The sequence below is a fragment of the Abramis brama genome (genome assembly GCF_963993115.1).
Source record: "Abramis brama genome assembly, chromosome: 18".
NCBI lineage: Eukaryota > Metazoa > Chordata > Actinopteri > Cypriniformes > Leuciscidae > Abramis > Abramis brama.
Genome location: NC_139980.1, coordinates 26,315,522 through 26,424,926, shown reverse-complemented (window position 1 = coordinate 26,424,926; position 109,405 = coordinate 26,315,522). Strand labels below are relative to the sequence as shown.

Below are 109,405 nucleotides of genomic sequence, written 5' to 3'. Positions count from 1 at the left end.
ACCTGCATAAAATACACAATTTTAGTCATCACTTTTCAAATAGCGTTATGAAACTGGACAATTTCATGTGTGGACTTACTGTCACTCACACGCCATATTATCTCAGCCAAATCCACTTATTACCAGCATGTTATTGCTTTTTTTATATATATATTTTAAGCACACCAGGTCACTGAAGATGATGTGTGTACAATCCAATTTTTTTCCTCTGAAATATTCAAAACCTCATATTTATGTAACTCGACCTAAGCCCCATGAGCAAAATGAAAAAAATGCAACGAAAATATAAGGCATGCTGACTGCTGTGCAGGCTCTTCACCTACTATGGGGTTTGATGGGGTCTGCCAGAGTGCAGGAGAGCTCCGCAGTTTGTGGTTAGCTGTGGGAGCATGCAAGAGTTTCCAGAGCTGAGGAAGCTTGTTCACAGTAAGTGCACTTGAGTGAGATGTGTGTGGTTCTAGATGAGTGCTCCCACCAGCAACCCAAAACTTCATCTCATTCCGCTGGCCCCAAGCTCTCTGACATAGGAAGCTCAGATTTCATGTCCAAAATATGTGAAAGAGTATCTCATTGAAATGTGTTTATTAGCATGCCAAAAGTCTTGAAAACACTGATTAGGTGGCCCATCTCACACTTGAAAAACATGCTTGCTAAGTTAGTCAGCCCAGCCAATCATTTTATTTTGGTTTTGGTTTTCTTGGCGTTTATTTTGCGATAATGACTGATTATTGTACATTATACGCCTTCTCCTCAAATAAATAAATACAATACACAAACATCAAATATAGATTTGAGTTGAAATTATATATTTTTACCTGTATATTATCTTGAGACTTCCACTAAGAAAAAACTCAGCCTACCAACAAGACAAACAGTATTACTGTAATTATCTACTGAAGCCTTCTTAAGTGTTATTAATGTACAATCTATTTTTCAAAACAATCGGTGTACGTAAGATAGCACAATTTGCGCTTGGATTAAACATAGAGCGTGCCTGCGGTGTGATACAAGAGATATGAAAGTAGCACCAGTTCAGTTATCATAAGAGCTGTCTGAAAAAGCAAACAGAAGTCATTAGGCCATACATACACAAGTACGCGAGTGGTCCTAGTGGACCCGCTCCGAGCGGGATTCGAACTGTGGTCTCTGGTGTCCTAACAAGGATACTAAAGGCCACAGCAACTAGCGCATCTTTTGAAGCCAGGGGAGTGAGGTTAACACACACAGCTCTCGCTAGTCTACGTCCGTTACACTCACCCCTCTAAACCTCACTCCCATCCGGGTCACGGCACCAAATCGACCCAACAAGGATGCTAAAGACCGTAGCCACTAACATCAGTCACTAGCGTGCCTCTTGAGGCCAGGGGAGTGAGGTTTACACCACAGCTCTTACTGGCCTACATCCGTTACACTGGCATGCAGTTCGTAACCAAAAGCGAGTACAGTATGTGCTGGCTAAACGCTTGCGGCTTTAACTATGCGGCCTTGTGTAATACCGACACACGGTTTCCCCATTCTAATTCTAAAATGCTATTTCTGACAACACGGCAAAAGGATGAGGACAGAATTATCATGACTGAGGTGATCTTTTTGGAATATTCTCTAGATCACTGAATGCCACGATTGACCAATCATGTGTGCCGAGAGCTGCGTAAAACTTAGTATTTTTCAAACAAATGCAACACCAAACATCTGTATAATGAATTAATGAAGAAATACTGCCTTTTTTGAATGCAATAGAAAAAAACAAACAGTGACTGTGCTGTGGAGAGGCCTTCTGAGGTGATGGAGTTGTGGCTTGTAAGGCTGGCCTACTCTGGTTTCTATGTCTCTTTAGATTTTCTACTAACTTAAGAAAGTTCATAGCCTATAGCCAATAAATGTGCAATGGCAACCATCATTCAACCACATTTGAAAAGAGAGTTTAAGGCACTGAACCACAAGTTTTAATGCAGTTCACAGGCGGCGCGTAGAGCAATATATCTGTCTTTTGGATACACTATCATCATGGTTGGAGTTGTGTGGGGAAAGTCATGTTAATCTCTTTCCCCCTTATCAATCTCTGGGCCTGCAACAAGATCCCATGTAATTAGGGTGAGTTGCCCTTACGTACGTATACCAGCATGACATTGTAGCAAAGTGCACTGTATCAGACTATATCAGTGTCTCATTAAAAAGTTGTTTTGTTTACAACAACATAATGCTATGGACTAAATACTGGAGTGGGTACTGATGTTCGGACTTGTTTGCAGACATCAAAGTCTGCTCAATCAATCTAATGAAGAGAGCAAACGCACACATCTGCTCGCTCACCCGCCTCCTGCTTACCTTTGTCCGGGTTCTGCCAATTAGATGTCCCTTCTCAGAAACCTCCCACTCTAATCCCACAGATAATGAGGAAATATTATTCATTCATTACAACTGCCTCTAGATTCAAATTTGGTTTCATAACTGTCCTGGTTAATCAGAAAACTTTTTAGAACAAGATTATGAGCTTTTTGGATGGAGGATGGCAGCTTAGGCATCACATTGCGCACATTGAGGGCTTAGGTGCTTTTTTAAATTCCAGTTCAATTCTTGAATTTGAATTGAGGTAGCAAAGAGAATTTGAATTTGAATATAAATAAGTATTAAAATGGATTGAAATTCGATTTAGCAACACTGTTTTCAACACTGATAATAAAAAGAACCAAAAACAGATGATTAAAATATGTTAAAATTAAATAGTTATTTTAAATTGTAATAACATTTCATAATATTACTGTTTTTACTTTATTTTTGCCACTCTTTTTGAGTACAAGAAACGTCTTTCAAAAACATTAAAAACTGACCCCAAACTTTTAGGGCAACAGTGTAGAACGTTAGATATGTTTGAAATGCCACCTATAGAAATTTGTATGGACGTCATCATAAAAAAAAAAATGTGGACCAAGTTTGAAGAGCACTTTATTTCCCAGAATGCATCAGCTGTGTTGAATTTCTTAGAACTACAATTTAGAAAATTCCTTTTCCTGTTATTCCAATGCATTTCAACTTCCTGTGATATATGTTGCTAATTCAAATTCCAATTTATGATTTTGAAAAGGTGCCAGTTCTTCAATTCGGAATTTTTCACAACCCTGCAGGTCTGCATCCTGTATCTTCCCTCTTTCTCATGGCCCATTTGCTTGAGAATGAATGCATGTGGTGTGGTTTATGATGGTCCCTGTGGACTTCGAGATTTGAGTGTTGTTTACTGTGCCGGTAGCTTTCATCATCATCTTAACATGCAATAAATGATACAGTGTGTATATAAAACGGTCACCAAAAGCAATGGGGTTTCCATAGTCCATTACTGTTTATGGTCTATGGTCACAGTCTGTCCAAATATACAGATCACACATACACACCTGCTGAGATATTTAAAGCACAAGGTGTGAATCTAATGGAGAGGTGTGAAAAGACAGATGGTCGATGAGAGGTGTGCAAACATTGTACTTTCGATGGTTTGGTGATGAAAGTGAGTAAAAAAGACAAACATCCAAAATGGCAGCCTAAGAGCTGGGCAAACAGAATTATGAGCAATAATAACATGCAGGTGCTCTTGGATGTGACTTGACGAAGAATAACTCAACTAACTCACCAAGTATTTCCATTACCTGTTCTCAACAGGTCGCCAGTTTAGAATGTTTTTATTGGTTTTATTGGCTTTTATTTTAGGCCCCGGAAATCATTCAGGCTGTTAGACTGTTAACTGAAAGTGTGAATAAATCATTCAACTATTAAATAAAATGGGGCCCTCGTCTTCGACTGCCGCCCAATCCACTATGCACCGGCCCCTTATGGTCCCTCCTGCAGGTGGTGAGCTCACGGGAGGGTGGCTCCACATCACTCCTTCGGGCTGAGCCCGGCCGGGCCCCATGGGGGGAGGCCTGGCCACCAGGCACTCGCATGTGAGCCCCAACCCCGGGCCTGGCTCCAGGGTGGGGCCCCGTCTGCGCCATGCCGGGTGACGTCTCGGTCCTTGATTTATTGTGACGCATAATGGGCTTCTGAACCGCTCTTAGTCTGACCCGTCACCTAGGACCTGTTTGCCTTGGGAGACCCTATACCAGGGGCATATAGTCCCGGACAACATAGCTCCTAGGATCATTCGGGTACTCAAACCGCTCCACCACAATACGGTAGCAGTTTAAGAAGGAGGGGGGGAGGATCACACAGGGGGATCACACTTCTCAGCCTCCCCTGGAAAGTGTATTCCAGGGTACTGGAGAGGAGAATTCGGCCTATAGTCAGTAGAACAGTGTGGTTTTCGTCCTGGTCGTGGAACACTGGACCAACTCTATACCCTCTCCAGGGTGCTGGAGGGTTCATGGGAGTTAGCCCAACCAATCCACATGTGCTTTGTGGATTTGGAGAAGGCATTCGACTGTGTCCCTCGCGGCATCCTGTGGAGGGTGCTCTGGGAGTATGGGTTCCGGGCCCCTCTGTTAAGGGCTGTCCAGTCCCTGTACGACCGGAGCAGGAGCTTGGTTCGCATTGCCGGCAGTAAGTCAGACTTGTTCCCAGTGCATGTTGGACTCCAGCAGGGCTGCCCTTTGTCACCGGTTCTGTTCATCATTTTTATGGACAGAATTTCTAGGCGCAGCCAGGGGCCAGAGGGTGTCCGGTTTGGGGACCACACGATTTCGTCTCTGCTTTTTGCGGATGATGTTGTCGTGTTGGCATCATAAGACCAGGACCTTCAGCATGCACTGGGACGGTTTGCAACCGAGTGTGAAGTGGCTGGGATGAGAATCAGTACCTCCAAGTCCGAGGCCATGGTTCTCAGTCGGAAAAAGGTGGCTTGCCACTAGCTCACATTGAAAATGAATGACTTCCAGCCACTTTGACACTCTCACCGGCCGCGGTGTTTTAGGCTGAATTTAAGGTAGTTTTAGGCAGCCTTAAAGGCTGAATTATACTTCTGCGTCGGACATACGTCGGAGCCTCTACACTGTAGGCTATGCATTGGTTTTCATTTATACTTCTGCGTCGTTGTCTGCATTGACACGCAATTACACATGCAGAGGAAGGGGGAAGAGGGAGGGGTTCTAGCAGACCAATCACAGCGCTTACGTCCGTGTAGAACTGACGTGTTGTTACATTTTTGGAGAGGTGCATGTCAGGGTACACCAGAAGATGATGATGATGATGGGTTGTCTGTGGAGAGAGATATTTATGATCTTATGAACGCCTGTGTGGTTATATTATTGTCTTTTTTTATATCAGATGCATGCACACTATTTTCATTTAATTAATTTGGTGTTCAGCCAAGAGTGTTATTTTTGTTCATCGTGTAGACCTTTTGAATAATATCAGCAGTCACACTTCACTATGACTGTTGTCTTTCATTAAAAGACTTTATTAAGATAACATTCCTTTTCATTGACTATATTCAATGAATCTCACTGGATTTGGCAGACAACTAAAAGTCAAAAATGAGGCAATGGCTGTCCTTCCTGATCTGTGGGAAAACATGAGGACAGGATCCATGTGTGCCAAGTCCACCGTGGAAAACATTTGCACTGCCAGGCATCAATGTATTACCGCTTTCTGTCAGTTGTCAACATCAAACGCAAAGCTTCGGTCTCACGGGAGAGAGGAGTCTGCAATCACTGTGCTTTTATCTCATGGAAACATGTTAACCGCCTTTTTGCAGGGGCCCCTGTGTGGTTTCCAGGGTCCTGGAAAATGAGATTCTGGGATGAGGTAGCACACACTGAAAGTTAGGCTAGAATTAATAGACACCAATCTACAGCTACACAATTAGGGGTCAAACAGAATGCTAAGGCATGTGGCATAATATCACGAGGTGACACACATTATATTATATTATATTATATTATATTATATTATATTATATTATATTATATTATATTATATTATATTATATTATATTATAGGAAATTAGCAAAATTTTATTCTATTATTATTATTATTTTTTGAAACATTTTTTAACTCTCAACAAGGTTGCAATTATTTGATTAAAAAAGTAACATGGTGAAATATTATAATTTAAAATAACTTTTAGCTGTTTTAATATATTTTAAATATAATTTATTACTGTGATGGCAAAGCTGAATTTTCAGCAGCCTCTATTTCAGTCTTTAGTGTCATGTGATCCTTCAGAAATCATTTTAATATGCTGATTTGGTGCACAAAGAAACATTTCTTATTATTATCAATGTTGAATGATGTGCTGCTTAAATGTATTTGTCGAAACCTGCTTTTGTTTGATCGTTTGATCAATACAAAGTTCAAAAGCATTTATTTATTTGAAATAGATATCTTTTGTAACCTTATAAATGTCTTTATTGTTATGTTTAATAAATTTAATGCATCCTTGCTGATTAAAATTTAATTCTTTCAAATAAACAAAAAAATCTTACTGACCCCAAGTTTTGAACTGTAGTGCTTTATGTGACAGCCATGACTTTATGTTATTATTTAGTTATTAATAATATAGTAAAATATAAACATTATAATGAAATAAAATGTAATTAAGGTAATCAGCCCAAATTTGATCAGATGATAATGCAATATCATTCTCAACCACCTGAGGTCTTGAGGCAGTTCCTCAAACTGAGGAAACTAGTCATTGAAAATGACCTTGAAAACTTATTTCCAAACTACTATTTTTCAAAATTTCAAACAGATAAAATCTTAGTATCTGTAAACAATTTTTTAAAGATTAATTGAATGGTCCCAATGGTGTTATTTCAACAGATATTAATTTAAGAAGTATGTGATTCATTATAAATCCAGGTGACCTCTTCAATTGAACAAACGACGGCATTCTCTTTTATAGTCAGCAGACCCAAGGAGTATTTGAAATGGAATGGACTTTTGAGACTTTAGGTGTGTCTGCTCGCCAGGCCTTTGTCAAATTTATATGGTGGTTTTACTGCTTTGGTGCAAGAGATGAAAGAAGTTCTTTGGCAAGGATTCACACATTAGTGCCCTGCCTTATCACAGAGACAACCTGACCTTTGTCAAGTGTAACATATTCTTATGTAATTTCCTCACAGTGCTCTGGGATTCCTGAGAATGACGTGTTACTGAGTACGTGGTTCATCACAGGGATGTGAAAGCCGCACAATAGTTGCAGATTACCGGGGGTAAAACTAGGAGTGGAAAATGGAGAGGCAGATCTCTGTGTGTAAGCTCTGCTGTCGAAGCAATATTACACAATTTATACTAGAGAAACAGATACAGCCTTGGGCTATGTTCCTCTGTGTCATATATAGGTGAGAATGTGTACGTGACATCTCTCAGATTATTGAAGTGGGACTGTGTCTTTAAGAAAGCATGAGGAAGTTCACCTCTGGTTGAAATCTTGATTACAAAGAATGTGGCTTTAGATTAACTATTTTTATGCTAAATATTTCAGATCTGCTTTATTTCAGAAAGGAATAGTTCTATAAGACAAAACACAGACAAATGTTTTTGAAAGAAGTCTCTTATGCTCACCAAAGCTGCATTTATTTGATCAAAAATACATTATATTAAATGTTATTACAATTTAATATTTTAAAGTGTAATTTAATCCTCTCATAGCAAAGATGAATTTACAGCAGCCATTTCTCCAGTCTTCAGTATCACATGATCCTTTATTTTAACATGCTGATTTGGCGCTTAAATAGCTTTTCTTATTATTATCATCAGTGTTGAAACCAGTTGCTTTAAGGGGACCTATTATGCTTCTTCTTTTTTTTGCGACCCCAGAATGTGTCTGTAAAGTTTCCACTCAAAATACCCCACAGATAATGTATACCCCATTTATGTTGTAAATGGCCATTAAGTTGAAGAAAAAACATGCTGTATTCGTGCATGTATCTTTAAATGCAAATGAGCAACCCTGCTTTCCAGAAGAGCGCGGAGCCTTCACAGCGGATACTCTTTCAAAAACTAACAACACATCTGTTTGGTTTTTTTAATTATCATATTGCAGTTACGATCACGTGACATTGCAGTTCTTGTCATAATGAAAGTTATTATTTGCATGTGTTTTAAAGCCATATCAGTTTAAACTTCTGATATATGGTTTTCTGAGCGAACACAACCGAAGCACGCGCACAGAAAGCTGGCTGTCAGACGGCAGCAGGCTGTTTTCAAGTGAATGGCGTGTATATTTTTGGTGTGTATGTTACCAATAAGTGCATTACCGACATAAGCATTTACACTGGGAGCAGGAGCAACTCTGGAGCATCAAGCATTACATCGGGTGAGTAGCAGTGAAGCGAGGTTTCCTGCAGAGTCTATTTTTGATGCGCTGCTCACACTCGATTAAAGTGAAAGCACACTTTTGATGGACAAACTAAACATGATTTCACACAAAAAGTGCTCAAAATGCACAGAATAAGCATAGTGTGTTTTAACAAGAACTGTAGTACGTCAGAAAAGAAAATGAAGAATCAAAAATACTTACAGAAGATTTACCCATTTAAACTTGTTTTTAATTATTCAGTTTGGGTGAAATATGGCGTATTATAAAAAAACTAAAGTAAACCAGAAAATATGATATATAAACCTTCTTTTAGTTAATACACAGACAGATATATAGGCACTACCCAAATCAGACACGATTTTTTTCATGTCTTGTAAACGTGTATGCAGCAGTGTTGTTGTTTACCATTTACATGCCAGTGTTGTACACCTGTACAGTTTATAAATTACAAACTTCTTAAAACAAATTTATATAAAAAAGCTCAATTACTGTATATGTTGCATTAGAGTTGCTGCTGTGACGCTGAACAAATGCTACCAGTGGGAATAATCTAGCGAGTATGCAGCTGCAGTGATAATATGATTATTCATAAGCACAAGCTTGCGTGTGAAACGGACGTTAAACGAAGTTCTCTTTCATGTTTTATTGCGCTTAAACTGTCAAATACACACGGTTATTTCAAAAACACTCGAAGTTCACATCAACACAGTCAGTTATGTCTGTGAACGTAAACAGCAGGGAAAGAAAGTGCATGTGTATATTAGATCTGTGTATTAAAGTGAAAGCATAATATGCTGATAATATGAGTTAAACAACTTGACTTGACTCTTGACTGAATAACTAGAATAACAAGAATACATTTCTTACTTGAACGTTGCTGTTATATGCTCTAGCAAGGAGATAAACATGCACTGTAAAAAGGAATATGCTATATCTAATCAATAAAATTGTGGCAACAGATTACAAGCAATATTATTAATTAAATTGAACAAATTAGAATTGAGTAATAATTAATCAAATTAATTCCTTAAAAGTTAACCATTAACCAACATGAGTAAAATTTACAAAAACATTTTTTTTAAAAAATTTTTTATTGCCAACATTGAAGACACCTGATGTTAACAAGCAGAATCACTGAAGGAGAAAACCGTAATTTTAAGTCACCATTATTGTGATCAGTGTTTGTTTTAGTTGGGCTCTTGACCTTAATTCATTGACTTTAGATTTTGTTTGGCTGCTGTACCTAAGTTATAACAGCCAGATGAACAACGAGAAAAGGTGATCTGATGGTGTTGGTTATGTTTTAACATAATCATTATTTCACAATCATTTGACCTGAATCTCTGAACTCATATAGATCCCAATTTACTTGGGAACCTAATTTACCAATTTAGGTTTACTTGTGTACAACCAAGGGACTTTGGTACAGCTCACTCATTTTGCATAATAGGTCCCTTTTAATGTTGTTGTGGAAACCATAATACATTTTCATATGAATTGAAAGTTAAAAAGAACAGCATTTATTTGAAATAGAAATCTTTTGTAAGATAAAAAATGCTTTTACTGTCACTTTTGATCAATTTAATGGACCCTTGCAGAATATAATATACTGACCCCAACATGTACCTATGTACAGTGAGGAAAATAAGTATTTGAACACCCTGCTATTTTGCAAGTTCTCCCACTTAGAAATCATGGAGGGGTCTGAAATTGTCATCGTAGGTGCATGTCCACTGTGAGAGACATAATCTAAAAAAATAAATCCAGAAATCACAATGTATGATTTTTTAACTATTTATTTGTATGATACAGCTGCAAATAAGTATTTAAACACCTGTCTATCAGCTAGAATTCTGACCCTCAAAGACCTGTTAGTCTGCCTTTAAAATGTCCACCTCCACTCCATTTATTATCCTAAATTAGATGCACCTGTTTGAGGTCGTTAGCTGCATAAAGACACCTGTCCACCCCATACAATCAGTAAGAATCCAACTACTAACATGGCCAAGACCAAAGAGCTGTCCAAAGACACTAGAGACAAAATTGTACACCTCCACAAGGCTGGAAAGGGCTACGGGGAAATTGCCAAGCTGCTTGGTGAAAAAAGGTCCACTGTTGGAGCAATCAGTAGAAAATGGAAGAAGCTAAACATGACTGTCAATCTCCCTCGGACTGGGGCTCCATGCAAGATCTCACCTCGTGGGGTCTCAATGATCCTAAGAAAGGTGAGAAATCAGCCCAGAACTACACGGGAGGAGCTGGTCAATGACCTGAAAAGAGCTGGGACCACCGTTTCCAAGGTTACTGTTGGTAATACACTAAGACTTCATAATTTGAAATCATGCATGGCACGGAAGGTTCCCCTGCTTAAACCAGCACATGTCAAGGCCCGTCTTAAGTTTGCCAATGACCATTTGGATGATCCAGAGGAGTCATGGGAGAAAGTCATGTGGTCAGATGAGACCAAAATAGAACTTTTTGGTCATAATTCCACTAAACGTGTTTGGAGGAAGAAGAATGATGAGTACCATCCCAAGAACACCATCCCTACTATGAAGCATGGGGGTGGTAGCATCATGCTTTGGGGGTGTTTTTCTGCACATGGGACAGGGCGACTGCACTGTATTAAACCCTTTATCGGGCGAAGAACTATATTTGGTAACTTAATCGACCGTTCATAATGGCGTTTGCATGTCTCTCCGTGAGCTTGTAAAAGCACATGGATTTCTCCCAGCCAATCAACGGATGTCAGTCTACGTCACTGATAGTAACACCATGGCATCTGACCAATCAGGAGTCGCCCGCGCCATTACAGACTTCAGTGTCATCTGGATTTTCTGAAAGACGGATCTACGCTCCAATCTACTCAGACACAAAAATTAATACCAGCAAAACGAACAATGGTAAGTTAATGAAACTCACACATTATGTGGTTGAATAGTTGTGTTAAATGCTGAGATCGATGTTGTTTGTGTAGGATGTCTAGAAATTAGTGAACGTTGGACATGAAAAATGGTGTGATCATATTTGATCATACGCCCCGTTCAGGTAAAACTAGCGCAAGCTACAGTGTGTCCATAAATAGACATACGCCCGATGCGTCTAGCAAACCACACTTGTGGTATTTTTTTTTAAATAATGCATTATAACGTAGTACAATACTATTTAACAGTGCACTGAATGTTGCCACAGGTTTGTATAACACTATGCAGTGATCCAATGCGAAACTTAAACCATTTATTGAAATGATCAAGCCATAAATAGGGAAATATGTGTAATTTTGTTCAGTTTTATGACCTTATAACAGTTTTTATTATACTTAAATGGCATATATTGGTGTTTATTTTTACTGTGAGCCTCATTACTGCTAAAATAAGTGGTACCACCAGTACTTATAGTGCTATTTTTCACTTAAATGCATTATAATGTAGAGCAATACTACTCATGAGTGTATTGCCCTACACTTATACAAACCTGTGGATGTTGCCACAGGTTTGTATAACATTATGCAGTGATACAATGCAAAACATAAACCATTTATTGAAATGATCAAGCCATAAATAGGGAATTATGTGTAATTTTGTTCAGTTTATGGCCTTATAACAGTTTTTATTATACTTAAATGGCATATATTGGTGTTTATTTTTACTGTGAGCCTTATTACTGCTCACAAAAATAAGTGGTACCACCAGTACTTAGTGCTATTTTTCATTTCTTATTATATATTTACAATTTACATGTCAATATTCTTTGTTTTCAGTAGATTTGCACTTCACTGTTACAGTTTTCCTTCACAAATAACTCAAAGTGGGCTTGATATTGACTCAAAAACGTACTTTTCTTTTGCAGCTGTCTACTCGGCTCTTTTATGGAAAGAGGGTGACTGCTGTTGTGCCAGCTGACCCCGCCATCAGTGATGATGAGGGCTCTGATGAGGAAGATGATGACGTGGCAGACCCCGACTTCATCCCACTTACCTACGAGTGCCGGAGTGACATGGGCCCCTCTGCCAAGAGGAAGTGTGTGCAGACTGCAGTGGAGGAGCTTGAGGACGAAGATGACGACAGTGACGAGGAGGAGGATGAAGACCAGCCAGCACCACAAGCCAAGGGCCCCACAAAGAAGGGGAAGCCAGCATCCAGGCTAACCACCTGGAAGAAGGTTGACCTGGATAACCAAGCCCTGCCTGAGTACCAGCACGTTCCCCCTGACTTCATTGAGACTCCGTATACTTACTTCAGTAAGTACTTCAGCCCCCATGTCATCAAGCATATCGTATACCAAACCAACTTGTATGCAACTCAGAAGGATGTTAACACCACCTTCACCACCACTGAAGATGAGGTGAGGAGCTTTGTGGCCATCTTGCTCTACATGGGGATTTCTGAGCTGCCCTCCATTGATGACTACTGGGCAATGGAGACCAGGGTCCCTCAAGTTGCAAACCTCATGTCATCTAAGAGGTTCAGGCTGATGAGAAGGCTTGTCCACTTTAATGACAACACCCAGATCCCTGGCACCATCGACAGATTCTTCAAAGTCCGGCCACTGTTCAACCTCCTGGTTACTGTCTTCAGGAGTGAGCCACAGACCCCCAAGCAGTCTGTGGATGAAGTTATGGTTGCCTACAAAGGCAAGACAGCTGGTAACCTGAGGCAATACATCAAGAGCAAGCCGGACAAATGGGGATTTAAGTTGTTTGCCAGGGCTTCTGAGGATGGCTTCATTCATGACCTGGTGTTATACCAGGGCAAAACTACTGGTCCACGGTGTCCCCATGATGTCTGAACAACAAGCCATGGGTGTCACCAGCCAGATAGTCTCCGTCCTGGCCAGCACCATGTCCTCTTCCACCACCACAGCCATCTTTGCGGACAACTTCTTCACCAGCCTGGAGATAGTGCGGTACCTCAAAGACAAGAACTGCAGGTACACTGGGACAGCCAGGGACACCAGAATAGGCAAGCCTCCATTGAAGTCCATCAAAGACATGGAGAAAAAGGCTGTCCCTCGTGGTGTGCATGACTACGTCACCAGTGATGATGGGATCCTAGCCCTTAGGTGGAAGGACAACAGGGTCGTCACTCTGCTGTCAACAGACATGGGGGTGGAGCCCATGTCCTCAGTCTACCGGTACTGCAGTGACACCAAGAAGAAGGAACCGGTAAGCTGCCCTGTTGTCATCAAGAGCTACAATGCCAACATGGGGGGCATTGACAAGAGTGACATGCTGGTCCACCTCTACCGCACCCCCATGAAATCCAAGAGGTGGTACATGCAGATGTTTGCGTATGCAATAGATGTCAGCCTCACGAATGCCTGGATCGTGTACAGGCGGGACATCAAGGCTCTTGCTGTGGATGGCCTGTCGTTGAAGAACATCCGGATCCAGGTGTTTAGGAGTTGCAGCAGCCAGAGGCCAGTTATGTCTCGCCTCCGAAGGAGCTCATCATTTCCATGTGCACCCAGCACCTCTGTTGATGTCCCCATGCCTATCCGGGGACACCGCAGCCACACCCCAGATGCTTCTTTGCGGTTTGACATGTCCCTGTTCCATGCCCCTGTCTACACCAACCGCCAGACCTGCAAGTACTGTAGCAGGAAGGGGAACATTTTGAGGTCAAATGTGGTCTGCAGGGTCTGTAAGGTCCACCTGTGCCTCAATGCTGAATGCAACTGCTTCATCAAGTACCATGAAGCCGTTGCCTAAGTAAATGGACACGTTATGACACATGAAAAAAAAAGTTCCTAAATAAAAGAAAAAAATGTTCCTAAATAAAAATTCCATGAAATTTATATAGGTTTCATGTATTTATTTATATTTTATATATGTTTCTGATATTTTAAATGTATATGCTTTTTGGGAAAAAAATGACCATAGACTGGCGAGGAACCATATATGGTAACTTCATTGACCTTGATTTTCAACATAAAAATGATTTTTCTTTTTTAAAGTCACAAAAGTTTAAAAGTCGTTTAATAACCTCCAATAACACTCCAGGGTTGAAATTTTGAATTTCCAAGTATTTCAATGAGTGCCCTATAAAGGGTTAAGGAGAGGATGACCGGGGCCATGTATTGCGAGATTTTGGGGAACAACCTCCTTCCCTCAGTTAGAGCATTGAAGATGGGTCGAGGCTGGGTCTTCCAACATGACAATGACCCGAAGCACACAGCCAGGATAACCAAGGAGTGGCTCTGTAAGAAGCATATCAAGGTTCTGGCGTGGCCTAGCCAGTCTCCAGACCTAAACCCAATAGAGAATCTTTGGAGGGAGCTCAAACTCCGTGTTTCTCAGCGACAGCCCAGAAACCTGACTGATCTAGAGAAGATCTGTGTGGAGGAGTGGGCCAAAATCCCTCCTGCAGTGTGTGCAAACCTGGTGAAAAACTACAGGAAACGTTTGACCTCTGTAATTGCAAACAAAGGCTACTGTACCAAATATTAACATTGATATTCTCAGGTGTTCAAATACTTATTTGCAGCTGTATCATACAAATAAATAGTTAAAAAATCATACATTGTGATTTCTGGAATTTTTTTTTTAGATTATGTCTCTCACAGTGGACATGCACCTACGATGACAATTTCAGACCCCTCCATGATTTCTAAGTGGGAGAACTTGCAAAATAGCAGGGTGTTCAAATACTTATTTTCCTCACTGTATATAGTCTTTTTGACTATTTTTATTTTTTATTGCCCAACTGTTAACATTGATCTTCATGAATGTAAAACAACTTTCTGAAGTCTTAAACCTTGAAACCCGCTCTTCATGCAAATCTATAAAATGAAAGAGTCAAAATAATATATTTCAGAATGACTCAGTCATGCTCATGCTTACACCAGCATTTATTTCTGATTAAATACAAACACACACACACACACACACACACACACACACACACACACACACACACACACACACACACACACACACACACACACACACACACACACACAGTATGTACATGCACACATTCACAAACAAAGATCTGTGGCACAACAGCACGTACGGATATACGTACAATGCCCTCCCTTCATTCCCTTGCTTGTAAACAAAAGCTACGACTTCTGTATTTGAGGATGCAGAGAAGGATAAATATATTCAGTCATAGGATATATGTTTTGCTTCTAGGAGTGGTGATCACTTCTGGGAAACAAGAGTGCATTGTGATTCACGACATTCATACGCTTATAATAGCACGGAGCCGTGTTTTTATCCGGTCCACCGATAATTAACTGAGAACAGCTCTGTGCTGCTGGGAACACCCTTGGTGTCCTTGAGCAAATGACTCTGCACACTGAATACATGCAGACACCTGCACAGGCGCTCACGAGAAGCAAACGCCAACCGGTGCAACAAGATGACTTGATAAATGTTGATGAAACATGCCCTTTGTGTCAAGCGCAGACATTTCCATTTACACTTTATTTCCTGTGGGAATGCGCCATTGGCTGTGATGTCTAAGCTTGTCCGGCAACTCTGATTTCTGTCTGTGCGCTGTCAATTATGCTTGAGTGACTCAGATGCCAGTGCTTCTTTGGGGATGCCCTTGCTGAGGATTACAGAGGAGATCCCTTTTGCCAATGTGATGGGAACTCCAGGTCACAGCTGATGTGATCACAAGCCTCTTAAAGGAAACATAAGCCAAGCCACTCTAACCTAGCCAGTAATCAATTTAACAATATACAGAACAGATGCACTGCTCCTGACAAGACAATACATGTTTAATGTCACAAACAGGAGTTTCCCTTTATTTCTAGTGACTTTATAAGGAGCTAATGATATTTTCTATACCCTACCCCTAAACTCAAGCCTCAAACAAGCATTTTGGCTTCCCACAATGTAGATGACTTCAGATTTTTATGGTCCTTATGGTGACATTTGGTCCCCACAATATAGGGAAAAGCTGATTTCACACACGAATTGAACAGCCACCGTATGAATAACTAAAAAATCATCCCAGTTTACTTTAATAATCCCTGTTTATTTAGGGCCAAACAAGACCTACATACACGTGAACAATGACCATGTTTATGTGTATATAATTTTCCAATTCTGGTTAAGACTTTACTCAGAAAAAGACTGTAAGTTGTGCTGCATTCAAGTAATATAGGACAGCAATTAATGTATTAATTCTCAATTGTGTCTTTAACAGTAACACTGAAATTTGTGATGGCCATGACGTTTCTTTTAATGTTTACAAAATGTTGAAGCACCGCCTTTCTCTAAAATGTCTCTTACTACCTAGAATTACCGTTGTTTGAACATTAATACATACAGGTTTGGAACGACTTGAGGGTGAGTAAAGTCCCTTTAAGGTGTTTCCATGACCCAAAATTAATAATTAATAAAGGGATATGCCAGCTACTCAGATTTCGAGAAAGTGAAATTTTGACCTCTAAATTATGGCAATCAGGTTAATGCATTTACATAACACTTATATAATCAAAACATGAACACATTCTCATTAATACCTATAGAATATTCTGTATTTTTTTTCTTCATTTTAACATTTTAACACAGAAATGTGTGATGGCCATGATGTTTCTTTTAATGTTTCTCAAATGTCTTTCTACCACTTTGTTTGGACATTAAGGTGTTTTCATGATCTAAAATGAACAATTAATACAAGGATATATAGGCCCTAATCAGATTTCGATATTGATTTAAAGTATGGCAATCAGATGACACATAGGCTACTTGACACTTACAGTAGGCTATAAAATCAAAATATGACCCAATTCTCATTATTATCAGAATATTCTGTATGTAAACAGTCAATGATGCAGAGCTCATCATTTACTGTTTACAGTTTTTTCCCTTAAACGTGTCATGCATGGAGGCAGGTAAAAACAGGTCACTGAAAAATTTGATGTTGAAATAAGGCACGTCTTGTGCAATAGTTCATGGATGATATGTCTTGGTAGATAAATAAATCTAAATCTGTTATTTAATAGCTACTCCTCTAACATTATGAAAGGGCATTTCAAAATGAAATCTTGCGCAATTCAAGTAGACCTAATGTCACTGCGCGTTCTCGCCGTGCCCTGATGCATCAAACTGCAGGAACACAAGACATCTGTCGTGTCGCGGTTTGGAGTCAGAGGAGCTCGTTCTGGAGAAATTTCACCAAGGGAGTTCCCCTCTCCAATCAAGACAAGGAAGAGGCCGGGCGGGTAGTCTCGGTCAACCCCACTCCCCCCTCCCTCCCCCCTGCAGCTCCACGGGGACGCGCGCTGGGGGGATCCGATGACGTCACAATCACACTGACACACGCGCGCGCAGATTCTCTCTCTAATTCTCCCTCTCTCCCGTTTCTATTCTGGGAAGCGACGCTAGGAATAACCCCGTCCCCCCCGAGCCGGTCGCCGAAGCGGACTAACTCACTTTCATCTCTTCCTGAAGCAAAGACGCACCACACTGAACTCCAACACCTGGCGTCTACAGCATTGTAGTTGTGTCACAATTTTGTGTCAGCCTGGAAGCGACAGCGGCGTTTGCATGAACCGTTTGACACTCTTCTGGAATGTTGTGGGCGGATTTGAAAACGTTTTACCGGTAAGTGCTAGTACACCTTGTTCTTAGTACACCCTATGTCAGGGAGTGACAAATCTTTTGAAAGCGTGATTAAGCCAAATGCCTTGCGGATGGGTCTCCTCCAGTTAATGGGACGTGTGGGGAATACCAAGTTTGCTTGGTTTGCAGTCAGATATATCTGTATAGGGAATATTGCGTAATATTCTAAGGAATTTGCTCGGCTGATGCGAAAAGCGAAATAAATCTCTATCCTTAGAGCAACTGTCATTAATGTTGAAGGGTCAGACTGTGCTGTTTGTGTTGTAGAGCGTTGTTTTTTTCAGCATGGGTAATGTTGTGATCTGTATTTTCATGTACACACCGCCAGTGCGCGTGTATGTGTATGAGCAGAAGAGAAGGTGGGTGGGACTTTGGCTCGTTCCGGGAATGTTCCATGACGCGCTCGCAGTCAGTGAAGGGCCCCTTTAGGGAGGCTCTCGATGTGCGATTGTTGCTGAAGTCAGGTTGCACCTGCTATAAAGGACCATGTTGTGATATGATAGAACAATTAGCCTATTATTATTATTGTTGTTTAATGTGGCAATTCAAACATACATTACATACAATGTCTTTAATTTACATGTAATTAGAGAAGTGAAATAATTAAAGTGATGCTAAAGTACACAACATATAGTAAGTACACAAACATACATATAGTAAGTACACAATATATATATATATATATATATATATATATATATATATATTATACACTCATACATACATACATACACACGTATGTACATATACACACACATATATGTATATATGTCCCTACTCATTTATGCGTGCTGGGCAATGAATGATTAATCGCGATTAATCGCATCCAAAATAAAAGTTTGTGTTTACATAACATATGTGTGTGTAGCTACTGTGTATAATTATTTTGTAGATATAAATACACACATGCATGTATATATTTAAGAAAAATGTGTTATTTATATTTAAAATATTTATATATAATATAATTTATATATATAAATATATATACAGTATTAACATGCAAATATTTCTTAAATATATACATGCATGTGTGTGTATTTAAATCTACAAAATAATTATACACAGTAGCCACACACACATATGTTATGTAAACACAAACTTTTATTTTGGATACGATTAATTGTTGCCATTATATATATATAATATATAATGCATACTTTTATGCATACTCCACACGCACACATGCACGCTCACAGGCATGCACGCACGCATACACGCACGCACGCACACACACAGCCTATAATTCTAGGCACGTGATCCATGTACATCTCATCAATCACTTCAGTCTGTTTGTCAAAAATACATTTTTTGCATTTTATTTCATTGTTAGGCTGAATTTGTTTTTTCTTTTGTAATTAATCTAAGACATTATATGTTGTATATCCAGTAGGCATAGGCAGTAAGGTTATGTAACAGCGAGACAGCATCATAGTAAGCGCAGAAGTAGAACAGGGTCAAGGGTGTAGCTAAGTATTTACAGCCCATCAGGCAAATTAGTTTATTTGACTATGCCAAACAGATGAGCCAGTGCCCTTTGCTATGGCTTGATATATATGTCCAGGCTAAATGCATAAACACACCAATAGTATCTCTTCCTGACACTGACATATGATACATAAACATCATTTTGTTTTCCATCACCTGGGTTCTATCCATCAAGAAGCAACAGACAGAGTTGGAGGTTTGACAAATGTCCTTACACATTTTTTCCACAACAGAATCAATCACATTGATTCCATGTTGAGCTTTGACACATCTAGGCTTTCTGGCAATTTGTTTGTAATTGTTTCTGTTGGAAAATCACTTTTTAAAGGTAAACTGACCCACCTTTATGTTCTCACTTTAAACAAACACACACACACACACACACACACACACACACACACATTTATGATTCATCTCTAGAAATTGTTTTCATTCTGTAATCCCAACATAAACAAATGGGTTCCTGGAAGCAGAGAAGCATATTCATAGGCTTCAAATTCATAAGTGCCAAATTTTAATAAACGCTCTTTGTGACAGCCTGTTCCTCTGTGCCATTAAATGCATTAAATGCAGAGAACCCTCAGAACAATTTTACACTGACTCAAACCACAGCGGTGTCATTTGTTTCAGAGGGCACTGGTTTCATGTCTTGTAGAGCTCATGCCATTTTGAAGGAACAAACTGCACACAACCCTAACCCTTGGGGAAGAAGGAAAAAGACCAAACCTATTTAAGTATATTCCTGATAAAATACCAAATTTAGAATTTTAACCACCAGTACTTTTTGTTAACTGTTATCATATTTCTTAGAAGTGATAATTTTAAAAATATATATATACAATTTAAACTCTATTTTGGCTTTGTTTGAGATCAGTATCATGTATCGAACCAAATCGTGACATGAATGTATTGTTACACCCCTAATTTAAGGTAGGCCTATACATTTAATCGCTTGAAGTGAACCCATGACCTTGGGATGGTTTGAGCTGCAAGAAAACTGGCATGCACCAGTTGTGGTTAAATGCTGAATTGTGCAGTGAGCCACTGTTGTTTTCTGTTTGCATGATGAGGGGAAGGATTTGTTCTCATGGTGCTGGTATGGAAAGGAAACAGTTGAGGCGTATCACCGCTTACACAGTGTGACAGAATGGATGCCTGCATCTGGGCTGTGCTTTTCCACCTGTTGCCTTAGGTTACATAATTGCATTTCTTGTTGAAAATACAAGGTTAAGAATTAAGATAGCGATCTGGGGTGGCCACGTACTTGGGGCCGATTCCTTATCGAGGGCAATCAGAGATGAGTGATGTGTGGATGCGCTTCTTTTAATGTGGTTTTAATCTTCTAATAACATTTTGTACAGCATATACAGCCAATACTCACTATTTCATGGCAGTATTAAAACACTAGATCTAGCCCTCTAACTCACATTGCAGTGTTAAATTGAATCTGGTAAGGATGCTGGGAAGAATCTGCATATGTGTGTTGTAATCCCGAGGTCGTCTTGAGAGTGTCAAGATGAGCCGGCGTCTGTGTTGACACCCCGCCAGAGTGAGAATGCTTCACGTGACGACCTCGCTCGCTTCAGCTGCACAACAGGAAATACTCACGGCCTCCCCTCCTTCCTGCTTTGAAAAAGAGGTAGTCTCTTGCTCGCGCTCTCTCTCCTGCCCTTCTTTTCTTTCGTTTTCTGCAGCACCAGGGCAAGGCGAGACCTATTTTAATGCCTGCAGCCATTGCCCGTGTGCCTTCGTCGTGGTTGACGCCTCCTCCGGACCATCCGGCCAATCAGAGTGTAGCTGCTTACACCGGAGAAACAGGATCGTTTTTTTCACTCTTTTGCTCCTTTCTCTGAGCAAGTGAAGGTAGCAAGAGTGGGAGCAACCAAAGAGTGTGCGAAAGAGGAGGAGGGAGAGAGAGGGAGAGTGAGAGAGAGAGAGAGAGAGAGAGGGAGAGCGAGAAGGCTGCAGACAGCGGCAGGGAAATAGCTTCTCGCGCAGAACGTGAGCGAATGGTGATTGTACGGGCTTGCACGATTGCCACAGCAGAGAGGAAGGAGGTTTGGAGCCCCTGAGGATCTGAAGGATGCCATGTCAGGTGAGCAACTGACCTGGGCAGGGGGAGATAATAGATGGGTAGATAGGAGCGGTGGAAAAAAATGAGAATAAAAGTAAAGAAAAGCTGGTTGTATTGTGGATGGTGGTTTTGTGCTGCTTTGCTGCTTGTTTTTAACTCCTATATGGAGTCTGGCTGAAGTGACAGCTGGCTAGCGGGCACTGGCAGGGGATCTGACCCATGCTGGACACATTCGCACAAGTTTAGTGGCTTACGGGAACAAGTTTTTAACCCACTGTCATACCTTTGCTTATAATGTGTAGTGTTAAAATACAAAATATCTTCCCTAATTATAGATAACTTATGCACTAGATGACATGGCATAATGAATATTGCTGCACATATTTTTTGTCGGTATGTGTGTGTACTTTAATAAAAAACAGTGTTGCATGCACTAATGACATTATCTTTTTCTGAACAGGGTGTGTGAGGAGGGTGTGTACCTGGATTAGATTCCCAGGACCGTCAGGAGAAGAAAACCAAACACTGGGTACAGTATGTTTGAGATATGTATGTTTAAGATACACTGTGCCAACAAACATGTCGATTTGCATAAATTAGCACAGGTGTTTATGCTTATAGCTCTATCAATCAGAAGTTCATAAAGTGGTGACGTCATCGGTTTCTGTGTATTTTGGTAAAGCATCCCCTGAAATGCTTGTGTAAGGGTGTATTACTTGAAACCTACCACACTTTTTTTTAAACTGCAGTTTCCGAGCTTTGTTAATAGGATTGCATAATTAATGTGCAGGTAATTGAGTTGGGCTAATTATTCATTATAAGAATGATGAATATCATCGCAACAGACTGATTTAGGAAGTATTTCTCGGCTCTCATTATTTTCAGTCACTTTTGATGAACTTGTATTCAACTTTGTTCAGGGATGAGTTTAAGATAACAGAGAATGAATTAGTGGGACTAGAATCTGAAAGAGGAACTGAAAATAGTAAAAGTAGAATGCACTTTCTAATCTATTCTAGAATTTAGTCATCTTCAGTGCATGCATTGTTTTAGCGGAGGTTTTTGAGGTAGGCCTTATAGACTGTATTTGTCCTGTTGTGTACCACTCTTTGTGTAGACCAGACCTCTTCTGTTTTTCTTTCTTTCAGTCTCCCTCGACCATATGCTCAGTATACAAAGAGCTGTTTGTGACTGTACATAGATTGCACCATAAAAATAGATGTATAATATGTTGATAACCATCAGGCAACACACAAGCCTGCCAGTGGATCAACAAAATTGAGGCACCAGCTACACTGAGCAAATTGTACAATTGTACAGTGTGTATAAAGGTAAATGGAGCACGTGTTGGTTGATTCAGGGTGTGGTGAAGTAATTTCTGTTATAGTGTGCGTTTGTCGATGTGAAGCTCGGTGGTTAGCTCTGGGACAGGTAGTGTGAACTGTTGTGTCTGTCTGAACCGGAGTATTGTGGGTGGTGAATGTTGATCCATGCCTGAAGCAATCCAGTGATGTAACCACAGTTTGCTCGAGGCGGTGAAAAAGGCAAGCCGTTGGACTTTTCTGTTTGTGTTTAGTCTGTAAAGTTCAGGTTATGTTGAGCAACAATTTTAAATAGTTTGATCGATAGACTGAGATGTTTTGTCATGCTGATGTGTATCACTGTGGGTTAAATGCCATTTGATTGTTCTTGACTCCAACTCGCTAGAAGTGTTGTGATGCTTTTTGCTGATTTGAGTTGACGGCAAAAGGCCCTCTGGTTATCATTCGCTGTGCTAATTGGAAAAACATGCGGCCCCTGGAAGAAAGACAGCTGTACGACAGTAAGGCTCTTCTGAGTGGCAAATGCTCTTACCCTTGTTTACCTCAGGGAGCGTGAGCGTGGTGGGCATTAAGAGGTCAAAAGGTCATTCTGCCAATCCTCTTTGAGTGTAGGGTCGGGTTATATTTGGGTCAAAATGATAAAGGTGATGAGTGGAACTTTGGTATAGGTGCTTTTGAGTATGGAAAATACTTTTTATGCTCTATAATGTAACCTGTTGAAGTGAATCATCATGCCAGATAAAATGTTAACTTGAACATTGGTATGCTGAGTATGACTAGATATTGATACAGATCTCCTGAACTCTTTTATTCTAGTTCTGTCATGACAACTCTCGGAGTGATTGGCATGGTGATGGGTATGACAATGCTGTATGTTTGGTCTTGGCGCAATAGATCTGCTGTGCTGCTGCTGCTGCTTTTATTGCTACTGTAGGTTATTGCTGCTGCTGCTGCGGCAGAGCAAGTACAGGACTTGCTACTGCCAATACATACACGACACGCTGCTGTGAGCAAGTAAGACATGCTGCTGCTGTACAATATAGCGTACATGAATTACCCATAGCAGATCTATACAGGTGGAGCTGGGGAAGGCGGAGGGTTTCTGAAAGCGCACTGCACTGCTAAGGTAAATGCTACCCAAGTATTTGAAGGTTGAGCATGCAGCTCATTGGCTAATGATATGGCAGGAACCAATCAGCTGCGCCCTATAGATAACAATGTGATTATGAACAGGTGAGTAAAAGGACCTATTAGCCTGCACCATGAGAGTTTCATGCCAGAACTTTGTATTTGATTCAGATTTTTTATTTTTCATTCAGATTCTAATTTTATTTGTGTATATTTCAGTGATAAAGTTAATTTTGCTCACAAATGAAAGAAACTTTGCTAATGCTGTAAATTATATGGGGTGTTTCAGAAGATAATAACAAGTCAGTGAAATTTTTACTCATTATTCAGCCCATTATTGTCATCAGCATGTTGTCTTTGGCATTTTTAGTGAGTGTTACTAAAAGGATTTTTGGTGTAGTAAATAATGCATTTTGAAAATGCCTACATTTTTTTATATCACATTTTTGTGACATTACTGCCACCCATGAACCATGAATACCAGTTGGACTTTTGACCAGCACGAGCATGATGTCATTCACTAAGCTCAGCAACAGTCCAGTTATAACAGCAATAAGTCAGCACTGACTGAGTAATGCTTCTCACCTGCTCACCTTTTCAGCTCAATGTGGCGATGGAGGATTTTTGTTATGGATTATCGTTCATAAAATGGTCATGGTCAGGGCATTTCCTGACCTGTGTGTGTATAAGTAGATGTTTGTCCCTATAGTGCATGACACTTTTCACCCTATTAAGGGGCTGTCAGGTCAGGCATCTTACAGGCAAAAAGGTCAAAGCTGCCAATGCAGTGACTACAGTCCTCTGGAGAGAGACAGGCTTCCTGTCTTACAGCTCTTCAATGTTAAGCCTCTGATTGCTGCCAACTCAGAGCGCAAGCTGTTTAAAATCTCTCTGAATGGTCATCAGGTGTACATTATGTCCCAAATAGGGAGAAAGCAATAAACAACTGAATGAAATTGTGCATGGAGAGTGACTCCGAGAGTGACTCTGATTTCAAATCGGTGCAAAAACATTCGCAAGCCCCTCTTCCAAGTTTCTTGACATCCGATTTTTCTATATTTTAAGGAATATTCCCTGTTTACTAACCATGTTGGGCTGCACAATTTGGGGTGCATACATTTTAGGGCTGCACGAAACTGGAAAAAACTGACATTGCGATATTTAGATGTTCTGTGAAGTACGTAAATTTAGATATGAGAACAGATGACTTGAATAGCTCTATTAGGAAAGAATTAATAATTATAGAATGACTGAGGTGATTTTGTAGGGGAGTGAATCTGAAAATAAACAAATTACAAGCATTAGATAAATACAATAGAACAAAAATACAGTGCATTATGTTTTTCAAGTCAAGTCTAACAGTATCCAGTTACAGAATTTGAATAATCAAATGCAAATAACACTGCAGTCTGCACTGTATGAATAAAATATAATTAATCTTTGTTAAAGCTACAAAAATGACACAGTCAGCAGCGGGTATATTAGGCTGCGGTCACTTTTAAAGCTAATGCACAAATCCAATACAATGATACGTATACATTTTCTTTTTCAATTGTTTATGTTCACGTAAGCCACAGTCGTGTTTCCTAGTATGCTTGCCGAGGCTGGTATTTTAACATTATTGTGCTTGTATGTGTCTGTTCTAGCTCAAACAGAGGTGGGTGAGAACAGAATTCTGTGTTCACGTGCTATCTGTGGGGCTAAGTGTGTGTGCACAGAAAATGGCGTGCAAGCTCGATATGAGTTCTCTTTCGTGCCTTCTTGCGCTTGAATGGCTTAAAATCGCTTGAATGTTTGAACTGACAGAACCTAAAACATGTGCAAATGATAAACTTTCACTGTATGATGGTTAAACATTGCAATTAATCCGAGAATCACGGATTTAAACCGCGGTGCCTAGTCCGTACGGATCATAGATCAACTACGATTCACTTGACATCACACATCCTGCGATGCGACAATCGCGGATGCGCACATCGCAGTATCGATGCTAAAATGATTTATTGTGCAGTCCTAAACAATTTATTTCATTCAATTGCAGATTATTGCAATTTTATTTTGGTTAAGCCTTACTTATGCCTCACAAGAACTCATATTCTTGCTTTTTTAAGATAATACATTTTATCATGGACATACATTTTTGTGGTACACAAAACATGATGGCACAAATGCTGTCGATTTGAGCCCAGGTAGTATTAAACCTTGAATTTTCTGAATTTTCACTATGAAATAAACTCCATCAATCAGACGTAGTTTGTTGGTAGTGCAGCATAATTTACCCAGATGCACTGCCTGTTTACAGTTCCTTTATGCTATCTGATATTACTTAAATCCTTGCTTGATACATTTAGTCGTCCATTAGCCCTTAAGTGGAGGAGGTGGTCTATGAGCGATTGACTTAGTAAAACACACAGCACGGCAAAAACACTAAGCATGATGATTATACGAATATTTCCCTGTCAGCAGTTGCATGTAATATGCTAATGGAGGATCTTGCTCTTCAGAAGAACACAAACCTCCTTGATACACAACACTGAGATGACTGTTTATGATATGAACAACAGCAGGGGTTTCAGGTCACGCCGACGGCTCGAGGTTGAGGAAAACGAGAGCTATTGGTCAGCCCGCCGCTTTTGTGTAAACCCCGATGAAGACAATGCACAAAAGCCCCCTAAAGCAGCAACACATACTTTGTTACTATGGGAACCTACCAGAACTGTGCTTTGTCCTTGATGGAATCAGATGGATAGAGAAGCTGTATTAGTGGAGCTTAGAAGAGAGAGGAACAGACAGAGAAAGAAGAATAAAAAGCAGGAAGCAGCGTGTGTGAGGATGAATGGAGATACAGTACATCTTCCTTCGAGTGAATTTCAGCATGGTGGGGAGACTCTTGACCCTCAACCCTTGCTCTGATTGATCTGTCTGTATTGATTCAGTACATTAAGAATTTATTATGCTGCTAGACGTGTCACTAGATTACATGAGCTCTTTGCTGACTAATTAGGTAACAGTAAAAAAAGACAACAGTGTATCGGGGAAAGGTTCCACGCACACATACACATGTAAAGAATGAAGCACATGCCGCACAGGGACCAAAACCAGTCTCATCTTTCCCAAGCAGAACAATAGTATGTGCAGGTGTTTCATCTGATCAGAAATAGAGCACCCACCCACCCACACACACATACAGTTATTCAAAGACACACGGAAACTTGTACGTAGGCATCAACGAGCACACACATACAGTCTCATTCACCTAAACCGTTTACGAGTAACCACGCATGGAGCACACCTTTCTCTAACAGACAATGTTACATTAGATACAGTGTCTGTGGGTTGGAAAATAGGTTAACGGAGTTGTTACCCAAAAATTCTGTCATCATTTATTCACCCCCATGTCGTTCCAAACCTCTATGGCTATCTGTCTTCCATGGAATGTGAAAGGAGATTTTGTTGACTAATGTCTTGGTCACTCTCTGTTCAACTGAAAGGAATGAGGAGCTTTCAAGCTTCAAAAAAGCACCATAACTATCATAAAATATTATAAATGTAGTCCATACAACTTGCGTACTATATTCGAGAGTCTAGAGTCTATGAGACTGAAATTTAAGTTGTTATTCACTGATTTTTCTTCCAATCCAGTGGGTCTGCTACAAATGGATTATTGAGATAGTGGGCCTTATCTTGCACCCAGCGCAAGTGATTTTGTACACCGACGCATGTATCATTCCTATTTTGCACCCGACGCACAGTGGACTTTTCCCTCGACAGGCGCACGTCGGTAAATTAGGGAATGAACTTGCGCTGCCGGGGGCGGTTCAGCGAAAAGAGGAGGCGTGTTCTGGCGCAAACGTTCCCTGGTGCTATTTTGCAGTTCCAGAAAACAATTCCACCACAGACCAGGAAAAACCTAGTCTAAAGTCAGTGGCGCGTTTTCATTGGCATGTTTAGATGCTATTTTAAGGACGCATGCTTGGCCATAATGTAGCGTGTGCACAACGCGCATACACTTTGCTTCTGTCATCTACACACAGACGCAGCAGTTGCCATTTTTGCAAACCATACATAATTACAAGGAAAAATATTCCACATGAGGGAAATCATTGTGGTGTCCATGAAGATGTGAAAAAATAGGCATAAATCTAGCTTACACATTTGCCCAAATTATTATACGTCTATTTAACCGAAGCTAATTTGGGTGGGTTTCTCCCATCCCCATACAATGTCACTTCTTTTAAGTCTTTTACGGCCCTGACGAGAATGTCGGTCTCCTCGGCTGTGAACCGCTCCTGCCGTGCGCCTGGCAAATCCGCCGTTATAATAGCAATCCGCCATGGAACAAGCGCGCCTGCTCTTAAAGGGAATGTGAGATGATGCTCTGATTGGTTTATTTCACGTTACGCCCAAACCACACCTATGAGTAATGTAGCTACTTCAGACCAACCCATTTTAGTTTTGCGTCGAGATCCGCCCACAAAGTTACTTGCGTTTCGCGTTTGATACTTGCGTTTCAGACCGTTAAAATAGGGCCCCAGTGAGTTAAATTTGAGAAAGTCTGAACGAATCTGGTTTTGTGAACTGGATAAACCATTTAATTGAGAACTATTTGATTCAAATGAATTGTTTGTTAATGAATCATTTGTTCAGTGATTTTTCTCTCATAAACTCTGTCTCACATAATCTTGGGCAGATTTGAAGGTTTTTCAGTTAATAACAATTTTCAAATTGTATTGCTTTACTTGTTATGTAGCGCATTAGTCGTATGGACCACTTTTATGATTATTCTAATTTTGGACCCCATTCACTTTTACTATATTGAAAGAATATTTATAATTTATTAAAATGCCTTTTGTGTTGCAGTGAAGAAAGAAAATTATACAGGATGACATGAGTGTGCGTGAATGATGACAGAATTTTCTTTTTTTGGGTGGACTATCCCTTTAAATAACTGTATTTTGGGCCCTGTTTTACTGCCAGGCTGTACAGTAGAAATTCAGCACCGCACAGCCCCTCAGTTGTTCTATTCTTCCTCATGCCACTTCCAGATAACAGAGCATTTGAATTTGAATAGCCCAGGATTGGACAACAAGCGTGCGCGCTGCTGTTTCCTGTAGCCGGGCAGAGACAAGGCGAGCGGCGTGTGTCCGTAGGCAAAGCACATGGAAAGCAGCGAGAGAGTGAGCAGGAACTGTCCTGCCTTGCTCTCCCACACATCGCGCCGCACACTATATTCGGCGTTCTGGCAGAGAGCTGAAATACGCCCTCCTTTCGTTTCCTTCTCTTTGTCAATGCAAATCGCACACCGTCCAAAAGCTGCACAGCTGCAACGGAGCACGCTTCCTGTTTGACAAGGTGCATGCGTGAGCTTCTGCAGAGGTGGAGGGATGCGTGCTGGAGGTGAAGCCGGGCCTGTGGTTTTCATGCCCACTCGGTTGCCACATGCAAGTGCGTGTGCGGGCGCTCAGCTGTCTCGATAAGGTCAGATGGCGATGCTGTTTCTGGCGTGGTATTGCATCACAGTAAGAGACCCATTACATTTGTGGCGGTTTCACGAGTTGAACTCTGGGTTCTAGTGATGCATATCGCTCTATCTCGCAGACTCCCCTGTGCACTGCTATCTCTCCCCGGATGTGTGTGGAGTCAAAGGCAGACAAAGACGCACTTATATGACACCTCTTTGACTTAATCGTCTATTTTAATCATGCTTAATCTATTAACCCAACACCTCCAGATGACCAGCAGAATGCGCCGCTAATTTGCATGAAAATCCATCATTAGATTACTAACATCATCACTAATACCAAGTATGCAGATCACTAGATGGATGATAGCACCAGATGGCAATGAAATCAGAGACTATAAAATAAATGCTTTATTTCTTCACACATTGTTGGTCATGACATGGATTTTTTATTTTATTTGAATATGTCCATTGAGGTTCACTTATAATGTTAATAAAGTTTGTTTTTGCGCATCAAAACAAATACGCATCTGGAAAAATTATTTTTCAACCCTCATTCTGACCCTCTGTCTGGAATAAACCCTTTTTAAGGCTTTCGGTATTTGGTCACTGTTGACACAAAAGTATCAACGCCCACTCGCTATTGCACATGAGAAAATGTATTGAAAACATTTATCCATATAATATAATGAGGATGTTGATGTAAATATGCAGGATAATTGTAATGGTAAAAATACCTCTTATATGTCAAAAGGTTAAGGAAATTTGTATTTCTCACGTCATGAACACAGTTGGTTTACTTTATGTACTTTAAGATCCCAGGCTTCTTTAGTTTTTACCCTTTGTCTCAATTTTTGTTGTTGTTGTTGATCTCATATTCCTGGATGGAGGAATAAGTTTATGTACATCATATTACTGGCTAATACATAAATCGACTGTTATTATTGCTCATTATAATGACTTTTTGGCAGTGGTTTGTCAGAAAGCTGGAGAAAATAGGAAACCCTGATTGGGGGTTATTCAAGGAGAGCTCTGTTTTCACTCTCTCTTTTCCTGTGGTGCTTGTTGAGCAGGTGGTGAGCTGAGCTCGGTAGGATTGGTTGGCAGAGGCTGTTCGTTGAGTTGGTGAGGTGGCAGCTACGTTGAGCACCGAGCAAAAAGTAGCGCTTTCCTCCCTCCCCGCCTCACTTTCAGCACACCCACGTGCCACCCGCATGCCGAAAAGAGCTGCTCTCGCCCCACTCTCGCTGCGACGGGATGAGGGTGTAGCGAGGGGGTGGTGGTGTTGCAATCAGTGCAACGGAGTAATGAGGAAAGATTTCAGCATAGATCAGTGTTGTTCATTAAAACGTTTTTTTTTTTCTGGTTATTGATAACGAAGACATAAAAACTGCACATTTTAATTACACAATTGAATTAAATCCTATTGTTTACAAAAATATAAAAAATACTAGATATTAACAATGCATTAAAAGTAAAGCATTATTTTTCTATTTTTTTTCAATTTGATGCAGCTATTTTAATATTATTTATATATTATCATAGTATTTGTAAATCATTTGAATTTAGCTTTTTTTATATTTCCATTTTTCAGTTTAATTTTATTTTACACCACAAGCTTTTTTTGTTATTTTGTTATGTGTTGTTTTTATTATGTAATTTTTTTTTTTTTTTTTTTTTTTAATTCTATAACTTCTAGCCTTAATTTCTTTTATTTATATTTAAGTTTTAGTTTGAGTAATTTTGGTATTTCAGTTAGTTGCCAAGGCTACATTTCTCAGTTTGTTTAATCAATATTTTTAATTTATTTTATTTCAGCTTTATTTCAATGAAGGAAAATAATTTTTAGTTAACAATAACAACACTGATTAGATGCCTTTTTAGTGTAAAATAAATGATTATAATATGATAAATATATGGACTAGATTTAAACATTGTCTTTAAATCTAGTCAATATTTTTGTCATATTATAATCATTTACTTTGACTAGATTTAGAGACAAAAACTATGACTAAAACAAAAACTAAAAAGGACCAATGCTATGGACAGAGACTTAATCCTGCATTCAGGGGTAATTGTTTGCCTTTTTGACTGTTTTTAGTATCTGTGCACTATCTAGTCATTGTTTTGCTCATTTTGTCAGTCATATAAGATTTACTTCCTATCTCTATCATATATTCTCAATTTTTGTTCACTGGTGCAACAGCAATCTCCTCTTTTTGAAGGTGACCTACTTATAAGTAAACGTGGAGTATTTTCCCCCATTGTGTGGTATAAGGCAGGTAATCCCTAATGTATGTCATCTGTCATCAAACACACTTGCATATGGAGGATTTGGCTGGTGATGAGGGGGTAGGCCACCCCCCTGCCCGCACGATAAGTGCCCTGCTGGGAATGGAGCACCTCCGACACTGGCCTGTTGGCTCAACTTCCCAGGTCAATAATCCAACATTCTGTCATTAGCAGTCCCACGCTGTTCCTCAGCAGCTGTCCTTCACACTTGATAGCAGTACATTGAAGTGCTTATTAAGCAGAGCAAAGGCTGGACAGTGTGCTTCTATTGACATAAATGAGTGGCGGATGACACTCAGCCTCTCTGCAATCAGGAAGGGTGCTTGCGATTAATTAGCGGTTGTCTCTTCAGCGGAAGATGCAGCCAAGAGGGCACCTAAGATGTTTGTCAGGAGACTAACAACAGCACACATGGGAATCAAGAAGCTGTTACTTAATTCTGTGTCAAACAAAATTCCTAGGTTTGTGTGAGATAAACACAATCTGATAACCAACAACAACATCAAATTGAAATTATTTCATTTTCTATAAAGCTGCTTTGAAACAATATGTATTGTTAAAAGCGCTATACAAATAAATGTGAATTGAATGGAATATATTTAAGGCCAATTATGGCATTTATGCTACCTCTAAAGAAAAGTCATTTTAAGCTTTTTTTTTTTTTTTTTTTTTTTTACTTATTGAATTATCTCAACATTTGGCAATGGAAACATGTTTCTTTTTTCCAATTATTTATAGCTTAAAAGTACTAAAATAATTGTTAATGGTATCAAGGATCGTTAAGAGAAATCGGAGCTGGAATCACGAAATAAACCCTTTTTATTGTAATCGTACAGTATTAGAAATGAGCCACCCTATTTTTTCAATAGCCATTGAAAAACACACACATTGGTTGGCCACAATTGAACATCTGTTATCCATCAATGGATTTAATTACGTTAATGAAGTTTTACGAGGTGAGAGACAGAAAATAACAATTCTGGATGTACAGTACACATGTGGTTCTGATCTTTAGGCATTTGTGATGGAGGACAACTATGAATCTGGATCTGTGTTAAATGAATAATCCCTATCTTGCCCTCCTCGTAGCTTTTGACTGATCCATGCAGGATTGCCAACATTTTATATACTCAGGAGTGTTCATTTTGTTTCCTAATGAGACATTTTGTCATGACATGGCATCTTATAATTTGTTGTTCTTCCTTGCTAAATAATTAAACTCTGGACTCTTTGGACTACCCAATAGACTGCTTGGAATGTTTTTATTAAAACTGCCATTTTCACGTAGTCTGGTGATGAATAGCCTGCTAAATCTTTCCCTTGCTCCAATTTACTGCAGGGATTAATAGAAGCCAAAGTTTAATTACGGCATGCGAGCGGAGACACATATTAAAGCTCTTTGTTCTCCCTGTACATGAAAGGTGATTACAGGTAGTACAGATCTATGTATCACTGCCTTGGAAATACACCTTAGTACTGTAAGTCACCTTTACTAATACTCAAAAGGCCGGTTATTTTGGGTATATCAGTTGATTTGGTTGTGATTAGGTTTTAAAGGCCAGTAAATTCATTTACTTATTGTGTTAACATTTCTCTGATATTATTGAGTATGTACAGAGAGGGCTACTTTTAGTCTTGATGTATAATCTCCTCGTTTTCCATCTTTGCTGTTATTTCATAACCATTGTATTGGGATACAGCCTTGTTTTATAACTGTTGAGGTTGGATTTAGGTTCTGGCTAAAGAAACTCTTACTATATCTCACACCGTTAAGATAGGGAGTTACAGACGTTATGAATCAAAGCTAGCAAAGTGCGGACAGAACCCACGACTTATTACTCACCTGACGTCTCTGTCACAGAATTTCTTTTTCCACCAAAACAGTCCCTCCAGACAAGTTGGAAAGAGATGCTGGAAACAACAGCATCATGGGATTGGGTTTTTCTAATGTGCCTCACAAATTAACTTGATATTTGTCTCTAGCTAGACAAAGACATTTCATATAGTTGTACTCTAAATCAGGGCTGTAATGAGACACCATAGACATATGGCCAAATTGTCCCCCTCAAATCCATCATGCATCTCTCTGTTTGACGAAAAGTTTCAAAAGTTACATTTTTAGGCTGGTCTGCCTCAGTGGTCTAACACTCGTCAATATCAAAATGACTGAGATGGTCAATCAATTTAAAGAAGGCGGGATTTACTGTTCATAGAAGCCGAATATGAATTACAGCATGATGCTTCAGTTTTAATGGTGCAAGAATGCGAGGTAAGATATAAGTAGCTAAATATTTAATATTCAACAACTGTTTTATAGAAATGTTAAATGACCAACACTGCGTTTTTGCAAGTTTGCTTGATGCCCGAGAACCAATGAGGTCAGTGGCGACTGCTGACTTTTTATTGTATGAAATCGCTGTCAATCAAAAGGAGATGCAGCCTTTCGACAGACCCTCCAATCATCACGCAGAAGCCCGGAGTCCAGTCCAGCCCACTCCTCCATTCACCCCCAGAGACGCTGAGCGTCCGTGGGCGAGACATAATCGCAGCATTTATCCAATGACCGTCTAGTTTCGAAGCACTGAAAAAAACTGTTCAAAGCAGCCCCATTGAAGTCAATGGACGCAGGGCTTCAACAGGGAAATGCACTGTGACGCTACGGGAATGTATGAGAAGGAAATCGAGTCAGCCGATCTGCTGTATGTAGCTGATTCTGAACGAACTCATTCTGAGATGAACGTGTTCTAACGCATTTTTAGTCAATAAAATGTTAACACAATAGTACATATTTGACCATTATTTTTTTTTACATTATAGGGGAAGCCAAACTTCCCTTGCAGTCTTCCCTACTGAATGAGGTTCATTCTTGTGTGTTACGCAGCACGTTGAGCTTTCGCAATAACTACTGCGGTTCATTCTGCTCAGTGGGCTCTCAAACTGTTCATTTTGTTCAATTTTTTTGTTCAAAAATTGAACAAAACTGAAGTAGCAAAACTTTTGGTAGCACACCAAAAGTTTTGCTACTTCAGTTTTGTTCAATTTTTCACTCAAAATATACAGTGATGGGTTAGGTTGGGTTAGGCCCAGCGAGTTTCTGAGGCATTTAGATGCATGCGGGCTACTGATGTATGCCTTTGAGTCTTTGCATTTGATTTGTGTTAAGCTCCTCTTCATCACAGGAGGACGGAGGAAGGGACGGAAGGGCCGCCACTCCTCCTCCTTTGAGCCCGGATCCCTTGATCAGCACATTCAGAGGCTTTACAGCCGCCTGCACCGCCAAACACGCAACCGCTCGACGTACAGTATGTGTGGCGCACGCCGCTTCAAAGTCTCGAGCTGTCTGCCTTGGAGCATTGATCCCAGTCTCTCTGAAAAAAAGAAAGAAAGAAAGAAAAACACTGACAATATTAGCAAAAGAGATGAGCCCTCAACTTGACGTGCGTTGAAACATGCCCTGCTTTGAGAGCCCACTGAGCAAGCTGGGAGTCTTGAATAAGACGAGTGAGGGGGGGTAACTACACTTCATGTCATGCTTTTTTAAACGCTTTTGGCTGTGAATGACTGTTTCTTCATGCGGTGGAAGTAACGGTGGCTTTTTTTTTGCTTGAGCGACATGTTCAACCAGCTTGTCGGGGCCACCGTGTGACAGGAAGCATTGCAAGCAGAGATATTATTACGCTGACAGCCAAACCAAAACAAAAGACAACATTATTAGATGTCCTACCAGATGTGTGAAGTTTGTGATGAGATAAAATAGACCTGTGCTATCATTATTTGAGCGTTTTTACTTTGTTTAATCCATCTGGTCTTCTTAGCATGGTTTGTTTCATTATGCCAGCCTTGTCTCCTGTTGCCAGACTTTTGACATAAAGTCTGGTCTTCATTGAAGCTTATTCTAGCCATTTGAAACCACCGTTTTTTTTAGGTGCTGCAAAATGTTGAGGGTCAGTATGATTTTTTTAAAATGACTAAATACTTTTATTCAGCAAGGATGCATTCAATTGATCAAAAGTGAGAGTAAAGGCTTTCTATTTCAAATAAATGCTGTTATTTTGAACTTTTCATCAAAAAAATGTAACTGTTTTCAACATTGATAATAATAATAATACATTTATTGAGCACCAAATCAGCATGTTCGAATGATTTCTAAAGGATCACGTGACACTAACTGGAGTAAAGATGCTGAAAATTCAGCTTTGTCATCACAATTATAAATTTAAATTGAACATATATTCAAATAGAAAGAATTTATTTTAAATTGTATTCTGTTTAAATAAATGCAGTCTTGGTTAGCATAAGAGACTTCTTTCAAAAACATTAAAATAATCTAAACCCCAAACCTTTGAACATTTGTGTGTATAATAAATCTTTATTTATTAAATAATTTATTAAATATTTTTTCTCTCTCTCATACTATTTTCATTGTTATTGCTTTTTTTTATTTTTTATAGTGCAATATGCATCAGATGGTCATTAAACAGTTCATGGGCAGTCAGTGGTCATGCCTCTGAGTTTGGGACTATAGCCCAGATTTCAAATGCTATTTTATTTTAATTGTATGGTTTGAATGAGACAATAATAGTCTCTCAAAACACAAAACCTGATGATAAAAATCAGTATTAGATCACTTTCCAAGCCTCAAAATGTTTTTTTTTTTTTTTTTTTTTTTGTGGTCATGAGATGGATGGATGGATGATTACACAGACGTTCATTTAGCTGGATGACTTTGTAATCTTGGTTTCCTCTTCTATCAGGGGTAGCCACCTGCTCAGTGTGATGTCAGTGATGTCTGCTTTTCCTTGCTCAACATGTGGTGTGATGTAGGGTGGTTGAGTGAGAGGAGGTGTTGCTGGTGCACGCGCACACGCGCACGCTCACACATGCACACACCGTACTGGGAAGGCTTAGGAAGTGTGAGCTGCCACAGTGTTAGGTCTCTGGTGCTCCCAGCAACCCACTCTGAATACACTCAGCTTCCTGCCTGAGCTGACAATCTGCTCTCTTCTGACTGCTTGTGCGAGCATGTGTGTGCATTTGTGCGTGCAAGTGCAAACACTGTAAAATTCTGTTCCTTTGAAATGTCAGGTGCGCAGACCTAATGCAAAACCGTGTTAGTCACAAGGTGTCTATCTGTTCCCTGAAAAGATTTTACTAGCCTTGAAAGCACTGGAGGAACAACATAAGAAAATGACTTTACTTTCTCTGGAAATTGTAACCTGCTAGTGCGACGTCCATTTAAATGGAACCAAAATATCTCAACCCTTGCTCACTTTCTCCCTCCAGTCACCCTCTGGCCAAAACAAATTGTGTGGCAAAGCAGGAACATTTTAAGTGAGACTCGAGGCGCTGTTCCTGGAGGACTGGATCTTGGCAGGGCTGTACCGGTAGCGTGGCAGGAGGGGGGTTTCGCTTTATCTCAATTCTGTCTGTTTCCTCATCCCATCTGTGAGTTTGGCAGCCTTGTTAAACTGACATTGCTAGTCTTCTATCTCACCTTCTAATTTTTGCCCTGCAGCCCATCCAAGAATCGCAAGTGCATCCGTTCTCCCGTGCTGCTGGTTTCCATGGCGTTGAGGAAACGTGGTCTGTGGTGGCATGCCAGTTTGGTGTATACTGTGCATCAGTGGTCCTCCTTCCTGAAGTACTGTACAGTTTTTTTTTTTTTTTTTTTTTACGGACTGTCCTCAGGCTGTTGTTTGAAATAATAATTTCTCTGGTCATGATTTAAAGGGATAGTTCACCCAAAAATACAAATTATGTTATTGATTACTCACCCTCATGTTGTTACAAACCTGCATGTAAAAAAAAAAAAAAAAAGAACAATTTCTTGGCTTTTGTTACAAAAATCATACAGGTTTGGAATGGCATGCAGGGGATTTAATAATAGAAGAATTATGAAAAAAAAAACTATTTTTGCTTTATTTAAATTAAATAGTTAATATTCACATACAACAATTAAATTATAAAAATATATAAAACTATAATATAATTGATAATATGATTTAATTTAATTATAATATTTAATTTATATAATTTGTTATAATTTATTAATTTATTAATAATTATATATGTGTACATACTATAAACCTTCAATAAATATAGGTTTTTGTTATTGTAGTCACACCATTATGGAATGATTTTACAGCAAAGTGTATTTTATTTTATTATTTCATTTCAACACTGTAATTCTGTCAAAGATTGTTGCATTTTTGGTTCCTTTCCACAAATATATGCAGGGGCTGTCTGAGGGTTTCATAGCCAGCATTTAACACTGTCATAGTTCTGGCAGTTTGCAGCACGTTGAGTAATGATTTGAAGATCCAGGGAGGGATGCAGAAAAAGTTTTGGACACAGAAAGCTTTGCTGTGTTTACCACAACTGTATGTGGCTCCCAATGAGACCGGGGCTTGGCACAGGAAGCTGAACTGTGTTAATTTAATTAGCACTAAATAGGTATGACAGTGTTCTGCCCAAGCCGTTTTGGGATTGTAGGGACCCAGTTCATTCCCATTTGAGAGGGGAACTCCCAATTAGCCTACTATGTAGAGCCTTGAATTTTGATGTGTGAAATATTTTGGTCTTTCTTTACGGATATTCAGTCTTGGATTGGCATGACCAGAGTAGATGGAAGAGAATCGTTGTCTGGATTTTACAAATATCTTGCTGAGGGAAGCACTTTATTGGCTTAGACTATCTGCTTTGTGTAAATACACAGCACTGGAAGCCCTGGCAGTGGCGGGGTGAATTGATTTCCTCTGGTGGGACAGACCCTGGATTTGTGTGCAGAGGAGTGACACAGCTGCACTCTCTCTCTCTCTCTCTTCTCTCTCTCTCTCTCTCTCTCTCTCTCTCTCTCTCTCTCTCTCTCTCTCTCTCTCTCTCTCTCTCTCTCTGTCACTTCTCTGCTGCATCAAGGCCACTTTCAACTCCAGTCCTTCCCCTCTTTACTGTTTACTACTCCCTCCCTCACACTCTCTGTCGCTCCTACACTTTATCATGGTTTTTTTTCCTTCTGACACTCAGCTTTTTTCCCTTCTATCTCTGAATATATTGTCGCGTCTAGCTGTGAGTGTGCTTTAAGCACATGCTGCAACCTTGATAGATGTTCTCTTCCTCTTTCTCTCTATCTCTCTCTCTCCCTCCCTACTTGTCCTCTTCTATTTCTGCATCCTGCTGTTGTAGGTCTGTATTTCTCTCCCCCAGCGAGCCCATCTTTCCCCTGTGTGATGTCAGATGCGGATCTGGGTGAGCGAATGGGCATCCGTTCATGTATCTCTCGTTCTGCGGATGGGCTCTGGGAGAAACTAAATTTAGCAGCTCCTTGCTCTCTCTGTTGTGTTTGCTGTGCATGGCTTAATTAGCACACAGCATGGCACAGTACGTTTTGGATGCATTATATAATCCGTTATATAATTGGATGCATATTTCATGTTGAATGTTGGAGAAGGAGGCTCTTTTCAGTCCCATCCTATAGTTCAAGATGAGTGCTAGTGTCGAGAAGAAAGTACAAGCTTATGTTCCTTTTGGAGATATGTGGCTTTGGAGAAATTCTATGCCAGTTAATAAAAAGGTTGCAAAAGGTAATAATTATGCAATTATATTGGCTTTGGATTTAGTACAGTGACAATATATTAAAATAGATTGATAGATAAATATATATATATATTTATCTATCAATCTATTTTAATATAGATTTTTTATTTTTTTTATACATATATATATATATATATATATATATATATATATATATATATATATATATATATATATATATATATATATATATATGTATAAAAAAAATACGATATTAGTATCAGGAGTCACTGTTCCTGCAAAAGCTGTACTGAAATCTCTTTGGATTGTTTTATAATTTTATAATTGACTGATTAAAAAAAATTGTATAGTTGGCATCTTATCTTTGTTGTGCGTGATTAGCCTGTCAGAATCCCTCTATGAGAGATCAATTCAAGATGTTTTCTAGTACAACGTTCTTTGTAAACGAACAGGTCTTGTTGATTGTTGGAGTAATTGCTGAAAGCCTCAATGAGTCATTTCTTTTCCCAAAAACGGAGAGGTTTACAATAGATGTTAACAAGCTCATGGCATGGCACCAGCTTACAAACATCTGACTGGAAACGGGCTGCAACATAATAACCCCTCAGGAGAGGAACATTTGTGTAGTTTACAACTGGAATGTTAAGTGTCATGACCTGGCCGTGATATTGTAATGTAACGTGAGTTAACACAGATACACCCAACTGAGTCATTCTTCAGAAGGTCTTACAAGGCAGATTCGATGATTGCGTTTGTTTCCCACTGCAAGAAACAATGTCACGGCATGTTGAGGTTTTCCTGGAGCAAATGGACGCTAACTGCTAACTGATTGCGATGCAATGGCCGGGGATGATAGTGGCATCTGGGGGGTGCTCGGAGGGGGCGCTTGTGACCAGGCCAACGCAGCGTGAGTGGATCACATTTCCTGAGAGACAGATATACTGTTGCCCAACTCATTGACAGAAATTCATTTATTCGTCCTCACCAGCAAACGATTCATGTTCACTAACCTCTCTGCTTAGCCTTGGAATAAATCCTCCCTCTGGAGATTTTTTTTTTTTTTACCAGCTGTCCAGTCTTGCCTGCTTTTATAACCACTGGTCTTAGTTCACTGTTTACTACAGTGGTATCTTTGTGATATTTTTTGAAGCTAAGGCTACATCTACATCAATCCAGATACATTTGAAAACGGTGTTTTCGTTTCAAAACGGGTGTGCGTTTTCTAAACACTTCATTTCAGTGTGGATGGAAGGCCAAAATGGAGAGAAAAAGATGCGTTTTCAAATGAAAACGTATTAATGTGGACAAGGTCTAAAAGAACAGAAATAGTTTAAATAGTTTTTTTTTTCACATTGCAGAGGTCACAATAGTGACATCTGTTTCTGTTACCACTGATTTACATTTAGAGAATATGAGTGGCTCATGCACTTACTCTTAGAATGTTCCAGAGTCTTTCAGGGAGATCCACCGGACAGCCTAGCATATTTTGAGAGTCCAACAATATGTCCAATGTGCCCTACTGTTCATCCAGGATCAAGGGCCAAGTTTAGACCTGCCACACTTTTAAATTCGATTTAAATTCCTGAATTTGAATTGATGTTGACTTACGGTAGCCAACACAATGCAGAATTGCAATTGCAAGATTGCAATTGCAATCTGACTTTTATTGAATTTTTTCGAAAGAATGAAAACAGCTTAAATTCAGTCATGAAAACATATAGAGCAAAACAGATTACGCTAAACTGCTATAAAATCTAGAGTTCGATGCATAAGCATCACCCAAACATGAAAATTCATGTTGTTCCAAACCAGTAAAGACTTCATCTTCGGACCACAAATGAAGATCTTTTTGATCAAATCTGAGAGCTTTCTGTCCCTCCATAGAAAGCTACACGACTACCACTGACACTTCAAAAAGTTCATAAAGAGATGATTTGAGAGATTTAGTCTAAAATTTTTTGAAGAGACACAATCGCTTTATATGATGAACAGACTGAGTTCATCAACTCACACATCAGTTGTGGTAAACGGAAGCTCAAACATGTTGAGAGAATTGTATAATTCAGTGCCTTTAGCTTTTGTGCTTGAAATTTCTTTTTAATGTTGTAGAAACGTGTTGTCTGAGCAATTGAGGTAATTTCATCTGCTAATGTTCTATTCACAGTAATTGTTCAGAGGTGGAAAAAGATAATTTTTCAAATTACCCTGCCTCATCTGAGGTCCTTTTTCCATTCCCTGGTGGACTGCATCCGGTCCTGGGCGCTGAATAAGAGGTGGGTGGCATATACAAAGCCTGAATCTGTTTGCTGTGCGTGCACTTTAATAGAACTCTTGTTCTTGCATTGGGCAGGCGGCAGCGGGTGAATCACCTGTGCCACAATGTGTTTTGATTCGGGCAAGCGGAGGGGAATTGGACGCAACAGGGGGTCTTCTGTTTGGGAAGCCCCCGGTGTTCATTCCCAACATCAGCCAGCTGATCTGACTCAGGGCCAGGGCTAAAATTGGCCGTGCTTGTCTGGGCGATTTTTGTAAACCGACACTGCGGACAAGGGGTCTCTTTTGGGGTGGCCTTACCCCCTCCGTGCTTTGCCTCTGAACGCAACAGGTGCAGCGGGGCAACTTGAGCTTTATGGAATGACAGACTGCTGAGAGAGCAGCACTGGGGAGTATGCTCAGAGGGGTATTTGCTCCAGAAGGTTTCTTTCCCCCGTTTTTTTCCTTCGGGCAAAATTGGAGACAGCTGCCGGGGAGCGGCGCAGATAGGTAAACACGCTCCTGGGTTGCATAACAGGAGAAAGCAGGTCCCCGATGGTGCACGGAGTGTGAGCCACTGCCTTGCACTCCAGTGAGCAATTGTGCAGCCCTCGCTTGAGAGCCTGTTTGTTTTGGAATGGCTGCTGAGTGACTGTTTTCATCAGACTACACACGCACCCCCCTGAACTCCCACCGGGCCTCCTAGATCGGAGAATCACTCCTGCCGCGAGTCACGCCGGGGTTGAGAGGTCAAATGGTATACTGACACGAATTTGTGCACAGTTCAACAAGGCCTGAAGTGAGATGTCAGGAATCTGTGACTGTGACCTTGCAGTGTGTTGAATGAAAAGCTAATTTAATCTTGATTTTAATGAACCCTTGAGCTTGGAATATGGTGGTTTAAGTACGCTTAGCCTGAAAGTTGTATGATGCAAATCACGAAATGAATTTCCCTCATGTCATAAGCTGTTTTTAGAATGCACAATTGTGATGGAGTATAAATGGTCAGGATGGTCAGATAGTTTTCTCCTCATGATCACTTTTCATTTACAGTTGAATAATCACTTCCCTTACGAAAATGAACCATGTTTTTACTATGGTTCTTGTAGTAATTCCATGGTGACCACAAATTAACCATGGTTTAGCTACAAAAACCATAGTTTAACTATGGTTAAACTATGGTTAATTACTATGGTTAAACTATGGTTTGGTGGTTATACAAATGGTAGTCAATACGCTAAAAAAAACTGGTTTTACTACAATAATACCATGGTTAATTTTTGTAAGGGTTCCTGTATGGAGGAACATGTTGTAGGCTTTGATAGCTGTGATGTTTTGTGTTAATTGGATACTGCAGTGCTTTTGGTGCTCTGTGCCTCAGTTCCAGCCTATCTTCAGGTTAATCACTTACTGAATCTGCAAACCCCTCTGTACTGTTAACATGTTAACATACTCTAATTGTGTGATTCATTTATGTGTGCGTAAGCTCTTGTTTTTGAGCAGTTGGCTGTGCCCTTTTCGTATGCGCTTGAGGGATCTGATGGAAAGTACTGTGCAGCGTTACAAATGAGACCCAGCACAGGTTGCCTCCCAATTTTCTCTGCTCTAGTTATCCACTATTGCTGGATTTTCCCTCTTTTTAGCATCTTTTCACAACCCTAGTACTTCCAGAAAATATGAATGAATGACTTCTATAGTAACGCAGGCTCAGAAGAAGTGATTTTAGAATGTACCCTGCTGATTTGGCTGCTAGTTATATACAATTGTACGCTCCCTTGACAAACGCCACTCTGGAGAATTGATGGTTCCTGAAGGCACGAACTTCTGTTGTCAGCTATGCAGTGAAACAAAACATCCCTCATTTCCTTTCTAAACAGATGCTTTTTCATTACAGCTCCACAAATAGATTTTGATGCAAACACATTGTTATAGAGAAATGTTTAATTATTCAGTATTAAATGAAACCACTTTGATACAGATATCAGAAGTTGTCTTTCTTGTACACCTGCTTGGGAAAACAATACTTTCAGCAATACGTAATATTAATAATTGGTTCGAGAAAGGAGTACTGGGAGGATTGATGTTCCCAATCAACATTGGGTCTGTAAAAAAACAAAACAAATAGCAAAAACAATAACCAATATAATCTTTAAAACATTATTATTATTATTATTATTATTTACAGTGAAATTTGATGTACAGCCGGTGTTTGCAATACGTTTTGTGTCTTGATCTGAAATGTCAAATTAAGAAATACTGCCTGAAATGCCCTGAGGGAAGATGGCGATTGATTTGCCTCATAAGTACAATCCTCCGCTTATGAAATAGTTTTGAACAGATCCATCTAATCTTAGCATTAATACATGCTAAATATACAAGAAAAAGAGGTGGACATGTCTTGCATCTTGTTTCACAAGATGTCTAAATTCACTGAGTTCTCAGTGGCTGCTGATGAAGTGATAATCCTATGAATAATACCATGACTAATCAGTTGCAATATATCAATGTCAAAAAGTTCAAAGGTAACAGTAATCTCACCACAGTGGCAGTTGGACAGTGACGTCACTTCTCAAGGAGGTAGTTTGTACAATACGTCAAAGACAGAAAACTTCCATGAGAAGGGGAAAAATAAAGGCCAATCCCAGCTAGGGGTTGGTGAGGTACGCAGAGTGTACTGTGGTGATGGGAGGATCCTTCAGTTCCCTTGAGTCCCTCCCCTCATCCAGTCGCTGATTAGAGGAGTGCTCACAGCTTGGCAAAGGCCCAGAGCCTCACCTCAGCCATTAAACTTGTTAATTCAGCATTAATGCCAGCTGAGATCTTGTTCCTGTCCTCTTGTCCCTTAGCCACAGACCTGTCAGGTTGCTTACTTACTGAGGATGATGCAAAGAAACAGCCAGACGTCCACCCTGCCCTAGATCTTGTCCTAAACCGTTATCTCTTCTCTGACCATTACCGTGAACACAACAGGCCAGTACCTGTCTGCACGGATGGCATTGCAGCCTTTTTATTTGCTCTCACACTCAGCACATTGTCTCATCAGCAATGACTCGGGCTAAGAGGCACCTACATGTGGGCAGAATGTGGACTGATGCTGTTTTTAGATCAAGGGCAATCACATTCTGAGCAGTTAAATATTAATGAAACTTCACCTGCCTAGTTTAGCAAGAAATGCACTATTATGTGTTGCTGCATGTAGCAGGAGTTTGTGTATATTTGTATGCATGTGGGCATAGGTGGATAAATAATTAATTTGTGCAACAAAACAGTGGAACATATGAAGCCTGCTCTGTATTTCTCTACAGTAAGCAGATGGCATTCTTTATGATGTACGCCTGTAGTGAATACCACCTGATCGTTCAGTAAAACAGGAAAAGATTGATTTAGATTCATAGATATTGACAGCGATATCAATATCTAGAAATATTTTTCCATCTCTAGAGCATGCGTTTGAAATATGGATTATTCTTTATTTGCCGCGGCAAATAGTATCCCTCAACTTTGCAGTTAAAATCAACGTTAAATGACAATGATTTGTAAATAATATTGTATGGAAGAAATTTGTGCATTGTGATTAAAAGAAAAGTACACTACCGTTCAAAACTTTGGCATCAGTAAGATTTTTTTACTTTAAAAGATAAATAAATAAATAAATACTTTTATTCAGCAAAAAATACATTTCAAATAAATGCTGTTCTTTTGAAAGAATCCTGAAAAAATATATAATGGATCACAAAACTAGCTGTTTTTAACGTTTATAATTATAAGAAATGTTTCTTGAGCACCAATTCAGCATATTCTAATAATTTCTGAAAAAAACTGCTTTGCCATCACAGGAATAAATGACATCTTAAAATATATTAAAATAGTTATTTTAAATTGTAATATTTCACAATATTACTGTATTTTGATCAAATAAATACAACCTGGCTGAGCATAATAATACTTATTTTAAAAATCTTAAAAAATCTAAAAATTAAAAAATCTTATCAGCTCCAAAATTTTTAATGGTAGTGTACATTTTCATTTTAATAAATCATATTAATATTTCTAAAATATCCCGTGACCTTGAAACTATCACAATGGTAGATCTGTGAGAGTCAGACCATGAAAGACAGTAACAACCTAGACAAAGTGTTTGTCACTAGCATTTTATTAAAATTAAAAGCTAAATGCTGTGCAAGCTTCCATTTTACTGGATATACCATAATAAACTGTTTTTAAATGCATGGCCATAATGTATATTATTAAAGAAGAAGTATTTTGACAAATTTCTGCCTCTCGTTTGCTACTCCAATTAAAGAATGACCCATCTAAAATAGAGCAAATCTGACTCTATCAAAAACAATCCAACACATTTTAATGCGGTGCCCTATTGGATATCTATCGGTAGCTAAACCAACAGAGCGGCTTACAGAGAGACTTGTTCAGACAGTGAGTGAGAACCTCCCGGGAACAGGTTTGGGTCCTTTTAGTGTTTTTTCTTTTATTGTCTGCGTCTCTGTGTGGGTGATGTCATGGGGGATACTGGCTCCCAGTTGGCCAGATTCTCAGTTAGTCACTGAGTCGCTTCTTCAGAGGTCAGACCTGGTCAAATATATTTAGCGGTGTAAATTGAATTCTGTGGTAAGGGCAAAAGTCTGCTGAATAGCTGTGTAGGTTTAGCCCGCAGATGTGATTAACTGATTCATCTTTGGGATAACCGGGATAGTTGTTATCATGGTGACTCCTGACAGCTTGATTTCATCCCGTAAGTTGAGTAAATGCTCCCTGGAACAGCGCCACAGCTGTGGGCCGATGTGGCCATAACTCTTGAGCCGACAGCTCATTCAGGTGACCCTCAGAAGGGCTGTATTGCTGTCACTCATGACACAGAGTGGTGGAGGTAAATATATTAGCATAAGTTTGAATTCATCTTCTCTGTAGTGAAGGGGGTGGCCGGAAGTCTCCGCTCAGCAGCCTGGTTCCCCCATAAAAAACCTCTCTCTTCAGGATTGTCGCAGTGCACACCTGTCCAATGTCACCGTTTGTTCTGTTACAATGAAATAACCCTTGCTAAATGCATACACGCTCGCACAGGCTCGCAATTACATGCCGTGATCTAAACGCTAATCATATCAGTGTCTACTCTAGGCCTGGCCGAGAGTGATCAGTGAAAGCACATCTATAAAGGGATTTTGTAAGAATTAGCCTGGTGAGCTATTTATAGCCCTGCGGGAGGTGGGGAGGGAGGGGTGAGCGGTGATACCGTGTTGTTATACACCACACTCTGTGGACAATCCCAGGGTCAAAGGCACTGAGGCCAGACTGCAATTAATTCACTGTCCGATAAGACCAGAGCGCCGTTGCGCGCAAATGCAAGCAAACGTTCAAAAGGTTGTCTGTGATTTTTTTTCGTGAAGTACTTTGCCCCATCTATTTGTGTTCATATCAAGCTTTTTTAGAGATTTAAAAGGCACCAAAACAGCACAGAAGAGCAGGCACTGCGAAAGTACCTCTCAGCGCAGTCTGTTGTATAATCCCTCTAGAGGCCCCAATGCTATTTTTGTTCCTGGATATGCGTCACGACTGGGTATTTTCTCTGGTGACTAGCTTACATCAGTAGGTCTCCTAGTATACGCTCTATCAGCGAGAGCCTTCTGATTGATGGGAGTTTCGGCTGGGGCTGGCTGACGTTTTATTCCTGACCTCCTAGAATGGACAAGGAGAATTTGAGATCGGCGGAATGTTGTGGATAACCAAGGACCTTGAGAAGCCAGGTTGGTTCACAAATCCATTTCTTTCCCTTCTCGTGTTCTCTCTACTAATGCATCTAGCGTTGATCAGAGAGGTGATATCCCCGTCTGGGCTTGTAAACTGACGGGGCTGATGCGACCCACTATGACGGGTATGAGAGCGGAGGAGCGTGTGTTAGCTGTTTATCTGTGGGTTGCAGCAAGCTGTCAGTGACAGGGGTCTCTGCTTGCTCGATTTCCCCGTACAGCTTGCATGCTGCCGTAACATTAACACAGAGAAATAACCTTGGATATTTGTTAGGAATCTTTTTCCTGTGCATGTCCCTTTCTTTTAACGTTCTCTCATGTGTTTATTCTCTCCTGGCGGTGCACTTGTTGTTATGCCATGGATTGTACGTAGCTGTTATACTTCCATTGATACTGATGCATCCTTAGCGTCTGTGTGCAGAGGAATGTCAGTTCCCTTCTCGGTCGAGGGACACCCCTCTCATACCCCCACCGAATTCCCCCTGGGTTCACATGCCTCATGTCATCCATCAATTGCACCAGGAATTATTAAAAAAATGCTTGTTTGCGTCTCATGTGTCTCTGGATGCAATCCCCCTCATACAGCTGTCTGCCTTATCAGCATGGCATAATTCATTATGTGAGGGAAGGCTCCGGCAATAATGCAGGGGAACACCAAGCAGACACCAGGCGAATGTCACAGCGCATCTATCCCAGTCTTAGTTAAACGTCACAAGTTTAAAGACGCAGCGATTTCTTTCGCATAGAGCCCACATTAATATGCGTACACCATTCAGAAATGCTGAACGTTTTCAACAGTGACCTTGAAATGCAGGTCAGGAGAGCACATCCTCCTCGTTTTCTTGTGTAGAGAAATAATTGTAATAGTCTGTCTGATAGCAGTGGAATGATCCTCCCTGCCAAGTGTGCTAAAGCATTTTCCATTCAAAAAATACTCTTCGTTCTGGATTCGTCTGCTGTACTGTAGTTCGGAGAGGTGTCTCTGTGACAGGGTTCGGGAAATGCCCCGTTCAAGGAGTTCCGTCAAGGAATAGGCATTTTTTGTGTACAGATTGATTTTCAGATGTTTTGTTGTGTTTGGAGTTTCCACTTCTCCCTTGGGTTCTTAACATCTAAAGTGTGTCAGTGGAGGGAAGCCTGCCACGGCGAATCTTTCTGACCTGCCGGCATGAAAGCAATTAATGAGCGATGCGGAAGCTCTGCCCGCTCGTGAGCATGAGATTAATGCAATGTTAGCCTGCCACCGCTGCACTCACGGGATTACAGCAGACCCTCGTGCGAAACAACCCGATACAGACCCCGCTTCATCAATTGCTCTGTCTTGGCAGTGGGACAGGAAGTAATTGTGTCCAGGTTTGGGCACTGCATTCTTTACCGCTTGTTTTCTGCTTGTCATTATTTGATTAGCCCAAAGTCTTGTTTTTCTGGATTTGTGTGTGAGTGTGTGTGTGTGTCACACATAACAGATCTATGCACCGAGAAGCCTTTGGAATGGGTCAACTAGTTTGTTTTCCCAATTATCAATTTTAAAGGAATTATTTAAATTAATTTAAGGAATAGTTCACCAAAAAAGACAACATTTACTCACCCTCATGTCATTCCAAACCTGTAGTTTTTTTCTTTCTTGTGGAACACAAAGGGAGACATATTTATAATGTGCTCTTTTCCATATAATTTAATTAAATTTGACTGTATAATGTGCTCTTTTCCGTATAATTGAATTAAATTGGACTGAAGATTTCAAGCTTTACAAAGAATGCAAAAGAATCCATATAAGAAGTCCATATAATTAAGTGGACAAGCCCTAATTTTTGTTTTTGCACCTTGACATTTAGTTTTTTTATATTTCTGTTTAGCTGTAATTAAGCAATTTTTATTTCAGTTTTACTATAGTTTTAGTAATTGCAGTACTTCAACTTTAACTTATTTTATTTCAGTTAGTTGCTAAAGGCAACATTTCTCATTTTTATTTAGTTATTTGCCTAATATTTATATTTCATCCTTATTTCAATTACTGAAAACAATTTTTAATAGTTTTAGTTTTAGTCAATGATAACAACACTGATCGTTCACGAATCGTACATCAGTACATCTCTCAAGAAAAGGCAAAGGTGAGCTAGGGAAGATAATGACTTGATCTGTTCATCACATAATGCTTCAGCTTCACTATGGCTTCAGAAAACTCGGAATATGGTGCATGAGTCATATAGGCCACTCAGTTTTATCATAATGATATATGGTACTTATATATGGATTTTTTTTCTGAAGCTTGAAAGCTCTGGTCTCAGTTCATTGTAACTGCAAAGAAAAGAGCGACCAGTATATTATTCCAAAAACGTTGAATTTGTACCCTTTGCATTCCATAGAAGAAAGACATAGCCTACATTTAGATTTGCAATGACAAGAGGGTCATTGCATTGTATATGATGAGTGAAAGTGAACTATTTCTTTAAAACCATAAAAATGCTAGATAAATATTTGACCAACCATCAAGAATCTTTCAGCCTTCAAAGAGCACAACGAGATGGCATTTCATTCAGCAGCTGACCTTGTCTTCCTTTGTGTGTCCTAAACAGCGTTCCTGCATATCTCTGTACTCTGTACATAAGTGTACATAGTCTTTGTACACTTCCTCTTTTCACAGTTTACTTGAATGAAACTATTTCTCCGCCGAAAGGCTCGCCACTAATTTCACACATTAGTGTGCATTTTCCTCATAATCATGACACATTTTCATTCCCTTTCCAGGCAGAAGTGGATGTTTTGCATCTTCGCATGCTGATTAGAATCAGCCGTTCACAGTTAAGGACCTGATTTCTTAGGAGAATAGAAAATAGTGTTTTGATGATGAATTCCTGCATTCAGTGGCTAAGCTGAAAGCAGCTTCATTTGGAGACTAAAAGTCTGAAATGAAGAGAACCATAGAGTACAGATGGCAGGAGGAGGCCACCTGTACACCTGAGAGGAATGATTCTCTATGACCTTGCGCCATAGCACTCCTCCCTCTGATGAAGAGGAGTGAAAGAGACAATCAGTACATCCACACTCACTCCCACATGATTTCCTTTTTCCACAAGAATCTCTGTGCTGACACAGAGGTCCCTTTTTGTCATGCGCTGACAGATACCGATGAAATAGCTTTGCATTTTGTTGTGTCTTGACAACGAATTTGGCATCTGCAGTCTTGAATGTTTCTGTAGTGACCATCAGTGTGGGTTAAAAGTCAAGACTGCAACCTGAGCAGCATTAGAGAGATGCACAGGAGAGAGGCAGTGTGTCCATGGTGACACTGCTGGCATTTTGCCCATATTAACTTCTCCAACCTTTGTGTGAGTAAATGTGGCTATTCTATCAATTAATTATGCTGACGTGTAGATGGTTTGCATATTGTGTGGCTGCTTCCTGTTCACTATTCATTCATTTCTTTTTGGTTAATAATTTTCTTGATTATTTATATTTTAGTGCATTCATTTTATTTTCTATATATTATATTATATTATATTATATTATATTATATTATATTATATTATATTATATTATAGCTGAAATGTACTGCTGCTGTTATTTTCTTGATCATTTTATTTATCATTTTCTTTCCTTTTCATTATAGTGAGAACATACCAAATCAAATGAAATATTTTATTATATATTTATATAATAAATAATTTGTACAGTAGCTGTATTAATATATAATATAATCATATTTTATAATATGTACACAATTTTATTTAATTCTAATTTTATACAGTAGCTAAAAGACCCATGAAATGGCCCATATAAATCATCTTTTTATTTTGACCAAAACTGTCAGTAATCAAAGCTAGAAGAAAGAAACATTGCTGAAATGTACAGCTGCCGTCATTAGAAACCACAGATGAGCAACTAGAGGGCGAATGCAGCAGGGTCCGATCGAAACAGCATGGCCAGGTTTTCATAATGAATGCTTAGGCTTTCATTCAAACCTACTCTAGCTGTGCCTTGTGACGCAAATGTCACTGATCCGAGTGCCAGAAGAGTGTGGAGGTGTGTGTATGGAGGTTGGACAGACCCTGACTACGTCCCTTCTCTGTGTCTATGGCCTAGGCTCCGACTGGGCTAAGCTCTCCATACCTTCTGTTCAGTCCTGCCCAATGCCAGATCTGTAGCAAACAGTGAGACCTGGATACTCAATCTGAGCCAAATGGGCAAGCACACAGTGACTCACACTTCAGTGAGAGAGAGAAGGTGGAAAAGATGCGATCCAATGTTGACATTCAAAAATCAAGATTTGTTTTCAACATTATTTGTGATCTTCTGACTTGATGACCAGATGGTTGTATAGTTCTTTATGCTGTGTATGGTTTGAAATGCATAATGTGAGCACAAGTGAAGCAGTTGAGAGTGGGCAGGAAGTTCAGTCATGCTGACCCCTTGGCTTATAGCATGTTAATGTAGATTTCAGTGTTTGACTGTGTGCTGTGTATTGCCGGCAGCATTTTTTTGTGTCTGTGTTTGTATGCATCATACTGTATGTGTGTGTGCAGGCATTGCAATGGCCAGGCCCAGTGTGTGGGCTGAACTCAGGAAGTGGGCAGGCAGGCATGTGGCCCTCCGCCACTTGGGCCCCAGGGCTCCTATCACAGATGGCCCCCTGACATTAGCCCAGGCCTGGGGTCAGCTAAGACATCATATGGAGAGAAAGAGAGCGCGAGACTCATGACATTCTCAGCCCGAAAGGATGAAAAGACAACAGCGTGAGACTCTCGCACAAAGACACTTTACCTTTGCTTAGGTGAGGCGGCTTGCAGGGTTGATGAATTTGAGCGGAGATACAGAGTTGAGAGAGATGCTTGAGAACAGCCAGGAAAATGGTGGGTTTATTCCATGGAATCACAGGTGAGACCACCTGTCCCTACTGGCCTGAATCAACCAGATTCCTGGCAGCTTTCACGTCGGAAAATCAGTTATCTACAATCGAGATTCACATAAAAGCAATTTACAGTTCAGATCTTTCCCAGGTACAGGTTTGATAGCATTTATTCAATGACTTTTATTGCACAGGCATAAATTTATCAGACAACCTTGCCTGAACCCACCTTTACGGCATGGTTTAACGGTAAAAGTTTGAAGTTGAATGTCAGATGCTTTTTTTAAAATTAGGGGTCTTTTTTTATCTTTTCTTATTTCAAACAGCCTTGTCTGACAGATCATAGTTTTTATTCCCCCTTTTCTTTTTCTCACCCAGACTCCCTTTGCTCTCTGAGAGTCTGTGGCCTCCATTATTAATGTTGAAAAAAATCTGCTTTTACACACCAGGCTGGTGGACCTATAAAACATATCATCCAGCATATGAGTCACTCCAGGCTGGACGCAAGATTTTATAGGCAATCGTTTCAACAAATCCTTTTTTTGGAGGGCAAGCATATGTTGTATTTTAGTAGCTGGTATTTCAACCAGTGCTGTTTTATTATCATTACTATAATATCTTAGTATTTATTTCTATTTGAAAGGTACTCTATGTCATTTTTGTTGTTGTTTAAAATTTTAATTATGAATGAGTACATCATGAATCCATCTTCCAAACCTTCCAAAAGCCAAACCATCCATCATTTCGCACGTGAGCACCACAGCTAAATATGTGTGGAACATGTGTGTGCATGAAAACCACGTCACCAATTTTTTAATGCTGCAACACAGATTTTAAACATTAAAAATGGTAAAAGAATGATGTAAGAGGAGGATGTTGGTAATGCATCATCTGTCTTTATCTGTCAGACTAAGATATGCAAAATCCCTGTGCCCTAGGGAGACCGTGTGTGACACGTCCTATGGGAATCATACAGAGTTTTCAGAACAGAGTAGAATCAGAATAATGGAGAAAGAGAGAGGTTATTCTAATGGAACCCACCAGAATTCTCAACCACTAAAGAGAAGAGAGCAGCTGACGTTTATTCAGCCTACTGACGCTCTGACGTGCTGACACCGAGGCAAGGTGAGGGCCTCACTTATATTTTTAGCTTGTGAATGGAAGGAGCCATGAATTGAGTCAGAGGGAAGAATAGACAGAAAAGAAATGGAAGGAAGCAGGAAAAAAATCTGCAGGCAGATGGAGAGGCAGCAGCCGTGGGTTGCTGTGACTGAGATTGTGCTGCTCTATTTAAAAACCACAGGAGTTTGTTAATGCTGCCGTGGGGTACATGTTATGTGTGTGGAGATGGAGAGACAGGAGTGTGTAAGTAAGTGGGAGGACACAGGGTAGGAAATAGAAAAACTGCCGGAAGCATTACAGCCCTCATTACAGTGCGACACAGATCTGGCCACATACTGCTGTGGGCATGAGACTTATCTATAAACGTTATAGAATGACCGTTTACGGTTTAACATCCCTGTCTTTTGACCCCTGTTCTTGGTGAGCACTGAAGTGATTGATTGATTTTTTTGCATCAGTGTTCACTTCAGCATCAACTAGATTTGTTTTCATAGCAGAATTTACAGCCATTTCTCAGTGTCACATGATCATTCGAATACGCTGATTTGGTGAAACATTTTTTCTTATTATTGTAAATGTTGAAAACTGTTGTACTGCTAAATATTTTTTTGGAAATCAAAATGGAGATTTCAAAATAAAAGCATTTCATTCAAAATAGTTTTTTTTTGTAACTGTACATGTCTTTACTGTCACTTTTGATCAGTGTCCTTAAAAAAACTTACTAACCCCAAACTTTTGAATGGTGGTTTTGTTGAAGTAAACAGTAATTAATAAAATATAAAATACTCACTTCATAAAATAAAAATTAACTTATTTAAACTCACTTAAATTGTTATTTCAGAAAAAAATTACTTTGCTGAAACATTGTAACAGAGAGAGCCAATCCCAATATGCCCACTGTGCAGAGTGTGGTTCAAGTTGTTTGTCTCACATTGCCAGTTAAGGGAGACCGCTCTGTGATACCGAGGAGAGGAGACTTCCACTTGTCCATCTGCGTACAGTCACACCAAACAAAAGCTGAGCAGGAAGCCATTCACCAATGGAATAAATTAGATCTTTATTTGGTTTCTGTCTGCATTTGTCATGATGACCGGGTTGGAAGTAAAAATGTGCATCCTTGGAGAAAATGGGTGTCAGTTTTTGGCTTTACTATTGGACTGTATTAATATAGCAATTTGGTGGAGCCAGTCATTGGTTGCATAAGTCAGGATGTGGCCTTAAAGAATGAAACCTCAGCTGCGATTGTTGGGTAAGTTGTTGGGTAAGATATACTGTATATCATTTTTTTTTAAAGAAATGAACACTTTCAGCAAGGATGCATTAAATAGATAGAAAGTGACAATTAAGACATTTATGTTACAAAAGGTTTCCATTTCAAATAAATACTTTTTTTTAGAACTTTCTATTCGTCAAAGAATCCTGAAAAAAAAATTTTTTTCACGGTTTCCACAAAAATATTAAGCAGCATAGCTGTTTTTAACATTTATAATAATAATACATTTTTCTTGAGCACTAAAGCAGCATATTAGAATGATTTCTGTAGAAAATTCTGCGTTGACATCACTGGAATAAATTACATTCTAAAATATATTAAAATATAAAATAAAAATGTCAATAAATTTGTTTCTGTTCATCAAAGAGTCCTGCAAAAAGAATTATCACAGCTTCCACAAAAATATTTTCAAAATTGATAATAATAATAATAAAAAAGATTATTTTGCATCTAATAAGCACATTAGAATTACAGTGAGGAAAAGAAGTATTTGAACACCCTGCTATTTTGCAAGTTCTCCCACTTAGAAATCATGGAGGGGTCTGAAATTGTCATCGTAGGTGCATGTCCACTGTGAGAGACATAATCAACAACAAAAAATCCAGAAATCACAATGTAGGATTTTTTAACTATTTATTTGTATGATACAGCTGCAAATAAGTATTTGAACACCTGAGAAAATCAATGTTAATATTTGGTACAGTAGCCTTTGTTTGCAATTACAGAGGTCAAACGTTTCCTGTAGTTTTTCACCAGGTTTGCACACACTGCAGGAGGGATTTTGGCCCACTCCTCCACACAGATCTTCTCTAGATCAGTCAGGTTTCTGGGCTGTCGCTGAGAAACACGGAGTTTGAGCTCCCTCCAAAGATTCTCTATTGGGTTTAGGTCTGGAGACTGGCTAGGCCACGCCAGAACCTTGATATGCTTCTTACAGAGCCACTCCTTGGCTATCCTGGCTGTGTGCTTTGGGTCATTGTCATGTTGGAAGACCCAGCCTCGACCCATCTTCAATGCTCTAACTGAGGGAAGGAGGTTGTTCCCCAAAATCTCACAATACATGGCCCCGGTCATCCTCTCCTTAATACAGTGCAGTCGCCCTGTCCCATGTGCAGAAAAACACCCCCAAAGCATGATGCTACCACCCCCATGCTTCACAGTAGGGATGGTGTTCTTGGGATGGTACTCATCATTCTTCTCCAAACACGTTTAGTGGAATTATGACCAAAAAGTTCTATTTTGGTCTCATCTGACCACATGACTTTCTCCCATGACTCCTCTGGATCATCCAAATGGTCATTGGCAAACTTAAGACGGGCCTTGACATGTGCTGGTTTAAGCAGGGGAACCTTCCGTGCCATACATGATTTCAAACCATGACGTCTTAGTGTATTACCAACAGTAACCTTGGAAATGGTGGTCCCAGCTCTTTTCAGGTCATTGACCAGCTCCTCCCGTGTAGTTCTGGGCTGATTTCTCACCTTTCTTAGGATCATTGAGACCCCACGAGGTGAGATCTTGCATGGAGCCCCAGTCCGAGGGAGATTGACAGTCATGTTTAGCTTCTTCCATTTTCTAATGATTGCTCCAACAGTGGACCTTTTTTCACCAAGCTGCTTGGCAATTTCCCCGTAGCCCTTTCCAGCCTTGTAGAGGTGTACAATTTTGTCTCTAGTGTCTTTGGACAGCTCTTTGGTCTTGGCCATGTTAGTACTTGGATTCTTACTGATTGTATGGGGTGGACAGGTGTCTTTATGCAGCTAACGACCTCAAACAGGTGCATCTAATTTAGGATAATAAATGGAGTGGAGGTGGACATTTGAAAGGCAGACTAACAGGTCTTTGAGGGTCAGAATTCTAGCTGATAGACAGGTGTTCAAATACTTATTTGCAGCTGTATCATACAAATAAATAGTTAAAAAATCATATATTGTGATTTCTGGATTTTTTCTTTTAGATTATGTCTCTCACAGTGGACATGCACCTACGATGACAATTTCAGACCCCTCCATGATTTCCAAGTGGGAGAACTTGCAAAATAGCAGGGTGTTCAAATACTTATTTTCCTCACTGTATTTCTGAAGGATCAAGACTGGAGTAATGATGCTGAAAATTCAGCTTTGCCATCACAGAAATAAATAACATTTTGAAATAGACTTTTTTATTTAAATAAATGTAGCCTTGGTGAGCATAAAGAGGCTTCTATCAAAATTTTCTTTTTGAAAATCTTACCGTCCACAAACTTTTGAATGGTAGTGTGTATATCTTTAAATGGTCTAGACTTGATTCGGTCTGCATGTTCACAAATAAAAATGCCCTATAGCGTTCCATGTCCATTATAGGTTTTGCAGTGTATATGCAGAAACTCTGTCGGTGTTAAACAACACCAGCGGATGCCTGTGGGGATATCCCGTCATCAGGTAGACATAAACACACCGAGAGATCCTCAAACACTCAGACTCCAGCAAATGCAGGGCACACATGTCTGGCCCATGGAGAGGGAGGAATGTGTAAAACCTTGTAATGCACCTCTGATTTTCCACTCCTGCTGCGTACACATCCCATTATCAGTTTTATAAGAACGTTGGAAATTCCTCCGTTGAGGTGGTACAGATGCGCTGGGCGGCACGACCGCTACATTCCTGACTGGGGGGCCTCTTTCCAGGACAACTTAGGGTGGCCCCTTCATAGCTCGTTTAATAGTGGTATAAAAATCTGGTATGCTCCTTTTCCCCACTTCTCCAGTCATCAGCATGCAAAGCAACACCACATAATATGTGTATATAGTTGCATGCGTGCATGTTTTTGTGCGTGCAATATACTGTGACCTCATGAGCTGGCAGGTCAGGCAGTCATTCGCTCAGCGTTTGTTGATCCAGAAGTAATTAAATACCAGTTAAGTGTTTTTAGCGACGGAAAATTGAAAAGGAAATGTTGATAGATTTCTAATGTTTCATGGAATAGGACTGGTTGTATAATATGTAGGGTGGACAAAGGAGTTCTAAGCCAGACTTCAGTTTGAATGTTATTTCATTCTTGTTAGTGCTTGAAATGGGTGGATTTATGGTTGTCAGAACATATTTTGACAAGAGTGAGACCAAAAAATCATTCTGTAGATGCAATACAGACAGCACAATTCATAATGTTATGTAGGAATACCTGCTCTTACCTTCTAGAAGTCATATGCCTGTATTAGCTGTGCTAGATGTATAAATAAAGTTCACATACAGTGCAGTGGATATTGAATCGGGCTTATTCAGCAAATAAATGATCGTGCCTGGGATTCTAATTTACACTGTAATAATGGTATCTGGGATTTATTTTATTAAACACTTGTTGTGTTGGAATGTGTGACGTCTACAATTACGTGTGAGATTCTTGAACAGATTTGACGTAGTCGCATTTCACTACTCCACAATAGAGGGTATGTGAACGGCTAATCGGGGTTAAAATGGGATCAGCCTTGTTTTTCTTGAAGTGTTACAATCCATTTTTGGTATTATTTGGGTGTTCTGTTCTAAATTTACCTCAGAACTACTTTTAGATTATAGCAACACGTGTTAATCAGGTGCAGCTGTGACGTGGCAGGTTTAGTTCATTTTCGTAAAGCATCATAGATTACGTAGTATTTGGGTGTCCTTTCTGTATTAATCTAAACCTGCATCTCAAGCAGGTGCTGTACTGACGTGGCAGTTTTAGCTGTTTACAGTTTTCGGAAATGTGACAGATTACATTATTTAAATGTTCCAATCTATATTTACCTCAGCACTATTGTTAGACGACTTAAGCAGTTTTTGGTTCCTGGGTCGCAAATATTACAGACTACTTGCTGACAACAGTTTAGTGAAACTGTGAACCCAAAAAAGATGCTAGACAGACTTTGACTAGTGGCATTACGTTCAGTGATACATATCCCATGGAATACTGTTTATTGGATGATATTAGATGTATATTTAATTTATTAGTATGGATCGACATTGAATGTTGAATTGTGCATGTTTATTTCAACTTTTTACATTTAGATTACTTTTACCATCATCTACCTCTCACTTAAAAGTTAATCTTAAAAAAAAAACTCTAATAATTTAATTTCACTGTAATCTTTAGCAAATCTCGAAATTAATATACTCTTTGTATTGTACAGTAAATTTTAATGTTGTGATGCCTAAATGACTTGTAGCATTTCAAATTATGGATTTTAATTGTTTAATTTTTAATTTATTTAGACCAAATAGAATAGAATCTTAATTACATGCACTTCAAAAGTTCGATTTAAGTCAGACTCATCATTTGTCAACTTACAGACCTAGATAATATGACTGTAGCTCGGCTTCATCCAGCAACATACATGTTAATTGGATGACATTTGGTCTCAACGTTGATAAAGACTAACTTGATTATAACTGCACATGTAAATGTATTCCGTGGGGCAGGAAGACCTCAGCTGTGAGACAGCGTATCGGTTTTTGTTTCATTTAAAAAAAAAACAACAACAACCGTGATTTGCATATGCGGTTTGTTTATGTGTTTATTTACATCTCTTACCCCTAGTATAATGTGTCTCCAGGGATAAATGTAAATACACGTGTGCAAACAAGCTCTCCTGGGCTGCGTACACACCCTTAAGAGACGTACACAAACAGCATACGTACACACTTAAACATTCAAGAGGCCTCATGTGTGTGTTCCTGCTCGAGGCCAGATGATGAGGACTTGTTTGCGATGGGGGCCAGCAGTGACCTCAGATGCTTAACAGAGAAGCTAGTGTACCCCTCCACCCCTCTGACACACACACACACAAACACACTCGCACAGCACAGTTTGTATACCCCTCCGCCCCAGCGAGACAGCGCAGCATCTGTTATGCAAGTCACATACACACATTGCCAGAGTTCATAGCGAGGTTCTCAACAGAGTTAGGCAGTGGACCTCAGTGACACCTCGTCCCCTCCATCTGTGAGGAGCTCTGCATTGTCAGAGACACAAAAGAGGGCACCCTGGGTTTTACGTAACAGACTCACATCTTGGGATTTTGGAGGCTCATTCCTCTTTTCGTCTTTTTTTGCACTGAATTGTATTTGCTCCACAGTTACCTCAGATCTCTGAGGACGAAAGTGCTTCATTGTCTGGATCTGATCCTTTAAGACAAGGCTTTCCCCTTGAGAGCCAACTTATGACAACAACTGAACTTTCCTCTCGTCAACAGTTACACTTTCCTGCACGCAGAGAACTTAAAAAAGGGTTTTGTGTCCGTCAGGTGATGTGAATGTTCAGGTTGTTTGAGAGTGGCAGACGTGTTTTTAAGACCGAAATCAGAGGGGAAATTGCCTGTTGAAATAGCAATGGCCAGTCAGACTGGAGCACTTGATTTGTGTCTAGACATGGATGTTGTTTTCACTTTGACAGGTGCTGATAGACAATACTTTGCTTTTAGAATGACTCACACACTCAATGTTGTTTTGAAAGTTATTAAAAAATGTTTAAAAGTAAATGTAATCATATGAGGCACATAGGCATGTTGTGATATTTAGGGGTTGAAAATTGTAGAAAAAGGGCAAAAAGGAATTACATTTTTTTACCTGAGTTGTGAATTAGAGTTTGTAGTCTGAATTATTCATTTCTATCTATCTATCTATCTATCTATCTATCTATCTATCTATCTATCTATCTATCTATCTATCTGTGACTCAGCTGAATGCGGCCATGGTACAAACATGATACGGAACAAGCTGAGTGGGAAACATGGGCACATGGAAAGGCTCAGCTGCATGTCAATGGAACTGGAAAAACAATTATCTTAATTTCGTATTGAGGGGATTCGTCCCAGTGCTAGGAGAGGCTGAGAAATTGTGAATGAGCGGTTCCATCCCCACTCTGCTGCCTTTGTAATGTAGTTGTGTCTTTCAGAAATGGAAATTCATGGTCAGATTACACTACGGACCTGTCTCTGGAAATGAACATGCCCAGGGAGAGGACTTGTCACGTTATGACAGATGTGGAAAACGGAAGAGCGCTGCTTGATTTTCCACTTTCCAAGAAGCTCAGAAAAATAATTTTTCGAAGAGTCTCACGACAAGGGAAAGAAAAAAACAATAATGCCATCAAAAAGTGCTTCACGCTTGTTTGCACAAATATGTGTGTTAGCGTGCTAGTGCTTATCTTTTCCATGGGTAATATTTGGTATGGGGAAATCTGGCCTGTTTCTGGCCTCTATTTCTTTTTCCTCCAGTGGTACCCAGAGTTTCCAAGCCTGGAACTGTTAATAAGTGTTTGTTCTCCGCTCAAGTGTGTGTGGCAGACCCCAATTCCATGGCCGGAAAACCTGGGGCCTGCCCCTCTAGTCTGAGCAAACTTAAAAACAAAAACAATAAAACAATTCTTTACCATTCTTTACCTCACTTCCTTTGTCTCCTCACTCAAAGAGAGCTAGAGATTTGCATGTGGGCGGATGTGTACGTGTGTGTGTGAGCGAGTCAGTCAGTCGCCTGCACTGTTGTGGTGTTGTAGCTACAGTCTTGTGGGAGTTGAGTTCACACCTTTACATTACCACTTCCTCCAACGTCACTGACACAGTTCCGGCCTCAACAGTAGTAGTCGCTGTGTGGATCTGAGCGTTGCAACCTGGGATGCCACCCATGATTTGAAATGCACTGACTTTCTGTGATTGTAATTTTAGTGCTAAAATCTTCTCCGTTACCATGAAACCTTCAGTATCATCTTGAACATCAATGCATAACTGGACAGAAAGTATTATTAAATGCATCAAAATCACAGGTCACACTTGTTCATTCTATTAATATAATATCTCCTGTTTCTCTCTGATTTTAGCAGCTCCTCAGAGGTCCAAAGCCACTTGAGAAATGTCGGAAAAATCTGTCCCCACTGAGCACACACTTGAGGCCCTTTCAAGGGATAGAGACAGGCAGATTTAGATAAGAAGACAGAATTAATATATTGTTATCTGACTCTTCTTATATCTTGCAATCTGACTTTTTTTCTTATTTAAATTTTATTTCATAATTGCCTGTTTTATTTTTTACTCTGAGGTGAAAATAGGCTTCCATAGATGCCCATTTTTGAGGAATTGAAAACATTGTTGCAGCCACTCTGTCAAAAGATGTTGAATAATAATTATTTTAGCCACCTCTTGCATGCTGAAAAGGACTGGATGGAATGGTTGCAATTATAGCTGTACAATTAAAATAATTTTCCGGCGACAGTCTGTATAAATTTATTCCATTTACAGGAATAAACAACCAAAAAGAGTGAAAATTCATCTTGCATTGGCCAGTCGATGTGTTAAAGGCACAAAGCCAGGGGTAAAGAGCAGCCGTGTACAGGAAATGGAGATGCTGTTATTTGACTGAAGATGCCATAATTATGATGCCACAGTGGCTTCCTCTCCTTCCTCACCCAGCTGTGACAGTTCCACCCTCAGCACTTGAGCCAGACACCAAAGACGCTTTGTCTCTCTGTCAGATTCCTGGAAGTAAAGGCTTTAATCGCATTACACAAATAGGCCCAATTTGTGAAAAAGGCCTTACTCTGATAAAGATCTTAGCATCAAGAATTGTTTGCGGTTGGTGTCGGTAGAGCGAGACTCTGACAGTGTTCCTTTGGTGGGAAATGGAAATACGGCGATTCCTGGGAAAGTTGGCACCTGAACAACGTGATGAGGTGTGACTCTGGCTCTGTTATTGTGTGTGTGGGACACGAGCTACTTTACAAGCTCTTCCCACAAGCACAGCATAAAGACAGGGTCCTGTTTTTGGAAACACAACCATGTCCTTAGGACTCAAGTTGCTTAAAAAGCTCTCCCTCCCTCTCTGTTTCCGCTGGATTATGTGGCCTTGACTGCCGGGCTTGACTGTAGTGGGCCACTTCAGTCCTGCACTTCAATATTAATGCACCAGGAGGCTTGCGGAGGGGGCTGTTATTATCTCCCGTGCATGTCTGTCTCCAGCAGAGTGACAGTTAAAGGGACAGGCGCCACAGAGCAAACAGGCTCGTTTTCTCTATGATGTGGGCCAGCCAGCAGAGCCCAGAGAAACACTGTGGGGTGACTGATTGATTTTCTTGGCCCCCAGGATTGTCCCCCGTGGCCTGTATTCACTCTTAATTATAGGAGTGGTTGGAGGGCAGGCCACTCTCTTTCCAGTTATAATATTATTCTATCGGGTCTTGGGGGAGAGCCGCAAAATGTCAAACTTTCTCAGCTCCGTTAATGGCTTTGTGATGCACTCTGATCATGGGTAAAATCCTCCTGTGTAGTTGGAAATGGAGCACGGTCGAGGTTGAATCAGCATATTGCACTGTCTGCTTCACTTTTGCTGTGTGTGAGTGACTCGTTTATGTGTTAACCACCATAGGCTCTTCTCAGGAAACTCTTTGTCTTGACGAAGGACTTTCAGTAGTGGCACAGCCTCCTTGACGCTGGTGTTGGTTTAAAAACAGCTCAATGCAGACACAGCAGAGTGGATATCAAAGGCCACAGAATGGTATGACCACGGCACTGTTATCCCTGCAGTGGTGAATCAGCACTTCACCCCGTCGAAACAGCTTTCCTCTGTGTTTGTGGTATAGCAATGCTAGATCCACTTTTCAGAAAGACAACAGGAAGTTTAATATACTCTTTGTGTTCCCTAAAGTGCTGTTAAGTAGGCCCACAACTCTTTCTTACTTTTAACAGCTGTGATACTCCTTTTCCTGGAAGTGTCTCTTGCTAAAAGTGTGATCATGAGTGATGAGTGCCAGAAGAACTCTTGCATTAGTTCCTGGACTAGGAACTAGTGTCACCTTTGACCTATTTGTGTCACTGAGGTTTGTTCATTGGGGTTATGGAAAAGTCTTATGAGCAACTCCCCTTGAGTGTGAAACTCGTTGACTTCCTGTTAGACTATCTATCTATCTATCTATCTATCTATCTATCTATCTATCTATCTATCTATCTATCTATCTATCTATCTATCTATCTATCTATCTATCTATCTATCTATCTGTCATCTTCATTTTATTTAAGATAAAAGGGGACAAATTATGAATGAAACGTACTTAATAACAACCGTTTCTATATTGATGTAGAGTTTGACTAATGAATAGTTTGTGACCAATGATAAACGAAAACCAATGATATTCTACTTCCTTACATTCAAAGTTGACTTGCAATCCTGCATACTGTTTGCTGCCTAATTCAAATTAAATTGAAATTTACTAATTTAATTGAAATTTAAAATGCATTCAAAATTCAATTCTGAATTGTGCATAAACCTTTGTGTTTAATTATTATTATTTTTTACACATACTGAGACACTGATTTCACTCTTGTTGCTTTTTTCTTTTTTTCTTTTTCTAGATATATTCTGGATATAGTTAGGTTAAAATAGAAGTTCAAAACCTGTTCTGTCAGTGACTGATTCTTTTTAGAAATACGTGCTTTGGAGACACAAAACTCGTCTATAAAGCTGTATTGAAATGTTTCTGGACACCCTCATTGACTGTGAGTTCATGCTGATGTATAGAAGGAAATATTATATACTCATTCTTCACTGAGTTGTGTATTGCAGGTTTCAGGAAATTTCATCATAAATCAAGACCGAAAGTCAGAGTTAGGTTTGCGGGGATGGAAGGAGTGGCGCCGTGTTACGAGACTGCTGCACAGGAAGTGCTGTTTACCCCCCTAGGAGAAAGCAATGGGTTATTGGTTAGAGGATACTGGTGAAAGCAGCTTGTTTGTCACTACAGGTCTATCAAAGACCATTACAGGAAGACCCTCTTCCTGCTGCAATACCTAATATCCAAAAAGAAAAATGCCCTGCATCACCTCAAATAATTTAGCAAGGGATTGTGCAGTATTTATTCTCCCATTACTCTCTAGCCAGCCATCTTGAATGATGTATTTTCAGTGAAAACAACAAAATGAAAGTTTTTTTTATTTTGACTGGTGCCAATGCTGATTGGGTGTTAATAGCCATTGCTGCCTCAAGTCTCCTGACACCTCAACCTTGAGTTGGTATGTTTATATATGGTGGGCTTCTATAAAAAAAGAAGTGCATGACTCTCGCAGGGTAATGGCACTGTGCGGTTGTGCTGCCCAAGCCCATCAATTACACAGCCGTAAAGCTCTCATTTCAGGCCCAAATAGCTGCCATTGCTGTGTCAAAGTCCCCACCAAACTGCCCTCCCCCTCAGCTGAAGTAAATTGGTGAAAAGGCATGTTAGAGAGAAAATGAGTGGAAACTGGACAGACGGGGCCTGGATGTACATGTATTTTACAGACTGACTCAGACACCAGCTCAGCGCCAGCTTCTTGACTTGTATAACAGTGCGGATTTTGGAACAGATAGAGCGAGCTTGACTCACGGTGCTATCATGGAGAATCTGCTCTTGTTTTTCTTTAGTAGAGAAAGGAGAGAGAAGAACAGAAGGACAAGTGGGCGGACTTGCCTTATACAGCAAAAGGCAGTTGAACCCAGTGACCTTGGTGTGGTCCTCGAGGAGAGGTTCTTCTTCGGCCCTCGGCCAGCGTGGATCCCGGGATGGGGTGTTCTACTAGCGGATTCCTCTAGCTGTTCTGTCGTTGTGCTAGTTACGGTTCAGTGTTACCATCACACCCAATGTAATGTGCTCAGCTTGTGCGATATGTCACACTCTCCCCGTTTCAATCTCAGGGGAGGATTCTCTTGGCAGCGGATGGACTCGCGCTGACGCTGGCACGGCTCCTTCGACACGGCCCCCCTCTTATCCAAAAAGAGTGTGCTGCTTCAGAAAGGGGTAACAGGGATGGTAACCGGTCCACTCATCCACCAATGACGTAAATGTCACTTCCCCCTTTCAGTCTGGGCCTTAGAGTCAGATGAACTGTGAAGGGAAGGGTTGGAGAAGATGACACTGATTAGCTCGCTCTGGGGGCGACTGTTGTGGCATGTGCAGGATGGCCATGGCACTCTGTGATTTAATGCCCATTAAACACTATGTGGCACCAATTTGTTGCAGCCCAAATCCTGTCTCCCAATGCGCTGATTACAGAGCGAAAGCCCAGCTCTTCTACACCTGCTGGATTGAGGAGATGCTCATTGTGTATTTTTGGTCATGTGGCTCCACTGACTCTTTAGATAAACAAGCAATGAAGAGACAGCACTCCCTCTGGAACTTTGCCTAATCAACATTGTGTGATCAGGGCTTTATAGCTCGTCTAAATTGCAACAAACCATGAAACTTAAATATTTTTGTTTCAGCAGTTTTGTTTGACTAGGAAACCTCTCGAGGTATTTGCCTCACGATGTTTCAAAATAGTCGTGAGCAATGAATCAGTTTCTCGCCTTTTAAGACTGGACAACTTGTAAATCATTGAATACCTAACATAATTTTCCACAGGGGCATCTGGCTGGTTTTGTTATATGTGACTTTTATTATCTTGAAATTCTTGCAAGGCATTTCAATTGTTCTTGACATTGGAGTTGTGATATAGTGGTTTCTGTACACAGTTTCTTATATAATATTATATAAAATAAAAATGATCTTTTGTTTAATTGATACTGTTCTGGGTTCACCAAACATACACCATGACACACGTGAAAATAACTCTTCTGTCAGAGTACAGATGTTTGGATGGCCAACCCATTGACCAGAAGTGAACCCTTCCTTAGTCTGCTGTAAATATCAGACATATTAGTTAAAAGCACAGAGAGCCATTCATGCCACTTTTATTTCAGATCTTGATTTTAGCCCATCGTTGGGACTAATTCGAGTACAAGTCAGCCTGTGCCGTCAGGAAATCCACTTAGCCCGATTTCCCGGCTCTTGTGAGGGGTAACATGACACTGGACCCCGGCTGTCAGGGGAACACTCACCGCCCAACAATAAAACAAGTGACTCTGATGTCATGACCGCAACTATGCGCCAAATTCCTCACTGATGCACTCATCTATCAGAGGTGCTCTTTCCATTAGAACGCCCTGTCATGAAGAGACATGGGAAGCAAAGGGTGGAAGGAACCAGAGGGAAAGATCGAAAGGGGGTTCGGTGGGGGATTGTGTGCAGCTGGGGCTGGAGGAGAACAACAGAGCCTACTGATTTGTTTGTTTGCGCTGGGAGACATGTGATGGTTTAACGGGATCCTTTCCTTTTTTCTGCCTTCTTTTTTAAGACTAAGCCAAAGGAGGGAGCTGTCACCTTTGTTGCTTGTGTCATTTGTCATATGTACTTTCCAGTTTCCTTCCATAAATTTTTAAGTCGGCCCATTAAATATAAGGTAATTGCATTGTCTCTATATGGTGCCTGGAGCTACAAGTCCTATTAAAGAGAGACAAAGGCAGTGAGTGTTAAGAGTATTTAATAAAAAGTATGGAATTAATTATGGAGGAGGAGGAGGAGGAGGAGAGCGCAAGATGAGGAGAACTTGCAATGCTGCGAGGGTCACGGGTGGCATTTTAACGTTAGCACCATTTGCTCATGAAGCTGTTAATGCTGTGCATATCGATGATTTGACTGCTGTCGGGCCGATCTATTCTTGGTAGCAACCGTTCCTCCTCACCCTATTATTTGTCCCCAGCTGGGCTTCATTAAACCGACTTCCTCAAGTAAAAAGAGTCTCGGTTTTAGAAAGGATGGCGTCATGGTTTGTTAGACATCCTAGAGAATGCAATATGATACTCAGGCAGAGGGAAAGAGATTTAAAAGAGAATGAATGCAAGAGGAAATGAAAGAGAGTGGTGAGTGCAGTGGAGGTGTCAGGCTGAGGCAGGTGCACCTGACAGAGTGCTCATTGGTTCCCATGGTTGCAGGGCTGGTACGATGAGTGGCGAGTCAGAATGATGACAGCTCCACTAGCCCCAGGGCCCTTTCTCCTCCGTGATACATTTAGCTTCTTAATGCCACCTCAAATGATCTTGCTAACTTTCCTGTATTACTCTGCATGAATTTTTTAGCACCCTGAATAATGTTGTGGAAGTGAGGCAACAGGAAGGCTCGTCGCCCTGACAAATTTTATTTAAAGGATGTGGTCACTGACAACATTAGAGCCGGGTCAATGTAAATAAGGCTAAATGCACTAAGCTACATTCAGCTGCTTGGTTTTTGAGCAGGATATGCTCGATAAACTGCCTGTATAAATCGGTATCTGAAATTCTGTGACTCATGTACTGCAGACCTCTTGAAAGAAGTACATAAATAAAAGACAATTCTGGCATGGTGCCTGTGCATCTTAGCATGCAACACGCATTAAAAATAAAACTAGAATATTTAAATAGAGAACTGTTTAAATGTTTTGATATTACATAAGATGCAACTGAACAAGTAGGACTTCCTCCTGGTTTACCAGGAGTTTGTGTTCTCTCACTGAAGTAAATTAAATGGATTAGGGTAGAAAAAGCTTCATAATAATATATATTTCCTGTGTCAGTTCTGTAATCCTATTCACTTTAAGACAGAGAGGCAGAAAATGGTGTGAGGATGTTGTGAAGGGGGTTGGAAACTCATTTATGGCATGACATTATATGGCGCTTTTTCCTCTGAAATCGTTTTGCAGAAATTACTCAGACCATTGAAATAGAAAATATGCATTCACTTGTCACTCTTTACATTTTAATTCACACGCTGTGGAGTAGCACAGAGCATAGTGTATGAGAGCTTTGACAAAATGTGCCACATGTCCTCAAGTACTTTCAAATGATAATTTCCAGGGAAAAAAGTGGAGGCATATAATTACAGGCAGTTATTTATACCCTGTACATCTCCAATTCATCGCCTGTTCATTTAGCTAAAAGCCCTATGTTGGATCTCTATTTTGGATGCTTTTTTTAAGCACTCATCATTGCCCCATCACAGCACATCTCCGTGGCAAGAATAATTTCTTCTTGCGAGTTCACCCACAACAGGTCGTTGTGGGTGAGCTCCTTGGTAAAGTGTTTTGAGCAAGTAATCAAAAGCATCATAAGCCTACACACTGTAGATCGTAGAAACCATTGGCACCAGTGGTCTCTAAGATCTACGGATAAGTTTGCTTTTGGGAAGAGCAGACCAGAAATTTGAGCTACTTGCTCAAAACCCTTTACCAAGGAGCTCCTTCACTTGATGTGTATATGTAGAGACAAATCTCTGCTTTTTGAAAGAATTTTGAAGGAATTGTCATTCCTACTATTTGGATAATTTATAGAGTTTAGTTTAGTTTAGTAATTTAGTAGAGTTTAGACAATTTGAGTCAAAAATGACAATAAAAACATTTTAAATTGTGTTCATCCAGCACAGTTCAGTAAATGCATCAGTTCCTGCTCTTATTAATATACTTTGGGGCCTGCTGTGGGTTTACGGGCACCAAAGTCCTAGAAAGCTATTTCATTAACCAACATATACTTCACTTTATGCATACTCTTTAAGGTTGATTATTTGTACCTTTTAAGAAACATATTTTGTTATGAAGACATACTAAACCTTCCTTATACTGGCATCAAAAGATTTTGAAAGTCTGAGGACTTGATTTGGTGTGCAGTGCGACATATGTGAGTCCTAGAGAAAAGGGGTTTTTTTTCTGTGTTTTTGCGGGTGAGAGGAAGTGTTGCCTGTGTTTACCCTGGGTGAGCTCCACTGCAGATTGTGATGCAACCTCACAGAAATGTCTTGTTTTTCTGGGTTAGCTGAGCTTGTCTTAGTGCAGCAGAGCAGCATAATGGTGTTTGTAATATCTCCAGCCCTGGGGCACATTTTAGATTGCGGGACTGAAGAGCACAGCTTGGCTGCATTCACTCCAAGACAGGGAGCATAAAAACACGGTGAAGCATGCTTCTCTAGATGGGCTTTTGGAGAGCAGGCCTCAAAAGCACTACAAAGGCCAAGCAAATTGTTTAACTAAAAAATAAAACTATAAGGCCTTTGTCAGGGAGGCTTTTTCTGTTGTCTTTTTTCTCATCATAGAATAAAGGATGTGCAATGTATGCTAATTTTACTGTTGTTTTAAGAGAAAGGCAGAGTAAAAAATTGTGCAGAGTAATGTGCAAAATACACTGTACCACCATTCAGATGTCAAAGGAAATGCTAAACATTTTGAATTTGTACCACCATGTCTAATAATACTTTGCCTATATTATCCCACAGACAAGCTCTTTGTTCCAATATGGTTTGTGCATAAACACATCAGAGGATTCATATTAATAGAGCAGGATTGCTCCAAGGGGAGTGGAAATATTGTTCTAGCAGATGCTCGGTTCCAGTATATTTATTCAATATGAAGAGCCTTCAGCTACTCTGATAGTGTCTATATGGTCTCATATCACACATTATCATTAAACTTGTTTTGTTTCATTGTCTCTACAGTGGTCTGCATAATCTCAGCACCCTGGCCAGGGGATCTTACTTGTCACCCCACTGCCCAGCCTTCGACTGCCTAACCGAACTACCACAGAGGAAGCAGCGCAAGGCCTTTACCCTGAGAAACAAGCAGATCCCAAACTTACAGAGAACCTTTGGGTGAGTTTACAATGTCACACCACACAAGAGCAAAGACAGCAGGATGCAAAATATCTGGGAGCCCATGAAGGACCCAGGTGTTTAATATGGAAAAAGTGGAAAAGCGAGGTTAGGGAGACACATGTTCTGTGGGCTGTACATCTGGTGGGACCGTGTGCTGAGGTTGCATGCCTCACAGATGCAGTAGGAAGATAAAAGTGCATCGCTGATGATATCTGATTTACTACAGCTAATAAAACTCTTGATTAGCATCTAAGTGGATTCATATAGATGCATCAATATTTAAGAGTGCCTTTATTAAGTTTAAAGATCAAAGGTTATTTTGGTATCAATTCCAGTTTTTAGTCCTCTAAATGTAATGTCTAATGTCCATTTTTGATGGATAGTGTAGGCTAGAATACGCTACATGACTACATGAATTCTGAACAGATTTTAAAACACTTGCAGACTTGGTTAATGGTTACAGAGAAAAACTAAACATTATACACTTAGCGACTGAGAATTTACACACTACGAGACTTTCCAATGATTTTAAGCACAACAAACTCACTCAGAATCATACACCTCATTGCTAGTGTTCAAAAATCGCTCAAAAGTGTTCTAAAATCGCTCAAAATAAAAACGTGTTTGATATCCTCCGACTGAATAGAACCAGTCTGAAGCTAAAATAAATCAGAGTCTGTGCCCATCATACACTACGCCCTTTTCTGTTAAGTCTGTCAACTCTGATTGGCCAAAACCTACAGATTGGCTCTGAGTTTTGGCAACTATCATGTCAAGTCAAGTCAAGTCAAGTTTATTTATATAGCGCTTTTCACAATACAGATTGTATCAAAGCAGCTTCACAGTATTAAATTAAAACAATACATCAATGTTTGTTTCTAGTGGAAAACGTCCACGTTTGGTAATGCTGATCAATAGTATTGTTGATTGATTAATTAAATTAAATATCCCCAAATATCCCCAACTGAGCAAACCAAAGGCAACTGAGCCAGTTGATCATCAACGAGTCCAGACTGTAAAATTCTAGGAATAAGTCGTGCAGTGTATTCCCGCCTTAAGTCCCCTACAACAGAACAAAGATCAGACCGTTGAATCTTTTCCACAGTTCTATGATGTGTTTGTGGACACCAGAAATGCTGGTGCTTCAAAGCCTGAGCCACAAACAGTGACAATTTATTTTCAGTGGTGCTCAGAGTAGTGGCAGCCAGACGTCCCAATCGTGCATGCTCGCCCACCAGTTATTAAGCTTTTAACCTCGGACAGTGAATAGAGTCATTTATTTGTTTTACTCCAAGAGGCCAGGGCACACTTGTGGCAGATGTTTCAACTCTTCCACTCTGGATCACAACCTCCAGATGCTCTCTCTCTTGTTTTGCACCTTCTCTTTATAGAATTTTGGCAGTGGATATACTTATGAGGTATACTGTTCCACTTGCTTTGGCCTAGTCCTGTGCAGCACCTTCTTTTTTGATGTACTTGTGTCCAGTAAGCTGTGGGGAGACCTTCATGTGGCTGAAGGGTCAACGTGTGTTAGTTTACATGATCCAAGCTGTGTCCAAACCCCTTTAAAGGTAGAGCCAAGCTAAGACCTCCTTTGGAGGCAGTCATTTCCCTTTGGGTTTTGTGATTTTAAATGTCAACAACTGGCCACAGCTTTTACATTTATACATGCTTCAGTCTACTTTCTAATGTAGGTAAGAGGAAGTGAAAAAAACAAGGATACATTTCAATGTAGCATAATGTTGTAAGTGGGGAACCAGTAAGAAAGACAATTAATCAGTGCCTACACAGCTGTTTCCTGACATTTCTGCAAAATGTTGTGGAAAATTTAATGAAGGCTAGCTTGTAATAGTTTCAAGCTTACCCGGTGGAAAATATGACAGTCTTTCCATAGACAATTAAGACCAACATAAAGCCCTGTTTTTCACTTTTTTTTGTCCGTCTTTCCTTCCATCGGGCAGTGTTCTGTGTTGAAGCCAAGGCTAAATGGAAACATGTACATTAAAACAGATACAGCTGTGGAGTCTGAAAAACCCTTAGGATTGTCGGCGCTTTGCTAAGCAATCTAAGCAATGGCACCTACAGGAAGATTTAGTTTCAAATCCCCCCCCCCCCCCCCCCCCGACAGTCTGCAAGGCGGCCATGTTTTTAAACACCGCCTCCAGGAATGTGTCATAAATCCATCTAATGACCAAATACATGGTGCTGATGATCTTTTCTCCATTTACTTCCATGACGTTTTCCTGCATTGCACCAGTCCACAAATATGCAGCTCTTGTTTTGGGATCTAGTTATTCATAGAGAATGTTTTCATCTGTGCCGTTTTCAATTATTGAGCTATCCTGTAATTAGGTTGCTTTGTATTAGACTGCTGGTGTGCCTCAGAGTCCTGGGTCAGACCTCTATGCCAGACCGGGGTACATTTTTCCTTCCAGGTCCCCACTTTCTCTACTGGCCAGTCTGGTCACTAATATGATTGGTAACAGTATCTTGTGCTGGGGGATAGTGCTTGGGCTTTCAGAGTGGCACTTAAATTAGACATGACCTCATGTTGAAAGGGACTGGATTAATTCTTTCCTTAATAGCTGTTGTGTTTTCTATCAGCAGGCACTGCCTTTTGACCCGACACCCACAGCAGCACTTCGATTGTGGTATTGTCCCAATGTAGACCTCTTTGGTGACAGAGAAAGAAGATAGAAAGAACCGCTGCTTCACTGTGATAGGTTTATTCAGGGCTTCCCATCAGACCCATTCAAATGGTTGTTGGCTTGTATCAAATAGATATCAGTAGCTTTTTCAATTTCAGGACATACATGGTGGACATAATAACTGGGCACTTTCTTAACTGCTGTTACGTGTTCATCAAGATAAATCGCAACATTTCCTAAACTGAGACAGTGCTAATGTCTTATTTAATGACTGATGTCAAGGCCCAGTCAAATTTTAGCGCATAGCAATTTGTTGAGAGAGCAGCCGTCTGGACAGATGATGTTATTTAAATAATCACCATTGATATGATTATAATGACAAGCTAATGGATAATGTGTCCTTTCCGCTGCCGTATCTCAAAACTAATCAGAGCCAGTGAGCGTTTTCTCCCTCTTCTTTATGCCATGATATTGTCCTTATGAAAGAATTGCCCATCATTTCCATGAATGTGAGTCTGTTGATGCTTGATTTTTCCGGTACATTCACTCTCTCACTCTCGCTGAGTCGCTGGCATCACAGCTGCTAGATAATTACACATTCGACCAAATGTCTTGAAGGGTTGTATGCACCTCGTTTCCGGCTGCGCACGGATCACAGCAGCTCTGCCATCCCTCTCGGCCCACACAGGCAAAGAATTGGATGGGCTGAGTTGTGTAACTGAAGCCCCTTTCATAACGCAATTCATCAACACCATAACCCTGCATGGTGTTCATGCCTTCTCCACCCACACAGGAACAGTCACCCACTCTCCTCACCCCGTCTCGAGATGGCTGTAGATGCTTCCCACGCATGCTTTCTCTCTCCAGTGCACACATAAATGTTCAGGCTCTCCTGTAAATAGTTTTAAAAATACTTCCCCTGTGCTTTAATGGCTTTTTCCTCTGCTCCATATAGCTCTCAAAGACTGGTTTATCTGTCTGAATTTAATATTGTTATCATGTTAATTAGGGGTGTCGCAATATACCGGTATTGGCATTAACCGTAATATTTAAAACGAATAGTACACATACTGTAGTATTATATATACAATCCAGCACCAGTATCGACATCCTAACGTACAGTAGGTGGCGGTATTGCAACTTAACGCTGGTTGCCACTTGTCGTAAAACACAAGCAGACACAGCGCGTAGCTGCTACTACTACTGTGTAAAAGCATGTAGTCGGATATGACAGGATATGCAACGCTATACTCGCACTCCAATAAAGTTAGAATGCCACTAATGCCAGTGTGGAATTTTTTTGGACTCCTCAAAAATGACCTGTTAATCACCCCAGTCAGCAGGTCTTGCTGATCAACAAAGGGTTACCCCCCTACTACCAACCTGTTCACCCACCTCCGCTATCTTGCAGATTTAGCCACTGTACATAGAGTAAGTTGCAATTATTTTGCTAGTCCTGAAATGCAAAATGTTGCATTAACCTGTTAACTGCTGATGCCTTTCTGTGTTTTTATTAAATTTACATCCCTCAGGGCTTTTAGTCCAAAAGTGTGCTGATTTGGATAAAAACTTATGGCTTATTCGTGGCTTTACTTCAAATATCTTTAGAGAGCAGTATTTTTTTTAATCTATTTTTACCCAAAACAGGCAATATGGTTAAATAATGTTTAACCATAATAATTAAAATATGATTAAACTCTCACATGTAAGGTCTGTTTCATTCATAATCGACGCCGGATGGCATAATCATGCAATAAATCCACAAGTGAGACTCATAGCAGTAATAAAACTTCCAGGAAAACCCTAATATGGACAAAGACACTTAGATATAGCAGGCTGTAGCTGAATAAAATGCACAGTGCACACTGATTAAACATGAATCAGAATCAGAAAGAGCTTTATTGCCAAGTGTGCTTGCACCCACAAGGAATTTTTCTTGGTACTGAAGCTTCCAGTGCACATATACAAATACAAATACAACAAGAAACATAGTAATACAAATTCTAAGAATAAAATGTCACAGTTGGGTTTAGTCCGAATAAACATTACAGATTATGAACATATTTACAGTATTTTGAGTAGTATGAATAATATAGATATAAATATCACCTGAGTTAGAGAATATTGCACTAGACAGTGGAAGTATTGCACTTACAGGCATATGCCTTGGGGGGCATGTTAAGTGTTCAGAAAGGAAATGGCCTGTGGAAAGAAACTGTTCCTGTGCCTGGATGTTCTTGTGGCCAGTTATCTGTGTCGCCGTCCTGACGGTAACAGTTCAAACGGTCCTCTCAGTCCTGAGAGATGGTAGAGCCCAGGAACCTGAATGACTCCACTGCTTTCACAGTGCTGTTCATGATGGTGAGAGGGGGGAGTGCTGGGGATTTTCTCCTGAAGTCCACGATCATCTCCACTGTTTTGAGCGTGTTCAGCTCAAGGTTGTTATAGCTGCACCAGACAGCCAGCTGTTCAACTCCCAGTCTGTAAGCAGACTCGTCACCATTTTGGATGAGACCGATGACAGTGGTGTCGTCTGCAAATTTCAGGAGCTTGACAGAGGGGTCTTTAGAAGTGCAGTCATTAGTGTACATGGAGAAGAGCAGTGGGGAGAGAACGCACCCTTGGGGGGCGCCAGTGCTGATGGTGAGGGTCCTGGATGTGAGTTTCCCCAGTCTCACTAGCTGCTGCCGGTCCGTCAGGAAGCTGGAGATCCACTGACAGATGGAGGATGGCATGGAGAGCTGAGTCAGTTTGGCTGTGAGAAGATCAGGGATGATGGTATTGAAGGCTGAACTGAAGTCCACAAATAAGATCCGTGCATAAGTCCCAGGTCTGTCAAGATGTTGCAGGATATAGTGCAGTCCTATGTTGACTGCATCATCCACAGACCTGTTTTCTCTGTAAGCAAACTGAAAGGGATCCAGCAGGGGTCCAGTGATGTCCTTCAGATAGGCCAACACCAGTCTTTCAAACGACTTCATGACCACAGATGTGAGAGCGACAGGTCTGTAGTCATTAAGTCCAGTGATTTTAGTTTTTTTGGGAACCGGAATGATAGTGGAGCGTTTGAAGCAGCAGGGAACTTCACACTGCTCCAATGATCTGTTGAAGATCTGCGTGAAGACTGGGGCCAGTTGGTCAGCGCAGGCTTTTAGACAAGCAGATGAGATGCCGTCTGGGCCTGAAGCTTTCCTAGTCTTCTGTTTTTTGAAGACTCGGCTCACGTCCTCCACACAGACCTTAAAGTCCGCGTGAACCGGAAGTTGCAAACGTCTTTTCTCCAGTGCTGTGACGTATTTCCCAGTGAAAAGGAATATTGAACAGAGGGCAGGGTTTTACACTAGCGCTCCTCCTCTCCATCTCTCGCTCATTACAGACTAACGATTTGAGGGGAGTGGTTAAGCGTTTCCCAAACCAATTCTTCAAACCTACGTCATCAGAGAAGGGACGCCATTCCAGACGGAAGTAACTTTTCAGACTTTGATTAAAGATTACGACGGCAAACAATTTTTTTCTGTGTTTTAACTTGCACAGATTAATTGTTCACCATAAGACTAGTAATATGCGCTAACAAAGTAAATAGGGTCAATTTTGATTTCAGTTGGACTTTAAGCTCAGGTTGGATGGCAGAAGGGGGGAGGAGAGGGGTAGCAGGAGGTGATGGTGGATGTGTGAAGTGCACATCAGAGCGGGTGTGAGGTGTGAGTCTGGGCTTCTCAAACCTGCAATAGAATGCATTGAGAGTGTTAGCCAGTTGTTGATTCTCCACAGATGGGGGGGGTGGTGATTTGTAGTTGGTGATGTTCCTCAGGCCTCTCCAGACTGATGCCGGGTCGTTGGCTGAAAACTGGTTTTTCAGCTTTTCAGAGTAGCTTCTTTTAGCAACTCTGATCTCCTTTGTCAGTCTGTTTCTGGCCCTGGCCCAAAAATGATTAAAAGAGAGTCTGGGTACCTTTGTTCCATTTCAGCTATATGTTCAGCCAGCTGTTGTAGCGCCGCGCTCACACACGCGTCTGGATTAATGTAAACATTCGCGAGAATGAATGAGGAAAACTCCAGCGGCGAGTAAAAAGGTTTACAGTTTATGAAATGCGCCTCTAAATTCGGAGAGCACATCTTCTTCAGTGTTGTTACATCTGAACACCAACTTTCGTTAATGTAGAAACACAATCCACCACCTCTCGTTTTCCCCGTTAGTTCCGCGATGCGATCCGCTCGGAACAGCTGGAATCCCGGCAGATGTAGTGCGTTGTCCGGTATGGCTTCACTCAGCCAGGTTTCAGTGAAGCACAGAGCAGCGGAGTTTAAAAAATCCTTGTTAGTGCGGGTGAGGAGAAGTTCGTCCATTTTGTTAGGAAGAGATCGGAGATTCGCAAGATGAATTCTCCGCGCTCGCGGAGTTTAACCTGCGCGCCGCCGCGCTTCCCGCATTTGCGTCTGACCGCGCGTTTGAACGACACCGCTGCCCCTCCAACGAGAATGTCCAGTAAAACGTCTGAGTAATCCAAATCTATAAAAAAGTTGTCTGGTGTGTATTTCCTAATGTCCAGTAGTTCGTCTTTGGTGAAACTGATAGGAAAAGAATGACTAAACGCAGAACAAACCAACAAAAACAACACAATAAGTGGAGAGCTCCACACCGAGGCAGCCATCCGCGGCGCCATCTTGATTCCGGTATGAATTAACACACCATTGCGATATCTATGTTCTTCAAGCCATCTCAGGTATTTGCATAAGGATAATGTGTATTTATAATGTAATGCCAATCGACATTAAAAAAAAGTTCATCAAAAAAGAATTTTTGCCCTATTCTGTGATAAAAAGCCACATCAGTTCACAGAAGTAAGTTATTTCAAACTAGTTGCCATTAAGTGTAATTGTTGCTTTTGTATGTTACGGTGTGAAAAACACACACACAAAAAAACAAAGTAAAGATGAATTTTTGAAAATGTTTTATACATTTTCTATATCGATATCGCAATATATCTTTATCGAATTATTTTGGCCATGATAATCATGTAGTGAAAAATCTGATATTGTGAGAGCCCTTGTCTGAACTGCAAGTACGGCTGTATTTTTATAAACTCCTATCGATCCTTCTATTTCCTACTTTCAGAAGGCTTTGAAGGCATTGTAGCTATTGTTGAGTAGCGAGTTATGGAAGTCCTGTGCCCTTGGAATGTGATTGTGATATTGCCGATGTGTAGAACTCCCCTATGCTGACCATCTGGACATGATTTTAGCAGGCCTGTGTCTCTGCACTGGCCTCTCACCCGGCTGCATGTGGAGTTGGATGAGTCGCCTGCCCAAGATTCAACTTTGGAGTCTTAATGAGGAGTCAGTATGACACTCCAGGGGGCTGACTCACACACATTTGGGTGATACATCCTCTGGTCCTGCTAACACAGACCAAAATCACACCGTAAAAGTTGCTGGATTAGCAAAAGGTGAATCTTGCGGGGAGCTGAGATAAACTGCAAAGACAAAAATTCTGTGCGAGTGAAGGAAAAGGTAATGTGAGGATAGCATTAGTGGGCCATAATTCAGGATTGTCAAAGAAATTTCCTTTATTTGAGCAAATGGACGGTGGATTTATTCAGTTATAGGAAGTTAAATAAAAGAACAGCAATTGAGATCCTTCCAGCATGCAGTCGAGGTTGCTTGAATAATTGCTTTGAATAGACATGTGCCAGTTCCTTTAAAACAGAAGACTTTATTGTGGTGTCCATACTTCAATCTATTTTCAGACTCATTCTCATCTGCTCTGTGCCACATGATAAAGCTCAGTTGGAGTAGTAAAAGTTGCCTCCATCACTAATGAGTTGGGATAGCTGGAACAAGAGCCATGGAAAATCAACTCAGCAACCTCTCCTCCTCTGCAAGAGCAGTGGTATTCGTGCACACTTGAAATTCCCTTATGGCAGTAAAGTTCCTCTTGAGACAACCAAGCAAGGTGTAAGCAAAATTTAGATGCACGACAACAAGACAAATACAAATAAGGTGCAAAACAAAGTTTAAGGGATTGACCACCATTTCTTTAGCAGTAGGAATTTGTCACTATAACCTCTATAACCACTGAATTGAAACAATTAGCAGCTTGTTGAATTATTCAGTGTCTGTCCTACAAGGAACAAAAATTGTCCCACTTTGGACTCGAAATGAGATCTGGCTTGTGTACCTCCCCAGCATCATGGCTGTGATGTCATGGGGGAGTAGACAAAGGGTGGAACCCAATCTCTGGAACATACCGCTCAGTGTCCAGGTGCACCTCAGTGAACTACATGATCTAGTAACACTGTCTGCCTCCAAAGAGTCCATTAGTTTAAGTATGTAAACTACAGTCACATACATATTTCCTAATTATTTGAGTCATTTGAACTACTGAATTTTCAGATCTTTGTACTTAAACCAACATATCACACCATAAGGGCTTTGGACTGCAAAACCATCCCTTTAAAAGTGGGGAGCAGTAAATGGACAAGCTTGACTGAATTACTCTTGTTATTTATTGCTATAACCCTGTAACTTTGGCAGGAGCTAAACAGCCAGGCAGCTGATAATCACAATCACTATTAAAGAGTATGACTTAAGAACATACTTTGGCGAAATACCTTTTTTATTTATTTTTTAGGTCTGCTTCTATTTTATTCTTTATATAATTGTTCATTTATATATTTATTTGTTTCCTGATGGTGTCCTGTGCTGAACTTCTGGGAGATTAAGCATTTCCACTGCATAATGGCTTTAAATTCAATGGCACTTAAAAAAGACAGGGAGTCTCCCTTCAGCTGAAAAGGATATCCAAATGGCTTAGAATGTGACATAATGCCTCTCCAAATCCTTTTAGGACTGCTGCACCATGCAGCACTCCTTGACAAACAGACTTTGAGAAGACTGATGTTAATCCTCTCACTGGAATCTGACAGCAGAACTGTAAAGTGCATAATCCTTGCATTAGATTAGGTGGTGTATTTTTATTCATGAGCAAGTGTCCTCATAAAAGTTGTTATGTTCTTTATTATACCGGTATTGTGTATCCAGTGTGGAGGTCTTGCTGTGGCCCCAGGCTACAAACCTCCTACACTTTGTATGTTAAAATGGGGCAGGAAGATGAGTGGCATGGCAGACAGCAGCGTACTGATCTCAGCCATGCAAGGATCACAATAATCTTTGGGTATAAACAAGTTTCATAACCATCTAACAACATGGGGTGGTTGAAAAATATGTTTTGAGCTATGTGTGTAGAACAGGACATACTGTAGATTCACAGGGTCACAGTAGCAGAGAACTTCATGTCATGTTAGATTTTTGTAACCTCTTTTGGTTTATATAATATGACTTAGTCATGCTATTCCAAATTCTGATGGATTTCCTGTGAATGGAGGCACTGCTCTTATCCTCTTCACAGTGTGTCCCACACATGTGCTCTCAAAGTGTAAGCACATCCATTTGACTCTTAAAAATGTGATTCAAAATATTTTTAACCTCCCTTAAAAACATAGATTATCCAATTCATTCAGTAGATATCTCGCCACCACAAAATCCATCATTTTCAGCAATAGGGGTGGACGGTATGACGATATGTATCACAGCAACAATATAAAGGTTCTATCGATAGAGGTTTTTCTATATTATTTATATTGGTAAATATCTGTGCAGCGCAGTACTACTTAAATTTATTGACACTTTAGAGTGATTAAAACAAGCATGAATGAGAAAATAAAGTGCATGATGTTAAAAAAAAGTTAAGTGCAATAAGCAGCTAAATAGAATGCATTATAGACTGCAGTACTGTCTTGACAGTTGACACACACCCATAGATCAAGCAAAAAAAAAAAAAAACACCTGTTAATCGTGGCTTATTGTACATGAATTATGTCAAAATGTCTGTCTTGGTGAGTGAACGTAAACATTTGGGAGAAGACCAGATGTATGTCAATATATTGGATCCTTGCAGTAGGTCTTAAAGTGACATCAGCTATATCTATGTTCTTTTAGGCGTGTCAGTAGTATCTGTAGTTCCTGTGTCGATGTTCTAAAAGCCTCACTAATATACATAATTTGGTTGTAGGAAACAATGCCTGACAAGGCTGCTATACATTTAAAATCACTGCTTTTAACAACAACTGAGGAACTCATGGTTTGTCTTGGTTTGTGAACACATATTTTCCTGTGTCAGGCATGGAAGAAATATGAAAACAAAATGAACCAAAAGTTAATGTTTCAAGTGCTATAAATACCAGTGGTTTTTCTGCCCTGCTATTTTTAGTGCTCACATCGCCTTCCAGACACCAGCGTCACACAGTTTCCTCACTCATACTCAGGCAGCGCTGTCTGTTGCAATCAGAATGAGCCTGAGATTAAGATACACTTCACACAGCGTCTTCCCTTTAAAAACACATTCATGTTCTATTTATTGTTTTTACTGCTATAAAGTTGTACAAAAAGTTGTCCAAAGTTGTACTGTATATTGGCGCTGTATTTTGGTCTGTAATGCTCCCACCTTTGTCCTTAAGTGTTCACAGTGTTAATGTTTTTAAAAGCTCAGAAAACTCTTAAGGAAGAAAATGCTTAGAGTTTGCCCTTTAAACACCCACCCACACTACTTCGAATGTCATTTGCATTCCTTGGGCTATTTTTATATGTTTGTGTCACTTTAGGAAATGAGTGGGCAAGGTTGTTAATGATGACTCACGAGCAGGGGGAGGTGGCAGCTCCTCTGCATCAGTTCATTGAAAACTCTCGATACACTTGCTAGGCAAGAAGTGCACATCTGTGCAGCTGCCTGGATATCAAACTGAAATAAATACACTTGCTAGGCAAGAAGTGCACATCTGTGCAGCTGCCTGGATATCAAACTGAAATAAATAAAACAAGAAAGCAAGATGTAATTGTAGTGTGATGAGCAAGAGTCACATGATCAACCACCGTACTGTTTTGTTCAGACATAGTATGATTTGCCCCAGCTTTTTTAGATACCAACTTTCAAAATCTTAAGGTAGTAGTGTTAAATGTAGTGTTTACTTTAATACATTTAGAATCTTTGTCTTAAAAGCAATGTTTAAACTTTGGTTTTATTTTATTTTTCTCTTATAGATACTGAACATCAGAGGTATTTTAACAGAAGAGGAACAAGCTTGGATGAAACAAAAAGTGAACGGACTGCTGAAATGAGTGATGGAAAGATACTGGCCTGATTGTCACAGAGGGACATCATTTACATTTTAAAGTGGAGCGACACTTGAACTATGGAAGTGGAAGGACCTTTTATTTAGGAGTCACTTAAGTAACTCATCTAGCATGACAGCGTACATGAATGAAATTTAGCAAACACCCATCTTAAGAAACCCCATTGAAGTACTAATAAAAATGGAGCCACATGAACCTGCCATTGGCCAAAAATGCACCAAGGAGCAACGGGACAAGAACCTCTTACAAAGAAAATGGGTCTCTGAGCCTTCTGCTGTAACGAAAAGAAGTACCTTCGCAGATCCAGATGTTAAAAGACACTCACATCGTGAGCAAAGTCTTACAAGTGGGACAAGCCTTGCAAGCTCAACTCAAAAGTTTAGCTCTGGAAAGCTGATGTCATCTGCAGTGACACACTCATCACAAGAAAGTCAATTTCAACAGGTTTTCCCTCGGCCTTACTCCTACCAATTGCCACATTCATACCCGCAAGAGCCTTTCCTTGGAGGTGCAAAGCCACAACCTGGGTTAGAGGCCCATGCCTGGCCTTTCTCTGGTCAACTGCAATCTCTGCCACCAGATGATATGTTTCCTGTTCACTCCCGCTCTCATGGAGTATTTCCCCGTCAGAAGTCTCCAGCTGGTTTTGGCCAGTTTTCCCAATCTGGACCTGAGCAGCCAGATGAAAGTCATAAGAAGGAACAAAAACCCAAGAAGCCAGGAAAGTACATATGTCACTACTGTGGCAGGGCATGTGCTAAACCCAGTGTGCTCAAAAAACACATCCGGTCCCACACAGGGGAGCGTCCTTATCCCTGTGTTCCATGTGGTTTCTCATTCAAAACCAAGAGTAATTTGTATAAACATAGAAAGTCTCATGCTCATGCTATCAAAGCAGGACTTGTTCCATTCTCTGAGCTAGCAACTCGAACAGACACTGATCAGGCATCTTCAGTTGGGGAAGCAGAAGCACACTCTGACGGTGAACAAAGCACAGACACTGATGAAGAAACTGCAGAAGGGGCAATGTTCCCTGAAAAACGTAGCCCACAGATATCATTCGAGTCTGACAAGAGCCAAATGGAAAGGGGACCAGCATATGCAGACCCAGCAGAGGAACTGTCCGTGGCATCTATGAAAGTGCCTATCTTAATTGTTCCAAAACAAGGGGTTCCATCACCTGCCACAGATTGTCCCCAGTTTACAGACATTAAAGGTTCAGTTATTGGTGGACAGATGGGCAGAGGAGATGAGTCTCATACAGTTAAACAGAGACTTGCCTTAAGACTCACTGAGAAAAAAGACCAGGATTCAGAGCAGTCACAAAATCTCTTAAGCCCCCACAGCAAAGGTAGCACTGATTCTGGCTATTTTTCACGCTCAGAGAGTGCTGAACAGCAGATCAGTCCACCCAACACCAATGTGAAGACATATGAAGAGATAATGTTTGGAAGAACTTGGTACCACAGAACCAACTCCAGATCTAGACAATCAGTCACAGTTGGGATGGTAGCTATTGCTAGTCAAGACACTAATATCAACCAGTCTAGTGCCATGCAGGAGTTGGCCATGGGAAAGATATCAGAGGGTCATGTATTTTATCAAAGTGATTGTGCAGAATTAGTTGCTGGATGTGACCCAAAGCATTATCATGTTGGCTCTTGTCAAACTAACACAGGTCTTCTTGAAGCACCCTCCGATTCAGGGCCACTTATTAGAAGCAACTCAATGCCAACACCTTCCCCTACCAACCTCAATGTCCCACCAAGTCTAAGAGGGAGTCACTCATTTGATGAGATGATGACCCAAGATGACGTCTTTTACACAGCAGCTGTGGGTTTAAAGAGGTTAAGGAGACAGGGTGCCTTTGAACACTCTGCCCAAGAAGGGCATGGAGAGTCTGAGAACTATGGGAAGATCACAGGTCTGATCTCAAGTTTGAAAATGGGAGAGAGGGGGTCTTTGATGCCAGAATTTAAAGGCTCTGGCTCAGAAATGGCTTGCCCAGAAGTACGTACAGCATACACTTCATATGGTACAAAGGTGGGAATGACAGAGTTTGCCACAAGAAAACGGCGCATGAAAAAGAGTGTTGGTGAAGAGGAAGATTGCCTTGGACAAGATGATGGCAGTCGGAGTGGCTCTACTGAAATGACAGGGGACTATGACTTAAGACAAGGAAGTCAAGATTCTGCCAAGGCTGCTCCTGCTAGTAAGGGATCCATGTTTAGAGCACACAGTCCATCAGACAGTTTTGACAGAGGCTCATGTATAACTCCAGAGGATGTGGTACTTGTTCAAGATTCAGACACAAAGACTGTTGGAAATGTAATATCTGTCATTCAACATACTAATTCGCTGAGCAGGCCAAACTCATTTGAGAAGACTGAATCAATTGAACATCCATTTTATCAGCCAGATAAGCATGCTGGACATCTTTCTGAGCAATCAGACACAGACAACATTGATGATGTGCAGAGCCCTGAATCTCATCATAGATCAGAAAGCATGGAACATCAGCAGCAGGGTGACAATGAGCATGGATCTTTCTCTTCTAACCCATTGTATCATATGCCCCACAAACTTGTACGACAACCCAACATTCAAGTGCCTGAAATAAGAGTTACAGAAGAGCCTGACAAACCAGAAAAAGAACCTGAAGTACCAGTGAAAGAACCAGAGAAACATGTTGAGGAGTTTCAGTGGCCACAAAGGAGTGAAACATTGTCCCAGCTTCCTGCAGAGAAGCTACCCCCAAAGAAGAAACGTCTGCGTCTTGCAGATATGGAGCACTCTTCTGGGGAGTCAAGCTTTGAGTCCACTTGTACTAGCCTTTCAAGAAGCCCTAGTCAAGATAGTAACTTATCTCATAGCTCAAGTTTTTCAATGTCATTTGACAGAGAGGAAAGCATCAAATCTGTGTCCCCAACTAAACAAGATGACTTTGCTAAGCAGTCTGAGTACTTAACTGTTCCAGGTAGTGGCCATTCTCTGTCTATACCAGGCCATCATCAAAGAGAGATGCGACGCTCCTCATCAGAGCAGGCACCCTGTGCTTTGCCCACTGAAGTACCAGAAATACGTAGTAAGTCATTTGATTATGGAAGTCTTTCAACCGGTTCAAGACAAGGAGAAGTATACGCAAGTGCTTCAGCTATGAAGGAGCGTAGACGAGGTTACCTGGTTAGACAGGCATCTCTCAGTGTCTATCCTGAAGTAGTGGTTCAAGAGCCAATCTCAGAGTTGAATATCAAACAAGAGCATTCTGACCACGTTTCTCAAGCTGCTTTAATTGGTACATCCTATTGTGTAACTAGTGATATGGCAAGACCCAGAAGAGCCACACAGTCAGTTCTAGGATCGCATCACTTGCTGCAACAAAGCATCAGTGAGGACAGCCAATCTGAGGATCTTTTCCAGAACGCTCCTCGTTTGCCTGCACAGCTTTCAACAGATAGTGAGCATTCAGTGCATGAGCACATGACCCAGGATATAATTCAACACTCTTCACTTCAGAGCAACCTGGCAACCTCACCCTTTTTGCCATTTCAGCCAATGCTCTGGCATCCTGAATCAAAACAAAGAAACAAGCAACACCTGGCATTCCAGACACATCAGTTACAGAAACTACATATCAAACAGCCAAATCTACAGCCCATTCTACAGAAACCATACCAACCTCCTCATCAAATTCAAGTGCAAACAGACTCAAAAACCGATGGGGCAAGTCACAACTATCCATATCCCTCAAGAGCCTCCCCACAGCAGCTTGGGGTCTTGTCATCTAAAGTGCTGACTACAAGCTTCTTACAACAAGTTCAGCCTATCTTTGCTACTCAAAGTGCAGGTTCACAACCATCACTCCCTGGAATGCTGGTCCCAGTCAGGATCCAGACAAATGTGCCATCGTATAGTAGTGTTATGTATACAAGTGTTTCACAAATTCTTGTCAGTCATGCTCAGAGCACAAATTCTATCAGAGTTATATGCACAGACAATATGTCGACAGCTTCACTTACAGGCACTGCATCAAAGCACCAAGTTGGCATCAATTTATCCAAAATATTAGGACATTCAGAAGGGTCCTTAAATTTTCCAATATGGAAAGTTCCTGAATATTTACCTGGGAGCCTTAATACAGGAATTCCTTTGTCTCTGACGTCAGGAACCATCTCTACTACAGATGCTTCCTCTAGTATTGGGGGGAGTAAGAGAATGTTGTCACCAGCTAGCAGTCTTGAGCTTTTTATTGAAACCAAACAACAGAAACGGGTCAAGGAAGAGAGGATGTATGGACAGATAGTGAAAGAGCTTAGTGCAGTTGAGCTGAGCAATTCTTGTGCACCGAAAGATGATAAGTCCCCCAAACCTGAATTTTCAAAGAGAGATGACTCCATAGATGAACAAGAGAGGATGTCCTCATCTCCTCCCACTGATTTCTTGTCATCTAAATTCCTTGGGTACCCATCTGCACCTCATTTACCTGATGTGCCTCCAAAAGACAACTTCATTCCACCCTTGCAAATTATTACAAATGTGGCTAGCAGAGCAGATTCCCCAGAAGAGCTTGATATAGATGAGTCTACCCCAGAGGCAAGCTCAAGCCCACAATCAGTAATTTCCTCAAGTGATTCTCCAGAAGAATCAAAGCAGAACATGGGTAACAAGATCCCAGTAAACATGCTGGTGCAGCTAGCTGCCAATCAGGGTGGTGGATCTGTTGGTAGCACTCTCCTACTCACTGACCTGGCAGATGTCCATCAGTTTTTTCAATTCCCAAGTCTTCGCACACCAACTAGTGTCAGCTGGTGCTTCTTAAATTATACCAAGCCAAATTACGCACATACAACTCCCCTAACCTCTGTGTATGGTTCTTGGTGTGTCAGCTCTTACAACCCCAACCCACTCAACCTCAGCACCAAGGCCACCCTGGCACTTCTTCGGTCTAAACAGAGGAATAACACAGAGATGTATACAATGGCTGCTATGCATCAACCTGGCACTGGAAAACTTGTTTCATCCCTCCGGTGGAAACAGAAGTTTGAGCAGGTAGTCCTGACTTTCCTAAAATATACAAGAACAGTTGTTTTTTTAAGTAATTCAAATTTAATTAAAAAAAATATATATTTACACATAACCATATACATTTAATTATATTGATTTTTGCGAATAAATACCCATTCTAGAGCATTTAAAAAGTAATTTGTATAGACAGTTAATACAGTGATATATTGTGCAAAAATTTTGAATATACAACTTGCAAACTGTAAAATTAGGAAATGCTATATATTTTGCTAGCAAAATATGGATGGGTGAGTTCATTATGACTATATAAAGAACTATATAAAGTTAAAGAAACAATACACATTTCAGCAAATTTTCCCTATTATTTAGTTCTCACATATAATTTTAGGGAATTCATACTATTGTAATTATTAATATAATTTGTTATTGTCAAAACATTAAATTTGCCGGTTGCTCATTTTTAAATTTCTCAGATAATAATTAAAAATGAATGACAAGAAAATGCACCAACCAACTTGTTGCTTATGTTTTATGCCTATGTTTTTAGGGTTCATTATTCAAACTGTTTTCTGTTTACAATTCCAGTTAAAGCCTGAGCTTATACAGTTTGATGTTGGAAAGTTTGGGAAAAAAATGAAGGGAATTAGCTCAAGAGACAGGGGAAAAGAGGACCACGGAGAAAAAGAAGCTTCTTCAAAGCAGGCTGAACCCACTCGCATCAAAATCTTTGAAGGAGGGTATGTGAAGATGTATGGTTATTTTTGAACATCTATCTGAGTGTTCTTTATATAAGATGAGACTCCCCCTTTTCTAAAATCCAATTAAATTTTAATACTGCTGGGAAACAAATATTAGGAGCTGAGGAATCCAACATCTATCAACGTACAAATTCATTTAATGGTGCCTAAATCGGTTAAAACTGAAGCAGCTGAAATGTCCATGACTACAACATGGTATTTATTAGACAGCGTTATTTGATTCTTAGTAATATTATTGTTTTGTGTTTTTGTATCATAATATAGATTACACACATATTCTGTACATGCATGTACCTTTGATATATATTTAAAATGAAACTCATGTTTTTAAAATATTTGCTGCTCTATATAATATTATCATGTGCTGGAGCAAAAACTTAAATCGATACAGCTGTGAAAATAAAAGAATCATGCCTTCCAAATATATAACATGAGCTTTTTGATGTGTGTGATTTCATTCCTCATCAGCAACATTCACCAATATATTTGATACCTTCCAATAATTTTAATAACCCTTGCCTTGTTTTTATTTCAGGTACAAATCCAATGAAGACTATGTTTATGTGCGTGGCCGAGGCCGGGGAAAGTACATCTGTGAGGAGTGTGGGATACGCTGCAAAAAGCCGAGCATGCTGAAGAAACATATTCGCACACACACAGATGTCAGGCCATATGTCTGCAAGTTTTGCAACTTTGCTTTTAAAACAAAAGGTGGGTTTTCTTATCCTTATCCATTTCCAATAACAACACATACATATACACACATAGTGTCTTATAGTTTGAATAAAACCTTGATTCATATAAATTTTAAGAAATGTAAAAAAATAAAATAAAATGGCTGTACCACACTGAACACCATAAGATCTCTGTACTATTTTATTAGAATAAATTGAGGGTTAGACATAATTTTGGGTATGGCAATGCAAGCAATTTAAACACTTTAAAATCTGTTTTCAGGAAACCTTACGAAACATATGAAGTCAAAAGCTCACATGAAAAAGTGCTTAGAGCTTGGTGTGTCAGTGACATCTGTGGATGAGGCGGAGGCAGAAGAACCAGGTATGATTTTATTGAGAGGAGGACCCAACATTGCAATACATTTCAAGCTGAAAGTAGTACCAGTACGCCATTTCTGCCAGTTTTAAATAACTTAAAATGTCCTCATTTTGAGCACAAGAGACAAAGAAACCCAGTAGCATTTTTAGGCCAATATTTATGCATTTTTGTTCAAAGGAATAAATTAAACGCTATTTGATTTCACCACACCTCAAACAATGTTGACCTGTGGAAGTCATTTGAGAAACTGTGCATTTTTTCATTTCTTTCATTTTTTCCCAGACACCACTGAAGAGGTCCAAAGAGCATCAGAGAAGATGGGCATGTCAGAGATAATGGCAGAGCACCAATTCTCTGACGCTGATGACTCAGACGGTGCTGAAGAGGATGGTGATGAAGTTGATGAAGACGAGGATGACGATGACGAGTATGATGGGGATTCAACACCGAAAACACGGTCTCGAAGCACCAGCCCACAGCCGTGTGCCATCCCCTCACACTCCATTACTGTCGCTGCTTCACAAGAATCCACCCCAGAGCCTCTGGCCTCCGTCTCCAAACAGCCTCTTTTCACTTATTTCACTAGTCTGCCCAGTATTCAGATCACCCAACTCATGGCACCCAGTGAGAAAGCTGGAGAGGCCCAGATGGCTGAATACCAGAAGCTCCTTCAAGGGGCTCTGGGTGAAGATCACAAAAACAGACTGGATGTGCCTAGCTCTATGGATGAAGACCTGGAACACAGCTCATCCTCCTTTGACTTCTCCTGCTCCCGCTTATCTTCACCAGGCTGTGATTCCTCCCCTCTTCGAGAAAGCTCACCTTCCTCTAGGCGGTATCTGTCCCCTCGAAGGGACCTCTCCCCACGTGGCCGTTTGTCACCAAGGCGAGAAGCATCTCCCCTTAGGCATATCTCCCCCAGGCGGGATGTTTATAGAAGGGATCTGTCACCAAGGAGGGACCTTTCTCCTAGAGGACATCTCTCTCCCATCTCCCAGACAGGACGGCCGACATCCCCAGGAAGGGATCTCTCGGGTAGACTTTCTCCCAGAAGCCGCAGGGGCATGATCAGACCTGTGTCCCCCAGGAGGGCTCTCCATTATCAAAGTGGCCAATGGGCGCTCAGCCCCAGTCCACATGCAGAGATGATATCATTAAGCCAAAAGACCAAGGGCCATGCAGAATTGGAGATGGTAAGTTATTATATATGCCTCATAAACAGTTAAAACATTATGGCTTCAGTCATTACTGAACTGTTTTTCACATTTAATTTGCTTTAGAAAATTAATATAGCAGTAAACAGTGCACTAGCTAGGCAACCATATCCAGTCCATCTCAAAATTACTCTGGCGAGTTTTCACTTTAGGGATAAAAAGTCATTGCTGTTCAAAATGAGTAATATAATAATAATAATAATAATAATAATATTAATATGCCAAAGGAAAGGCAATATGAATTCAGTATATGTTGGATTCTGAATGAAATATAGAAGGCTCAAGCATACAATTGCAAGATAAGTGTGGACAATTGCAGTGATAGCCAGTTATGTCTCAAACAGGGCCCAACTAACAAATTGCCATCATACAACAGAATGGAGAATTTCTATTTATACTGTGTACTACAGTAGTTAATTAAGAACCCTCTGGAGAAAATGGGAAACTGCAGTGCCCATACAGTGTATGCAGTGTAGTAATTCATTTCAGTGCTACCTGTCTTGTTACCATGAAGCTAGGGGGATAATAAGATAAATGAACAAGGTCTATTATCTAAGCTTGGCCCTTTTTACTGGCAACTGTTGTTTTTGTTCTTTGTGGTCTTGTTAAATTTTCCAAACTTTCCAAGAGGTCCAGTTTAAATAACTGTGAAACAGGCCCCAGATAAGCAGCATAAGTATTTCAAGAATTCTTTGCTACTCTTATCATCTAACGTGAATTTAGCTTCACAAGGATTTATTTGAACACTGCTTTTTTGTGGAATTTTGACAATATGCAATGTAAATGAACCATGTCTTCCAACTGTTTAGGACCAGCGAAAGACATCTTATCTTCAAGGGGATGCTCGCAACACAGATGCCTCCAGCATCCACCAGGGATTATTTAGCCACCTTCCCCTGCACTCCCAGCAACAGATCCGCACTCCGTTCTCCATGATACCCATTGGCGGCATCCAGATGGTCCATTCTGTGCCTGCTTCTGTCACAGGTCACCCCCACCCTACACGCCTTCCCCTGCAGAAGAGCACCTCGGAGGAGTCCAGCACCAGTGAGGTGTCCTACCACCTTTCTGAGGTCAGAGGGCCCTCCAGCAGAGGACGAGAAGACTCACCTCAACCCCATGAAAAATCCATGTCCCCCAAGGCTCCATCACCTTCCTCACAAAAGTCACGAGAGGACAGCACTGACATGTCTGACAAGGAAAGCAAGCAAGAAGAGTGCATCCAAACATGCACTAAGGCAATTGCGTCGCTGTGCATCGCCTCTGAGGAAACCCCCGAGAAATCGTCAGCTCCCGTTGATCCTTACCATCAGCACACATTATCTCACTCACCCGCAGCTCAGCAAGACTGTGCGCAGAGAGCGCAGCACTATTGCAGCTCAGAGATCAGTCACCCCCTACACTCCAGAGCAGAGAGCAGTATGTCTGCCACATCAAAGACTCCCACAGCAAGCCATCCCACTCTCTACAACACAGAGACAGCAGAGCGAGTGTCTGGCCAACAGGGCCGTGAAAAGAGGCCAGCGACCATAAAGAAAGGCAAAGATTTAAAGGACGCTATTAACAACAGGTGAACAAGGTAGAAGGGAGAGTGGTAAATTATGCTAACACAAATTTTATATTTACAAATGTACATCCATGTGCACACACACAAAATCAGTCTCGAAAAAACAAGTGAACTGATTCCGTGGTTTCAATGTACATGTATAGCATGCCTTTTATAACATGGTTTGCTATCTCAACTATAATTACTTTCTTATTTAAAGTTTCAAAGAATACATATTATATATATATATATATATATATATATATATATATATATATATATATATATATATATATATATATATTAACTTATATATGAGCCTGACCAAAATTGCTTATGGACTTCGTCTGGTACTTTTAAAAAATGTACAGATGTGTGTGCCTTTTCTTTACTTTTTGCTTATATTCTTATAAGCATTAAACAGGAAGACATGTAAATATATATCGATTTTTGTGTACCCCGCTTTGTAATAAATGCAATTTACCGTCTTTTTGGACACTTTAGGTCTGAATGATGTGAAGTATCAATACATGTAAGGTTGCACTAAAACATATTTTTATATGTGTGAAATTAAATGGCTTTTGTGTACAGCAGCGATTCTATAATACTATTTATTGTATCTTGTTTCATAAATTGTAAATTTTTCTTAATGTTGTGGATGCCTTTTCTATGTAAAGCATGGGTTTTGCTATTGCATAATTAGAGCAAATATTATGTATATGTAATATGGCTTTATATATTAGAAGTATGTGTGCATATACTTCTCAGTAAACTGGCTTTATTTAGAATTCTATATAATTTAATTAAATGTTTATATACCTAGTATACAGAAAAAAAAAACAATATATCTGCACATATGTTTTAGATTGACACCCGCATACAGTATGGTAGTTGGTTCTAAGTGCTTGTACCCTTCTCTTTCCTATTGGCTGGTAGGCTACACTAGTTGTGATTTCATCGTTCACATTTTAAATGTAGAACTGTTAAGCATTAAGCAAGTGAATCAACTTTCGCACTTCTGGATTTCCTCCACCACTTACTGAGGTAGATGTGAAAGGTATTTTGATCTTCTGTGAATTATGTTGCTTGAAGTACTTGACTTGTTGATGATTAGTATGGGAACATTCCAACAGATGTAAATATTGGATGCCTACGGTTCTGTACGCTCATAGCCATACATATTCATACATTGAAGGAGTTCGTCATGGGCCATGTCATCAGTCCTCAAACACTTTTATAACTATACATACAAAAACTCCAATACTGAGAACTCCTAAAATGCACCTTATGTTTCCTAAACCTTCCTAAAGAATCCCAAATTATATCACCTTTAGTACTGGGATTGGAATTTTTATTTTATTTTTATTTTTTTTATATACATGTTTTGAGTTGAAGCAACCTAACTGAACTGGAGTATGGAGCCAGTGCACTCTTGTGTGTATATCTGTATTTTGTATTGTGTGTATATGATCTATGTAATTGACTCCTTTGACATTTTTGTCAGTAGTCCCTGCTATCCACTTAACTGTATTAACATGTCTTTAAAACCTAAGGTATCAAAAGCACAAATCATTGTATTCAAACAAACAAAAAAGAATAAAAGACAAACATAATTATAAAAAAAATAAAAAATAAAAAGGGTATCTTTGTGATTTTCAGTGGAAAAACTATGTACAATATCGGATTTGACGAATCACAGCACAGGTGAAAAAATTACAGATTGCTGTTTTCAAATAAATACAACTATGGCAACTTTGCATGTCCGTGATGTCTTAATGCTTTTCAGAAATGCAAATGCTCAAATTCTTTTTCAACTTCTGTAAAAAGAGAGGTGAAGAAAGCAGAAGACAAAACAAAGAATTTGAAAGGGATCAGAAACATGATCAGATGGATGTCAGTACACAAAGACGTGTCCCGCATTGCTAATTTTAGCAGTCTGACTGTACATAAAAACTGTATTGCCAAAACGTTAATACATGTTGACACAAGTAGGTTGATGTGACATCTTTTGTGCATTTACATATCAATCTTTGCTTTTTTATTTGTTTTTCTGATAGTCTTATCAGTCTTTCAAATTATTTTTAATCTCAACAGCAAGACAAGTAGTTGTAAACTAATAATCATTGATGTGACGATTTGTGTTCTCTGATTTGTTTTTTTATCTTTTAAGACAAAGTGACCTTGAACTTTTTTAAATATTTCCTATATCTAAACTTTTGCTCCTCAAAATTTCACAGCATCTAAAGTATTACAAAATCAGAAAACATCTACACATTTTTACATGAGCTGAACATATTCCGGAGTCTCCGATTAGAAATACGTTGTACCACGTCATCCAAAAGCTGATCAAGTGCACAGATTATTGGGAAAAATCCAGTGTATTATATGTCACTGTACATTTGAAATAGTATTATCATTAACGTTACACAAGTTTTCCTTTGTTTTCTATTCTTGGTTATTGCCAAAATAAGACATCATCCATTTATCATTAACCGTGGTGTCACATGATGCATCCATTACTGTTTAACTGAAGAATGGAATTGTGCTTCCTGAACAATGTGAGTTAATCTTAAGTTTTAAGAAATGTGACGCAAGTCTCCCTCCCTATTCTACATAACAAACCATTTCCCACGCCTCCATCTATAGAATGATTGCGCAATACAGTCTTATGCAGCTGAATCATTTTATTGTGCAAGAAGAAACTTGATTGCAGTCATAAAAATTATGTGTGTAGCACAAATACCAAAAGTCTCAACAAATAGAGGCAACCTTGTTCAAACTGATGGTGATTAGAATTAACTGGGACACACGAGCTACAATAAATGTTTGTGATCTATTTAACCAGACTGGTATATTTTCCTCAGCTGTTTTATATCTAAACAGCTTCTATACAGACTGATTGTGGAGGAAATAATTGATAATTAGTATGTTAGGCCTGTACATAGGTTGGGGGACCAAACAAAAGTGCTGCCCCCTTCCATGGGAACATGTTTGGAACAGGTAACATTTTTCCAAAATGTTTTTTTTTTTTTTTTTACTAAGGCAGCCTCTTGCCAAGAAGAGAAGAAAACCACAGCCCACATTTTCCATGTGTAGTCAATGTTCCTACACGGCTTTATTCAAGAGCGACAACAGTGCCTGTCCTGCAGAAGGTGACCAGGTGTCATCTCTGACAAAATCTGAGAATAAGATCTTGTCTGGATATCATTCCATAGAAATTTACTGAGGGGCCAAAAGCTCAATTTAGTGTAATTTTAAACTTGTCACAGTACGTCATAGGCACATGCTGCAGTGTTACAGTGTGTGTGTAAACCCAAGTATGAGTCCTAGGTCTTTTCTTAAAGACATACTGCCATCTGTTGGTTTAGGTCGGATATAACTGAGTTTTTTCTAACACTATACATGAGCAATAATACAGCGCAGAGAACAGTGTAAAACATGCAAATAACAGGAAGTAAACAGTATTTCATGAAGGTCTTTTTCTTATCTGTGCAGAAGTACACACTGTAGAGCAGGATGTCAAATTTCAATTTCCCAATTCTCAAAATTCATGTAGAATTTGATTCACTTCGATTATATATTTTCATTATAACATCCATTTTACTTTACTTTTCAAAAGTCTGGGATCATTGAGATTTGTTTTTATTTTTTAGAAAGTAATACTAATGTAAATTTGAATCATATTTCAGAAAATTGCTGTATTTTTGATCAATAAATACAACCAAGTGAGAATTAGAGACTTCTTTCAAAAACATTTGAAAAATATATCTGTTGAACGGTAATAAACAAGTGCTGTATTTTGTAATATTTTACATTACAAAAAAATGTAAATGATCAATTTAAAAATAAAAATAATAATTTATAAATTAACAATAGGTGCCAAAATATGCATTTTATAAATTATTTATAAATTATTATTATTATTAAATTGCTATATAACAGATATCATAATCAACACGCTTTACTGTATACATAAACATGATTTATTAAAAGATCAACTCAGAGTCATTTTTTTTTAATCAGACGGTACACAAAAATCCTCTGAAAATTACATTTTTTTACCCAGCTCCACTATACAGGCCTGAACAAAAAATAAAAAATAGGCCATATCTGAGTGACCAAGTGCAACTCATGTCTCCAGTATGTTTGCAATCAGTGCTCATTAAGGCACACAGATATGTAAGCACTAAAGGAGTGCATTGTTAAATGATGTGGTTCACTATACTGACCATGTTTGTCTGGGCCTGTCTGTATATTGAGAGGGACAGACATATATGGCTTGGCGGGAACTTCTGAGCCATAATAAGAACCAGATGTAAAGGAGACAGCGACGGTCTCAAAGTCAGACTTATAGCACTGTTTATGGCCTGTTCCCTCCAGTGTTCTCTTGTGCCGAAGGGCTTCTGTAAAACTTTCCAAAATCAATTCACAGGCAATAATTTTTCCCCTCTTATCAGGGAAGAATACTTACTCAGAGATTTTCTTGCGGTGCTAACTAATTGCTTCTGTGCTGACATGTATCATGTGTTTCATGTCATGACAGTAATGTATCTGATGGAATGTTACTGTCACATAGTGCATGAGTCACTATACAAGTCAATGAATTTCTGTACAGTCATCTATTAACCATGGCAGATGTTGAAGCATCTGCAGGGTACATGTAGGCTAAAAGACTTTATTGGAAAATTTCCATTGCACAAAAGGTTCTTTATAGTGAGAAAAGGTTAGGTTATTTTTCACAATAAGAAAAATAGTTATTTTAAAAAGGTTCTGTTGCATCGCTACGAAAAACCCCTTTTGGAACCTTTATTTGTAAAGGTGCACAACAAATCCTACAATGCTTGTGCACCATAAATACAATCCTCAAGGCTCAACAGCAAGAATTTTTTGTCTGGCGGAGTTGCCCATACAACATTTCACATTTAAATTTGTACTTTTAGCAATGAACCTCTATAGTTTTAGAAATATTTTTTTTCATTAAATGTTAAAGTCTCCATGAAAACAAAATGTAAGTATTTTGGCTTTTAGTATGAATATGCTGTGTATGTTGCATATGAATATGTTATATGCCTTACTGCTATCTATAAGCTAATCTTCAAACCAATAAAAAAAATTCACATTTAGAAGATAAGCATTCAAAACTTACAGTCTCTCACTTCTGCCAATATGGATCAATGATTTGATGACATTACTCTGCACTATAGCTTCTCATCAGATTTTCTGTCCAATCAAATGCTCTCTAGATTCTAAATCATCCCGCCCCCTAAATTATAAATAGACGCTGAAGCTGCAGCAAAAATTGGTCACTTGTTCACACATTTACTATTTTCTAAATGGTTAATGGCACATAGTGCACTATATAGGGTAAAGGGAAATATAAATACAGTGTAAATATGCTTTACATTGGGGCGAATGAAGTCTGGTTTCACGTTAGTGTTACGTGAACCGCCACAGCGTGCACACAGTCTGCTCCGGTTCAGAGACACGATAGCACAGAACGGATCATATGTGCGAGTTGGCGCATACTGGAAAATGTATTTGAATTCTGCACAGAATGCTATATTTGAAAGCGATATGGAGGAGAAACAGTTAGAGATTAGGAGGAAACTGTGGCTTTACCGAGGTTAATGGCTCTGGCCGAGCTGTGATATAAACTAAACGCTATTGGCTATTTAAAAAAAAAGAAAGGGGGAGGAGCTGTTCGATATGTCCCGCCCTGTCTTCCTGTTTCAGTAGAAATGATGTCAACACATTAAATAATGCTACGCATTTCAAAGCACTTCAGTGAGCCTTTAAGTTCGTTAAATGCAAAAAAAAATTTCTTGGCTGTAAATGATACAGCTGTTATGTAACTCCATGCACCATTCAAAAAAACAATGACATTGGAATACAGTACAATCCAAAACATTACTGATTGGTTTGTAGTTTTCAACACATTCCAAAATCTCAATGGGGCTATGGCATAAGCATATGAATATTTTCACCATCTATGATCCACAATTCTAAATGGTGAATAAATTGTGGCAGTCTCCTGACAACGTAACGTTAAAAAGTACAATACAAACATCAGGAGGAAGGACGAGACGGTGGAGCGCTGTCTAGTCAGTGGAGATTAAACTGTGATCACTGCTGCCAACTTTAAAAGGGACTCATTTGGAAACACTTGGGGAAAGAACAACATCAGTTTTGCTTTGGTGGCTTGTGGAAAAACTGGAGGCGTGCAGGTACATACAAAGAGGTTAATTTCCATCCATAGACTAAGGCCAGGCAGACAGAGCAGGAGTCCGGCCAAGAGCAGCAGAACCTTTCCATCAATGCAGAACTCTAAATCACTCCACCGACAGTCTCAAAGGTGTCGTGTTTTAGCAGGGCAGGAGCCAGGAGAGGATGTTTAGCTGTGCTTAATCCTCTCCTGGAAGTTTGACTTTGATCATATCTTGTACATTATTAACATGCGGTTCCATCCACACCCGAGTAGAATAGAGACGTGTAATGTACAGTTGCAGGGAGGAAGTGATCAGCCAGGCAGACAGTAAAATAGAAGGGCTAGATGCAAGCCCAGCAAGACCTACATGACATATGGTGAAAAATCTGTTCTTCGCTGTTATTAAGTGGCTCTCAGGCTGCCTTCAGCCAAGGCATACCCAGTAAGCCATGGCAGACTCAGAATACTGTTCTTGTAGAGCTGACGCATTTTGATCCAGTTGAGCACTGTAGGGTTGCCCACCCTCTGATAGTCCATTATATTTAGAACGCTTTGTCGTCATCTTGCTGTACACTGATGCTCTCATAAATTGCAAACTGCCAAAAGCACTCACAGTACACACAGTACTAAATATCTAGCACGTTGTCTACATATTTAGCACTGCGTGTTCTTACAGTATACGAACTGTGCAAACGCACATATGCTTCACAAATTTTTTTTTTTAATAGGGTTATTTATCTATGCCAGTAAGAAATATAAACACAAAGAAAAAAATCTACAGAGGTAAGTTATTAGACAAAATTTGCATTTGTAACCACTACTTTCAATGTTTGCCTCAGAGAAATTGCCCTATAACTCTTAAAGGCCTTTGCTTGAGCCCAATTACCTAAATATAGCCTTAAAATCTTTTTGGTATTTCAAGTCGCAGTTGCCCAACATGTGTTTTTCTGGTTGCATAATTACTGTGATTTGTCACAAAAATAGCATAATTATCATTTACTTAACCTTTAATTAGTTTTGTTGTCTTATCTAATTTATATGCTCCAGTAGTGTGGTTCTTGGATTTATCAGAACAATTAAAATGCTGATTGCCACAAATAAAAGCATTAGTACCAGTGGGATGTGTACAAGTGCTATTTTCATTTCACCATATATTTGAATTATTGCACATCATTTTGTATTACGCAAAAAAAAAAAAAAAAAAAAAAAAATTTACTTAGAAACAATTTTTAGAAATTGCTAGTAAATTTCGCAGATAATTATAAAGAAACAGCAAGTGACCCATTGAATTAAAAGTGAAATGTTGTAGTAGACAGACTGAAATAATATTTTCTTGTAAAGCATACTCCAGTAATTTTTGTTTTATTTACAACCTTTTAAATTTGTATACAGTGTATGTTCCCTAAATACTAGACATTTTGTCAAATTCAACAAAATTTGGGGCCATCGTAAAAGAATAATTAATTCAAAAATGGAAATTCTGTCATCATTCATGACTGTTATATCCTATGTATGACTTAATTTCATCGTTTAGTAGAATGTTTATGCTGTTCTTTTTCATACAGTGAACGTGAATGATGACCAGGGGCTGTCAAGCTTCTTAAATGTCAATCTGTTTCTTACACAATGTTATCGGATGACTTTAGAAGACTTGAAATATAGTTCACAATTATTATGGACAAACTGTTATGATACATTTATGGTGTTGTTTGCCATTATTGGAGCTTTGCAACCTCTGATTATCGTTCACTTTCATTGCACAAAAAAAAAAAAAATTTTGTGATCAATGAAAGAAATGATTTACTTTTAATAACTGAAAGCAAGAGGTTTGGTTAAACGTAAAACAAAATATTGGCCCCAGGGCTGTAGAGAAATTTACAGAAAAGTTATAGCAGTTTTTAGTGTAAAGCAGAGGAGAAAATCTGTACCTGGCAAGCTCTCATTCTACCTGAGATCAAACTGATGTCTGACAGCCTCTCAGCAGCGATAAAAGTCACCTCTGCTCCATTAGCCTTGAACAGTCACCCAACCGCCCCGTGGGGAACAGTCAGCATTCATTCTGTAATCAAAGGTAAAAAGTATGGTTTTCAGTAAGAAAGTGTCTCAGATTGATGCATCCGGCTCCCTTGTTTCCTGCTGGGATAATCGGTAATAAATCACATTTAATTTCCCTGCGTATGTGTGTCCAAGCCCAGCTCTTGAATATGAGACAGGATGTGGTGGAGTGGACCTGTGCTAGCAGGACTTTCTATAAGAATATCAATCCCTCATACATTATGCTTCATTCTGGTAAGAAGAAAGCATTAGCACTTCCTAAACGTTAACAATCTGGTGTATTTTTGTAAATATTAGGCTACATGGTTTGTTCTGACAAAGTAAAAAAAAAAAAAAACGTACCTTATCTTAAAATAATCTTAGGCTATAGTCATAATTTACAATTCTTTCAAAACAAATGTAATGAAGAAGTTTTGCAGTCCAATTTGTTTTTAAATTAAATATATGCTATAGCCTACTATAAAACTGAAATACAAAATCCCGGGGAACGACAACAGACTTAGGCTTTATTTATTTTTAATGCAATACTGGCGTAGGCCTACTGCTCAGGCCTACTATACTGCCTACAATTTTTCAAAAGCAATATGCTTTAAAGTTATATAACGTAGGCTACTGTTAGCCAGTCATCATCAGAACTCTTTGCTTTTCGAAATACGTACACTTTTGCTGTATAACAATGTGGACATTAACCAAGCCTGCTCAGCTTTCCAGGTGGTTCATGTAAAACACTGAAGCTCTGACTGACTCTGAAGTGCAGTTTTGAGCGGGAATCTCTCACATTATTTCTATAGGGAAACGCTCGACAACCATTTCTTATCCATTGTGTTGACCAATGGGTGAGAAATGGTTGTCGAGTTAAGAAAAGCAGTCTAATTTAGTGATTTTAAATTGATTAACGTGTTACCTACCTTTAAAAATTGGCCTAGAAATGAGATTGTAGTTTGAACGCTTGATGTAATTCCCACATCTGAGCACTAGGTGGAGTTGTAGTGCACATTCTTTTCTGTCATACCTTGTGTGAAATGACATCACCTTCATTATCAATGCCTGGAATTCTTGATTATTTTGAATTAAAGCAAATAAATGTAATTTATTGTAATTATTGTAGTTTTATAATAATAATTTGTTACATTTATATAGCGCTTTTCTGGGTACTCAAAGCGCTTCACATATGGAAGGGGGGAATCTCCTCAACCACCACCAATGTGTAGCAAATACATAGGCACTCACAAATACAGTGTTGTTTGTGTGTGTGTGTGTGTGTGTGTGGCTATTGGCCTGGTAAACCCTAAATTATTGGGGCAAAATGTCCCCACAAATATGGCAATATCCGAAATCCTTGTCCTTGTGGGGACATTTTTTTGTCATGATGAGGAAAACAGCTTTTCCTCATGGGGACCCCCCCAAAAAATGTCCCCACACTTGGATTTCAGATATTGCCATCTTTGTCCCCATAATGTAGGGTTTAAAGCTAGTCTAGCTTTATCATTGTCTTCTCTCAATATTTTAATTTTAATGTATTTGCTAGTTCCAGGATGGATAATCATGAACAGATTGTTTCATTTCAGGCTAGCTTGGCGAGCTGACAATAATTCTTTTGAAAAGTTTACGGAGATTTTTTCTTTTTGTATTGAGGTCGGTGTTCTGTGGAAACAGAAAGTTATTGATTTACTGATTGATTTAGTGAACGATTCCACATGCCTTTGTATTATATTTTTTTTATTTTTTGTACTTAGCAGTTAGCCATATTTATTAGTTTAATAAACACTTATTCAGCACATGGTCATAGCTACGAAAGATAAAACTATCTTTAATCAAAAAGTGATATGAAATGCCATACAGCAACAAAGACTTGCATTAAGAATCCAAAAACCTTCCTGTCCCTTTCCACCGTCATTCTCTTCCAAAGACCAATACTGCAAGTCTTCAATAAAATAACAAAGTTAGATTCACATAAAAAAATCTGTTTAACTTGTTTAGTGGCACGGTGTCCCTTAGTTCACAGTTCAATTCAGGAGCGTGAGCATTTTTTCAGACAGTCGTTCAAACTGTTCATTAAATCTCTCCCGCAGCTGCAGGAAGAATCCGTTTGGAGCTCTGAAGTTCTCCTTCCTTCTCCACAGCACCTCACCTCACTTATCTAATTGCTGTAGCCAGGGGCTCTGTGACCAAATATGTTGTTTTGTGTTGTGCCCAGCCTTTAATTATCTCTCCTGAATGCAAAACTAAGCCTAATCTGGACTAATGAGAAGTCAAAAAGTGAGCTAAATAGAACTACGGGTGGGAAAAAATAACCCCTGTGGCGCTCTACATCAGTTTGCCCCCACTGTGATTAAATGACAGGCCCCATTGAAGACCATTCTCAACTACTTTCACGCAATATCTCTTATATCTATGTTTGGATAGTGGAGCTCTTGTTATATCTATCATTTTCACAAAGTTTGAGATGATTATGGTATAACTGCCCAAAAATGAGAGCAAGAACTCTTTTTGAACTTTAGAAAATGTTTAACCAGTTAGAGGAACTCTCCACAGTTAATAGAGTCTGCCACGCAGATGCTTATATTGAGATGTTTCAATTGGCTTTTTATTGTTTTAATTAAGATGGAGGTTTACCACAATGGGCTTCCCTTGGTTTGGGGAAGAAACCTGGTCTGTCTAGGCTTTCCACTTTGAAAAAGCTGGGTTTCCTCTCCAGGCTGTAGTTTTGACTTTGTTCTTCAAACCTCCATTCCTAACATAGCGTCAGGAAGGCAAAAACAAAGAGTGCGAAAAAAATTCCCATGAGACGCCAGATCACCTAATTCGTCCATATGATAAACCTCTGACCATGCTGGAAGCACTTGATGAAAACAGACAAAGTTGAGAAACCCTGCTTTCACAAGCGATTTCATATGGAGTTAGAGCATCTCCAAACAAAGAGAACAAGGTCTCCCTCCCTTTCTCTTTCTCTCCCATTGACACTCCCATACAATATGTCTTGTCAAACACCTGTCCCCAGCATTGTGAAGAACAACTTGGCAGGCTGATCCAAAGACGGAGATGGGGGGAGGAGGGTGTGGTAGGCTGGAGGTGTCGAGAGAGTGGCAGGAGTTTGAGAAACTCCATAACCTGCTCTCTCTCTCTCTCCACACAGCTTTGCTCTCTGAGTGTGGATAGACATCCAGGAGACAGGCTTGCCAAATTAAAGCACTGTGCATCATGGATTTTTCCTTCTTATTTGCAATAAGTGTGGTTGTTTTCATATTGGAGCAACAAGGTAAATGGCTATCATCTTTCTTATATATAATTCTGTCTTTCTGTTCAAATCTTTAACAATGTGAATATTTTCCTATCTGAAAAATGTCATTGTCTAATAGTCAGCTTTTTACAACATTTAGATTTCGGTTATCAAATGTCTGCTTTTATAACACCAGTCACAATATGCAGTTGTAAAGTGTAAAAGATTGAACAGATGAATTAGGGTTAAATGTGGCGTAAAATGCTTCTTAATCCGTCTGGTTTGAGCATGTAAGGGTGTAAACTCCCGCATGTGTAGGCCATCTCCTACCACTTCTATGGACCACAGAACATATAACTTCCCTCATGGTGGAGCAAAAGCAGAGAGAGTTGCCTCAGAATGGTCTAGCTGGAGGAAATAAGGCTTTTGCACTGTGGCTAGGCTTCATTTTAATAGCGTGCAGAGTTCATCACCAGTGCAAGTTATCTCTGTAAACATTAGTTTAAGCAAAGATACATTTCAGAAATTTTGATTGTGATCATTGTGACATTTTCTTGAATCAATTAACATTGTTGCAGGTTGGCTCACGTTTTTTTCATAACCAAGTTTGTTGTTGAGCTCTTTAGTTTCAGCATTGGATGTATAGTATGCAGTGCAAAAGACTGGGATAATATACTTTACAGCAAATGAATATTATTATGGTTAATTGCTGGAACTACAGAGCCATGTTCCTCCGAAGTTTTGAATTTCAAGGCCGGTCTCACACAGGGTGGAAATAATCACAGCTTTTCATTTTAATAACAGCAGTCAAACTATTTTATCGCTATCTTATTGCTAACAACAGAAAAGCTTTTGCTTCTTCATGGGTGAGATGGTCTGGTTTAACATTGGTGGTTATGGATTTATGTAATCCCTCACCTGTCCTTTACAATTCTACACTGATCCACCTTGGCAGTCATCTCTCTCTTCAGGGCACGGGTCACAAAATTAAATTTTTCTTGGGAAAACAAAATGTGCTGAGGAGTACAGAGCTTGCCTTAGGTTTCACAGTCTCATACCAGTATCGAGTTAGAAAAGTCTAGTCTGGTAAAATATTACAGGGATAAAGAAAACGTTTCCTGATTGTCTTTCTCACGATTAAGGGATGGTATAAAGTCAGTTGAATGTGAATTATGTGAGGCATTTTTAGCAGACGTTCCAATGGATTTGTAACAAATTCCAAGCTCTAAATCTAAGCTACTTGTTGTGATTCATTCTCCTTACCTGATATATAAAAACTAGCCCAAATGCTTCACTGGGAAACCTCAACTGACGCCTTGAGGACATGGATGACAACTGATTTCCAGCATCAAAACAAAAGTCAGACCATTTGTTGTGTATTCCACATCAAACTCATATAGTTAAACCCCCACAGCTTTGTGATAGTGATGGATTACTGTGATCACTCCCAGATCGCTTTCCACAAGACCGGGGCATGCAATTTCACCCGTTTCTATAAGGACTTAGAGCCTTAGGCTCTGTTCGCCTGATTGAGCACCTTAGATGTCATTCGGGTTACTGAGGTCCAACTAAACACCTCTTCCATGTTCCAAAATTCACCACTGCTGAGCCTTCAAGAAAGCGAGACTTCCAACAGCCTTAGTTCCTTCTTCATCTATCTCACCTCATTCAATAATTTATCCTCTAATAGGGGTGTAACAATATATCGTGTCATAATATATCGTAATACAAAAATGCAATATGTGTTGTGGACAGTGAACCAAAATAAAAATTACTATTGAGAAAAAATGTACGTTTTCAAAGTTTTAGTGTCAGTGCTACATTAAACTACTATATATAATGTTGAATATAATGTATAATAATGCAATGGGGAAATATCTGTGGGTCCTGATAATGCCAAATGTCTTATGTTACCAGTAAAAAGTGGCCTACATTATTTTAAATATATCTAGTCAGTGACAGAGTGAAAGCATATTCGTCTAAAATAATTCTGTATTTTCAGCTTCAGAATCATGAATATTTTTATTCTGGTGTCACTATTGTCCTGTGGATTGGGTTATCAGCACCAAGTCCAAGCCTATTCATACACCCACAATGTAATACCAAATTTAGCATTTTAATCAACAGTACATTTTTTCCTTAACCTTTTATCATATGTCTTGAAGTATCGCAATAATATCATATCGTAAGTTCAGTATTATGATGTGTATCGAACTGTGACATGAGGGTATTGTTACACCCCTATCCTCTAACTTTCCTGGCAATCAAATGTTCCATGGTATTCTTTAAAGTACTTTGGTGTGTCATGTATAAATTTCTTGTTCTTTTCACTGTAATAAATGAGTTGCTGATTTATTTATAAGTACAATCAACTTGAATGTTTCAGTCATTTCAACTTAAATTACATTAAACTTACCAAATTTATTTTTTAATTTTATTTTGTATAACTTATATAAAAAGTTGAAAATTGCTTAACTTATTTTGATGAGTTAAAGCAATGTAAAAACTTATGTTGTCATAACTTATTGATCATATAATTTTTTCAGTGTACTTTGAGATTTGTTTTTCTGTTAAAGAGTTACCATGTTGCCGACGAACAAGGGATCTGTTTTTGATTCAACTTTTAAAACCCCAACCATCGGAAGCTGTAGTGGTGGTTTGCTTTGTACCATTTACATGCGCTGCTGGAATCCTAGAGGCATTAAATGTGGTTGGCCACATTCGTATTTGCTGTCTTCTTTAAACATGGTCCACATGGGCCACTTGGCTTTTCATTTCCCTCAACCTTAATGAAGCTCATGCAACCTAAGCCATTTTGTTTGTAGGTTTCCTTTTTATTCTGTGACATGATTTTATTATTTTTACTGAGGTTGTGTGGAAATTCACTTCTGATCTAATAACCTATTAGATCATAGTTACATGAAAACTGGATCTGAGAATCCTCTGGATTAAAGGCCTAAAACAAAGAGGACCTCGGAGACACAACATTGCTGAAATGTTTAGACAGCAGCATGAGCTTATGTTATCTCTTACATCGCCAAGCATGACTAATATTTTGACATAGGCTTGGGGAAATAGGAAAATATTTGCTAGAAATCCATGACTTAGCTGTATTTGATAGTCTTACCCAATTAGTTTTTTTTACTGCAAATACAGTACAATTTTTGATATATATTTTGATGTGAATATATTTTAAAATGTAGCCTATTTATTTCTGTGATGTCATGCAGTGTTCTTCAGAAATCATTATAATATACTGATTTGTTGCTCAAGAAACATTTCTAATCATTATCAATGTTAAAAACAATTGTGCTGGTTAATATATTTGTGGACACCGAATAGAAAGAACAGAATTTATTGTCAGAACAGAACAGAACAGTCTTTTGTAACATGTCTTTACTGATTGTGATAGTTTCTTTTGTCACTGTACCTGTTTGTCTAAACTTTGTATTTGTTCAGTCCCAGGGTCACATGCCAACATTAGTCCATCTGTAAATGTTCCTCCAGAAATTCACCATCGCGAGAGACGCTGCTCCTGCGAAAACCTGAAGGACAAAGAATGCGTGTACTTTTGCCACATAGGAATCGTCTGGGTCGATACACCCAGGTACATCATTCAAACATTGATCTGTCTGTGTCTGTGTTCCTATAGAGATCTCTTTGAGCAATACAACAAAGAAAGAGTAGTGGAGGTTGAAATCTGTGGGGGACTGAAGCTGGTAACCTGTACACTGAAAGCAAGTGTCTGGTTGTATTTAAGTGTGTGGTCTCATTAATGTGGCCCACGCATGGAGACCTGAGGACAGGCAGACTGCCTTTGGTGAAAAACAACCAAGAAACTAAAGATTGAGGGTCTGGCTCTCGGGAAGTGAAATTAGAGTGAAGTCTTTTATATCTTGAAAATTCAAAGAAGCACAAGTCTTTTTATTCAGTTCATGAATTTGAAAATGGCTCTTTATTGTGCAAAAAAACTAAATAATATATATAAAAAATAATATTTTAAATATGTTATGAATATGGTCAAAACCAAGCATTTACACGTGTTAGTCAAGTCATCTTTATTTATATAACAGTTTAATACAGATTGTTTCAAAGCAGCTTTACAGTGATAACAGGAAAATAATGCATTTTGGCTGTTGTTCAGCTGAAATCAGTTCTGGCTTGATTCAGTTCCATTGTAAAGATCATCGATTATTAAATTAGGCAGTTTCATCTATAAAGCATTTCTGTTTACTCATAAAGCACATTTATTGGTCATTCTGCGTGACCATATTCTACATTCCTTAATCTACCCAATACCTAAACTTAAATGGATAGTTCACCCAAAAATGAAAAGTGTGTCATCATTTACTCACCATCATGTCGTTCCAAAGCTGTATGAGTTTCTTTCTTCTGTTGAACACAAAAGAAGATATTTTGAAGAATTTTGGTAACCAGACAGTTGATGGACCCCATTGACTTCCATAGTATGAAATGAAAATACTATGGAAGTCTATGGGGTTCATCAACAATCTGGTTACCAACATTCTTCAAAATATCATATACAGGTTTGGAACAACATGAGGGTGAGTAAAGGATGACAAAATAAGCAGTGATTAGGAGTTTATTGAGGCAAAAGTCATAGTTAATTGTGAGTTAATAGTGAGAATTGGACCCTTTTCTAAAGTGTGACCGAGTTTTTTTTTCCAATAATTTATTACATTTGATTAAAAAAAAAAAAAATCACATGTTAAATATTGATATGTTTGGAATGCACTTAAAAAAATCAGCTGTTCTCTTTCAGTCAGGTCATTCCCTATGGTGTAGGTTCACTCCAAATGCGTCTAAGACGAGATATGGAACGATGCCACTGCGTACATAGAAGAGACACAAAATGTGTGCGGTTTTGCTCTTACTTGGATCTCCAGCAAAAGTGAGTTTCATTATTAAAATCGCACATTGTGGCAGTTGCATTGCATTTTACTGATGCCTGACTTGGTATCTTTTTCAGAGATGAAAATGCCTCAGTCAAAAATTACCATCCCAGAAACTACAAAGAACGATACAAGTCTAGATTCCCCCAGAGACAGAGGAGGCACAATCCAATACAACCCTGAGAGGGATGAAAAAAAGCTACACAGTAACTTGCTGTATATTATTATTATTTGGGCAGCAAGCCTGGCCGTATATCTGAATATGTGTGCTGTGAATGGTTTACAAACTATAGTATTATACATATTGGGCTTGTCATGAAATGCTAGCATCTCAATAGTGACAGTATGAAGCAAATATGAGTGATATACAGTATTATCTAACTGTCAGTATTTTGCGAAATACTGTGAAACCGTATTGCTTCTAATTGACGTGTATATACTATATCATCTGATGTTTCCAATTTTGTGTCCTTATAGTGATTACATTTTGAATATTTATTAAGGGCAATAGTGGTTTGTGGGCACTTTAGGTTTGACATTAAACATATTAGTTTTTCTTGGGTAAAGATCACTCTGTCATCCAAGGTTCAGAGTTTTAATATTATGTCTAGCTTTCTGTAAATTAAATTGTGGATGTTTGTTAATGAATAATATGAATAATTAAAAAATGTCTGTGTATGCACAGAACTAGGACAAGCAGTTCACATTTATCAGTGGATATACAGTAGTTTGATTTTTCAGACAGTTGAAACTTGCAATCAATTTGTAATCTAATGAATGAGCTGAATATTTATTGTAATGTGAAAAGGCAAATAATAAAAACCTGAAACCCAGTCATTGGTGAAATGCACATAGACCATCTTTCTTGATGGAATATGGCTGCGGTATCTAATTTTAAACTTGCAATGACATGAAAATTCCTTATAAACGTACAATGAAAGTGAGGTTAAGTGCACAGAAAAAGTGGATGACAGTTACAGTTAAGCAGAAAATAACTTCAGAAAGGTATACTGTAGTGTGAGAGAAACTGATAAAACTGTCACCGTGCCTGGAGATCAAACGGGGAGACGGTAATGGCAAAGCTAAATGTTTCCACAGTGCTAGAGGCTAGCAATTTTCTGAATAACTGCACTCGCTCTTTCTTTTCCTGTTGTTGTTTTCCATGAAGTGGTGTAAAGCCTTTCTGGTGTAAACCAATATTGTTAGTTGCTTTGGTCGCTGAGTGATCACATATTGAGGGATTTACCATGTAAGTTAAGGTGAATAGCATAGTAGTGCCTGAATCTTTAAATAAGGCTGGCTACTTATCTCCATTCATTTTTGGCATCATCAGGAATGCTGGTTTACCTCACAGGAAGGCTTTCACAAGAAACTTCTGGAAGGAATTTGTGGTGCTCTCATTTACTACCGGGACAAAGGAACAAACACTCTCTATTCCTGTCCCCCTGTTACAGTCAGACGGATTGAGCCAGCCACTAACCACCCTGTTAGGTTCTGGGAAACACCCTGACAAAACCCAACAAATGATTAAAAGTGAGCTAAAAACAGATGATTAAGATTATCAAGATATGATGGTATCACATATAGGCCTAAGCGTCTCAATTCATCATGATCTTTAATTAGGCAACCTCTTTAATATTGATTAGTTGGGAATTTAAATGTAATGTGAATATTTAATATCAAACACAGTATATAGTTTTACATAACTCTT

At 39.6% G+C, this 109,405-nt stretch overlaps 2 protein-coding genes across 4 annotated transcripts; both read left to right on the top strand.

Moving 5' to 3' along the window:
• Window positions 1-17,518: 17,518 nt before the first annotated feature.
• On the top strand, window positions 17,519-93,053 carry hivep2a (HIVEP zinc finger 2a). 3 transcript variants are annotated; one of them, XM_084091016.1, is made up of 9 exons: window positions 17,519-17,810; window positions 21,851-21,919; window positions 69,710-69,862; window positions 81,610-86,751; window positions 87,313-87,464; window positions 88,021-88,196; window positions 88,443-88,544; window positions 88,824-89,734; window positions 90,565-93,053. In XM_084091016.1, exons 4-9 carry the CDS (start codon window positions 81,883-81,885, stop codon window positions 91,327-91,329), a joined length of 6,975 nt encoding a protein of 2,324 aa, XP_083947142.1. In that variant the 5' UTR covers window positions 17,519-17,810; window positions 21,851-21,919; window positions 69,710-69,862; window positions 81,610-81,882; the 3' UTR covers window positions 91,330-93,053. The 3 variants fall into 3 exon arrangements, with proteins under 3 accessions (XP_083947142.1, XP_083947141.1, XP_083947143.1); XM_084091015.1 differs by lacking the exon at window positions 17,519-17,810 and adding an exon at window positions 20,996-21,411; XM_084091017.1 differs by lacking the exons at window positions 17,519-17,810; window positions 21,851-21,919 and adding an exon at window positions 47,001-47,159.
• Window positions 93,054-102,560: 9,507 nt separating this feature from the next.
• On the top strand, window positions 102,561-108,530 carry LOC311068945 (endothelin-1). The gene is made up of 4 exons (XM_084091822.1): window positions 102,561-102,820; window positions 106,241-106,388; window positions 107,565-107,693; window positions 107,772-108,530. The coding sequence occupies exons 1-4, from the start codon at window positions 102,763-102,765 to the stop codon at window positions 107,875-107,877; spliced, it is 441 nt and encodes a 146-aa protein (XP_083947948.1). The 5' UTR covers window positions 102,561-102,762; the 3' UTR covers window positions 107,878-108,530.
• Window positions 108,531-109,405: the final 875 nt, after the last annotated feature.

What these genes read in the sequence shown, in the direction of transcription:
- LOC311068945 (XM_084091822.1), top strand. Translation starts at nt 102,763, where the DNA reads ATGGATTTTTCCTTCTTATTTGCAATAAGTGTGGTTGTTTTCATATTG. An exon ending in GTCTGGGTCGATACACCCAG is followed by an intron (nt 106,389 to 107,564) that starts GTACATCATTCA and finishes GTTCTCTTTCAG; the next exon opens with TCAGGTCATTCCCTATGGTG. An exon ending in TACTTGGATCTCCAGCAAAA is followed by an intron (nt 107,694 to 107,771) that starts GTGAGTTTCATT and finishes TATCTTTTTCAG; the next exon opens with AGATGAAAATGCCTCAGTCA.
- hivep2a (XM_084091016.1), top strand. Translation starts at nt 81,883, where the DNA reads ATGGAGCCACATGAACCTGCCATTGGCCAAAAATGCACCAAGGAGCAA. An exon ending in GGAAACAGAAGTTTGAGCAG is followed by an intron (nt 86,752 to 87,312) that starts GTAGTCCTGACT and finishes TTACAATTCCAG; the next exon opens with TTAAAGCCTGAGCTTATACA. An exon ending in ATCAAAATCTTTGAAGGAGG is followed by an intron (nt 87,465 to 88,020) that starts GTATGTGAAGAT and finishes TTTTTATTTCAG; the next exon opens with GTACAAATCCAATGAAGACT.